The sequence below is a fragment of the Pogoniulus pusillus genome, chromosome 21, assembly GCF_015220805.1.
Source record: "Pogoniulus pusillus isolate bPogPus1 chromosome 21, bPogPus1.pri, whole genome shotgun sequence".
Classification (NCBI taxonomy): Eukaryota; Metazoa; Chordata; class Aves; order Piciformes; family Lybiidae; genus Pogoniulus; species Pogoniulus pusillus.
In genome coordinates this window covers 806,659-949,465 of record NC_087284.1, presented here as the reverse complement: position 1 = coordinate 949,465, position 142,807 = coordinate 806,659, and the positions used below count along the sequence as shown (strand labels likewise).

General features: G+C 47.0%; 1 protein-coding gene across 11 annotated transcripts; it reads left to right on the top strand.

Annotated features, from left to right (window-relative positions):
* Positions 1 to 47,838: 47,838 nt before the first annotated feature.
* Positions 47,839 to 141,859, top strand: IKZF1 (IKAROS family zinc finger 1). 11 transcript variants are annotated; one of them, XM_064160761.1, is made up of 9 exons: positions 48,569 to 49,031; positions 61,258 to 61,311; positions 76,545 to 76,664; positions 114,799 to 114,858; positions 116,944 to 117,204; positions 124,071 to 124,238; positions 126,479 to 126,604; positions 135,085 to 135,219; positions 139,471 to 141,859. In XM_064160761.1, the coding sequence occupies exons 2-9, from the start codon at positions 61,272 to 61,274 to the stop codon at positions 140,175 to 140,177; spliced, it is 1,617 nt and encodes a 538-aa protein (XP_064016831.1). In that variant the 5' UTR covers positions 48,569 to 49,031; positions 61,258 to 61,271; the 3' UTR covers positions 140,178 to 141,859. The 11 variants fall into 11 exon arrangements, with proteins under 11 accessions (XP_064016820.1, XP_064016825.1, XP_064016829.1 ...); XM_064160750.1 differs by lacking the exons at positions 48,569 to 49,031; positions 135,085 to 135,219 and adding an exon at positions 47,839 to 48,037; XM_064160752.1 differs by lacking the exons at positions 48,569 to 49,031; positions 135,085 to 135,219 and adding an exon at positions 48,056 to 48,152.
* The last annotated feature ends 948 nt before the right edge of the window (positions 141,860 to 142,807 follow it).

The following is a 142,807-nucleotide window of genomic DNA, read 5'->3' as shown; positions in this document are numbered from 1 at the left end:
AATCCTTTTGCTTTCTAACCCTCCCTGCAAATCTTCCAGCCTCACCCTGCACATAAGGCATACACCAGGATAAGGTCTGCGATGCTGCTGCCTTTTGCTTCTCCCTCTATCTGACCTGATATTTCTCCTCTAGCCTTGGCTAACACATAACAACATAAGCTGTGCTGGTTGGTTTGTTTGTCTGTCTGGGAGGGAGAATGAGAAAGCAGCTTTGAGCCCTTCTGGGCAGTTTTCTTTATCTGTGAGGGGGTTTGGATTTCTGTGTTATTTCTAATTTGTAAGTACTTGTAAATATATTGTGCATATATGCTGGTATTACAGAGTCACACAATCAGCCACGCTGGAAGAGGCCTCCAAGCTCATCAAGCCCAACTGAGCACCCAGCCCTGGCCAGTCAACCAGACCATGGCACTAAGTGCCCCAGCCAGGTTTTGCTTGAACACCTTCAGGCACAGCAACTCCACCACCTCCCTGGGCAGCCCATTCCAATGCCAATCACTCTGACAATAACTTCCTAACAACAACCAGCCTAGACCTGCCCTGGCACAGCTTGAGACTGTGTCCCCTTGTTCTGTTGCTGGGTGCCTGGCAGAAGAGCCCAACCCCACCCGGCTACAGCCTCCCTGCAGGCAGCTGCAGACAGCAATGAGCTCTGCCCTGAGCCTCCTCTTCTGCAGGCTGCACACCCCCAGCTCCCTCATCCTCTCCTCACAGGGCTGTGCTCCAGGCCCCTCACCAGCCTTGCTGCCCTTCTCCAAACACCTTCCAGCACCTCAACATCTCTCTTGAACTGAGGAGCCCAGAACTGGACACAGCACTCAAGGTGTGGCCTGAGCAGTGCTGAGCACAGGGGCAGAATAACCTCCCTTGTCCTGCTGGCCACACTGCTCCTGATCCAGCCCAGGATGCCATTGGCTCTGCTGCCCACCTGGGCACACTGCTGGCTCACGTTCAGCTACTGTCTACCAGCACCCCCAGGGCCCTCTCTGCCTGGCTGCTCTCAGCCACTCTGGCCCCAGCCTGTAGTGCTGCTTGGGGTTGTTATGGTCAAAGTGTAGAACCCTGCACTTGGCCTTGTTCAATCTCATCCCATTGGCCTCTGCCCACTCATCCAGCCTGGCAAGGTATATTCCGCCTTGCCACAAGTGTAGCTTCATCTTACTTCCAATCCATCTGAGCTAGTCAGTACATTTCAATAGTGGGGGGGGAGGAGAGGGAGTTCCTAACCCACCAGAAAGTTGCAGATTCCTTCAGAGAACAGGCATGAAACTTTTAAACCCGAAAGGTGCAAATTTGAGCGAGCTGTTTAAGTGTGTGAATGAGATGAGTGGATTAGAGTGGAAAGCAGTCCGCAGCATTCTGAGAGTGGGATATTACTCCTGTGATAGACTGGTTTATTAATGAGAATATGTGATGACACGTGCTGCATCCTTCCATCAGACAGCAAATACACTGGCTCTAGGATGAGCTCCCTCCCTCAGCAGGGCTCCCTCCTGCCTGTCTGCCAGGCCATGGCCCTAAGCATGCCACCATAGCAGTGATGTTTCACCCCATCAAGATGCTGCCAGACCACCTGTGCACTCCTGCTGCCCAGGGGGAAAGCCATTTTGCAGCAGTTACAAATCTTGTACTTGTATTGGTTCCTTGAGGGGGAATCAAAGTTACATCAGAGTCTGGAGAGCACTAATGGGCCTTAATGGCCTTCAGGAGCCTCACTCGAAGTCTTTGCCCACCGCTCCGTTCACAAGCCAGGGCTTGTGCTGGTTTGAGGCTGATTGGAATATTTTACCAAGAGAAATGAAATCCTTAGCTGTGAGAAGAAAGAAAAATACCAGTGACCTATATCACTCACTCTGCTGCTGAGAAACACAACTAGTCACAACACAGACAAGGCACTCACTGCTCACACTCTGCTCAGCTAGCTCGGAGCTCTCCTACTCTGTCAGTCTGAGTGCTTGGCTCTGCCTTACCTCTTTAATCCAATCTAACATTTTTCCTCTAACCCCTCTGCTGTTTTTTGACATCTCACCTCTGATCTCTGCAGATTTATCACATGAGATATACAGGTATTGGTCTGGTTATTTCTGAGATGAGAGGAAGAGGGGAAAGGGGTGGGAGGGCAGGGAGCCTCCTGGGCAGTCTCACTGTTTTGGGAGGGATTTTGTGTTTCTGTATTACTTTTAACTTGCATCTAACTGTACATGTGTATGTGTGTATATATGCTTGTAAACTGTGCTAAACTCTAAGTTTAGCTTCATTCCTTAACTTTCAGCCACCTGAGTCTAGTCTGGTGAATTTGCGCGAGGGGACGGGCAGCTCCCAAACCATCGCAGGGCTCCAATGCAGACAGGCACCCAGCCTGCTCTGCACTGCTGCCCCACAGCACACTCAGACCTGTGGGGCCTGGCTTCCCTTTGTACCAGGCCCCAGCAGGGCTGCCCCTCAGAGGTTGTGCCCAGCTGTGTCTGGACCCTGGAAAGCCTCATCCTTCACAGCTGTGCAAAGCTAAGGTGTAGTCTTTGGGACAGCAGGTGAGTCCTTGCCAGACCTTGCTCAGGTGTGGTGACACTGGGAAGTGAAGGTGGGAGGCTTCATCCCAAGCAGCACAGATCTTCAAGGTATCCAAGGGCATGTGCTTTATATTGTTTGGTTGGTTTTGGGTTTGGTTTTTAATACACAGGGCTGTGAAAAGGTCACTTAAAAGTTAAGTTAGTCTTTAAAAAAAAAGAAGAAACCTCCTGTAACAGATTTTTCCTTAAGGCCTTCTCTGAGTCAATTTAAATTCTGGGTTTTTTGTCATTAAGTAAATGAGTTTGTGGCTTTCAATTTAATAATTATGGCTTTTTTATAAGTGAGGCTGTCTAATTGTCATGGTAGATACATGTCCTGGCTTGCCCTGGCATTATCCCATTGTCCCCTTCCCTCTGCTGGGGGGAGGGGGAAAGCAGAGAGAAGACAAGACTCGCCCAGATTTGTACTTCCCCAGTAAGGGAGAGCAAGATCCTGACTTCACCCAATATGGTCAGGTTTGGCAAAGTGCCATTCTGATTGGCGAATCTCTATGGCCCAAGGGACCATCACACTTTGGGCAATCGATAAATTGGCTTTTGCCACATGGCTTTTGCTGTGCCTGCTCGGCCTTGCCACGTTGTGCTCCGCTTTGCCTGCAATGACTCTCAAGATACCAACAGAATTCCCTTTGAGTTTTGGACACTGGCTGGTACTATTTTCCGAGTAAATATTCCAAGCCTCTCTCTCTAAGAAATTCTGTAACTAGATTCTGTTGTGTCTTTCTGCCTTACTGTATAGGGTTAACACTCCTGGGGAAGTAACCCTGAACCTGACCCTAGGGTTCTTGGCCCCTCCCCAGGGGTGGGCCACACTCCAGGTGATGGTTAGCCCACTCCCCCCACTTCCTGCGGTATAAAAGAGGAGCACTTCCTGCTCCTCACCCTCTTTTCCTGCATTCACTCTTCACACACACACTCACACTGCATACCAGCACAACACGTGGCAGCCACGAGGCAGAGACACCATCACGCTACTCGGGTTGTATCCATCCCTGTTTGTATTTTGCTGTTTTCCCTTCCTTATCCTTTGTAAACTCCCCTACCTCCAATCCCTTTTTCTAAGTTATTGTTAAACTTTTCCTTTTTTACTTCCAAATCGAGTGAGATTGATTTATTTGGGTGTCCCTACCTTTCTCTCTCTCCCTGTCTTTTGGGGAAAGGAGGGGGAAGAGGGGAGGGCACTCTATAAATTCTATAAATTGTCATTGGGTCTATTAAATTTATAAGAGTCTCTGGGAACTTGCATTTGAACCCAAGACACTTACTAGCAGAAAGGAGCCTCTCGAGTCCCCTGGTGGGCAAGAGGTGTAATTGAAACTAAGAACCTGTTTCCAGTTTTGGTGTTTGCATCTGCTAGTTATTCCTTAAAGCCTTCTAGTTGTGCCTGCTCCCTGTATGTGTATCGAGACCCAAGCCCTGCGTTTCCAACATTGTAAGTAAGTTTTCCATTGAGATTTAATGTTAATAAACAATTTTCATAGTTATTAACAATCTTCACTTGGATATCAAAATTAACATCAATTATTAATTTTGCATAATTGGTAACACTAACATGATAAACACTGGGTTTGGGTTTTTTCATTCAACTGTGTATTTCCTGGAGCCTTCCACGGCAGTCCTGCTGGGGAAGTGCAGGGCAGAGCTGCCGTGTTCCAGCGAGGCACCAGTCACCACCCCTTCAGCACTTCAGAGGTTTCTCTTAATTGCACGAATTTTGCTCATTCCAGTACATATGTACATAATCAGGGCCAGTAAATAGCTAGATAATCTCCATGTCTGACACCGTGACTTTGCTAAAGAGGAAAGGCTGAGGGAGAGGAATGGTCCCAATGAGGCTGCAAGGTTGCCTGAAAAAGAGCCTTCATCCCTGAATTGTAATTACTTGTCTGAAAATTCCCTGCTCTACAGAGAAGCAGTAAGGGAAGATTGAGGTTTGGGGAAGGACAGGAAACGAGCACGTTGATGGTGTGGGAAAGATTGCAACTGAAGCATTGAATCTTGACAACTTTGAGGAAGAGAGAGATGTGGTTGGAAAATGCAGTGACCAGAGGAAGAAGTGTGGACGAAGATTAAATGGTTTGTGATAGGAGAATGCTTGCGGCAGGAGAAGCGTAAGGGGCAGAGGGTAGAGGTGCATGTAGGTTAAGAGGCAAAGCACAAATATCTGTTTGTCAGAGAAGAGAAGTGCCTGGGTATGTAAACAGGCAGAAAAGGGTAGCTATATGGGAATATATGATAAGAGTTTCTTTCTACTGAATCCAAAGGCAAATTTCATGTGACTTTATAAGTATCTTTTTAAAGATATTGGTCCTTGGTCTACAGTAAAAATAAGGAGAGCTATGGAGAGCTTTGCTGCTACTGAATTCATTGATAACCATTGAGTGCCCAGCTGGGTAGATACTAACTACCTAAAAATCCCACACACCTTATCTAGAGACAAGCCTACTGAAAAACTCTAGAGCTCTTTCCCCTTATTCTCTACATAAAAGCAGGGAAAAGGAAACCTGAGGAACAGCCAGCCTCACTGAGGTGCCTGACAGGTCCTGAAACAACACTCCAGAGTTGCTTTGAGGTTTTGGTTTGTTTTCTGCTTTGGCCATCAGCCTCAAGAGGTGGAGGTAAAGAACATTAAACATCTAAGAACTAAAAGTGGAAAAGATTCTGCTTCTGGCTTCCCTTTGTACCAGGCCCCAGCAGGGCTGCCCCTCAGAGCTTGTGCCCAGCTGTGTCTGGACCCTAGAAAGCCTCATCCTTCACAGCTGTGCAAGGCTAAGGCTTAGTCTTGGGGACAGCAGGTGAGTCCTTGCCAGACCTTGCTCGGTGTGGTGGCACTGGGAAGTGAAGAGTAGGAAAAGACTCTGATTAAACATTGTATTCTTTAGTATGAACACCTATAGTAACTTGTACTCTTAGTGTTCTGAACTCCACCGGCTCGTTCGAGCAGTGAGTTATTTGATTACCACTTCTTTAAAGTAAATCCATCTTTGTAGACAAAGGAAAATACAAAGTAATGTACTACAATTCTCTCTGTTTCCAGTTTCTCCTACTACTTTTATACAGGAATTCACTCACATACACATTCACTTTCTTCCTGGTCTGTAAATCACAGAACCATAGAATCAACCAGGTTGGAAGAGGCTGAGATGGTTTGGATGTTACCTCCCCCCACACTTTGGAAATCACCCAGACTAGACTGCTCTGGAAATTGGATGAAGCTTTGTATTTACAGCCTAGCACGAGATATAAGCAGGTACTTACAATATATACAGTTATACACAGAAATGTACAAGGTAAAAGGTAATACAGAAACACAACAGCCCTCCCAGAAACCTGAGTCCCCAGGGGGGCTCACAACCACCCTTCCACCTTCCTCCCAGCCCTCTCTACCTTACCCCAGACATTACCTTGTGCCCAAGGAAGATTGGAGGGTCGGCTGTTAGGAAGCAGGTGGGTAAGTCACAAAGATGGCAGGTTAAGTTAGAGAGGGAGAGATGCAGCCCAAAACCCAGACAGCATCTTTGTTATCTGTGTTTGTGCTCTTGTCCTTACACATCTCAGCAAGCCTATGAGTGAAATAGACATCACCATTGTTTTCTTTTTGACAGCCTGTAATCTAACTCTCCTCACCAAAACATTCTAGCTACCTTCAAACTAGCACAGAGACCTCCAAGATCATCCAGTCCAATCGGGCACCCAGCCCTGGTCAATCAACCAGACCATGGCACTAAGTGCCTCAGCCAGGCTTGGCTTCAACACCTCCAGGGACAGCAACTCCACCACCTCCCTGGGCAGCTCATTCCAATGCCAATCACTCTCTCTAGCAACAGCTTCCTCCTAACATCCAGCCTAGACCTCCCCAGCACAACTTGAGGCTGTGTCCCCTTGTTCTGTTGCTGGCTGCCTGGCAGAAGAGCCCAACCCCACCGGGCTACAGCCTCCCTGCAGGTAGTTGTAGACAGCAATGAGGTCTGTCCTGAGCCTCCTCTCCTCCAGGCTGCCCACCCCCAGCTCCCTCAGCTGGTTCATCTTTTTGTAATCTATTTTGAACAACCTTACTGAGCACTGATTACTTTTTTCCCAGTCTGGCCTGCACTCAGGTGCGTGGCCTTAACGAAGCTCATTATGACCTTGGCCTCCTTTTCCAAGGCAAATGTCCTTTTCTTCTTCTTCTTCTTTGCCTCTCATGTAATATTTTAATGTCGTCTCTTTAAATACACGAGCCGTGGTGCCTTCAATCCTGCTACCTGCCAGGAACCACTCTAAATGCCAGCTAAGGACTGATGTTTTTCTGTCTGTGCCTTGGAAACATCTAGTCACACGCACGTGACTTCTTCATTCTCTCTTCCTTTGAACACTGCTGCCTCGGTTTCCTCCTGAAGACACTTCCTCCCAGTGTCCCTGGTACAGTTTCCCACTGTGCTTCTAGCATTCAGTGTGGTACAGGAGGCAGTAAGGCTGCCCTAGGAACAGGAGAAGCTGTTGCCAGCTTGCTGCCTGTGGAGCATCCCTGTAGAGAGGGTAATTTTCTGGGGAGAAAAAGCAAGCTCTTGTGATACTCTCTGTGCCACACAAGCAGTATCACAAGATGTAAGTGGATGGAGAACACAGCTAAACTTTGTCAGGGAGGCATCTCTTTTCGAAGAATAATGTGGTAAATCAGAACGTGCCTCACTCTACTGAGCTGCTTGGGCTGGCTCCTCACTGGTTTTACTTTCCCTGCTGTTTCACATGGGCTCCTCATAGTGAACTGCTGGGCTGATTCCTCTCTGGTTTTACTTTCCCTGCTATTTCACATGAGCTCTTCATAGTGAACTGCTTGGGCTGGCTCCTCATGGTTTTTACTTCCCCTACTATTTCACATGGGCTCATCACAACACTTAAAAATGAGCTGATGCTCACAAAGTTTCCAGAGAAAGAGTAACGGTGAGGAAGGGCTGTTAGGTTGGACTGGATGATCTTGGAGGTCTCTTCCAAGCTGGTTGATTCTGTGATTCTATGATTTCAGTTTGTAGCTGTTATGTAGTGTGGATAATATCAGTGTTTCACATTGTTTGGGTGTCATTTGTTTGTTTTGTTTTTTTCCTTTGGAGGTGTATTTTTGAGCCAGAATGGTGGTTTATGGCTTTCTTTTTTTCCTAGGGAAACCAGGATGCTATTGCAGGCAACAGCTGAAGGGTTAGACCTTAAATGATGAGTTTTCATTATCTGTGTACTGCCTTGGTTTTGCCCCATGGCTCAGCAAAGTAGTGCTGCACACAGTGGATCTACAGAGAAAATCTGCATCTAACTATCTCTGGTTTGCAGGTCACTGGAGGGGCAGTTGCTTTCCACCTCACAAAAAAAGACTTGAGACAAGGATGTAGTCACAAGCTATGTAGGGCTGCTAGCCAGGTACTATCAAAATCCAGGCTAGGGCTCCTTCTTCCTCAGTGTCTCTTCACACAAGGCTGTATGTATGAAGTAGGGCAGAATTAAAGGCCCACCTGTAATGCTGAGAGGAGGACTCTTAGACCGAGGAAAGATTTAGTGAAGCTAATGCACAATTCTGTTTGTTTCAGTGGGAACACTTTAGGACTGAGAGAGCTGTCACCACCAAATTTTACCAGTAGTAATGCAGAATGAGTGAGAAAATAACCTCAGCACAGCCACAGGTACAGGCAAGGGCACTGCAAGCAGCCACTGCCATCCTTTTTCTTACAATCTATGTCGTGTATGAGGAAGACAGTTTGGGAGTGCTAGCATAAGGGTTTTGTCAGCCAAGCCTGATTCCAGCATTGACAGAGGATTTACAAATTTATCAGAAGTATTTTGGAGGAAGTGGTTAAAAAAATGCAAAACAAGGTAGATTTATGTTGCTGAAAGACATTATTTGTGTTCAAAATGTCTGCTTCTGGTGAATATTTGATTTGGAACATGGATTAGAGAATGGCTGAAAAAGAAAAAAACCACAACACACAACCTACCAAAATGTCCAAATTTCGACATCTGTTATTCGAAAGCTTTTGGGTTGTGGTGGGTCCTTTTGATTGCTTCATTTGGGTTTTTTTATTAATTCCTTGGGAGTAAAGCAGTCTTCCCAGTGCAGTCTGTAGATCAGTTGTATTGTGAGAAGTGGCGTTCATGATGTGTGTAATGAATCATGTTAAAGATATGGCTCGGACAGATTCACTCAGATATGGGCCAAGAACTGGCTGGAGGCTGGGCCCAGAGAGTGGTGGTGAATGGTGCCACATCCACTTGACAGCTGTCACTAGTGGTGTGCCCCAGGGATCAGTGCTGGGTCCAGTCCTGTTCAATATCTTCATTGATGATCTGGATAAGGGCATTGAGTCCAGCATCAGTAAGTTTGCAGATGACACCAAGCTAGGAGCAGGTGTGGAGCTATTGGGGGGTAGGAGAGTCCTGCAGAGGGACCTAGACAGGCTGCATGGGTGGGCAGAGGCCAATGGGATGAGATTGAACAAGGCCAAGTGCAGGGTTCTACACTTTGGCTACAACAACCCCAAGAAGCACTACAGGCTGGGGACAGAGTAGCTGAGAGCAGCCAGGCAGAGAAGGACCTGGGGGTGCTGGGAGAGAGCAGCTGAAGATGAGGCAGCAGTGTGCCCAGGTGGCCAAGAGAGCCAATGGCATCCTGGGCTGGCTCAGGAGCAGTGTGGCCAGTAGGACAAGGGAGGTTCTTCTGCCCCTGTGCTCAGCACTGGTCAGGCCACACCTTGAGTGCTGTGTCCAGTTCTGGGACACTCAATTCAAGAGAGATGTTGAGGTACTGGAAGGTGTCCAGAGAAGGGCAGCAAGGCTGGGGAGGGGCCTAGAGCACAGCCCTGTGAGGAGAGGCTGAGGGAGCTGGGGGTGTGCAGCCTGCAGCAGAGGAGGCTAAGGGCAGAGCTCATTGCTGTCTACAACTACCTGCAGGGAGGCTGTAGCCAGGTGGGGTTGGTCTCCTCTGCCAGGCAACAAGCAACAGAAGAAGGGGACACAGCCCCAAGTTATTCAAGGCCAGGGCAGGTCTAGGCTGGATGTTGTTAGAAAGTTGTTGGCAGAGAGAGTGATTGGCATTGGAATGGGCTGCCCAGGGAGGTGGTGGAGTCACCATCCCTGGAGGTGTTGAAGCAAAGCCTGTCTGGGGCACTTAGTGCCATGGTCTGGTTGATTGGCCAGGGCTGGGTGCTAGGTTGGACTGGAGGATATTGGAGGTCTCTTCCAATCTGGTTGATTCTATGATTCTGATTTAAACAGCAATTCCCAATTTAGAGCAATATGCCTTTTTTCTTATCACTACCTTTTCCCTTTGGACATAATAAAACATTTCTTTCATAATTAAGGGACCATTCCGAGGTGCAAAATGTCTCTAGTTTGGTAATCCCTCAATAGATGGGTGTATGAAATAGTTACACTAAAACTCTCATGGCTTAGCAGGAGCAACGTGTTCTGAGCTAAGTCTGAATTCCACTCCCTAAGTGGAAGGTTGCAACGCTCGGTCTTTTCTTCTCCCACTTGCTGCCCACCCAGATTTCGAGAGAATGTTTGAGAACCTTACTATATAAAGTCAAAACCTTTTTCTTTCCTTCAGAGGTCAATGGGAGGTGCTGAAACTGACATGGGGGAGGAAATGAACCGGTGGGAGCGAGCTGGTGCATGCTGAAGCTGGGAGTTACAGGGAAGAGATGGGTCAGTTTCAGCCATTACACGTGGGAGTGCAATGCAAAGAGGTGGTGCATAAACAAGTCTTGTTAATACTCGTGTGGAGCTGAAGCAGGACGTTTGCATTAAACATGAAGCTGGGAGCTGCAGTAGAAAGGTGTGACTGAAAGACATGAGTTAGAGGAAACTATGAGTGGGCTTACAACTCGCCTTTGTGAGCTGGCAGTGTGTGCCAGGACCGTCTCCACACAGTTTGGTCAGGAATGACAGACAAAGAGTCATATATTCCAGTAGCAATGTGCAGTAGGAAAGTTCCCATGGCTGGGTTAAGCTGTCACTTGTACTAGGCATTATTTGTTGCAAACTAAGCAGCTGACCATACAGTACTCCTCAGCTTGGAGAAATTTGCTTCCCTCAAGCTGAACTCTAGTAATGGAGAAAGACACAGCCTGAGGTTGTGCTGGGGGAGGTCTAGGCTGGATGTTAGGAGGAAGTTCTTCCAAGAGAGAGTGACTGGCATTGGAATGGGCTGCCCAGGGAGGTGGTGGAGTCACTGTCCTTGGAGGTGTTGAAGCCAAGCCTGGCTGGGACACTTAGTGCCATGGTCTGGTTGACTGGCTAGGGCTGGGTGATAGGTTGGACTGGATGAGCTTGAAGGTCTCTTCCAACTTGGTTGATCCTATGATTCTATGCCACAAATTTCAAGGGAATTCTTTTCTTTTTCTTCTTTTTAAACAGTTTTGTTTGTAGTGATGTTGAGTTTTTTGACAAACTAAGGGTTTTTTTTTATTGAAAGTTTCTACCTGTGGTAACAATTGATTCGTACTTGTACTGAGATCTCCTGGCTGAAAGGAGTCCTTGCTCTGAGTGTGTCTGACTCTTGGAGGCTCACAGACTAATGGTACATCTGCTTTGGGGGTAGCTGAGTGGTGTGTTAACATTTTCTTTAAAATAAAGACATTAAACAGTGATATTGAAGGGGAAAGAATCATAGAATTAACAAAGTTGGGAGAGACCTCCAATATCCTCCAGTCCAACCTAGCACCCAGCCCTGGCCAGTCAACCAGACCATGGCACTAAGTGCCCCAGCCAGGCTTTGCTTGAACACATCCAGGGACAGTGACTCCACCACCTCCCTGGGCAGCCCATTCCAATGCCAATCACTCTCTCTGACAACAACTTCCTCCTGACATCCAGCCTAGACCTCCCTTTGACACTGTCTCGCATGACATCCTAGTGAGCAAGCTCAGGAAGTGTGGGATGGAAGAGCAGGCAGTGAGGGGGATTAGGAATTGGTTATAAGATAGAGTCCAAAGTGTGGTGATCAATAGCGCTAAGTCCAGCTGGAGAGCTGTAACCAGTGGAGTCCCCCAGGGATCAGTGCTGGGTCCAGTCCCATTCAGTATCTTCATCAATGGCACTGATGAGGGGACAGAGTCTGCTCAGCAAGTTTGCTGATGACACCAAGCTGGGAGGCTTGGCTGAGACAGCTGAAGGCTGTGCTGCCATCCAGCGAGACCTGTACAGACAGAGCTGGGCACAGAGGAGCCAACAAAGTTCAACAAGGACAAGTGCAGAGTCCTGCACCTGGGGAGGGATAATAAACTGCAGCAGTACAGGTTGGGAGGTGACTGCTGGAGAGCAGCCCTGCGAGTGCTGGTGGAGAACATCTAATGGACAACAATGTACCCTTGTCTCCAAGAGGGCCATGAGCCAGCAGTTTGCTCTTGTGGCCAGGAGGGCCAATGCCATTCTGGGGTGGATGAGAGGGACTGTGGCTAGTAGGTCGAGAGAGGTTCTCCTGCCTCTCTACTCTGCCCTGGGGAGGCCTCATTTGGAGTACTGTCTCCAGTTCTGGGCCCCCAGCTCAAGAAGGACAGGGAGCTGCTTGAGAGACTCCAGTGCAGAGTCACAAAGATGACTAAGGAAGTTGAACATCTTCCTTCTGAGGAGAGCCTGAGGGAGCTGGGGCTGTGCTGCTGGGAGAGGAGGAGACTGAGAGGTGACCTCAGTAATGTGTGCAGGGTGAGTGCCAGGAGGCTGGAGCCAGGCTCTGCTGGGTGATGCCCAGTGCCAGGACAAGGGGCAATGGGTGGAAGCTGAGGTGTAGGAGGTTCAGTGTGAACCTGAGGAGGATTTTTTCCTTGTGAGGGTGACAGAGCCCTGGACCGGGCTGCCCAGGGGGGTTGTGGAGTCTTCCCCTCTAGAGATACTCAAGAATCATCTGAATGGGCTCCAGTGTGATCTGCTCTGGTCACCCTGCTCCAGCAGGGGGGCTGGGCCAGATGAGCTTTCGAGGTCCCTTCCAGCCCCTGACATTCTGATTCTATTTTTATTGCAGCGATTAGATGTGAGACACATTTGTGTGGTAATGTGAAGAGTAACAAATGATCCTGAATGCTCTCTACGCAGAGTCCTAGAGAAAAAAAGTTCTGTTGCATGACGCTATCATGTCAGTGCATTGTGCTACACAGCAGCTACGCTGGCAAACCTCTCCCTAATATGTCTGACAGAGACTCAGAGAATGGTTTAGCTTAGAAGGGACCTCGAAGATACCCAGTTTCAATCCCCTGCCACAGACAGGGACATCTCCCACTAGAACAGGTCACTCCAGGCCTCATCCAACCTGGCCTTCAACACCTCCAGGGAGGGAACAGACACAACCTCCATGGGCAGCCTGTGCCAGTGTCTCACCACCCTCACTGCAAAGAACTTCTTTCTAACATCCAGTTTCAATCTCCCCTTTGCTAGTTTAGAACCTTTACTCCTGGTTCTATCATTACAAGACCTCGTGAATAGTCCATCCCCAGCCTTCCTGTAGCCCCCTTCAGATCCTACGAGGCCACTCCAAGGTCTCCTGGAAGCCTTCTCCTCTCCAGGCTGCAGAGCCCCAACTCTCTCAGCCTGTCCTCACAGCAGAGCTGCTGCAGCCCTCTGAGCATCTTGGTGGCCTCGTCTGGACTGGCTCTAACAGTTCCATGTCCTTCTTGTGTGGGGGGCTCCAGAGCTGCACACAGGGCTCCAGGTGGGGTGTGAGGAGAGCAGAGCCAAGGGGCAGAATCCCCTCCCTTGCCCTGCTGGCAATGTGCATGTCTCTTGCATTAAACATCACCTCGGATATCAAATCTGTAAAAAACACTTTGTCTGCCTAGCAATTGTAAAGTTTGTAGGGTCCCTCTCATAATCTTGCTGCACATGAAATCTGCTGTGTTTCAAGAGGCTTACATGAGAGCAGTTAATGTCATGATAGTAAGAGTGGTAGAAATGGTATTCTAAGAGTATGTTGAGTTCCTGCAGCCAGGGCAACCTTAAAATGTGAATCCTCCATTGATTCCTAATGCAGCAAGTGTGGGTTTGGGACGATCTGGGCTAAGAATAGAGACTGAAGAACAAGAAATTCCTGTTCATCAGAGTTTTCTGTCTCATCTGGTACATCTAGTGCTTCAGAGTGAGGGAAATACTATGGCAATGAGGAGGTGGAGGAGGAGGGCTCTAGTTGCCTACACCTTTCCCAGTAGAAGTACATTCACTGAGTGCAATGACAGGAATGCAGGAGACCTGAATAAATGCATTTCTCTTGTCCCTTCTGAGCTGTGCAAGCACGAATCTTCGGCTGGAGCACCCATTGTACTGAACAGTGAGCAGCTGCTGCTGCTATGCCGTTCAGAACTGAGCTCTATTTAGACAAATGATTACTCCAGTTTCCAAGATGCTCCTGGAAATAAGATCTAAATTGTTCATTCTAGTCTTAACTGGCAGAAGACAGTATGTCCTACACAATCATTTAAAAACCTCAAATGAGAAATTCTTACAGAAGGCAAGTTATTCTTCCAGACTTCTAATGGAGAAAAAAGCAGGAACAAACAACCCTCTTGTACAGGAGAGAATGCTAATTGTGTCCTGTTCTCTCAGCAGAGTGAGAAATGGAACACCTGCACTTGTCCTGGGACTGGATTTATCCTTAAAAGACAAACGAAGAAGCAAATGAAAAAGAAGAAAGAGTCTGAACAGTTTTGCTCCCCCAGCCCATCACACAGGGCATGATGTGCAGTGCTTTACTGTCTGAATTTACACCAGATTAACAGGTACCTTTGGGTGACTCTTTAAAGCTGCCTCTTCCTAAATCGCTTATCAGTTACAGTGGCTACCGAGTTATAGTTACTGTGGCTAGCAAGTTGAGAGAGCTTCTCCTGCACCTCTACTCTGCCCTGGTGAGGCTACATCTGGAGCACTGGGCCCAGATCTGGGCCCCCCAGTTCAAGAGGGACATAGAACTGCTGGAGAGAGTCCAGCACAGAGCCACAAAGATTGTAAAGGGAATGGAACAGCTCTGTTACAAGGAGAGCCTGAGGCAGCTGGGGCTGTGCTGCTGGGAGAGGAGGACACTGAGAGGTGACCTCAGCAATGGTTGTAAGATGTAAAGGAGGTTGGAGCCAGGCTCTGCTGGGTGATGCCCAGTGCCAGCACAAGGGGCAATGGATGGAAGCTGAGGTGTAGGAGGTTTCATTGAAACATGAGAAGGAATTTTTTTCCCTGTGAGGGTGACAAAGCCCTGGCACAGGCTGCCCAGGGGTGTTGTGGAGTCTCCCTCTCTGGAGATATTCAAAACCTGCCTGGATGTGTTCCTGTGTGATCTGCTCTAGAAGATCCTGCTCTGGCAGGGGAGTTGGACTGGGTGAGCTTTGGAGGTCCCTCACAGCCCCTGACACTCTGTGACTCTGTAGAGCCCCCAAAGCACACACAAAATGATGAGTGGATTTTTAAGCACAGGCAGCTGGCATATCTCTTGCACTTGTCTGATCTTCACGATACTTTTTCAGGCCGGCAGAGCTGACAGTGCACACAGTGGAGAAGCACAGGTAAGGCCTCCAAAAAATAGTTCATAAAAATGTAATCTTAGAGTCACTTCCTAAATACTATCTAGAACTGGGAATCAGAACACTGGTTACGAGGTTGCTGGTTCTGAGAATTCATCTCCTGCACTTCATAGTTAAGAATTTCTCCCCTTTTCTTTTTGTGCTTCACAGAGATTCTACCACTTGCAATCTCCCTTTCATGCCTGGCAGCAGGACTGATCTTTCATAAATCAGTTCAGCTGAAAAACAAATTCTCCTTAGGCGGCATCCAAGTTCTGAACCAAACATAGAGTCATAGAACCACAGGCTCACAGAATTTCCTAGATTGGAAAAGACCTCCAAGCTCATCGAGTCCAGTCATTAAGGTCACACTGACAAGTCCTTGACTAATCCAAAGCCCTCAGCACAACATCTCAGCACTAGGAATCACTGGGGTTGGAAAGGAGCACCAGGAGCATCCAGCCCAACCTTCATCCCAGCAGCCTTCAGCACCAGACCACAGCTTTAAGCACCACAGCCACTCTCCCTTTAAACACCTCCAGGGATGGTGACTCCACCACCTCCCTGGGCAGCCTGTGCCAGTGCCTGAGCACCTGCTCAGGAAAGAACTTCCTCCCAACAGCCAACCCAAACCTCCCCTGATGCAACTTGAGGCCATTTCCTATTGTCCTATCATTAGTAACTGGGGAGAAGAGACCAGCTGCAGCCTCACTACAATCTCCTTTTAGGTAGTTGCAGAGGGCAGTAAGTTGCCCTTTCTGCCTCCTCTTCTCCAGACTGAACAACCCCAGCTCCCTCAGCTGCTCCTCACAGGCCATGTTTGCCAGACCTGACCTAATCAGGTCAGGTTTGGAGAGGACCACAAGGAGCTGCCAGTTCCAGCCCCCCTGCCATGTCCAGGGACACCCTACCCTAGAGCAGGCTGCACAGAGCCACAGCTAGCCTGGCCTCAAACACCTCCAGCCATGGGGCCTCAACCACCTCCCTGGGCAGCCCATTCCAGCCTCTCACCACTCTCCTGCTCAACAACTTCCTTCTCACATCCAGGCTGACTCTCCCCACCTCCAGCTTTGCTCCATTCCCCCCAGTCCTGTCACTCCCTGATAGACTAAAACATCCCTCCCCAGCTCTTTTGTAGGTCCCCTTCAGATGCTGGAAGGCCACAAGAAGGTCACCTGGTAGCCTCCTCTTCTGCAGCCTGCACAGCCCCAACTCTTTCAGTCTGTGCTCACAGCAGAGCTGCTGCAGCCTCTGAGCATCCTCCTGGCCCCAAACATACACACAACCACTCATGCATCAGAGAATAGGTTTGAGAGGTTTATCTCCTATGTTTTTGTTCTCTTCCCCCATGCCATGTTCCTATTAGCCTAATGGCTGTGGTAGTTTGAGGGATCCTAGGTGCCCCTGAAGCAAGCCCATGGGGCTGGAGGCCCATCCCAGGGAGCAGCCCTGTTCATCCCAGGCTAAGGTAATGCTGTTAGTCTGTTCCTTTTCTGGTATCACCACTTAAACGACGGTGCCTGGCTCGACCTCTCCCCCTTCCCTTCCCTGCCTTTCCTGCTGCCACTCCTTCTCCCTGGGACACAGCACGCTCTTATCTCATGGCTCGTGGTGGAGTTGGCAGGCAGAGAGTTGAGCCACTGCGGGCTGGCAGGCCCCAGCTGGGGGGGGCAGTTTCAGCCTACCCTCAGGCCAGCTGAGTGTGGAAGGGGTGGAGGATTCCAGAAGGCTGGTTTGAGCCCAGTGGATTTGATGCTTATTCTCCTTGGTTGCAGGGGTGACCTCACTGCTGTCTGCAGCTGCCTGCAGGGAGGCTGTAGCCAGGTGGGGTTGGGCTCTGCTGCCAGGCAAGCAGCAGCAGAAGAAGGGGACACAGTCTCAAGCTGTGCCAGGGCAGATCTAGGCTGGATGTTAGAAGGAAGCTGTTGGCAGACAGAGTGATTGGCATTGGAATGGGCTGCCCATTCCAATGGGAGGTGGTGGAGTCTGTGTGCCTGCAGGTGTTGAAGCCAGTCCTGGCTGGGGCACTTAGTGCCATGGTCTGGTTGATTGGCCAGGGCTGGGTGCTAGGTTGGACTGGATGACCTTGGAGCTCTCTTCCAACCTGGTTGATTCTATGACTCAATGATGCTATATATGCTCTTGTAAATAGACTTTCTCTTTAAAGCTTCCAATCAGTGTGCAGTATCCTCATTCCCACCTCTGAAAAGGGGCAAGAACTGGTTCTGCTCTCCAGGACCGGGCAAGCTTGTGGTGCAAACTGTCACAGTGGGTAAGAACCGTGAACTGCAGGATTAAGCTATCAGCAATGAGAGACTTATTTCCTACAGGGGCTTCCTGACAGTCTCATCTTATGCTGAGTGTTCCTTGGCATTTTCCAAAAGGCATGGATCACTTGCAGGTCTCTTAGTTCTCAGGTGAAATGAAGCCTTGCGAATCGTGGAATCAGAAGCACAGAATCAGCGCGAGCTGGAAGGAAGCACAGTTCCCCCCAGGAAACATCATCTACTTCCAACCCCTCTGCCGCGGGCAGGGACACCTCACACTAGATCAGAATGATTGTTAAAAACACTAGTTTTGCCAAGGGAGATGGCAAATGCTCAACCTTTATCTCTGCAAACGCTGGCTGATGCCATGCGAAGCTGTGACTGTCAAGGGCGACTGCCAGCTGTCCATGTGCCTCACAAAGCACAACCCTTCCCTTTCGCCGCTTATTGCACCAGAGGAGCAGGAACCACTGTGCCATCTTCCTCTGGGGATCAGCCTCCTCATGTGCTGCCAGCTGAAGTCTAGTACTGGCAGGGGCCTTGGGAGGATCCTATGCCTGCAAGGCCAACTGTGGAGAAAGCGTTAACATCTGCTGTCTGCATCAGAGCAACCTTTGAGACTCCTTCAAGTGTAAAGGCACCAATACTGCAACCGCTTCTTGAATGCAATAAAGGTCATACAGTCACAGACTGGTTTAGCTCGGAAGGGACCTCAAAAATCACCCAGTTCCAACCCCCTGCCATAGGCAGGGACACCTCCCACTAGAACAGGTCACTCAAGGCCTCATCCAACCTGGCCTCGTGTGCTAGTTTGAAGCAAGCTGGAATGTTTTGGTGAAAAGAACTAGATAATTTAGCTGTGAAAAGGAAAACAATAGTTGTGTCTCCTTCCCTCATCAGTCTCACTGAGAGTTCTGGGAAGAAGAACTAAAAACATTAGATAACATTCTCCATTTTGTCTTTCTTTCTGCTTTGAGCTGCAGACCAAGCCACATCTCCTTAACCTCACTGCCACTAACCTTCCTTCTTAAACTCTCGGCTGCACCTTTATTCCTTTCTCAGGATTTGGGGTAAGGTTGAGAGGGCAGGGGGAGGTGTTGGGGTGGTTTGAGAGCCCCTCCTGGGGACTCAGGTTTCTGGGAGGGGAGTTGTGCTTCTGTATTACTTTTAACTTGTCTATTTCTGTCTATAACTGTATAGACTGTAAATAGCTGCTTGTATATTTGCTGCTGTAAAATAAATAGCTTCATTCATATTCCCGGAGGCCTTCTGAGTTAGCTGGGGCAATTCCAAAAGTGGGGGGGGGCAGGTAAGAGCCCAAACCATCACACCTTGAACACCTCCCTGGGCAACCTGTGCCAGTGTCTCACCACCCTCACTGCAAACAACCCTTTCCTAACATCCAGTTTCAATCTCCCCTCTGCCAGTTTAAATCCATTCCTCCTTGTCCTGTCATTACCAGACCTTGTCAATAGCCCCTCCCCAGCCCTCCTGTCGCCCCCTTCAGATACTGCAAGGCCACTCCAAGGTCTCCTGCAAGCCTTCTCTTCTCCAGGCTGCAGAGCCCCAACTCTCTTAGCCTGTGCTCACAGCAGAGCTGCTGCAGCCCTCTGGGCATCTTCGTGCAGCTATGTCCAAGCAGATTAGGTAAGGTAAATATATGGCTTACTAATAGCACCAGAAAAATAGCCTGCCTCTGTAGCACATCCTGTTCCTGTGACACTATCTAGGGGATGGGCAGAGACTATTCCTCTTCACTAGTACAGCACCAATGCTGAGTGTCAAGTAGAGCTGAAGAGTTGTTGCTCACCTGTGTTATATCACAAAGCATAATTAAGTTACTGAGGAAGAAAGGAAAACAGAGAGACTAACTGATAGCACCTTCTAATGGGCCATCTCAGCTGTGAAACCTGTTTGCATGTCTTACCTACTTTCCCTCCATGCACACAGGTGAGACAGGTGCCTCACAACTGGTTTAAAAGTTGCTGGGGAAGCACTTCCTTCTGTGGGTTAAATCAGCCTCCCAATGTCTGAACAAGCCTAGGTAGGACATCTAAGGCAGAAAATTGTTCAGAGGCCAGACCATTTTCCCACTGCAGTGCTACCCAAGTCTCCTTTGCCTGGATGAGCTGAATAGGAAGCCTGTGTTGACACACTCCCTATGGAGAGCTTGTCCTGAACAGGGAAAATGGGAAAAAACCCCAGGGTCTTGAAGGTGTGACAGAGAGGCAACCTAAGCTCTCTAGTTAGGTTGGAAATCTGTTTACCAGGCATTAAACCTGTTGTGCCATTCTTTATTAGCCCCCCTTCAATTCTGCTTTCTCAGACGACTGAAGCAAACTGCAGGGGTGCCAGCAGGGACAATGAGTTACATCAGCCAAGGGTGAGAAAGGAGGATGATAACCATCTAAGGCATTTACATCCTTCTACCAAGACTTTAATGATTGCACGCAGGGAGCAGGGGGAAATCACTTTCACCACAACCTGACTGAAGAGTGCTGACTGCTTCGAGTAACGCTGGCAGGGGGCAGGAAGCACCAGTCCACCCTCTGCCTCACAATCTCAGTAGTACAGCTTGCCTGTGAGCTATGAAAGACTCAAGAGCAGTTAATATATAAGCAAGCCAACCTCTAATTGTCTTCAGAATTAGTTTTGAGTGCAGTATTATCTTCCCAGAGAGAGTGATTGGCAGTGGAATGGGCTGCTCAGGGAGGTGGTGGAGTCGCCATCCCTGGAGGTATTCTGGATGGGGCACTTAGTGCCATGGTCTGGTTGGTTGGACTGGATGAGCTTGGAGGTCTCTTCCAATCTGCTTGATTCTAAGATTCCATGATTCCTGTTTTAAAATGTAATAGCAGTATTAGCTAAGCACAGTAACAGCAGTACATCTCTAAATGGTTGCACACTGCCTCTTTTGACACCTGTGGTAGAAAATGGACCACAGCATGGTCATGAAATGAATATTTTCCCTAATCAGAGTGGAGAGCTTTATTACCCCTACAATTATTTGTTTAGCAGTCACTTGCTGTTGTTATTATTATTATTTAATCCATGAGTAATAAAATGAGCTTGTTTATTAAATAGCATTTTAATTAGGAACCATTTTGAACATGTGCCAAGTCCTTAATGCTTTCTCCTATGCAATTACTTAGATAAATGCTTATATTTCTGATCAACCCATTGACACCATCAGCCAAAGCAGGCCTTCTCTGGAGTACAGCTCAGATAAAATAACAGGCTGTGGATGTTTCAGGGAGCAGCCACAACTGCCCTGGGCAACCTGTGCTGGTGTCTCACTACCCTCACTGCAAAGAACCCCTTCCTAACATGTAGTTTCAATCTCCCCTCTGCCAGTTTAAGCCCATTACCCCTCGTCCTGTCATTACAAGACCTTCTAAACAGTCCCCTTGGACTGTATGATCTTGGAGGTCTCTTCCAACCTGTTTGATTCTGTGATTCCCCCAGACCAGGCAGAACATTTTTAACATACTGCAACAGAATAGTGCTTATTTTACTCAATGGCTTTTACAGACTCCTGCTAGGTACTGTGTATTTACAGCTCATTTGGATTCAGAGGTACTGGGTTTGCTCAGCTAAAGTTCTGAGTGACTGCACTGGAAAGCTTGCATTTAAACTTGTATTTTTTTTTTCTTTTTAATGAAATTTCACATTTCCATTAGGACACACCCCAGAGACAATGCTGTTAAATCCCTTAGCAAATATCTACCTACTATTTGGCCATGCATAAAACTCATTCAAAACATTAGGAATGTTGATGTAATGTTGAGTAAATACATCATAGTGTCTTTCTTTTGTGTCTTTTTATTTGGTTTGGTTTGGGCTTTGTTTTGTTGTTTGGTTGGGGGTTTTATTTTGGAGGGGGTGGAGGGGGTGGGAGTTTTTTTGCTTCTCTTCTCTAAATGAGAATCAGCATCATCAGAGTGGCTGCTTGCACGTGAGATATTGGCACAGCTTCTTATGTCCTGAGACTCTCACAGAGAGAGTGATTTGCCATTGGAATGGGCTGCCCAGGGAGGTGGTGGAGGCACCATCCCTTGAGGTATCACAGTATCCCAGTATCATCAAGGTTGGAAGAGACCTCACAGATCATCAAGTCCAACCCTTTACCACAGAGCTCAAGGCCAGACCATGGCACCAAGTGCCACGTCCAGTCCTGCCTTGAACAGCCCCAGGGACGGCGACTCCACCACCTCCCCGGGCAGCCCATTCCAGTGTCCAATGACTCTCTCAGGGAAGAACTTTCTCCTCACCTCCAGCCTAAATCTCCCCTGGCACAGCCTGAGGCTGTGTCCTCTCGTTCTGGTGCTGGCCACCTGAGAGAAGAGAGCAACCTCCTTCTGGCCACAACCACCCCTCAGGTAGTTGTAGACAGCAATAAGGTCACCCCTGAGCCTCCTCTTCTCCAGGCTAACCAATCCCAGCTCCCTCAGCCTCTCCTCGTAGGGCTGTGCTCAAGGCCTCTCCTCAGCCTCGTTGCCCTTCTCTGGACACGCTCAAGCATCTCAATGTCCTTCCTAAACTGGGGGGCCCAGAACTGAACACAATACTCAAGGTGTTCAAGAAGAGACTGGATGAGGCACTTCGTGCCATGGTCTGGTTGACTGGAGAGGGCTGGAGGATAGGTTGGACTGGATGATCTTGGAGGTCTCTTCCAATCTGGTTGATTCTATGACTTGATTCTGAGACAAAAACTGTTGCTCAGATAAAGAGGAGAGGTGGCTGTTTCCTCACCAGCACAGTACATGAGTAGATCAAAAGCTTGAGTTTGTTTTTTTCCAGTGAGGTCCTATTTGGCCAGGTAGCACACCTAATTTATGGTAAAGGTATTAGACTAATAAAGTATGCATGCTGGTAATAGCATGAGACACATGGGTTCCTTGTACAGTGCCAATACTTTGCCGACTTGTGCTGCCCACCAGTTTTGCTCTCCAAACACATACCATCTGCATGCTTATCTCTTGCTTCACTGGCACTTCCCTACAGGTTTGAGGCTAAGGCTGGCCATCACAGACAGCAATACTAATTGTCTTGCAGGACTCACTTTCAAACATGGGCTTCTATTTCAGTCCTTCAACACTTTCAGCTTTGTGCCCCAGAGGATGATCTCCTGGAGCTGAAACATCTCTCCTACCTGGAGAGACTGAGGGAGTTGGGGCTGTTCAGTCTGGAGAGGAGAAGGCTCTGAGGTGACCTTATTGTGACCTTTCAGTATGTTAAGGGGGCCACAAGAAAGCTGGGGAGGGAATTTTTAGGCTATCAGGTAGTGACAGGACAAGGGAGAATGGAACAAAGCTGGAAATGGGTGGATTCAGGCTGGATGTTAGGAAGAAGTTCTTCAGCATGAGGCTGGTGAGAGTCTGGAAGGAGTTGCCCAGGGAGGTGGTGGAAGCCTCATCCCTGGAGGTGTTTAAGGCCAGGCTGGATGAGGCTCTGGCCAGCCTGATCTAGCATGAGGTGTCCCTGCCCATGGCAGAGAGGCTGGAACTAGATGATCCTTGTGGTCCCTTCCAAGCCTGACTGATTCTGTGATTCTATGTTTCTAGAACACTATTCATTAAGAAGTCAATGCAACTTCATGAGGACAGCTTAGGCAAGTGTAGAAGAATTTCTCACCAGTCGAGGACATAAATTGATAAACATGAGCAACCCGTGCTGAGAACGTCCTTGGATCCCAGCTAGCCCAGGAAACCGAGCTGTAAACAGCTGAGCACCCCTCACACAGCTGCAGTGGGCAGAGACTAGATAACCAAGGGGCTGGAGTGGGTGGTGATGGAGGCTGACCCTTAGAATGTTGTGATAAGTTAACCTATGCACACCTTACATGTAACTCTGGACCCTCTGACTGTAGCCAATCTTGGTGGAGCACACCTCTTGCTAGAAGTGCATATAAGTCACTGTATCACAGAAATAAAGGGGATTTGACCATCTAACCATAGTGGTGAACAAAGAGTCATCTTCCCATGGCGCTCCACCAATGAATTCAACAACAGGCAAGGTGAGGCTTCTCTGTAGAAGAGATCCCATCTGTTTCCTGCTTTTTCATTAAAGCTTTTGGCTGCAACTCTTCTACTATATGCTAGTTACCATTTATAAGTCAACACTGGGTGAATAAAGCCTTCTTTATAAGTTCAAGTCCAGCTTTACAGGAAGATTGCAGTGGGCTGAGGGTTCAAACTGACTAAATGGGAAGCGATTTTGGTTCTGAGCTGTTTAACATCTTTGTCAGTGACATGGAGAGAGGAATCAGTGCACCCTCAGCAAGTGTGCAGATGGCACCAAGCTATGTGGCACAGTCAACTTGCTAGAGGGCAGGGATCCATCCAGAGGGACCTGGACAGGCTGCAGAGGTGTAGCCAGGCCATCCCCATGACATTCAACAAGGCCAAGTGTAAGGTCCTGCACCTGGGTCAGCGCAATCCCAAGCACAACTCCAGGCTGGGTGGGGAATGGCTGAGAGCAGCCCTGAGGAAAAGGCCCTGGGGGTCTGGGCTGATGAAAAGCTCCACAGGAGCCTGCAGGGTGAGTGCAGCCCAGACACAACCCTGTGCTGGGCTGCAGCAAGAGCAATGTGGGCAGTAGGGCAAGGGAGGGGATCCTGCCCCTTGGCTCTGCTCTCCTCAGACCCCACCTGCAGTCCTGGGTGCAGTTCTGGAGCCTCCAGCACAAGAAGGACATGGAACTGTTTGAGCCAGTGCAGAGGAGGCCACCAAGATGCTCAGAAGGCTGCAGCAGCTCAGCTGTGAGGACAGGCTGAGAGAGTTGTGGCTGTGCAGCCTGGAGAGGAGGTTTGGAGGAGACCTTGGAGTAGCCTTGCAGTATCTGAAGGGGGCTCCAGGAGGGCTGGGGAGGGACTATTGACAAGGTCTTGTAATGACAGGACAAGGGGGAATGGGTTTAAACTGGCAGAGGGGAGATTTAGACTTGATGTTAGGAGGAAGCTCTTTGCAGTGAGGTTGGTGAGACACTGGCACAGGTTGCCCAGGGAGGCTGTGGCTGCTCCCTCCCTAGAGATGTTCAAGGCCTTGAGCGACCTGCTCTAGGGGGAGGTGTCCTTGCCTGTGGTGGGGGATTGGAATTGGATGATCTCTGAGGTCCCTTCCAGCTGAAATTACTCTGTGATTCTGTGATTCTGAAATGGGGAATTTCAGTCACTCACAGGAATAAAGGGAAGAAAATATGATATTGTACACTCCTCTGCAGAATTTCTACAGTGTTTTCCATCCTATGACATCAGTAGTTACAAAAACATAAACCTGTGACAGATATGCATTTAATTTTTTTATTTATGCATTTTGGGTGTCTCTAAAGAGACTGATTTCAGCTTGCATGTATACCTAAAGTCCTTCTCTTAGCCACCTCTATAACTCTTGCCGGGTAGGAAACACAAGGTAGTGCTTGACACTCACAGCACTGAAATCTCTTTTGATTCACTCTCTGATGTCTTTTTCTTTTTTCCTGACAAAACACCAGATGTGTCTGTTCTCACCCTGCTTCCTGCTCTCCCCTCATATTTTTATCTGATGGTCTTTGTTACAGCTAAAGGAGACCTCAGTTTAAGTTCCTCATCTGCTTATAGGAAGAAGCTTGTACTTGCCATAAGAGAAGTTTGTCAGTTCTCACATTTTCACACAGCCTAATCACAGACTCACAGAATTAACCAGGTTGGAAAAGACCTCTAGGATCATTGAGGCCAACCTATCTCCTAACTCTTCTAATTAACTAACCCATGGCACCAGTTGCCTCATGCAGCCTCCTTTTAAACACCTCCAGGGATGGGGACTCCACCACCTCCCTGGGCAGCCCATTCCAATGCCGACCACTCTTGCTGTGTGGAACTTCCTCCTAACATCCAGCCTAGACCTGCCCTGGCACAGCTTGAGGCTGTGTCCTCTTGCTCTGTTGCTGGTTGTCTGTCAGAAGAGACCAATCCCACCTGGCTACAGTCTCCCTCCAGGCAGCTGCAGACAGCAATGAGCTCTGCCCTGAGCCTCCTCTGCTGCAGGCTGCACACCCCCAGCTCCCTCAGCCTCTCCTCACAGGGCTGTGCTCCAGGCCCCTCCCCAGCCTTGCTACCCTGCTCTGGACACCTTCCAGCACCTCAACATCCTCTTGAATTGAGGAGCCCAGAACTGGACACAGCACTCAAGGTGTGGCCTGAGCAGTGCTGAGTACAGGGGCAGAAGGACTTCCCTGGTCCCGTTGGCCATACTGTTCTTGGTCCACGCCAGGATGTCATTGGCTCATCAATGCTGAGTTGTTGACCATTCAGAATAATACTGTCTTTGTCTTGCCTATTAAATCCTCATATCTTTATACAAGTGGGGAAGAGGCTGGAATCTGGGCCCTGTAGCTGAGCACTTTTCATGACTCCACAGCACTGCATGGGAGTTGCAGGGATTTAACCATCAGGGTGCACAAGGAAGCATGAGTTTGTTCAAGCAGAGGAGAGATGTCTCAGTGGGTGCACAGTTTGTGTGCATGGTCTAACTGGCTTGTGAGGTAAAAGCAGGAAAGCAGGGTGCTGACTGCACTGGGGAAACTGAGAGGCAGCCAGACTGAGGTGACAGATGAGTTTTAGTTTGGACTCTGGGCTGTTTCACCAAGACACCTAAGTATATACCAGCAACATAAATACTGGGCTGGCACTCTGTGCATCAGCTTGACAGTTAGCTCTGAGGCTTGGACCCTGCCTGTATCTGAGTTGCTTCTTCCTCTCTGAAAAAGCCTTCTGATGTGAAGATTGCCTTATCGTGACAACCTCGACTTGACAGAGTGTTTGGAAACAGTTTTTAGAGAAGATAAGTTTCCCTTCTACAAGAAGGGAAAAAATTAGAGAAAGGGGAAAAAAGAAAAAATAAAATTGTGGAACATTGGTGCATTAAGGATTAATAGAAGCTTTTGTGCTTGATCAGTTTTCAAGCCTAAGAGGCTGCTACCATGTCTAGCTGTTCTGGTTGCAAGGAGAGAGGCAAACAATGCTTGTCAAACCTGACTCTGAAAAGACACTGGTTTTTTCTGTGTTGATATCCCTCAGTTCCCATTGCACTGGCTTGTCCTATTTCAAATCTGTAATGAAAGAGAAAATTCTAAAGGTGGTAATCATGTGCCTCCCTTGTATAAAAACACATCTTGTTTTTATCATCAGTAACCTGTACTACACGAGAGCTCTGACACATACATTTCAGGATAGATTAGGAATTGCCTGCTGCATTTACATAACATTAAAATCACTGTCTAGATACACAAAATCAAATGAATACTTTCCTGATTCTCTAGTATGGGCTTGCATGAAAACGACCTAAATGATTTAACCTTGCTTTCATTCTCTTTTCCCCCAGATTTTTATTTGATGAATCCAACAGTCCCTCTCCTTATTTAGTTGGTTGGAAAAGGAGGAGCTGAGCGAGGGGACACCTTTGTAATTAATTTTTCTAGCAGCCCTGGACAGCATACTTAGCTGCATTAAAGAAACCAAAAGCCCAGCAGTGGGGAGGGGGTGTGGGGGGGGATTGTTGTGAAAATGGAGTGTGTGGCTGGCACTATCTGAGTCCCCATCATTCCTTGCAGCTGCCGGAAGCCAACCGCTCCTCTTTCCAAACCGCAGGCTCATGTGGGCAATACGATTTCCTCTGCCTGGCGACCCGTGTCTGTGCCTCACAGAAAGCCTGTGCTACTCTGAGCCTAGCTGGGATATTTTGGTGAGAAGAATTAGATTAATAGGCTGTGAAAAGGAAACAGTGGTGATGGCTGCTGCACTCATAGGCTTGCTGAGATGGATAACAAGAACATAAGCATAGATAACAGAGTTGTTCTCTGGCTGCATGCACTTTTCTCCCTAACCTTTGTCTGTGTAACTAATCTTTCTGTTTCCTAACCTTCCCTGCCCCCCCTCCAAACTCAACTGATGCACAAGGCAAAGTCTGGGATAAGGTAGAAGGGTGGGGAGAAGGTGGAAGGTGGTTGAGAGTCCCTCCTGGGCACTCTGGTTTCTGGGAGGGCTGCTGTGTTTCTGTGTTACTTTTTACCTTGTCTCTGTCTGTCTGGAGCTGTATAGATTGTAAATACCTGCTTGTGTCTTGTGCTAAGCTGGAAATATAAAGCTTCATTCTTCAATTTCCAGCTCAGCTGAGTCTAGTCTGTGTGTTGGGCGGGAGGCAGGGAACACCCAAACCATCACAAAGTCTCTCTCTCTCTCTCACACACACACACACACACACACACAGAGTATTCCTGCTCTTATCCTACTGAAATGGATTTTTTTGCAACACTGCAATAAGCAACTGGAGACTTAATCTCTGTCCCAAGAAGAGCACTCTTCAGCATTCACATTTTGCTTGTGTGCTAGTTTGAGGCAAACTGGAATATTTTAATGAAAGAAATTAGGTGCTAGACTGTGAAAAGGAGACAGTGGTGATGGCTGCTGCACTCGCAGGCTTGCTGAGATGGATAAGAACAGGAACACAGAGATAAGACACAGGGTGTGTGGGTCTCTGTCAGAGCCTGTGTTTTCTCCCTGGCCTGCTTCTGTGCAATTAATCCTTCTGCTTTCTAACCCCCCCTTGCCAATTCTACAACCTCACCTTGCACATAAGGCAAACTCTGGGATAAGGTAGAGGGATGGGAAGAAGGTGGAAGGGTGGTTGGGAGTCCCTCCTGGGCACTCTGGTTTTTGGGAGGGCTGTTGTGTTTCTGGATTACTTTTAATTTGTATATTGCTGTATATAGCTGTAAATACTGTAAATATCTGCTAAGCTAATACCTGCTAAGTAGATACTGTGCTAAGCTGTAAATATAAAGCTTCATTCCTTAACTTCCAGCTGGCTGAGTCTAGTCTGGGTGATTTCATAAGAGTGTGGGGGGGGTAAAACTCCCAAACCATTACATCTTTATTCCCTTGGCCTTTATGCTTCATCTTACTGCTAAATTGTGCCCTCATCCACTGGAAAAAAAAAAAAAAAAAAAAGGAAAAAGAAAAGAAAAAAAAGGTAGTGGAGTTCAGAAAATCTGGTTTCAGACTAGTAGAAAATCTTTAGTGTTTCATTTTTCTTGGGAAAATCACTCATGTATTGCAATGGGGGGGAAGCAAACTCCAGATTCTTTCAGTTGCATTTATCATCACTGCTCTCTGTTGAGAACCATGAAACTGCTGCCTGTACATCTATAAATGTTAGAAATAATAGATGTGTGGCACAATTGACTTGCTAGAGGGCAGGGATGCCACCCAGAGGGACCTGGAGAGGTGAGCCCAGGCCAACCTCAGAACATTTAACAAGGCCAGGTGTAAGGTCTTGCACCTGGGTCGGCGCAATCCCAAGCACAAATCCAGGCTGGGTGGGGAATGGCTGAGAGCAGCCCTGAGGAATAGGACCTGGGGGTCTGGGCTGATGAAAAGCTCAACAGGAGCCTGCAGTGTGAGTGCAGCCCAGACACAACCCTGTGCTGGGTTGCAGCAAGAGCAGTGTGGGCACAGGGCAAGGGAGGAGATTCTGCCCCTTGGCTCTGCCCTCCTCAGACCTCACCTGCAGTCCTGGGTGCAGTTCTGGAGCCCTCAGCACAAGAAGGACATGGAACTGTTGGAGCCAGTCCAAAGAAGGCCACCAAGATGCTCAGAGGGCTGCAGCAGCTCTGCTGTGAGGACAGGCTGAGAGAGTTTGGGCTTTGCAGCCTGGAGAAGAGAAGGCTTCCAGGAGACCTTGGAGTAGCCTTTCAGTATCTGAAGGGGGCTCCAGGAGGACTGGGGAGGGATTATTGACAAGGTCTTGTAATGACAGGATGAGGAGGAATGGGTTTGAACTGGCAGAGGGGAGATTCAAACCGGATATTAGGAAGAAGCTCTTTGCAGTGAGGGTGGTGAGACACTGGCACAGGTTGCCCAGGGAGGTTGTGGCTGCTCCCTCCCTGAAGGTGTTCATGGCCAGGTTGGATGAGGCCTGGAGTGACCTGTTCTAGTGGGAGGTGTCCCTGCCTATGGCAAGAGGTTGGAACTGACTGATCCTTGCAGTCTCTTCCAACCTAAACCACTCTGTGATTCCATGTTTTACTGATGAAGAAAGGCTAGACTCATGTTGGAAGCATCCATACACTGGAGTATATACTGGAAGTATCCAGTTGTGACAACTGGAAATACCATACACCTTTTTCTTCAATAAACTAGCTCATAGTCCACAAGAAGCCTTTTCCACGACATCAGACTACTCTGGCTGTTGAGAACAGGCTTTGCTTTTAAGAAAGTGTAGATGTTCTCCAACAAGGCCATGGGTGAGAATTCAGTTGTGCATACATGCAAAAGGCAATCATAGAGTGGAATCACAGAACCACAGAAACATAGAATCAGCAAGGTTGGAAGAGAGCTCCAAGTTCATTGAGTCCAACTTATCACCCACCCTAGCCAGTCAACCAGACCATGGCACTAAGTGCCCCAGCCAGGCTTGGCTTCAACACATCCAGAGACAGCGACTCCACCACCTCCCTGGGCAGCCCATTCCAGTGCCAATCAATCTCTCTGCCAGCAACTTCCTCCTGACACCCAGCCTAGACCTCCCCTGGCACAACTTCACACTGTGTCCCCTTCTTCTGTTGCTGCTTGCCTGGCAGAAGAGCCCAACCCCACCTGGCTACAGCCTCCCTGCAGGTAGCTGCAGAGAGCAATGAGCTCTGCCCTGAGCCTCCTCTTCTGCAGGCTGCACACCCCCAGCTCCTTCAGCCTCTCCTCACAGGGCTGTGCTCCAGGCCCCTCACCAGCTTTGTTGTCCTTCTCTGGGCATGTTTCAGTATCTCAATATCTCTCCTGAATTGAGGAGCCCAGAACTGGGCACAGGACTCAACCAGTGCTGAGTACAGGGGCAGAATAACCTCCCTTGTCCTGCTGGCCACACTGTTCCTGAGCCAGGCCAGGATGCCATTGGCTCTGCTGCCCACCTGGGCACACTGCTGCCTCATCTTCAGTTACTCTCTCCCAGCACCCCCAGCTCCCTCTCCGCCTGGCTACTCTCAGCCACTTTGTTCCCAGTCTGTAATGGTGCTTGGGGTTGTTGCGGCCAAAGTGTAGAACCCTGCACCTGGTCTTGTTCAATCTCATCCCACTGACCTCTGCCCACCCATCCAGCCTGGCCAGGTCCCTCTGCAGGGCTCTCCTACCCTCCAACAGCTCCACATCTGCTCCTAGCCAGGTGTCATCTGCAAACTTACTGATGCAGGACTCAATCCCCTGGTCCAGATCATCAGTGACGATATTGAACAGGACTGGGCCCAGCATTGATCCTTGGGGAACACACTAGAATGGTCATTTAAGAATGATGACCAGCTGTTCTTAATTTCACTGGAGCAAAAGGTGCAGAAGGCAGATTAGACAATCTAGGGTGGAAATGGAATACAACAGATCTTATCGGTGCCTTCAGACTGTACACTCAGTTCGTTCAGACATGAAGGCAAAATGTGGGAGGGAACTGGACAGGCAGGGGAAATCAAGGATGGGAGAGATTGACAGAAATTGCATGGAAACTGGAGACATGAATTGTATGAAAAAGTAACAAGGGCATGAGACTTGTGAGGGAGATCAAGAGATGAGAGAGTGAAAAGGATTACTGGGGAAAATGAAAGGATCAGAGGGAAAATACTGCAAAATTCCTATGCCTTTGAGAGCGATGAAGAAGAGTTGCAGGAGATCACAGGATCACAGACACATCCAGCTTGGGAAAGCCCCTCAGGATCACCAAGTCCAACCAAGAACCCTGCTTTACAAGATTCACCTCAAACCATATCCCTAAGCACCACATCCAAACCACCCTTAAACGCATCCAGGGTGGGTGACTCCACCACCTCCCTGGGCAGCTCATTCAAGTCCCTGACCACTCTCTCTGTGGAAAACTTTTTCCTAATGTGCAATCTAAACCTCCCCAGCCTCAGCCTGAGGCCATTCTGTCTCCAATGACCTGTGAGCAGAGCCCAGCAGCAGCCTCTCCACAATGCTCTTCAGGTAGCTGTAGACAGCAATGAGGTCTGCTCTCAGCCTCCTCTGCTTCACACTGACCATCCCCAGGTCCATCAGTTGTTCCCCATACAAGATATTCCCCAGGCCCTGACAGAGTCAAAGAGGTGATTTCAGGAGGTTGGAGGTTATGCTGGGCCAGTTTGCAGTTCTTGCTCCTTTGCAAATTGCGAGGAGGAGGAGCACAGTGAAGCGCAGCTGAAGTCGTCTGTTACCTCTCACTGCTCTATGGATAACACTGAACTGATGCCTGCAGCACCAGAACTGTTATGCACTTAAATGGCAGTGCTGTGGTCAAACAGCCATCCCCAGTGGTCACTACCTGCCGCAGTGGCTTCGAAACAGGGAATGAAAGTGCTGTTGCCACAGTGCTTTCCCTACCGCCCTGGGGGCTGCCGATTGGGCTTCTCGTCCTACAGCCCCGCGGGAGCAGGGGCAGCCCTCGGCAGGAGATGGGTGTGCAGCTCGCTTTGCCCCCAGCCTCACGCATTCCCTCTCGCTGCTGCTCGGCAGCGCAGGATATTCGAGGCACTGACGAGTGCTGGGAGGCCTCTGCTGTACCTAGCAACTCCACAAGGGAAAATATTTTGGACACTGGAGGGTATTAGTGATGCCAGGTGGTATTGTTTTTCAGACTCAGTATTGCTAATTAGCGTTGACATTCAGGACTCTTGCTGCCTGCCCAGTGATTTTAACAACCACAGGACATTAGGGGTTGGAAGAGACCCATGGAGATCACCCATACCAACCCCCCTGCCGGAGCAGGACTGCACAATCTAGCTCAGGTCACACAGGAACACATCCAGGCAGGCCTGGAAAGGCTCCAGAGAAGGAGACTCCACAGCCTCCGCAGGAAGTTCCCCCTTGTGTTGAGCTGGAACCTCCTGTGCTGCAGCTTCCATCCATTGCTGCTTGTCCTACCCCAGGGAGCAGTGAGCAGAGCCTGTCCCCCACTCCTGGCCCCCAGCCCTCAGGTATTCATAAAAATTTACTAAACCCCCTCTCAGTCTTCTCTTCTCCAGACTCAGCAGCCCCAGGTCCCTCAGCCTCTCCTCATCAGGCAGCCCTCCAGTCCCCTCATCATCCTCGTAGCCCTCTGCTGGACCTTTTCCAGCAGATCCCTGTCCCCCCTAAACTGCAGATGCCGAAACTGAAGGCAGTATTCAAGATGAGGTCTCAGCAGGGCAGAGTAGAGGGGAAGGAGAACCTCCCTTGATCTGTGCTCTCCAGCAGTCACCTCCCAACCTGTACTGCTGCAGTTTATTATCCCTCCCCAGATGCAGGACTCTGCACTTGTCCTTGTTGAACTTTGTTGGCTCCTCTGTGCCCAGCTCTGTCTGTACAGGTCTCGCTGGATGGCAGCACAGCCTTCAGCTGTCTCAGCCAAGCCTCCCAGTTTGGTGTCATCAGCAAACTTGCTGAGCAGACTCTGTCTGTCCCCTCATCAATGTCACTGATGAAGATGTTGAACAGGAATGGACCCAGCACTGATCCCTGGGGGACTCCACTGGTTACAGCTCTCCAGCTGGACTTGGTTCTTCACAGTGGCCATGAAAAGCATTACATAAAGGATAAGCTGAGTCTAGAACGCTTGAGGAATAGCTAGCAGTAACATGAAAAACATTAATTGATCTGGAAGAGGTTCTTGCAGTCAGTTACACTGCTTGCCCACTAGATGGGCTCGGGGAGCTCCTTTCTGCTTAGGCAGAAGGCTTGGATTCAATGAGAGAATTTCTTACAGCTTCACTAAAGAGGCTTTTGAGTATTTACTCCCAAAATATTGTATCTGCAGACTCCCAGGGCTAACTGCAGTTTCCAGACAGTATCCAAACACTTGTGGGGAGTTCTGTTGCTGTCTTTTCAGTCATTGAGAGGCTTTTAAATGTCCCACATGATATGTCCAATGTCCCTGCCTATGGTGGGGGGTTGGAATTAGATGATCTTTGAGATCCCTACCAATCTAAACCATTCTATGAATCTAAATCTTCCCAGGCTCTTATCAGGGTGCTGGGGGAAGGGCAGATGATCTCTGACCTGATCCTGGTTCCTCTTGAATGATCTGTTTGTCCCTTCCAGGGCTCCTCTTCTTGGCAGAGGACTTGCAGGTGTAGGCAGGATGTGCAATCTTGGCACAACGCCACTCTGGCTAAGCAAGCCCATAGTGTGAAGGCAATTCCCTGGTAAATTTGAGACACAGCAGGTTTCTAGGTAGACAAACCCAAAGTACCAGGGCTTGTTACCATGCAGCAGGGCTAGCTGATAGCTTAGCAGACACGGCAGGCACACCGGCAGAAGACAGTGGCAGAATCACTGCCAGAAGCAGAGAGCACACTAGGCAAAGGCAATGGCAGCAGCACCTTGTGTTACCTGCTCATCTCTTTTTATCAATACAGCCTGAGACTAGTGGGCCACAGGTCAGCCAATCACAATGGCAGCTTACCAAACTTAACCATATTAGGTGAAACCAGGGCTTATTATTACCTTTTCAGGGCAGAACACAAACAAGAGTATAAGCATAGTACCCTCACATGTTTACAAGGCTGGGAGGAGAGAAGGAGACTCTAAAGCACCAGGGGCCTTTGTTTTCCTTTCTTGTGGTTGCTTCCCCCATCAGCAGAAGGAGGGAGAGCAGAAAACATGTCTGGCCAAGCCAGGACGTGGTTAGGCCTAATTTGGCCTTCCACGACAGACACTATTTTCCTCCAAATGCAGTAAGTGATTCAGGAAGCTCGTGGCACTGTACACTGGCCCTTCTTTAGACAGTCTCAAAAGTCTATCCTGGCAAAAAAATGGCAACTTACCAGCAAACGAGTCCTAACAAGAGGCCTTAATTTGCCACTCAGCAGCCAATCAAAACTGCGTTAAATTCACTAAGATCTCAGCCCACTTTGAGCATACAGGTGTCAACGTAGTGGTGGAAGTGTCCCAGGTGTATGGGGAAGTGATTGCACCCAGCTCTGCTGGAGACTGAAAACTGCAGTTGCCACTCCAAATTGCCAGACTCAGCAGACAGATGTGGACTTCAAGTACTACAGCATCCTGAGAGAAATGAGAATCCTAACTGCAGTTCTTTAGAGGGCAAAAATAGTTTTTTATTACTTAGTAATGTATTTATTAATGAGCTATATGAAAAGGTGTGCATACCCATGAATCATAGAATCATAGGATGTCAGGGGCTGGCAGGCACCTCAAAAGCTCATCTGGCCCAGACCCCTGCCAGAGCAGGATTATCCAGAGCAGATCACACAGGAACACATCCAAATGGTTCTTGAATATCTCCAGAGAGGGAGACTCCACAACCTCCCTGGGAAGCCTGTACCAGGGCTCTGTCACCTGCACAGGGAAAAAAGTCTTCCTCAGGTTCACATAGAACCTCCTATGCCTCAACTTCCACCCATTGCTCCTTGTCCTGTCACTTGGCACAACTGAGTAGAGGCTGGCTCCATCCTCCTGGCACTCATTCCATACATGTTTATAAACATGAGGTAACCCCTTACCTTCTTCTTACTTACCCTGCCTTGATGTAATTAATTTCTTTATTGATGATCTGGACCAGGGGATTGAGACCAGCATCAGTAAGTTTGCAGATGACACCAAGCTAGGAGCAGCTGTGGAGGTGTTGGAGGGTAGGAGAGCCCTGCAGAGAGACCTGGCCAGGCTGGATGGTTGGGCAGAGGTAAGTGGGATGAGACTGAACAAGGCCAGGTGCAGGGTTCTGCACTTTGGCTACAACAACCCCAAGCAGCACTACAGGCTGGGGACTGAGTGGCTGAGAACAGCCAGGCAGACAGGGACCTGGGGGTGCTGGTAGAGAGGAGCTAAAGATGAGGCAGCAGTGTGCCCAGGTGGGCAGCAGAGCCAATGGCATCCTGGCCTGGCTCAGGAGCAGTGTGGCCAGCAGGACAAGGGAGGTTATTCTGCCCCTGTGCCCAGCACTGCTCAGGCCACACCTTGAGTGCTGTGTCCAGTTCTGGGCCCTTCAATTCAAGAGAGATGTTGAGGTGCTGGAACATGCCCAGAGAAGGACAACAAAGCTGGTGAGGGGCCTGGAGCACAGCCCTGTGAGGAGAGGCTGAGGGAGCTGGGGGTGTGCAGCCTGCAGAAGAGGAGGTTCAGGGCAGACCTCATTGCTGTCTACAACTACCTGCAGGGAGGCTGTAGCCAGGTGGGATTGGGCTCTTCTCCCAGGCAACCAGCAATAGAACAAGGGGACACAGCCTCAAGTTGTGCCAGGGCAGGTCTAGGCTGGATGTTAGGAGGAAGTTGTTGGCAGAGAGAGTGATTGGCATTGGAATGGGCTGCCCAGGGAGGTGGTGGAGTCTGTGTGCCTGCACGTGTTGAAGCTAATCCTGGCTGGGGCACTTAGTGCCATGGTCTGCTTGATTGGCCAGGGCTGGATGCTAGGTTGGGCTGGATGAGCTTGGAGCTCTCTTCCAACCTGGTTGCCTCTATGTTACATAATCATAAAACAAGTTCCAGCATTCCCTGGGTGTTTGTACCTGATGTCTAAACATACACACCAGGAAATACCTCAAGAGGTTAAAGAGACAGAAAAAAAAGAGACAGACATATGTGGAATATTGCCTGCTTCAGCTGAGTTGAGCAAGCAGCACTGCTCTCTGCTAGAGCCCTGGGCCGTGTCTGTGGATGCTCGATGTATTAGCTTAGCAGGTGTGAGTGACAGTAACTTCTGACCTTCATGGGCAGCATGACACATCTTCACTCTGACTTTTCTCTTGGTTGTTTTTTTCACCCTGACTGCAACAACTGTTGGATGCAAGCAAGAACAACACTCCAATTTACTGAATACCCACTTGTATCCAATTATGAGCCAAACTTTTCCTCTAGGTAAGAATAAGTATTTATTGACTTAAGAAGAAACAGGCATATTGATCCAAAGTGGAAATACACCATAGGTATTGATCAATATTTACCTTGAAGGACAAAACATCCTGATACTCCCTTCAAGGCATCAATATATATATATATTACTGCATGTTTTGTGTCATTAAGTCAGGTAACTGGGCTAGATTCCCAGCTGTATAAAATCTCCTTAATGATTACTTTTCTAGTCAAATAGTGGTCTCTAAAGGGAAGAAGGAGTTAGAGAACCAGAAAAAGAATAATTGTTCCCCTCCCTTGAGATAAACAATACTTTTCATTAAATTCAGCTGGTGCCTATCAAGAGCTGCTAGGCTGATTATATAAGCACAAGTCCCTCAAATTCCTCCTAAAAGTGCTTACCAGCAGCAAGGTAAAACTGGAAATCTAAGGGTTTGTGTCTGAAGATGTTTAGGTGCCTACTTTGTCATTAGTTTGATGTCAGTAAACATGTACAAGGAGCTGGCTGCTTCCTTCTTATTTCCAGAGATGGAGCGCATCTGAGATCCCAGAATAACTGCACAATCAAAGCACCACCACTACCTCTTCTCTTTCAGCTTCATTTCAGGCCAGAGGTTTCTTCTTGTCTGTATTCATTGGCATAGAACTAGCCATAAATTATACCAAGATAAAATAATTATAGCATAATGGGGCAGTCACGGTACACATTTTTTTCTCTGACATTTCTTTTCTGTCACATAATAGCTCTAACACTGGGTTAATCATTTTTATTTAAATGTTTTCTTTATGGCTAATTTCATCCTAATATCACTCAGCTCCATCTTCAGTCTCTTGAGGCACTCACTAAGAAGGACACACCCAGGGAAGGGGCAGGCGAGCGACAAAAAGGTCTGATAGCTACACCATTAATGTGTATTGTTGAGAGGATCAACTCCATAATAACAACATAAAATACATCTTGCTTTGGACCAGGATAAATAAGGTGGCCTTCCCTTTGAATTGCCTTTACTGTTTCCTCCTTTAAAGAACATGCCTGGAAGCTGTGCCTGCGTGAGACCACTCCTATAGCTGAAATTCATGTTTCAGTTCGCAGCACCTTGAGTTGCAATCACCTTTCACCTTGTCTTTCACCCTTGTCCTGTTGATGTCCATTCAAAATGCCTTAACAGATAGTTTGCAAGTTTATATCTGCTCCTGGCTCTTCATCCTCAGTTTAATCTAAGATTTACCATATATCTGCTGAGAAACTCTTGTGTCCCTGACTGTTCTCCCCAGCCTGCTCATCCTCTTTTCAAATCAGCTCTTTCTGTGGTTACTTGTAGGATGGAATCATAGAATCATAGAACCAACCAGATTGGAAGAGACCTCCAAGCTCACCCAGTTCAATCTAGCACCCAGCCCTGTCCAATCAGCCAGGCCATGGCACTAAGTGCCCCAGCCAGGATTGGCTTCAACACCTCCAGGGACAGTGACTCCACCACCTCCCTGGGCAGCCCATTCCAATGCCAATCACTCTCTCTGCCAACAACTTCCTCCTAACATCCAGCCTACACCTCCCTTGGCTCACCTTGAGACTGTGTCCCCTTGTTCTGTTGCTGGTTGCCTGGCAGAAGAGCCCAACCCCCCCAGCTACAGCCTCCCTGAAGGTAGGCAGGTAGGCAGCAAAGAAGCCACCCCTGAGCCTCATTTACCTGAACACAAGAAAGTGATTTTTTGCAGTAAGGACATTCAAACACTGGTACAGATTTACCAGAGAGGTTGTGGAGTCTCTATCTGCAGAGGAAGATAGAGATTATCTGGACATGATCCTGGGCACCTACCTCTGGCAGAACCTGCTTGAGCTGTGGGGTTAGTAAGATGATCTCAACATTCTGCTTCTCAAAGATCTACATAAAAACATAAGGAGAGAAATGTCCTATGGTGTTAGTTGTCCTGTTGCTGATCACTTCCAACATTGTGAATTCACAAAGTATAGCTACAGCTGTGATTCAGCTACAACTTCTCAAGTAATTTTCCTTTGGGGAAAGAGGGGATTAAGCTAACAGGTATCCTCACATTTCCTTTGTGCTTTCCATTACATCTGATGTTTAAAGGAGTTTATTTAGCTATATTCTGCACACATAGTGCATCATGGAGGTGCTATGGCTGTCTAGCCACAGGGTGAAGATCACAGTGGTTAGAACCTAGTCTAACCACAAGGGCCATGAGGACGATCAGAGGGCTGCAGCAGCTCTGATATGAGCACAGACTGAAAGAGTTGGGGCTGTGCAGGCTGCAGAAGAGGAGGCTCCCAGGTGACCTTCTTGTGGCCTCCCAGGGTCTGAAGGGGGCTACAAAAAAGCTGGGGAGGGACTTTTTAGGCTTTCAGGGAGTGACAGAACTAGGGGGAATGGAACAAAGCTGGAGGTGGGGAGAGTCAGCCTGGATGTGAGGAGGAAGTTGTTGAGCATGAGAGTGGTGAGAGGCTGCAATGGGTTGCCCAGGGAGGTGGTTGAGGCCCCATGGCTGGAGGTGTTTGAGGCCAGGCTGGCTGAGGCTGTGTGCAGCCTGCTCTAGGGTAGGGTGTCCCTGGCCATGGCAGGGGTTTGGAACTGGCAGCTCCTTGTGCTCCCTTCCAACCCTGACTGACTCTATCATTGAGTCAGCAGTAGGCTTTGCTCACTTGTCAGGAACAGGAAAATGTTAACCACTTTGCTAACACTTGAAGGGTTGCTCTAGCTTCAGGGCTCACAAAAACTTCAGTAACATGTCTCAATTGTTCCAGGTCAATTTAGTACTTATCATTATTCAGGGAAGATCTCAGCACACTTGCACTGCATGGTGGTTCAACAGTCACTATTTTATTTGATCACACAAATCATATATGCTGTCTCTGAACTGCCAGAAAGTGTCAACATACACATTGCAGTGCGAGTTAGCATTAATTCAGTGAGATGTGATCTTTCACTTCCACTTGGCCCTTGAAAACAACACTTGTGCCTGCCATTTCTCCAGGACACACCTGTCCTGGCAGGCCAATAGGCCTATTAGATGTCCTGACTTACCCCACCCTTCTGCTGATGGGGGAGCAAGGGCAGGAGGAAAACAAAGGCTTGGGCCATCATGTCCCCTCCCAAAGTGATAAACGGGTACTACAGGTCAGTAGTTGTAAACAGCAGTGAGGTCTGCCCTGAGCCTCCTCTTCTCCAGGCTGAACCCAGAGGCAGCAACCAGAACAGAAAGCCTTCCATGTTGCAATCTGAACTTCAAGCCCCATAATACTCTGCTCCAGTTAGCAGCAGGTCCAACTGTATCCGTGGCACTTGGGTCAGCTGTCTTTGCTGTGTCCCCTCCCATCTTCTTGTGCACTCTCGTCCTGTTCTGGCAGTGCAGTGTGAGAAGCCTAAGTATAGCAACAGCTAAAACAACAGCGTGTTCTTATCACCACTCTCATCTCAAATCCAAAACACAGCACTGTACCTGCTACTGGGAAGGAAAGTAACTTTATTCCAGCTGAAATCATGACAATCCTGTAACAAACAAAGCAGTGAATTCAGCTCTGAGATTAGTGCTGCTTTGCATGCACAAGGCTTGGACAGTGTTTGTTGTGCAATTTTGAGCTAACTGTTCATAGAATCAACCAGGTTGGAAGAGAGCTCCAAGCTCATCCAGCCCAACCTAGCACCCAGCCCTGGCCAATCAACCAGACCATGGCACTAAGTGCCCCAGCCAGGATTGGCTTCAACACCTCCAGGGACAGCAACTCCACCACCTCCCTGGGCAGCCCATTCCAATGCCAATCACTCTCTCTGCCAACAACTTCCTCCTAACATCCAGCCTAGACCTGCCCTGGTCCCCTTGTTCGGGTGCTGCTTGCCTGGGAGAAGAGCCCAACCCCACCTGGCTACAGCCTCCTTCAGGTACAGCTCTCTGGAGAAAGCAGCAATGGTAACACTTCTTTCCTTCACAAGGGTACTCAGAGGATGCCATGCACACTTTGAAAACTTCCAGCTCGTAGAAGGCTTCCCTGCAGGTACTTCACTGCTACAGATACCTTGTCTTGTAAACCCAGGGAACTGGAACACAAATAGCCACACTCATGCTAGCTTGAAGATAGCAGCATGGCAGACTGACCTGAAGCGTAGAGCTGCTTGCTTCAGCAGATGCACAACATAGGTAGAGAGAATCCTCTCTCTTCACCTGTGTGTAGGCATGCCTGTTTGGCCAGTGACCAGCTCTCTGCAGCTTGGTCTTCTGCAAAAGCTGTACTTCAGATTATTTTTGTTGTTTGTATTACCTGAAAACAAGCATATGCCACTCAAAACTAGGTGGAGTTCACAACTCAGTCACATGTGGCAGCACACAGAGTGTTCAGGACCTATGTTCAGACAGGGAACAGATATCAAATGGCTACACACAGCTCAGGGAACTCAAAGAATCAGGCAAATCAACAGGCTGGGGCTTGAAGTGGAACAAGGTTGTCAAGTTTTGTAGAGGTAACAGCTATGAATAGGTTCAAAGGAGAAAATTAAACGGCCAGGATGGTACATACAGACACATCCTTCCCAGGCAGTGGTTGGCACTGGTCAGGCCACGTCTCGAGTCCTGTGTCCAGTTCAGGAGAGATGTTGAGGTGCTGGAAGGTGTCCAGAGCAGGACAGCAAGGCTGGTGAGAGGCCTGGAGCACAGCCCTGTGAGGAGAGGCAGAGGGAGCTGGGGATGTGCAGCCTGCAGAAGAGGAGGCTCAGGGCAGAGCTCATTGCTGTCTGCAGCTACCTGAAGGGAGGTTGTAGCCAGGTGGGGTTGGGCTCTTCTCCCAGGCAAACAGTACCCAAACAAGGGGACGCAGTCTCAAGCTGTGCCAAGGCAGGTCTAGGCTGGATGTTAGGAGGAAGTTGTTGGCAGAGAGAGTGATTGGCATTGGAATGGGCTGCCCAGGGAGGTGGTGGAGTCGTCATCCCTGGAGGTGTTGAAGCCAAGCCTGGCTGGGGCACTGAGTGCCATGGTCTGGTTGACTGGATAGGGTTGTGTGAGCTTGGAGGTCTCTTCCAACCTGGTTGATTCTATGCTGAACAGTCCCAGCTGTCACTGCCTGTCCTCACAGGAGAGATGCTCTGGTCCCTTCGTCGTCTTTTCTAATCAAGGAGCTGCAGAAAGCCTGTGTATACTGATCAGCACAGAAATTACTGCAGTCCTGTTCTGAGGCATTTCACATAAAAGAAATAGCAATCAATTTTAAAGTTGTGGCTCTGACTAAAGCATTGCTGCTCTCACTTTTAATGTTAGAAATCTAGGTTAGCTAGTAGACTCCAACTATTAGACTCCAGATGTAACTGAAAGGTGAATTTTATGTATATTCTTGTAGTGGTTTGGGTGTTACCTCCCCCACCCCCCACTTTGGAAATCACATTCTAGCTAGCTTCTGACTAGCACAGTTCTGTATGAAACTAGCTGCAGACAAGGTGCACCAACAAGACCTGCTATTTAAAATAGCTGAAGCAGCAGCACTATTTTCCATAGGCCATGCAGAACAGAATCCAGAATCCCAGTTTCAGTGACATCAGACTAAGTCACGAGTCACATTTTTATATGCAGAGTGATTGCTAGGCCACCTTTGAAGAAAAAAGTCTGGCTCCTGAAACTGGAGTTGTGTCCTAGGTAGGGCTGCTGTTGCTCACAGTAGCACCTGAGTCAGAACCTTCCTAGTGTAGAATAAAGCTGTGTCCTCCCAGGACACACAGGTGTGACTGTACGTAGCCAAGTCCCTGACACAAGTGAGTAGCCTGTAATCAAGAGTGTGCACTTTTCCTGGAGGTGCCAGGGAAATCATCTGGCCTAAGGCTGCCAATTCCTCCCAACAGACTGCGGCAAAGTGACACCTATTAACTAGCAGCTCTGTGCACTGCCCGAGCAGAACAGAACAGGCATCACAGTGCACCCACCTTATCAACTGCAGCAGTACAACCACAGGATGGTTTAGGTTGGAAGGGACCTTAAAGCGCATCCAGTTCCACCCTCCTGCCGTAGGCAGGGACACCTCCCACTAGGGTCACTCAAGGCCTCATCCAACCTGGCCTTGAACACCTCCCTGGGCAGCCTGTGCCAGTGCCTCACCACCCTCACTATAAAGAACCCCTTCCTAACATCTAGTTTGAATCTCCCCTCTGCCAGTTTGAACCCATTACCCCTTGTCCTGTCATTGCAAGACCTTGTCAATAGTCCCTCCCCAGCCCTCCTGGAGCCCCCTTCAGATCCTGGAAGGCCACTCCAAGGTCTCCTTGAAGCCTTCTCTTCTCCAGGCTGCACAGCCCCAACTCTCTCAGCCTGTCCTCATAGCAGAGCTGCTGCAGCCCTCTGACGATCTTGGTGGCCTTCTTTGGACTGGCTCCAACACTTCCATGTCCTTCTTGTGCTGAGGGCTTCAGAACTGCACCCAGGACTCCAGGTGGGGTCTGAGGAGGGCAGAGCCAAAGGGCAGAATCCCCTCCCTTGCCCTGTGCCCACATTGCTCTTGCTGCAGCCCAGCACAGGGTTGTGTCTGGGCTGCACTCACACTGCAGGCTCCTGTTGAGCTTTTCATCAGCCCAGAGCCCCAGGTTCTGTTCCTCAGGGCTGCTCTCATCTATTCCCCACCCAGCCTGGAGCTGTGCTTGGGATTGCACCCAACCAGGCGCAGGACCCAGATCTCTTCATTATGGCCCTTCCTAGTTTTTGCACATGTGTGCATATGTACACCCATAACCAGAGTGGTTAATTCAACTAGTGAATACATATAAACTTATGATGCTGCTTGCTCAACAGCAAATGTCATTCAGCTCCATGATTCCATCTCAGTCAGTCAGTCACCAGTGGTGCAGTAGGTACCTGGCATTGATGCCAAAACCTCTCAGCAGTTATATTCAGTACATTATATCCCCTTGCTGTGAGATAACCATCAATATGCACTCATGGCCAGGAGGGGCAATGCCATTCTGGGGTGGATTAGAAGGGCTGTGGTAAGTAGGTCGAAAGAGGTTCTCCTGTCCCTCTACTTTGCGCTGCTGCAGCTGCATCTGGAGTACTGTGTCCAGTTCTGGGACCCCAGTTCAAGAGGGACATAGAACTGCTGGAGAGTGTCCAGCACAGAGCCACATTAAGGAAATGGAACATCTCTGTTATGAGGAGAGCCTGAGCGAGCTGGGGCTGTGCTGCTGGGAGAGGAGGAGACTGAGAGGTGACCTCAGCAATGGTTATCAATATGTGCAGGTGAGTGGCAGGAGGCTGGAGCCAGGCTCTGCTGGGTGATGCCCAGTGCCAGCACAAGGGGCAATGGGTGGAAGTTGAGGCACAGGTAGTTCCATGTGAATCTGAGGAGGATTTTTTTCCCTGTGAGGGTGACAGAGCCCTGGCACAGGCTGCCCAGGGGAGTTGTGGAGTCTCTCTCTCTGGAGATATTCAAAATCCACCTGGACATGTTCCTGTGTGATCTGCTCTAGAAAACCCTGCTCTGCAGGGTGGTTGGACTGCATGAGCTTTGGAATCATAGAATCAGTCTGGATTGGAAAGGACACCCTCCAGCTTCCAATACCCCTGCCATGGGCAGGGACACCCTCCAGCTTTGCTCTGGAGGTCCCTTCCAGCCCCTGACATTCTGTGATTCCACCTTTAAAAATAAAACAAAGCAAAGAAACAACAAACACAAGACAGCCAAATGCCAAACCTAACCTCTCTTTGCATGTACATTTCCTAAAGTGGAGAGAAGTTGACAAAGCCACTGTTGACAAACTGTTAATTGCTCTCTCCTTCCACCTACAAGCACGTTAAAATCACATATATGTGATGTGTGCCAGCCACATTTCTTCATTGATCCTGTTGCTGCAGCAAGCCTAAGGTGCTAGGAGTTTCTGCAGCCTCCAGAGAAGAAGCTCGGAAAGGAAGATCTGAGCAGCCTAGGTAATAGGAATCCGTAAAACCAGCAGCACAGTAGAAGCCAGTGAAGAATACACAGAGTGGAGAGAGCAAGGGACCTGGAGTTGAGTGCAAGGAGGTCAGTCAGCAAGGAAAGGTTACGTGGGGAAAAGAAGCTAAAGGCAATTGCCTGAAATGCTTATTTGTAAATGTGAAATGAGAAGTATGGGAGGGATCAAGTAAAGGAGAGTGGGAAGCCTCTGCACGGTGAGTTATGAGAGAGGTGAGTAGCAAGTATGTTGCTGGGCAGTGGCTGAGGAGTCAGCACAGTAAGACAAGAAGAAAATTATGTGAACAGAATGATGGGAAAGAAAGAGTTTGGTGGTGATATTCTGCATGTATAGGTCAGTAGCACAGGTGGCATTTCCCATGGAAATGTGACAGGTTTTTTCTGAAGTTAAAAAAAAACAACAATAAATCAAAGGTTATAAGCAAAGGAATATGTGTTATGAGTTAGGCATTACATGGAATGGGAACAGCAAGCTGTATTTAGAATCATCCAATCAGTCAGGGCTGGAAGGGACCACAAGGAGCAGCCAGTTCCAGTCCCCAGCCATGCCCAGGGACACCCTACCCTAGAGCAGGCTGCACACAGCCTCAGCCAGCCTGGCCTCAAACACCTCCAGCCATGGGGCCTCAACCACCTCCCTGGGCAACCCATTCCAGCCTCTCACCACTCTCATGCTCAACAACTTCCTCCTCACCTCCAGCCTGACTCTCCCTGCCTCCAGATTTGATCCATTCCCTCCAGTCCTGCCACGCCCTGACAGCCTAAAAAGTTCCTCCCCAGCTTTTTTGTAGCCCCCTTCAGATCCTGGGAGGCCACAAGAAGGTCACCTGGGAGCCTCCTCTTCTGCAGCCTGCACAGCCCCAACTCTTTCAGGCTGTGCTCACAGCAGATCTGCTGCAGCCTCTGAGCATCCTCCTGGCCCTGCTCTGGACACACTCCAGCATCTCCACATCCCCCTTGTCCCAGGGGCTGCAGAACTGGATGCAGTACTCCAGGTGGGGTCTCAGCAGAGCAGAGTAGAGGGGGAGAATCACCTCCTACCACCTGCTGGCCACACATTTCCTATGTTATGTTCAACCACCTGCCAATCAGCTGTTCACTGTGAGGCCCATGATATTTTCTTCAGCACTTCTGGCCTTGTAGTCTGTGAAGAGCCATGTGAGAGCAAAACAGTGCTGTGAGGAGTTTCTCAGTGTGGGGTGAGTAGCTGCAGTAAGGATTGTGAAACAATGTTGTTCACACTTACTTATTATAGTGGAAGGCATGTTTGGCCTGAGCTTTCTGACTGTACCAAACAGCGTCCGTTACCCTTTTGCATCTTTGATCATGTACCACACTTCAGGTGATACAATTTCACCATCCTCACCTTCTGTTTCCTCAGCTGAATGAGAGCTACTTGCCCAATAAGTTTACAATCCTGCAAGCAAACCCTCTGAAGACTGTGCTCAGGCCATTCAAGTGAAGAATTAGAACTACAACATAAATCTTACTGTAGAAAGGCAAGAGGAGCTCCTGCCTCACACATCCCAGCTGCTGTAGAGAATGTGCATGGTCTGTGCATAAGTCTTTTCATAGATTCTCAACTTGCAAAACTTTCCTGTTGCATTTTTGTATTTAATTGTCATCACCTGCCTGGTAATGCACTGAAGCAGCATGAATGAGGCAAGCTGTCCAGTTTGAGGACTCAGGTCTGTAAGAGTGATATGTTGGAACGCAATAAACAGGAAATGGTAATATGCAGCAGTAGAAACATTGAACCTCCTGCAGTAGAAATTCCTGTTTGTATTGAAGAACAAATCAGAACTAAACCATTCACTATGCAGCCTTGTTAGGTGATTCCCACAATGAACCTCATAGCAATGGAAAAGTTTCTTTAGTAGATTCAGTCTGAGATATGATTTAGCTGGCAACGAATTAGCTGTAGGGCCACTCATTCTGGTTTCCTTAGACACTGTCTCAGTCACAATTGTCTTATCCAAAATTCCTGGTAATATCAAAGGAAATACTGCAAGAAAAGTATCACAAAATCTGGCTCCTCGGGTCAGTGCCTAAGTGTGTACCAGCAACTATTACTTAACAGACTTGCTCAAAGTGGCTGTGGTCTTGGTAGGCATGACTAGAACAGCAGAGTTCTCTTCAGGGTCACTCACTGCTGCTATCCCAGCAAGAAGCTTGCTGTGCATGAGAGCAGGCTGCCAGCAGTGAAATCAGTGTTGCCATGACTGTATCAGTAATAACTCAAGGATGTCAGGCATTAAAGGATCTTCGCAACATCTAAGTACTGAGAGTTCCTGTCAGCTGCAAGGAAACTCAAGCAGAAGATGCTTAACATCTCACAAGACTCGACTTTGACAGGCTCAGCTCACACATGTCCAGTACCTTGATTCTAACCTTAAATCTTTTACGGACTGTTGAATGGGAAATAATGGCTTGCGCAGTGTAAACTCTGACTTTAGCGGTACCTGCCAAACCAGCTCCTCGCTGCAGGCTGGCGCACACTTGGAGCCACTGGGCTGCGGGCCCTGCAGCAGCCGGAGCACAGGAGAGCAGCAAACGGCTCCTGAAAGCACTGCTCCTCAGCGGTCCTTTTGTCCAAAACCACCCAGAGGCGCAGATGTGGGGAAGGTTGCTGTGTTCTCCTGTTAACCAGCTTTTGCTTTTCAAGAGGACGGTTGTTGAAGCTCTCCCTGCCTGTGTGTCCCTGTCTCCCTGAGGAAAAACTCTTGGGGGGTTCCCAGAGAAAAGGTACTACCGTCCGTCCCATGGCACCTTCCAGTGCTGTGCTGTGATTCTGCTGATCAGACGCTCTTGTTTTCCCATATGCAAACCTGCTGGAAGATACAGGGGCATCTGGAATAAATAGGGGGAGAATTTGGCTCTGGGTTTAAACCAAATCGAATCCACACAGTCTGCTTTATCAGTTGCAGTAAAAGGAGGGTCCTGCGTTTCTGTAAAGATGCAGTGAGAAAAAATTAAAGCTTGAGAAATATGGGACAGACCTGACTGATCTTGAGTTTACACCGGTGCTACCCCAGCGTGCGGAGCACATGGCAACCATGCCTACAGAGCCTCTCCGAGGGAGGGAGTGCCTGAAATCAATCCCCAGTCACAGTCTTGTCATTTCTGTTCTGAAAGAAGCCTGACTTAGCATTGGAGACCTCATTGTGGTGACCTTTTAGTAAGCAGTAGATCATTTCTGTTCCAAAGAGTTTGCATTATAAGGCCCTGATCTTTCCAGGGCTTACATGCTTGCTTCATTTTGGGTCTCTGAATCGGCCCTTTTAAGTCAATGAGATTAGTCACATGGGTAAAGTAATGCCTAATTTTTTTGTAACGTAAGCGCACAGATGAAGGTATTGCTGCCCTCATCTTGCAGGTGAGGAACCGATGCACAGCAAAAATGTGATCCTGAGCCCCCCTTCTCCCCCCCGATTGTCAATGTGCTCAATTCTTAAGCATACAAGTAATTTCTGTCAAGGTTCTCCATGCCCTCCAGTCTGTCAGAGCTGGATTTCAGTGACAGTCTCTGCCACGGATTTTAAGTAAGTTTACTTAAGTTCGAATCCTACAGTTAAAGTCGCATGCTTTAGAAACGTGGGACACGTTATGCGTGGGATGTGAATGACCAGGTTGAGTTAGAGGAGGGTTAGCTGACCCCTTTAACCTCAGCTCCGAGGCGTTACAGGTGGATGTCTGCAAGTGACGCCCTGTGACATCCTCCCCTATCGCTGTTCCCAGCTGTTGCCTGCCGGGCTTGGAGACCTCCACGTCCAGGCGCCGCCTGAGCCCGGCCCTGGGAGCGCCTGGCGAGGCAGCCGGCGGGGTGCCCCGGTAAAATACCTCGCCGGGTAAAAGCCCCTCCGCAAGAACCGCCCCACTGCCTAGCCACCGGCGGCGGCACCTGCAGGGCGCGGGTGAGGAGCGGAAGGGAGCGGTCGGGGAGGGACCGGGCGCGGAGCTGCAGCCTGCGGGGCAGCGCCGGCGTATGGAAGTGCGCTGCCGCCGCTGCCGCCTGCCCCGGCGTAGCAGGTAGCACGGGGCGGGGGTGGTCTGGTCCCGGGCGGGCACCTGCCCCAGTGGCAGAAGGCGGGCGCGGGTGTCAGCTCGGGGCGGCTGAGGCGCGGAGGTGAGGAGGGGCCGCGGGGAGCCGGCATTGCTGGGCAGAAGTTGCCGGGAGTGTAAAGGGGAAGACTGCAGAGCCCAGCAGGCAGGTATCCCATCCCATCCTCTCTCTTTCTTCTCTCACCCTCGTCCTGTCCGCTTCCACTTTTCTTTTTTTTTTTTTTAAATACTACGCCGCAATTTGGGTGAACTCTGGGAGTTTCCGAGCACTTCCTTAGAATTACCGAGTTCAGTAGCTGTGAGGAGCTGGCCGAGAGGGGTGCTGATTGATTCAGAAAGCAGAGAAGCGGCGCCGCGGTGCAGCCGTTGCCCCGCACGGGAGCGGGTGCCGAGCGGTCTGTGTTCGCTTCCTGGAGCGAGCTCCAGCGCTCCGGTTCATTCACAGCTCCAGTTCAGGCGGCTTGCGCCTGTAATGTGCAGAGGGCAGGCAGGTATGGAAGTTGTGAAGGCCATTCGGAACTCGTCAAATTAGGAGCCCCGTGCGCGCGAGGGGAGCGCCGTTAGAGAAGCTGCCGACTTCCGAACAGCGGTGCCGCAAGTTTTCCTCCTTGCGATACAGCCTGTCGCAACTAGAGGTTTTCTTTCACCCTGCTCCGCCAAGTTCCACGCTCTGTGAGAGGACGGTTCCGCTCTGTAGTCGTTAAAGAAGACGTAAGGAATTAGAAACTGTGTGAAGAAACGAGTTCCCACTGCAGCAGTTGAGTCTAAGGAAACCTTTAATTTGTGCTGAAAAAAACCCCCAAACCCGGTAACTTCTTGGATTACTTTTCTGCGTCGGTCGAGAAGGTATGGTAACACGCTGCCAGGCGTTGTGCAAAGCGTTCTGCTGCCAAACTTGTTAATAATACTATGTTAGGAGAAAAAAAATTGTGACTTGTGATTGCAAATTGTGTCGGAAAAAACCAAAACAGTATTTTGTGGAATGCAAGAGTTCTTAGGCTGACATGGCCACCGGCTTAAAATGTGTAAATTGTTGCAGAGGACTATTAATGTTGTTCCCTTTTTTTCTTCTTCTCTTTGTTTTCTTTTGTTGTTGTTGTTGTTTGGGGTTTTCTTGTTTGTTTTGTTGTTGCTTTGTTGTTTTTTTTTCCCCTTTCACCTATAAATGCAAATAACGTTTTCAAAGGATTTCGTATGGGATCAAAAGTTAGAATGAGATGTTTCTGACTACATATTTTTCAGTAGCTAGACACTACCCAGGTTATATCTGTCCAGCCATCCAAACAACTACCCAAATTAAATAAAGCAGGTATCTAATCCCAGTTGTATTCCATGCATTCACCTTAGCAACCCGTTTGCTAGACTTTAATAGTCTGGTTTCAAAATTGGAAGCTGTAATGCATTGTAAGGGCCAAATCCTTTAAAAGATGCACCCTGTTAGCTTCAGTTCACTGCTCGCATCAATTGTAGCTCACATGCATACTGAAGTACCAGGTATATGACTCTCTATTAAACATTATAAATGATCACTGAAATGTAAAGAAAAAAATATTAATATATTGCACTTAGAAATAAGTACTAAAATTCCCTCCAAGCCCTTGGAAATGCTTTATCTGAACAAAGCAGAGTCAGGATCTGAGTGGCTTTTCACACTGCTCCCTCACCTTCCTGGCGAGTTGCATGGTTTAACTTGTTCAGAATCCTACAGGAATAGAAAAAATTAAGGATGGGATGGATTTCTGAGATGAAAACGTACCTGCTGCTGAATTGTACAAACCAAATTTTTGCCTTTAGGTAACTTTCTTTATTTTTCTTTCTCTTCTCTAATAAGGGACATTTTAAATGGGTGAAAGAAAGCAACAATGGATTAATTTATGTTCCCATGCAAATGGCCTTATTCCTCTTCATAGATTAATATAACAGTAGCGGGCAGGAGCTCATATATGTCTGTTTCCCAAAACTTGTCATTGCTCACATGCAGAAGCTTCTCACTAATATTGGCATGCTCTACTTTAACTGTGACTTATAAAAGTTTCTTTTAAAACCAGATTAAAAGTAGAGGCCGTACTGCTGTAGACTGCCCTATGGTCCCATCCCCTCAAGATCCCTTACCCTTAGCAAAGCACTACCAACTTTTATTTTGATGGCTGTGTGCTTTATTGCTTTATCAGAACCTTTGAAGCTGCTGTATGAGGGCACGAGAAACTAAGTGTAGACCAAGTGCAAGGCTGAGACTTCTCAGAGTGATGGCAGTTAGCAGAACTGCGTGAATGAAGTGCCCAAAAGAGTGCATATTCCTTAGTTCATGTTTCTTTCATCCTAGATTTGGTTTCAACCCTAAAGATTTCCTCACAAATAATATTGGTGATTATCCATGTGATCCTTTTATTATCTTTTGGGTTTGAGGGTTTTGTTGTTTTTTTTGGTGAGAGTTTTCTGGTGGTGGTGGTTAGCTTTGTTTTGGGTATTTTTTGGGGCGTTTCTGAGTAAAGTAGTCAGAACTTGGTATACTGCTGCAAGTTTACATATTAAAAAATAGTAGAAATAGAAATTATATCATTAAAGATTAGGTAAATTTAAGATCAAAAGCCAAAGGGAAAATAGGTTTATCCACCAAATGAGAAGACTGACCAGACTGAAGTAATTGGAAGTTCACTGCTGGTCATCTTCAGGAGCAAGGTTTCCAAACCTCTGCCTCCGGGGTGCAGCTTCCAGTGGAAGCAACAGGATCACAGAGACATAATGTGGATTTGTACTGACTGTCTTAATTCAGGCAGGAAGGACTAATGAGCTCCAGTAGTTAGGGGGAACACTGATCTCTCCATCCCAGTGTTAACCGATGGGAAGACTTGGTAAAGGACTCGTCTCTGCCCTTTGTGTTTCCAGTAATTGGAGAAGCTTAGATGCTGACCCTGTGTGCTTCATTTTTCCCAGCTAAGTATTTCTTGGGGTGGCTACCTAACTGCAGCTGAGCAAAGTGAGTTAGTGTGTTTTAAGTAGGTCCCATAGTCAGGAGTTGCAGTAGAGAGACAAGTTGGTCATACACCTCTGATTTTCCACCTTGACACCTGGCTGCCAGTGCTCGTTCTGGGAATGGCCTGATTGCATGTGGGCTTACAAGCACAAATGGCATCTTTGCCATTTTTGTTACATGCAGTGTACAATAAGAAATGCAATAGTTTCCACCTCAGCATTATTGTAACCCTTTTCCTTTCCCTTGTGGATCAGATGCCCCAGTCTGCTTGCCACTTCCACCGAAGAGCAATGAAGAAATCTAGGTGGAGAATCGGTCTGCAGTTTTATAACAATACAAAACTTGTTTCTCATCATTAAAACCAAATAACTCCAGAATAAGGCCAAAACCATTTCCAGAGACATTTTATTTGAGCTAAGGTCCTTTTTACACTAATGCCACAGTCTTGCAAAAGACAAGGAAAGGAGTCCAGTCTGTACTTCGGCAACAGAAAACAAGGGCATCATTAATTATATCCTCTTCTAGCTGATCAGTTTTGCCAGCACTGTCTTCAAAGGTCCAGAGGATATCAGAAGTCATGGATCACAGCCTAATGGTGTGGCTTTTATCAGGAAAAACTTCCTCTGAAGACTCGTGGGACTTTTTTTGGTTTGGTTTGGGCTTTTTTTTCCCCCCCCCCCCCCCGCCCCCTCCTAATTTGTGTGCAAGAGGAGCTGAATCCATGGTGAATTTTATTGTTTTCCATATTCACATATGTACTTGATTATATTTTAAGCAGTCATTACTTTCAGCTGTTATTAAGAGTAATAGAATTAGACCAAAGAAAACATAATAAAGTAGTAAAATATAGGGTAGCAATGACAGGATCTGTGGCAAACGTTGTCACCCTTATGAGCGCAAGGTGGGTTGTGCTGCTGGCAGTTTAGTGGGCTCCCCCGCAATTCCCCTCCCGAGTGACAGACCCCACTTTGCTATGAAATTGGAGAGCACTCCAAAATAAAGATTTGGGGATGATTCCTGTTCTCATAAAACTTCAACAAAGAAGAAAGGGCAGGAGGCTGCATCGCTGGGTGAATACCATTGTGGGAAATGCAGTTCCTAGGTGGCCTCAGGACACAGGGAATGTCAGCTGAGGAGTGAAAGACGAAGGGGATCTCATCAGTTTTTCTGGGACTGTTATTCTTTATCAAGTGCTTTTACATGCTTACAACTCAGTGCAAGAAACAAAATAGAAAAGCTCTGTTCCTCACTTACTGTTTTCTGTAATCAAAAATCATTAATTTTCTCTCTACTGGAGGGGAACTGCATTTAGGAGCACATGTGAGCTCCACCTGAGGCGAGATAGGCAGCTTTAGTCTTGTTAGCTTTAGGGCAATTTTTAAATACCTTCTGCTCATCTGAAGTATCTTCAAGAGTTTTATCTCCCTAGCAGCTTTCCCACAAAAAAAAGGACAGTCTTTAGCTGGGGAATGACCTGCTTCCAAGGTCAGCCACAGTTTGTTGTCCCTATGTCTGTCATCTACACATAAACTCAGCTACAACTTTCAGTCAGCAAGAGTTTTATTTTCTCTCTAACTTTAAAGGGAATTGTGTTAGTCCCTGAGAGTATGTCGATTGAAAGCTCAACAACTTCTGCCTCACCCTTTACCTTTAAGACACACCTTCCCTCATGCTTTAAGCTGATGGTCAAGAAGAAATTGCAAGTTAGTTATGCACTAGGCAGACGATTACCAATGCAATGTTGTGACTGCAAAGGCAAGTCCTAGTCGTGTAAAGATTCATGCCTGTTCTTAGCTTTCTTTGTACCACTGCATATTCATGGGATAGGACAGAGCAGGTCGCGCATCTGCATGGCACACTCGTGCTTCTTTTCGAAGTGCCTCCACTTTTTCAGGAGCACTCACACTGAAATGGTTGGAGTTTTTCCCCCCCTTTTCCTAGCAAAGGGAAGTGTCCAGTTCGTCAGCTTATTTTGAAGTGTATTTCACGTGGGAGATGGACATTTCTCCTGCCCTCCGCTGCTCCGGCTTTCTCTGCAAAACAGACATTTGCTGAGGTGCGTCTGATTCCTCTCCTACACTGCCTTCTTTTTCTGCTTCTGTGAACTCATTGAGAGCAGCGAAGTTGGAAGTTCTCAGCAGTGGGCTGGGGCCAAAATATTTGCAGAAGCAGAGTGAGTTCAGTGTAACGTGTAGTGTGGAGAAGTCTGCCGGTTCATTTCAATTACAGCAAGTTTAGCATTTATGCTTAGGTTAATTTAGGGGAAAAAAACCCCAAACCTACACAGATCTCTAATATGCTTATTCAGGCCGATAATGTCTTTTAGTAATCCATAGTGGCTTGAGTAATTTAGAAGGGAAATTAGGAAGCAATTCTGGGATCATGAAGCAGAGTTATTGAAACTTCTTGTGATTTGGACAAATTGACTGCGGATATATTGCTGGGGATACCTGATGGATAAGAAGCCTAGACATAGAGTGATCCTTTCGTGTTTCCTCTATTGCGTAGTTAGCTTTGTTCTGCTAGGGACAGCCTACGTTTTCTAAATCATATACATGTATATGTGTGTGTATGTGTATATATGTGTATATTCACACACAAGCATATATATATATGCGTGTGTGTGTATGTGTATATCCATCTATATACACATATATCCATCTCTATACACACATATATATACATATGTGGTTAGAAAGAGTAGAGTTTTGCTTACCTTCTTTTAAATGAGAGCCCTGGAAGAATACTCAAGAGCTAAAACCTGCCCACTTGAGAATGTGCTGTGATCTCAGATTGAGTGCTTTAATTTACACAGCTCACCTTTTTCGTCAGTTTATTTGGAAGATGGAGATGTGTGCGTTTTCTTTGTCATGGTGAATTTATTCCACTTCTCTGCTTGATTTTTAGTGAGTAAAGGTGACAGAGTTTAATGAGTTAATAAAACGTGGCCTTAATTAGGAAAATTACCTTCATATTTTTCTCGTATTGTGGAAGCAATTTATAATGACTCTGGTTGGAAGAACTCTATTCATATTTGAATGGTACCAAGTGCAGTAGCTTGCACACAGAGTCAATGAAAGAACTGATTTTTTTTTGTTTTGTTTTGTTTGCTTTTAACAATGAATTGTTATATTAATGTAGTTCAAACACAGTAAGATGCTAAGAGGAGAGCATGGGGAGAACAGAGAGTGTGCATACAAAGTGCACTTTTGGTCACTTGCCAGTGCTTAAAAAAAAAAAAAAAACAATAAAAATCCCAAAGAACTGAGAGTGATGTTAGGTCTTTGAGAATTTTTTTTTTCAGCCTCCCAGTTGTACACTAACACAAAAATTAATGTTACAGGTGGCAGACATAGAAATGTTTCACATCTACACTGTTAGCAGAGGTCTTAATCTTGCCTGTTGAATTACAGTGCTTCCTTCATTTTGCAAACAGGAGCTCTTCGTCGAGGTTTGACTGCATGCTCATAATGACATTATCAGTTGGTGTAGTTAACCAGAATTTACACTACAGATAAACGGCTGAATAAAGTAAACATCTCCCTCAGCTCCGTAGAAAAAGCTGAATGTGGAATTGGCGCAGAGAGAGAGAGAGAAAGTGATCCATTTAGTTTCAACCTTTCCTCTACTTTAATGCAGTTGTTTGAAAGACCTGGAGGTGCTTGTCTTTTTAAAACAAATGGGAAGACACTGAAGTGCTTTTTAGGAACCTAAGTTTTTGGTTTGGAAAATGGACCACCCCCCTCAGCTCTATAGTTGCTGTTTACGTTGAGCTATGCGGTGAGGTGAAAATGAAAAACAGAATTAAAAGGCTTCTAAAGTCGAGTCATTGACAGAGATTGTGAGGTCTAGCATATTAAATAGCAATAATAAAGCTAATTATCAGCCACTGGCTGAGATATTGCACACTTTTAATTAAACCTATTTTGCACAATTCTAGCAATTTCCCTCAACCATTTCCCCTGGTTGTGCTGGACGTGCTACCTTTTACCCGTGTTTACCAGCCTGCCTCTGGTGGGTTCAGTCGAATGTAGCACGTTTGTATGTGAAGTCAGAAGTCTGATAATAAAATAATTATATGGTCTTTTGATTAAAGGAAGCTAAATTTTAAGTGCTTCTACAGGAATGTCTTCATTCAGCTTCTCTCTTGGTGATTGGTTTAAACTCAGTGACTGATCCATGCAAAAGGTTTGGTTCTGCTAGGTCGAGACCCTCTGGCGCAGTTGGTAATGCAGCTGTGTTACCGTCCTGTAGAGAAATGCAACTTCCAGCTTAAAACCAGAGAGAGCAGTGATACATACATGATGATACTTATAATTCTTAACCTGCTGTTTGCGTGCAAATACTCCTGTCAGGTACGTTAGGGGCTATAGATCTTCAAATGTGCTGTGCTTTTCAGGCTGCAGCCTGCGTTTGTTCAATGAGTTGTTGAATAAACTTCTCTCTGTATGTGGTGGTTGAATCTAGGCTGTTCTTCAGTTTGTTTTGTAATGTGGGTTGGGGTTTTGTGCTTCTGGTCGTTGGGTTGGATTTTCAGTTTGCTAAAGCTGCAGCCTATGCAATGCAGAGCCAATCAGACATGTCAAAAACTACAAAGACGTGATGCACTCACTCAGTTAGGGCCAGGTGCTCCAGCTGGTGAGTGGTCTCTTTTCCTGCCACAGGGCTGCTTGCAAAAGTGGGGTTTACTAAATCAGCTCTTTCCCCGTGGTGGTGGTGGATTCAAGGCTGGGGTTTGCTTCTTGCTTGTTTGTTTAACACAGTTAGCTGAGAGCTGCCACTGCTGAGGAACATATGCTTCCTCCTTTTTACGTTTGCAAGTGTTCCTGCAGGACATCAGGCTCACCACTAGAAGTCTTTTTTTCCTCCCCCCTGCTCCAGACTTCATGAGCACTCATGTTTTCTTCTCTGAGGCTTTGTGGAGAAGTGCACCTGCCCTTGCAGGGGGGACTCAGGACAGAAGTGTTCCATCAGGGACCTTTCTGTCTTTTCAGCAATGCTACCCCTACAGATAGGAAACATGCAGCCAGAGATGATGTACCTTTGTGGACTCTGTGCAGCAGAGCTATCTGTAGATGGAACGATGGCTCTGAGCTGGTGTAATCCCAAAGTGGCTCCCCAAATGCCAAAATTCGTCATTGCCGTACCATAAGTGAGGTCTCACTGTGCTGACTGTGAGGGAAATCTCAGCTGTGAAAGTCCGTACATACACAGCTTGGGAAACACAGAAGAAGGTCTTTAGGTTAGCTCTTTCCATTGAATTGTATCAGCAGCCCAATCTTGCAATGTTTTGGCTGGGTGCTGGCTTGGACTGGATGATCTTGGAGGTCTCTTCCAACCTGGTTGATTCATAGGCCTGATGCGCTCATATTTGTTTGAGTTGGTAAAACGCCGTGTAAATGCCAAGCATTCATTTTCCTAACAAGGAGGTTCACTTTTATACTTGCACCGTAAATGAAGGAGATGAAGTAATAAACCAAGACTTGCAAATAATTAATTTCTTGTATCTATCCTGAAAGATGAAGAGACCTTGACTTTGCAAGGATTTTATTTGTTTAATTTACACCCACAATCCTAAGAGCTCCCAAGTTTGTTATAGCTGACAGCAGGTATAAATGGAACAGGGCCTCAGGGGACATCTTTGGATGCATTACTTAAAACAAAAAAATCAACATAGCCTCCTGGGCTTTTTTTTTTTGTGTGTGTGTCTGTTGATTATTAATTAGCTTAAGACTGCAACAAGATGACAAGGCATTATGGTTGCTTAATCTGTGAATCTGGTATTTGCAGTCAGAAAAGGAAAATAGACAGGTTAGAATTCTGTATCTAAAATGACTTGACTAATTCTATCTATTTTGAATATAGGTTTTTATCTCTCTGAATAAGTGGCCAAACTTTGATGCTATTTGGATTCCTAAATAGAAGAAGAGTGATTTGCCATTGGAGTGGGCTGCCCAGGGAGGTGGTGGAGTCGCTGTCCCTCGAGGTGTTGAAGCAAAGCCTGGCTGGGGCACTTAGTGCCATGGTCTGGTTGACTGGCTAGGGCTGGGTGCTAGGTTGGACTGGCTGAGCTTGGAGCTCTCTTCCAACCTGGTTGATTCTATGATTCTGTTACATGGGTGCTGACCCCGTTGCCACTGTAAATGAGAATGCTCTCAGCGTTTGAGAGCAATGTTGCTTTAGTCAGATCCCCACCCAGCTTTTGATTTCTAACTTCAGGTTCCTGAATTAGCTGCTAGCCTAAGTAGATATGATTGCGTTGAAGGCCATGAAGTCACACACACCTCTTGTGCCAGCAACAAAAGTGATTCTGGATGCACAACTCACAGTGAAAACTTGTAATTATTCTCCTTGTGCAAACAGACAGTTATTGAGAGTTTCCTGCCATCAGCATTTCTAGAACAAGATTCATTTAGGTAAATCTTTGTAAAGCTCTACTCATTTCTGAGTAGATATCACATAGGTACTTTGGTGCAAATCTTTATATAAATCTTTATGTAAATCTTTAATAAGAGAAGACTGAGAGGCTGGTCAGGAGTGGGGGACAGGCTCTACTCACTCCCTGGGGTAGCACAGGGAGCAATAGATGTAAGTTCCACTTCAACACAAGGGGGAATTTCTTTACTGGAAGGGTCACAGAGCACTGACACAGGCTCCCTAGGGAGGTTCCGGAGTCTTCTTCTGTGGACACTTTCAAGGCCTGTCTGGATGTGTTCCTCTGTGATCTGTGCTAAATTGTGTGGTCCTGCTCTGGCAGAGGGGTTGGACTGGATGATCTCTTTGGGTCCCTTCCAACCCCTAATATCCTGTGAGCCTGTGATATCCATACATAGGACTCTCTTGCTTTCTGAGAAGTCAGCGACAACCTTTCTGCTCCCAAAGCAGAGGTACAAAACCAGCATAGTTTCCTATTCATAGATTTACCACACCTAAGGTAGCGAGATAAATGCTACTCTTAGCACTTAAATGTAGCTCAAGAGATGTTATGATCAGGCCCAGTGTGAAGAACATTTTTAACACTCACAGAGCCAAAGCCAATGCACTGCTGTCATTGCAGAAGTGAGTGGGTGGTGTGTGGGGTGTATGTTCCTGTAATGTATTCTTTGCTGATACAGAGCTGAAGATGAGGTTAGCTGGAATTTCGTGAGTGTTACAGTGTGGTGTGAGACTACAACTTTCCTCTGGCAGCGTTTTAAAATATCTGTTGAGATGTTTTTAAGTTTGTTTTTCTTTGGTTTGTTTTGTGGTTGTTTTATCAGTTTGCTTAGTGTTTATGGATCTTAATCTACATTGGACTTAATCTGCATCTGGGCTTGATGATCTCAGAGGTCTTTTCCAACCTGGTTAATTCTGTTAACTCTGTATTCATTTAGGAGCCATACTTAATTGTTCCAATTAATAATTAGGCAGGGGAAATCTTTCTGTTGTCCCTTTTACATCAGCTCCATGTTTCGCCCCTGGGAAATGGGTCAGTATTGCCAGATGTCCTAAAATCACCTGATTCAAGGTCATCTCTGAGAACTGAGGGCATCTGTTTCAGGCCAAGCAGTCATCCAAGCTCACAGAAAGGAAGCCTGTAACTATTCCATTAAAAAAAAAATTAAACCAAGTTTAACTGTTTAATAAATAAATAAACAAAATCAAACAAACAAAAACCCCAAGAACAAAAAACCCCAACAATCCAAACCCCAGCCAAGCCCAACAACGGCAAAATCAGCCAAACAAAAGCACGACAAACCAACAGCCTCCATTTAAGAGCTGGGAATTGTTTTCAAACTGAATTCTGCCTCGTGGCAGCAAGCAGCAGGAAAGAGTGCAGCTGAGAGGTGTGCTGGAGACGTGCTGAACGTAAGGCTTGTCGTGCCAAAGGCGGGCAAATTCAGGGTCATGGGAGTAGAAGAAATTGACTGGGTTGCCATGTCCTCCCCCTGCTGCTGCCAGTCCTGCTGAGGCTCTAGCCTCTTTGGTGGGTTGGGGTTCACTGTACTCTTTGGAAAAGTGGGATACTCAGCTGATTCATAGTAGCCAGGTGACCCTCAAAGCCGTTCACAGATGCATGGGTGTTTCTTTCTTTTCTTCCTGTGTGTTCAGTCATGCTTGCAGGAGAAATGAGACTCTACCGAGCGCTTGTACCAGACCACCTGCCATAAACACACCACATTTTTCCAGTAAGTGAGCAGGCTGCCAGCATAGGGTTTTACCTCCTGCAAGAGAAGCTGCATTTCCCAGTGACACTTCATTAAAAGTGGACTCTTGAAACCTCTCCAGTCCTGTAGGAACTGGTGCGAATTGTGAAGTGGTAGGTGGCTTTTTATGTGCTTTGCGTGCATCTGGTGATTGCTGCGAGGTGCACAGAGCTGTTAAACAAATCGCTTGTCTGCAACAAGAGTTTAAGAGCAGAGCAAAGCAAGGCAAAGCTATTGGATATTAGGCAGTGCTTTGGCACATCTGCAGCAGGCAGAACAGTCTGTCAGAACACCAAACACTTTTTGCAAGCTGCAGAGGCCGAGATCTGTGCCCCAGCTCATCTGTCTGACTCTCTTTATGCAGGTTGGGCATGGACCTGGTGAGGGAAGCCAGCTTTTGCAAGGCGGAGGTAGCAATACATTGGATCTCAGACACATTGATGGCATTCCCAAAGCTAGCAAGGAGACTGTAGAAGTTAGGGAATGAGTAGCTATCACCACGGGTGCTATGCTTTCCCTCTGCAGGTTGTGGGGTAGGCAGTTGAAGATTTTTTTTGGGGAAAAAAATATAGAGATTATGGAATTTGGGCTAAAGAGGATAGAGTAAGGTTTGAACCCTTTGTGCAGGAACTCAAGCCACATGCTCTTCTGCTCCCAGCCCTCAAGACAATGCATTTTCCAGAAAAAAGGATTGATGGGGCAAGTACCTCACTTATAAGAAGCAGCAGAGTCAGCTCCTCTGCATGGTAGGCTGTGGAGCCAGATGCAGCAGATCAAGGCATGACCTCGCATACCACTGCTGAACAAAGAGCTTGTAGGTTTTTTGTTCCCTGCCAACCTGAGGCAACCTCAGCTGCCCACACCATACTTCAAGGTGGGAAACAGGTTGCGTTGGGACTACCTGCTCCAGCAAGCAGATCTGTTATCCGAAAGGCTACCAGCTGTCCACAGCTGCTGCTTGAGCCCTGAGACCCACAAGGTCCCCTTCTGACTGAAAACCCGACGGTTTTTTCTGCCCCACTAACTCTCTGCATGCTTCTCCTTGTGGTCACTGGTTGCTGGCTCCTCAGAATATGGTGTGTTGCAAGCAGAGGGCAGAAGCTTCCCGGTATCGCTCACCACGCCAGGGAGGCAGCCATCTGTTAGCAAAACAGGAAGGCATTGGGTTCCCTTTCTCTCCTGGGCCCGCTTTGCTATTTTGGGGAGCTGTACTTCTGCCTCGCACACTGCCGGGCTGGTGCGGTCTGAAGGAAGGGCTCCTGGGCGAGCGAGGGGCCAAAGCCTGGAGCTGCCGCTCTGCCCATCTGCTGTGGCTGGAGGTGTATTCATTATTAATGGAGGTAGTGGCGGTTGCTGCTCAGATATGCAGCCCTGCCTGGGTAAATGAGACATTCTTCAGCAAATTGCTTCGTTTTTTGATTGCTGATTGTACGCGTGTCACCAAGCTGACTCAAGGTTCATCGATGCATGCTCAGTAAATTAGAAAGAACATAACTATGGATCAAGCAAGAGAATGAATTCTGTGCCTACAATGACCCAGGGCCATTTAATTTTCTGCTTAATTTTGTTGCAGTCAGTTTGCATTTTGGGTTATTATGCAGTAGGAAATTAACAATAAATAACAAATTTGGTCCTCCTGTGCTTGTAATGATATTTTTATAAATCTTTGTAATGCTGTTTTTAAAAGGATCAAGGTCTGTGCCAGTCTGATACTCCAGCAAGAATGCAGGAAGGAAATAAAGAGAAAAATACATTCTTTTTTTCCCCAGATAATCTTACAGTTACATAGCAAAAGGTTTTCTTTTTCTTCTCTCTTCTTTCTCCTTCTGTGTGGTTGGGGTTTGGTGGTTGTGTGTTTTTTTTTCTGTGTGTGCTATTTTGCATTAACTTGAGGCTCTTCCTCTCTTCTCAGATAACTTCAGGAAAATGGAAACAGATGAGGCTCAAGATATGTCCCAGGTTTCAGGTGAGATCTTTAACAAATAACTCTGCAAAGAAAATCCTAAATTCCTGCTCCTCTTTCTAGCATGGGACAATTTTATTGTTTGCTTTTCTTTTTTTTTTGAGTTGGTTTTCTTTTTTTTTTGTCCTTTAGACCGGAGTGGGAATTGAGCTATAATTAATGCTAGCGGTCGGTCACGTTCCCAGTAGTGCATGGATTTGGTTTGCTAAAGGAACTGGGTAAATAAAGAAGTCAAGGGAGTATAGAAGCGTGGATGGAATTTTGCATCAGACCCGTGGCAGCATAGCCCTGTAGCACAGTTAGGTGCACGTTTGCCTTCTGGTGCTTAGGAGGCAAATGTTGAGCAAGCAAAGTTGACCAGGTGGGAATGGGGCAAATGGCAAAGGCTATCAAATGCCAATGAAGAGCACACCGACTGTGTCAGCCATGTAGGCTTCTTTGGCTTTTCCCAGAGCATTTGGGTTTAATTATAAACATTTTTTTTAAAAGACAAAATAAAATTACAACATCTAAAGGTTTGGGGGTTGGAGGTTTTGGGTTGTTTGGTTTTTTGTTTGTTTGGGTTTTTTGTCAAGGATGGTAGAATTTCAAATATTTTTAAAAATCAGAGAAGTTAAGTTTCTAAAATCTGCCCTGTAGTGTCCTGGTTACAACTCTGCAGCCTAACCCCCCCATATTATCCCTGAGCCTCCTCTTCTCCAGGTTGTTTAGCCTGTTTAGTCTGAGGGGTGACCTTGTTACTGTCTACAGCTACCTGAAGGGAGGCTGTAGCCAGGGGGAGTTGATCTGTTCTCCCAGGCAACCAGCAACAGAACAAGGGGTCAGAGCATCAAGTTGTGCCAGGGCAGGTCTAGGCTGGATGTTAGGAGGAAGTTGTTGGCAGAGAGAGTGATTGACATTGGAATGGGCTGCCCAGGGAGGTGGTGGAGTGGCTGTCTCTGGAGTGGTTGAAGCAAAGCCTGGCTGGGGCACTTAGTGCCATGGTCTGGTTGATTGGCTAGGGCTGGGTGCTAGGTTGGGCTGGCTGATCTTGGAGGTCTCTTCCGACCTGGTTGATTCCATGACTTTATGATTCTATTGACATTCCTTATGGGAAGTTGAATTCTTGAATTCATTGGAAATTGGCCCATTAAAAAAAAAAAAAAGGCCTATCAAGATTATTCATGATATTGCCTAGCAAGATAGCTCATCCTCTCATGCCTCTGCAGTCAACAAAGGACAAGTTACTGTATGCCCTTGTTCTCCTGCTGTCTTGGCAGCTGCAATGGTTTTCAGTTTTCACTCTTACTGTTCAGCCTGGGGCACAACAGCCCATCACTGCTGCTACTGGCAGATATCTGGATAGCTGGCTTTTTCTTGAGAACAAGCTCTGGGGACTGCCAGCTCAGCGTCTGAAGGGTAGCTATGGGAGCTCATAAAGGTCTGGAGAGTGTGGGTAGCTACTGGGTTTTCTTGAAATACAGGAGCATGATTTTCTTTCTCTCTCTTTCTTCTTCTTCTTTTATCTACAACTAGCTGAAGGGAGGCTGTAGCCAGGTGGGATTGGTCTCTTGTCACAGGCAACCAGCAACAGAGCAAGGGGACACAGTCTCAAGTTGTGCCAGGGCAGGTCTAGGCTGGATGTTAGGAGGAAGTTGTTGGCAGAGAGAGTGATTGGCATTGGAATGGGCTGCCCAGGGAGGTGGTGGAGTGGCTGTGTCTGGAGGTGTTGAAGCAAAGCCTGGATGAGGCACTTAGTGCCATGGTCTGTTTGATTGGCTAGGGCTGGGTGCTAGGTTGGACTGGATGAGCTTGGAGGTCTGTTCCAACCTGGCTGATTCTGTGATTCTGTGAATCTCTTTTTTGTTTTGTTTGGTTTGGGTATTTTTGTTTGGGTTTTTGTTTGGGTTTTTGGTGGTTTCTTGTTCATTTGTTTGGATGGTGATGGTGGTGGTGTTGAGCTTTGTTAAAAATTGGAATCCAGAACCTGTCAGCTGAAATTTGAAAATCAAACATTTTCTGTCTTAAAAGAGTAGCAACATAATAATCTTTCATGCCAAGGGAAGATTATCAGTTACACTTAGTATAGAGGAATCATTCTTGGTCATCTCTGTGATACCTCCTCAGATACCAGTTTGATGTTGTAACTGGCTGTACCTGCACAGCAGTGCTTTGTCACATGCTGGAACAGTTTGTGAATTAAGTTAACACCTGTCCTGTCCATGCTGTGCTTGGAGCACCTGAGACTCTAGCAGCAAAAGCAGTGGGGTTTAATCACTGACACAGACAAAGTGCTGTGGATCTACCTGGAGCAGCATGAGACACTATGATTCAAGCCCAGCTCTGCAGCTTGCTGCAGAAGTCCTTTCCTGCTTGCCTGAGCTCCTGCAGTCTGGAGCATTGACCCCCTGTTACTCTGCAGCAGCACAGGCTCCTCTAACTTTGTGGTATCCTTTGCCTACCTTTGTGGTACTCTTATCAAGGGTGTTGAGTTGAGCTCCACACCTGCCAACTCATACCAAAAAATCAGGACTTTCATTCTTTTGTCTTCTTTAGATGCAGGGAGTTAAAATGTGAGAGGTTTTGGCTTGAATCAAGGAGTTGATGAGAAAGTCAGTGACAAGTGGAGTCCCTCAGGGATCAGTCCTGGGACCAGTCTTGTTCAGCATCTCTGTGGGTGCCATGGACAGTGGCTGATGACACCAAGATGTGTGGTGTAATAGACAGGCTGAAGGGCAGGGATCCATCCAGAGGGACCTGCACAGGCTGCAGAGGTGGGCACAAGCCAAGCTCATGAGGTTCAATAAGACTGAGTGCAAGGTCCTGCAGCTGGGTCAAGGCAATGCCAAACACAAATCCAGTCTGGGCAGTGAGTGGCTGGAGAGCAGCCCTGAGGAGAGGGACTTGGGGGTGCTGCTGGAGGAGAAGCTCAACAGGAGCCAGCAGTGTGCACCTGCAGCCCAGAGAGCCAACCAAGCCTGATATGGCCAGCAGGTCGAGGGAGGTTATCCTGCCCCTCTACTCTGCTCTGCTGAGACACCACCTGGAGTCCTGCATCCAGTTCTGGAGTGCCTGGGACACGAGGGATGTGGAGATGCTGGAGTGTGTCCAGAGCAGGGCCAGGAGGACACTCAGGGCTGCAGCAGCTCTGCTGTGAGCACAGACTGAAAGAGTTGGGGCTGTGCAGTCTGGAGAAGAGGAGGCTCCCAGGTGACCTTCTTGTGGCCTTCCAGGATCTGAAGTGGGCTACAAAAAAACTGGGGAGGGACTTTTTAGGCTGTCAGGGAGTGACAGGACTGGGGGCAATGGAGCAAAGGTGGAGGTGGGGAGAGTGAGGCTGGAGGTGAGGAGGAAGTTGTTGAGCAGGAGAGCGGTGAGAGGCTGGAATGGGTTGCCCAAGGAGGTGGTTGAGGCCCCATGGCTGGAGGTGTTTGAGGCCAGGCTGGCTGAGGCTGTGTGCAGCCTGCTCTAGGGTAGGGTGTCCCTGGGCATGGCAAGGGGGTTGGGACTGGCGGATCCTTGCAGTCCCTTCCAACCCTGACTGATTCTATGACAGTCACACACTTTGCCTTCCTTCTGGTTTGTCTCTTGCCTTAACAGGGAAATCTTGCAAGGGCTTTGCCATTTTGCTTGCTTGTGTAGCAGTAGTTCTGTGCATATGTTGATCATTCATAGTTGTCAGAGTTTTCCAGGATTTGAAGCACTGTAGTACTTTCTTGTGCCCTTTATCTTTTCTGGCAGATTGTGCTGATGAAAATAGTACTCTGTGGTGAGAGTTCTCTTAAGAAAACAACTATGTAAGAGGAGTTTTGCCTCTGATAAGAGGTAGACCTGCAGAAACAGACGAGACACCAAAAAGAAGAAAAAACTAAAGAGCTCTGACCTCTTCCTGCTGTCATTTCAGTAGCATCTTAGACTTGCTGTGAGCAGAGGCTGTGCCGTGCACTGGATTGCTAGCTGGGACTGAGAACAGCTGGCCAGAGAAAGAACTTGCTGATTTGCATTCATTTATGATCTGAGCTGTGTGTGAACTCAGCCTTCTGGAAATGAGAGGTTTTCAGATTAGGTTCTGCAGACACTGCTTCTTTGTAGGCTCTTGCTAGACCTCAAATGTAGATGACCACCTGATGGTAAAAGGAGGTTATCTACTTCTTTGTCATAGGCTGGTGAACCCAGAAAGGAGATTTTCCATCTCTTTTCACGCTCATGGAGTTTTACATGCTTCTAGGTTGCTTGAGAGTGTCCAGCAGAGAGCCACAAAGGTGGTTAAGGGGATGAAACGTCTCTCTTACAAGGAGACTCTGAGGGGGCTGGGGTTGTGCTGCTTGGAGAGGAGGAGGCTGAGAGGTGACCTCATCAATGGTTATAAAGATGTGCAGGGTGAGTGCCAGGAGGCTGGAGCCAGGCTCTGCTCCTTGGTGCCCAATGCCAGGACAAGGGGCAATGGGCAAAGGAAGTGTCATGCGAACATGAGGAGGAATTTTTTGCCTGTGAGGGTGAGAGAACCCTGGCACAGGCTGCCCAGGGGATGTGGAGTCTCCCTCTCTGGAGAGATTCAAATCCTGCCTGGATGTGTTCCTGTGTGATCTGGTCTGGGAGATGCTGCTCTGGCAGGGGGGTGGACTGGATGAGCTTTGGAGGTCCCTTCCAGCCCCTGAGATTCTGCGCTTCAATGATTCTGTGATTCCTTGCATGATGAGGGAACCAGTTAGACAGTTGCACAGTTTCAGCTGAAAACACCTTTTCTTTGTCCTCTGTGAGTAATGCTGCTCAGGTGTAGTTTATAGAGCACTTGTCTTCAAAACAAGTGGGAAAAAAACAGGCTTGGAGGATTCCTTTGGTTTGTTTGGGTTGCAGTTTGTTTCTTTTGCTTATTGGGGGGTGGTGTTTGGTTGGTTTGTGTGTTTGCTTACTTGTGTAGTGGTTTGGGGGTTACTTGCCCCCTGCCCAAGGATTCACCCAGACTGATTTCAGCCAGCTGGAAGTTAAGGAATGAAGCTTTCTATTCACAGCTTAGCACAATTCACAAGCAGGTAGATGCAATATATTACAGATATTTACAGCTATATACAAGGTAAAAGTAATACAGAAATATGAGACCCCTCCCAGCAGTCAGAGTGCCCGGGGGGGGGGGCTCCTGATCACCCCCCCACCTCCCTTCCACCCTCTCCCCCATCTCAGACTCTCTCTTACATGCAGAGTGAGCTGGAAAGGTCAGCAAAGGGTGTTGGAAGCAGAATGATTAGGTGGAAAACGTGCAGGGTCAGGCAGAGGATTTAGTACAGCAACAGCCAGGCAGAGACTGACTTATCTGTGTTTGTGTCCTTGCCTCTCTGTGTCCCAGCAGAGTGCATGGGTAATGTAGACACCGCCTTAATTTTCTTTTCACAGCCAATGGTCTAATTTATCTCATTAAAATGTTCCAGTGAGCCTCAAACTTGTTCTTTAACCCAGAAGCAAAACAGGCCTGTAGGAAAAGTCATCTCAGCTGAAAAGCAATGTTCTGCAGCTGTGTGCTCCATGCAGCTGTAGCTGACTCAGGTGCGGCAGGGGCAAGCCGGGCTGAGAGTGTGCAAGCAGCGTGAGCAGCAAGCCCTGTGTGCGCACAGGCACTGCCTCCCCTGGGGATCCGGGCGCGGGTGGCTCCTGGGGGAGCTGAAGTGCTCTGTGGCTAGCTCAGGGTGCACAGGCTTTGTTTTTCTCTTGAAAGTGGTATTTCATGAGGCAAGCAGTTGCAGTTCTGAAATGAAGAGAGGGCTGACATGCAGTAACCAAGCAGTATCCGGCACCCATGCAGGACAGTCAGAACACACAGATAATATCTTACTTAACGAGCAGTATTTTTCCTTCCTTCCTTTCATTCTTTTTTTTTTTTCTTTTCATCAGTCCTAGGGCCTAGCAGCTGAGGAAGGGGGGGAGGGGAACCCCAATGTACAAATGTTTCCACGTCTAACATAAAAAGATCCCTAGAACTGGCCAGGCTGTGCCATGCTCTGCAAAAGCAGGAAGAAGAGTTTTTACTTTTGCTTCCTTCCCCTCTACTCTGCCCTGCTGGGACCTCATCTTGAGTACTGCCTTCAGTTTTGGGCTTCCCAGTTTAACAGGGGCAGGGGTCCAGCAGAGGGCTACGAGGACACAAGGGGGAACTTCTTGACTGGAAGGGTCCCAGAGCACTGGCACAGGCTGCCCAGAGAGGTTGTGGAGTCTCCTTCTCTGAAGCCTTTCAAGGCCTGTCTGGATGTGTTCCTGTGTGACCTGAGCTGGATTGTGTGGTCCTGCTCAGGCAGGGGGGGTGGACTGGATGATCTCTTTGGGTCCCTTCCAACCCCTAATATCCTGTGATCCGGTGATGTTATTGATGGGTTCTGGGAAGGTAGAGCTGAGTGTATCCTAGGCTAGTGTCTCCTATCTGAGAGCATGGCTTCTGCCCCAGAGCAGCTCTCTTCTATTCACTGGAGATGTGAGGTTCTACTAGTGAAAAGGAGACATGAATTACATGGCGAGTCTCACTTGGAAAAACGTGTGTTGCTTCTCTTACATGCTGTCTTCAGTGATTTTAGTCTTTCCACAGAATAACTTTAAAGTATTAAATACACCACCCAGAATTAGTTTGTGAAGTGATAGAGAATGAGATTTCTGTAAGAAATCCTGCCCTAGCTTTCTTTGGAGCAGTCATAGCTCCGGAAGCTCCATCCTGAATTGCTCTCAGAGCTGAGCAGAGATGTTAAAGAAGCACCAGGCTACAGATTCAGTTAGAAATAAAGGATGCTTAAAACCTTGCTTGGCTGGGAATTCTGTTCCTTTCCTTGCTTTCCTCATGTCTTTATGTTGCTAGGACAGAGATGAGGAAACCCAAGTCGAGAGAAGGTGAAAGTGTTCCTAGTTACCTTTAAGAGGTTAGGCAACTTCTGTGACAACTGGGAGGCTTGGCTGACACAGCTGAAGGCTGTGCTGCTGTCCAGTGAGACCTGGACAGATGGAGCTGGGCACAGAGGAACCAAATGAGGTTCAACAAGGACAAGTGCAGAGTCCTGCACCTGGGGAGGGATAATAAACTGCAGCAGTACAGGCTGGAAGGTGATCTGCTGGAGAGCAGCCCTGGGGAGAGGGACCTGGAAGTGCTGGTGGAGAACATCCATGGCACAGCAATGTGCCCTGGTGGCCACGAGGGCCAATGGGATCCTGGGGTGTATTTAGAAGAGTGTGGCCAGCAGATCCAGGGAGGTTCTCCTTCCCCTCTACTCTGCCCTGCTGAGACCTCATCTGGAGTACTGCCTTCAGTTTTGGGCTCCCCAGTTGAAGAGGAACAGGGATCTGCTGGAGAGAGTCCAGTGAAGGGCTTTGAGGATGATGAGGGGACTGGAGAGCTGCCTGATGAGGAGAGGCTGAGGGACCTGGGGCTGCTTAGTCTGGAGAAGAGAAGACTGAGAGGGGATTGAATCAATGTCTATAAACATCTGAGGGCTGGGGGTCACTGGCACAGGCTGCCCAGAGAGGTTGTGGAGTCTCCTTCTCTGGAGCCTTTCAAGGCCTGTCTGGATGTGTTCCTGTGTGACCTGAGCTATGTTGTATGGTCCTGCTGTGTCAGGGAGGGTTGGGCTTGATGATCTCTTTGTGTCCCTTCCAGCTCCTGACATCTGTGACCCTGTGAACCTGTCATTTTCATACAGAAATGGCAGTGTGCAGAAATCTGAGACCATCTCCCAGAGCTTCAGACCCAACTGAGAGGCTGCATCACACAATACATTGTGTCATACAATACATATGTTGTATGATACAAGCCTGCAGTTGAAGTTATCTCCATTTACAACTTTATCAGGGCCACCACGAAGCAGTGTCAGTGCCAGAACTTCACCTCTGCAGCTGCCTTGTCCTTTTTGTTTGGCATGTCATATGGCTCTTTGTAAACATTGGGGGGGGAGGGGGTGAAGAAAAAGAAGGAAAAAAAAGACACATTCCTGCACAAAGAATAGATTGCATCTTTTATGCTTCACTTTTAAAGCCAAAATACAAAATGAGAGTGGGATAAGTCTGTGTTATTTGTCCTGTTAGGTGACATTTTAATGATTTACCCACTGCTTGCTGCTAGGTCGTTGTTTTTTTAGCTCCAACCCTTCAACCAGCTATTGCTCTGGAGATGCCTGTTAGAAATCAAATGGGAAACTCTTCCCCCCTTTCCCCCAGTACCTTTCTATTTCTAAATTCATTGGCAAAAGGGTGTTGGTGAGATTACATATCTGTAAGCTTGCCCTGCAGTAGTCAATTTACCATGGGCACAACAGTTTAAATGCAGTTAAGGCGTGGAGTGCAAGTATCATGCTTTAGTATCCAAGATGTGGATCAACTAAGATATGTCTTTTAAATGTTTACCCTGCCATTTTGTATGCAGGGATTTCTCTATAGTGTTTCAGGAAGAAATCAAATTAATATGGAATGAGTCATTAAAGCTAAGTCTACTAAGCTTTCTGAACTGCAGCCTCCTGAAAAGAGGGGAATGTGATCGATCATAGAATCATAGAACCAGCCAGGTTGGAAGAGACCTCCAAGCTCATCCAGTCCAACCTAGCACCCAGCCCTGTCCAGTCAACCAGATCATGGTGCTAAGTGCCTCAGCCAGGCTTTTCTTGAACACTTCTGGACACAGAACTCAAGGTGTGGCCTGACCAGTTGTGATCACAGGGGCAGAATAACCTCCCTTGTCCTCCTTCCCACACTGTTCCTGAGCCAGGCCAGGAACACTGCTGGCTCATCTTCAGCTACTCTCTACCAGCACCCCCAAGTCCCTCTCTGCCTGGCTTCTCTCAGCCACTCTGTCCTCAGCCTGTAGTGCTGCTTGGGGTTGTTGTGGCCAAAGTGTAGAACCCTGCACTTGGCCTTCTTAAATCTCATCCCATTGGTCTCTGCCCACCCATCCAGCCTATCAGGGTCCCTCTACAGGGCTCTCTTACCCTCCAACAGATCCACCCCTGATCCTAACTTGATCTACAGCTTCTGCCCCACTGAATCCAGGACAGTGGAAGTACTGATCTGCTAAGAGATTTCCATTTCAGAAAAGCTGCTTTGACTTATCTTCAAAGATCCTAACTAGCTTGCTTATGTGCCAGGGAGGGGATTCTGCTGCCAACGCCAGTTGTGGCAGAGGGGAGAAATTAATTGGTGCCAGATGATATTCTATAAAAATAGATATTTATTAACTTCAATATTCTGAACTCTCACTGCCCCCAGCCACTGAATTTTAATATTAATATTTGTTCTTACACAGTTATGGAAGACATTCTGGGAATAATATCAGACAGAACTTGTTATTAACTAGCAAACATTCAAACTATAAACAAGAGAGAGGATTTTCCCTGTGGCAAATACTGCTTGGGGTCAATATGCTGTTTGCCCAGTATATGGGCCCGAGCTCTTTCTGCTCTGTGGCAGAAGGCAGTAGAAATTACAGAGGCATTAAAGCATTTACTCACAGATTCTTATTAATTATCAATCACCCTCCAGGGCTATGTCACAGCCTGTATAAATGTCCAGTCTTCAGGGAACTCTGCCCGTGGACGTCAAGGCTGGAATCCTACAGCTTCAGGGGGAAGGACAATCTGTGACCTTGTTCTCCTGTCTTCTTCTGGACACTCTGTCCAGGGATTCTTAGGCAGGACCTTCAGATGCAGGGGCACATGCTGTACAGTCTCAGCATGGTGTAACGCTGGCCACACAGGCAGATCACGTGCAGACAATCTGGGGTCTGCTGCTGGTAACTCGTGGCAGTGGAGCTTACCAGGCAGTGATAAGGCAGCAGGCATGCAATAGGATGCATGTCTGCACGGGAGACTGTGCTCCATAGATACAGGCAGGCAATACAGGATCTAGTCCTGGTAACTCACCGCAGTGGCGTGCAGGTGTGCACAGCTGGCTGGAAGCCCAGGGGAGACTCTGTCTTGCACTGCGGGTGAACAGTCAGGCAGGCAAGCAGAAGCAAGTTGTTTACCTGTGTACCTCTATTTATCAATCGTGGGCCAAGATTAATGGCCCCTTGGCCACTAAAATGTCCAGTCAGGTTGGCAATTAGCCAAAGTTTACCATATTAGGCAAAAGCCACAGGCCTGGACCATCCCAAATATGGGGAGCACATGGACTTTGCACATGGTGAGCCCTAAGCTAGGCACATGAGCTTATGAAACCACTTACACAACAGGCTTACATAAAGTCTGGGCCCCAGACTTCATGGCGCCAGGTCCTTTTGTGTCCCTTTTAATGTGTTTACCTCTGGTGTGGGCAGAAAACCATATCCAGGCAAGACAAAGCCTGTATAAGCCTGTTTGGGCCGATGGGCCCTCCACGACATTATTGTAGGATGCCTCTTTACACACTAAGAGAGTTTTGGTTTGGTTGCTGTTTGTTACCTCACAGGTCAGCTGATACTCATTGGTATTGGTTTGTAGCCAAAATAAGCCTTTGTGTTTTCAGGAAAAGGCTTCTTCTGAATCAAGACTAAGCTAAATTGTCAGCTTGCTTTGTCGTAATTGGGAGCACAATTTGAACCTTAGAAGTTGCAGGTGGCTTTTGATTACTATTCCTTTTTAACACACTCACCTGCATGTACTGTCAAGAGAGCTGATTCTGAGCAGGTTGTCACTTGCCCTTCGATTAAATTTTGTCACAAGGAGAAGCATTGAAAAAAGCTGAAATATTCCCATTCTGTCTCCTAGAATCATAGAATCAAGCAGGTTGGAAGAGACCTCCAAGACCATCCAGTCTAACCTAGCACCCAGCCCTGGCCAGTCAACCAGACCATGGCACTAAGTGCTTGGCTTGAACACCTCCAGGGATGGCAACTCCACCACCTCCCTGGGCAGCCCATTCCAATGCCAATCACTCTCTTTGCCAACAACTTCCTAACAACATCCAGCCTAGACCTGCCTTGGCACAACTTGAGACTGTGTCCCCTTGCTCTGTTGCTGCTTGCCTGGCAGCAGAGCCCAACCCCACCTGGCTACAGCCTCCCTGCAGGTAGTTGTAGAGAGCAATGAGGTCTGCCCTGAGCCTCCTCTTCTGCAGGCTGCACACCCCCAGCTCCCTCAGCCTCTCCTCACAGGGCTGTGCTCCAGGCCTATCACCAGCTTTGTTGTCCTTCTCTGGACACCTTCTGGTACTTCAGCATCTCTCTTGAATTGAGCCCAGAACTGGACACAGCACTCAAGGCCTGAGCAGTAGAGGGGAATAGAATCACAGAATGGTTTAGGTCACAAGGGACCTCAAGGCTCATCCAGTTCTAACCCCCTGCCATAGGGAGGGACACCTCCCACTAGAACAGGTTACTCAAAGCCTCTTCCAAGCTGGCCTTCAACATCTCCAGAGAGGTTGTGGGGCACAGAAGCACCTCCCTGGGCAACCTGTGCCAGTATCTCACCACCCTCACTGTAAAGAACTTCTTCCACCTCACTCATGTCTCCCATCTGTAGGAGCCCCCTCAGTTTTTTGGTAAAGGACTTGCACTGGAAATTTGCTGGCAGTTCTTTCAGTTCCTTACATCCCAAAAACAGGGGGGCAGGATTATCTAAAAACCAAGCTAGACAGTGAATGGCAAAACAATTGATTTAATGAATTTGCTTCCTGCTTTTAATTGTCTTTGCTGTAGAATTCCTAAATCCTCCATTTCTGTGTAGGCAGCTGACCTTCATTCTTGCACTCCATGCAGTGGGTGTTACTTTACCTGTTTGAGAATACCCCATCGAACATGGAGGTGGACACGAATCATCTTGTTGGTTCCCTGCCAGTGCAAGACTCTTCCTTCCTTAGAATCATAATCATAGAATCAACCAGATTGGATGAGAGCTCCAAGCTCATCCAGTCCAACCTATCATGCAGCCCTATCCAGCCAGCCAGACCATGGCACTAAATGCTCTATCCAGGCTTTTCTTGAACATCTCCAGGGACAGTGACTCCACCACCTCCCTGGGCAGCCCATTCCAATGCCAATCACTCTCTCTGTGAAGAACTTCAGGTTCACTGACTGCAGCTTTAGATGGTTCACCTGATGCCATTTCCACCACTGTCACTCAGAGGCTATGTCAGAGTCTGACAGATCCATCATTAAGAAAGACATTCACCTACCCATTTTGTTCATTTAATCCTGTGCAAACTACCCAGGCCAGCTAATCTTGATATAGCTCAAGCTTATCCCTTGGTATAAATCAGAACCCACGATAGGTTGGACTGGATGATCTTGGAGGTCTGTTCCAGCCTGGTTGATTCTGTGATTCTGTGATCCTATGCTTTGTTCCATCTAGGAGGTTGGGAAGGAACTTTTCTTCCCTCGGTACAAATGCATAACTGGTGTCATCAGATTGTTGTCCCTTGAGTAAGCTATGTCCCTTGAGCAAGTTATGTCAGAATCCATTCATGTTTCTGAGTTAATGAGGGAATTTTCATTAGAAAAGTCCACTGATTTGCTAGGCCTCTGTGCCATGAAGCTCCTGCCCTTGCTGGTGTGCTGGTACCGTGGGAAGTCAGACAGACTGCATCAGTGAAAACTTGTAACCTCTGCATTTTGGAGACAAAGGTCTTGTGTGAACGTGGCTGAGTTTAAATCCTGCTCTTCTGTTCTTTGCTATTAATGCAAAGGCCATGGTTTTAGTACTGGGCAGTGAAGCCAGTCACTCAGAGAGTTCTTTCCATCGCAGTTCCCAGAGCATGCTTTTGTTGCAGACACAGATCCAGCTTGGCAAAGCCCCTCAAGATCACCAAGTCCAACTTAGAACCCTACTCTACAAGATTCACCTTAAACCACAGCCCTAAGCACCACATCCAAACCACCCTTAAACACATCCAGGGTGGGTGACTCCACCACTGTACTAGTTTGAGGCTAGCTGGAATATTTTAGGGAGAGAAGTTAGATTATAGGCTGTGAAAAGGAGGCAGTAGTGATGTCTGCTGCACTCATGCTGAGATGTGTCAAAACAAGAACACAAACACAGATGAGACAGTGTGTGTGGCTCTCTGTTGCAGCTGGTGTCTGTACTTTTCTCCCTGGCCTGCTTTCTGTGTAACTGATCTGTCTGCTTTCTAATTCCCTCTGGCCAATCCTCCAAACTCACTTTGCACATGAAACAAAGTCTGGGATAAGGTGGAGGGGTGGAAGGGTGGTTGGGAGCCCCTGCTGGGCACTCTGATTTCTGGGAGGGCTGTTGTGTTTCTGTATTAATTTGTCTATTTCTGTCTATAGCTGTAAATGTTGTAAATCTCTGCTTGTATCTTGTGCTAAGCTGTGAAGATAAAGCTTCATTTCATTTCCAGCTCAGCTGAGTCTAGTCTGGGTGATTTCATAAGAGTGGAGGGGCAGGGAACACCCAAACCATCACATCTTTATTTTGGCAGCCAGTGCAGCCAGATGACAAACACCTCCCTGGGCAGCTCCTTCCAGCCCCTGACCACTCTCTCAGTAAATATCTTTTTCCTGCTGTCCCCAGTCTCAGTTTGAGGCCATTCCCCCTGTTCTGTCTCCAGTTGCCTATAAGAAAAGCCCAGCAGCAGCCTCCCTCTCTTTTTCAAAAGTTATTTTAACAGAAGCTCTGGAAGGCAGGGATAGCACTGTGGAGCAAAAGGAACTCCAGAAGGCAGGGATAGCACTGTGGAGCAAAAGGAACTCCAGAAGGCAGGGATAGCACTGTGGAGCAAAAGGAACTCCAGAAGGCAGGGATAGCGCTGTGAAGCAAAAGGAACTCCAGAAGGCAGGGATAGCAGTGTGGAGCAAAAGGAACTCCAGAAGGCAGGGATAGCACTGTGGAGCAAAAGGAACTCCAGAAGGCAGGGATAGCGCTGTGGAGCAAAAGGAACTCCAGAAGGCAGGGATAGCAGTGTGGAGCAAAAGGAACTCCAGAAGGCAGGGATAGCGCTGTGGAGCAAAAGGAACTCCAGAAGGCAGGGATAGCAGTGTGGAGCAAAAGGAACTCCAGAAGGCAGGGATAGCACTGTGGAGCAAAAGGAACTCCAGAAGGCAGGGATAGCGCTGTGGAGCAAAAGGAACTCCAGAAGGCAGGGATAGCAGTGTGGAGCAAAAGGAACTCCAGAAGGCAGGGATAGCAGTGTGGAGCAAAAGGAACTCCAGAAGGCAGGGATAGCACTGTGGAGCAAAAGGAACTTCAGAAGGCAGGGATAGCACTGTGGAGCAAAAGGAACTCCAGAAGGCAGGGATAGCAGTGTGGAGCAAAAGGAACTCCAGAAGGCAGGGATAGCACTGTGGAGCAAAAGGAACTCCAGAAGGCAGGGATAGCACTGTGGAGCAAAAGGAACTCCAGAAGGCAGGGATAGCAGTGTGGAGCAAAAGGAACTCTGGGAGACAGGGATAGCAGTGTGGAGCAAAAGGAACTCTGGGAGACAGGGATAGCACTGTGGACTGGACATGAGTGAGAGTGGAAAGAAGAAAGCTCTCCGTTTCTGGCATTGCAGTGCCTAGCAAGAGAGTGATTTCCTTGCTGTGTGGTGTTCTATGCTATTAACACATCCGTAGTACTCGTCACACGCTAAAAAGCAGACTCTTGCCTTGCTGCAAGCCCTGGTGTGTGCAAGATACTCAGATTTGTTTCGTCTTTGCAGATAACAGATCATAAAACCCTTCAGGTCATGTTTGACTGAGATCTGCTAATTGTACATGTCGTAGGAAATTCCAGGAGCTACAGACAGTTCGTTTCTTGCAGGCACAAGGACTGCCAGAGCCTAATCTGTGGGCGTTAGTGAAGCTTGCTTGAAGATAGAGTTGGATTTTTGGTTTGAGACAGAACTTTAATTTTAAGGAGCTCTGTTCCAGCCTCAGAACACTTACAGATTAGACTTCACTGTGTCATCAGAGTCAGTCCAGATGTGCTCTCAAGGACCTTTTGTGGCAGAAAGAGGAGGTGGCCAGTCAATAACCTCAGTGACCTGCCAGTCTGTGTTGGCTAAACTGCATCTTCTGGGCATAACAGCTGAAAAATCCATGTGTGTTGCAAATCCCCCACACGTGTAAGTCTGATCACTGTGTTTCCAGGCTTCAGGAGAAGAGCCACAAGTTTGGTCAGGGCTGGGTGACAGGTTGGACTGGATCATCTTGGAGGTCTCTTCCAACCTGATTGATTCTATGAATTTGCTCTGCAGAACAGCAAGTTTTGGTCCTTAGAATGCCGTGGGTTTAGTGGTGTTAAGTTTGGTTTGTAGTTCTTCGTACAGTGCTATTTGAAAATGAGGCTGCCATGGTGATTAACTGACACTACTTTCTTCACTGCTAGGAAAGGAAAGTCCTTCAATTAGTGATGTCCCAGATGATGCAGACGAGCCTATGCCTGTACCAGAGGACCTTTCAACTAGCACTGGAGGACAGCAAAGTGCTAAGAATGAAAGAATCTTGGGTAAGCTGACAAGTCCACTCTGCTAAGAAATATTGGCACATAATACAACCTGTCACTAATGTTGTATAGTAAGCGCCGTTCTTGTGCCTCTTCATCTTATTCAGCCCAGGATTACTCAGGCACTTAGTGGGTTCTGTGTAACCTTGTCCCTGGGAACGGTATTTTGGAGGACAGAAAGCCTTTTCATCCAGAGAAGTTATCAAAATCTGGCTATTTGTCTAACTTCTAAAACACAAACGATTGCATAAAATTCTCCCCAGGAAAGGAAGTTTTCATTCTACACAGAGAATGGAGTTCAGTATGCGGCTCCAGGCCAAAGCTATCAGAACTCAGATCTGGTGAAAGTTCAGTAACCCCTCAGGTTGTTGGGTTTTGGTGTGTTTGGGATATTTAATAATTATTGTTATTAATTTGAATGCTGTCTTGAATGTTACCTGATATTCAGATTGCTCCAAAAGTGCTGTAGTAGAAAACACACAGCGTACTTGGTTGTTTTTTTTCAGGTTCCAATATCTGATCTTCACTCCTTAATGACTTTTTGCTCTCTGAGATAGCCTTAGGGAACTTTCAGCTTTTGTTCTTCTAGCTGAAAGTCCATGTAATGGTTATGGGTGTCACCCACCCACCCCCTAGCCCCAAGGATTCACCCGGACTGATTTCAGCCAGCTGGAAGTTAAGGAATGAAGCTTTCTATTTGCAGCTTAGCACAATTTACAGCCAGATAGATGCAATATATTACAGATATTTACAGCTATATACTGTTATATATAAGGTAAAAGTAATACAGAAGTACAAGACCCCTCCCAGCAGTCAGAGTGCCCAGGAGGGGCTCCTAACCACCCTTCCACCTTCTTCCCACCCCGTCCCTTATCTCACAATCTCTCTTACATGCAGGGTGAGCTGGAAAGGTCATCAAGGGGTGTTAGAAGCAGAGTGATTAGCTGGAAAATGTGCAGGTTCAGGCAGAGGATTTAAGGCAGCAGTAGCCAGATAGAGACTGACTTATCTGTGTTTGTGTTCTGGTTTTTATAAAGCTCAGCAGAATGCATGGGTAATGTAGACATCACCTTAATTTTCTTTTCACAGACAATGATCTAAGTTCTCTCACTAAAATATTCCAATTTTCTTGAAACCAGCACAGTCCACAACTGACTAAAATAAGTTCCTGTCTAGAGATGGTTTCACAAAATGCTGACTCTTCTTAGGGATCCCAGACTCAGCACCTAAGTCTGGCAATGCTTCTGCCTACTGCATGCACCAGCTCACGTGGGGGCCTCTAAAAAAGACTGGATGATATTAGCTGAGGACAATGGTCATGTCATAGTGGGAAGGGGGGAAAAAAAGGCATAGTGACTCTGGGAGTGATCATAGTGACTCTGCTGTGATCAATGCCCTGCATGATGAAAATGCGTCAGGGGAGGAATAACTATCCAAAATGTTTGCTTCTTCACAAATAGAAGTATTGGCAATCATTTTCACCTTCCAGTTGTATGAATGAGAGCCAGGGTGGGAGACTGTTGATAGAAAGATTTCAAATGCCTTTAAATGTTTATTATGCAGGGAAGTCCAATAAAGGATGGTAGGTCCAAAGGAGGGTAGGTAGAAAGGGAGGCACAGAAGGCAAAATAACTAATTCAGGTTAATACAGCAGAATAGCATCAGCACTGGGACTAGACTCTACTTGCAGATGCCAGCAGCAGCTGGCAGAGAATGCAGCATCTTATGCACCTTCACCTTTTTTAACCACTTGAACTCCTCCTACCAAAAATGAGAGGAATGTTCAGCTCCTGCATGGACATTGATATGCCTTATGAATTACTTCTTATCATTTAATGCTTCTCAATAACCTGATCACTTACCTGGCCCTTTACTTCTCAAAGATCTTTGACCAGTATCTTGTGTAAAAAGCAATGAAAGAAAGAAAGGGAAAGAAAGTGAGAGAGGGAAAGAGAGAGAAAGAAAGAGAGAGAGAAAGAGAGGGAAAGAGAAAGAAAGTGGGAGAAGGAGAAAGAGGAAGGAAGGAAGGAAGGAAGGAAGGAAGGAAGGAAGGAAGGAAGGAAGGAAGGAAGGAAGGAAGGAAGGAAGGAAGGAAGGAAGGAAGGAAGGAAGGAAGGAAGGAAGGAAGGAAGGAAGGAAGGAAGGAAGGAAGGAAGGAAGGGAGGGAGGGAGGGAGGGAGGGAGGGAGGGAGGGAGGGAGGGAGGGAGGGAGGGAGGGAAGGGAAGGAAGGAAGGAAGGAAGGAAGGAAGGAAGGAAGGAAGGAAGGAAGGAAGGAAGGAAGGAAGGAAGGAAGGAAGGAAGGAAGGAAGGAAGGAAGGAAGGAAGGAAGGAAGGAAGGGAGGGAGGGAGGGAGGGAGGGAAGGGAGGGAGGGAGGAAGGAAGGAAGGAAGGAAGGAAGGAAGGAAGGAAGGAAGGAAGGAAGGAAGGAAGGAAGGAAGGAAGGAAGGAAGGAAGGAAGGAAGGAAGGAAGGAAGGAAGGAAGGAAGGAAGGAAGGGAAAGAGAAAGAGAGAGAAAGGAAAGAAGAGAGAAAGAGAAAGAGAGGAAGGAAGGAGGGAAGGAAGCAAGGAGGGAAGGAAGAGAGAGAGAAGGAGAGAGAGAAAGAAAGGAAGCAAGAGACAGAGAGAAAGGAAGAAAGGAAGGAAGTAAGAGGAAGGAAGGAAGGAAGGAAGGAAGGAAGGAAGGAAGGAAGGAAGGAAGGAAGGAAGGAAGGAAGGAAGGAAGGAAGGGAAAAAGAAAAGGAAGAGAGAAAGAGAGAGAAAGGAAGGAAGGAAGAGAAAGAGAGAGAGAGAAAGGAAGGAAGAGAGAAAAGAAGGAAGAGAGGAGGAGAGAGAAAAGAAGGAAGAGAGGAGGAGAGAGAAAGGAAGGAAGGAAGGAAGATAGAAAGAGAGAGAGAAAGGAAGGGAGAGAGAAAAGAAGGAAGAGAGGAGGAGAGAGAAAGAAAGGAAGGAAGAGAGAGAAGGAGAGAGAGGAAGGAAGAGAGGAAGAGAGAAAGAGAAAGCAAAGGAGAAAGAAAGAAAGAAAGAAAGAAAGAAAGAAAGAAAGAAAGAAAGAAAGAAAGAAAGAAAGAAAGAAAGAAAGAAAGAAAGAAAGAAAGAAAGAAAGAAAGAAAGAAAGAAAGAAAGAAAGAAAGAAAGAAAGAAAGAAAGAAAGAAAGAAAGAAAGAAAGAAAGAGAAAGGAAGGAAGGAAGGAAGGAAGGAAGGAAGGAAGGAAGGAAGGAAGGAAGGAAGGAAGGAAGGAAGGAAGGAAGGAAGGAAGGAAGGAAGGAAGGAAGGAAGGAAGGAAGGAAGGAAGGAAGGAAGGGAAAAAAGAAAAGGAAGAGAGAAAGAGAGAGAAAGGAAGGAAGGAAGAGAAAGAGAGAGAGAGAAAGGAAGGAAGAGAGAAAAGAAGGAAGAGAGGAGGAGAGAGAAAAGAAGGAAGAGAGGAGGAGAGAGAAAGGAAGGAAGGAAGGAAGATAGAAAGAGAGTGAGAAAGGAAGGGAGAGAGAAAAGAAGGAAGAGAGGAGGAGAGAGAAAGAAAGGAAGGAAGAGAGAGAAGGAGAGAGAGGAAGGAAGAGAGGAAGAGAGAAAGAGAAAGCAAAGGAGAAAGAAAGAAAGAAAGAAAGAAAGAAAGAAAGAAAGAAAGAAAGAAAGAAAGAAAGAAAGAAAGAAAGAAAGAAAGAAAGAAAGAAAGAAAGAAAGAAAGAAAGAAAGAAAGAAAGAAAGAAAGAAAGGAAGGAAGGAAGGAAGGAAGGAAGGAAGGAAGGAAGGAAGGAAGGAAGGAAGGAAGGAAGGAAGGAAGGAAGGAAGGAAGGAAGGAAGGAAGGAAGGAAGGAAGGAAGGAAGGAAGGAAGGAAGGAAGGAAGGAAGGAAGGAAGGAAGGAAGGAAGGAAGGAAGGAAGGAAGGAAGGAAGGAAGGAAGGAAGGAAGGGAAAGAGAAAGAGAGAGAAAGGAAAGAAGAGAGAAAGAGAAAGAGAGGAAGGAAGGAGGGAAGGAAGCAAGGAGGGAAGGAAGAGAGAGAGAAGGAGAGAGAGAAAGAAAGGAAGCAAGAGACAGAGAGAAAGGAAGAAAGGAAGGAAGTAAGAGGAAGGAAGGAAGGAAGGAAGGAAGGAAGGAAGGAAGGAAGGAAGGAAGGAAGGAAGGAAGGAAGGAAGGAAGGGAAAGAGCAAGAAAGAGACAGAGAAAGAAAGGGAAAGAGTGAGAAAGGAAGAAAGAGAGAGAGGGAGAAAGAAAGAAGAGAAAGGAAGGAGAGAAAGAAAGGAAGGAAGGAAGAGTGAAAGAAAGAGGAAGGAAGGGGGAAAGGAAGAAAGAGAAAGAAAGCAAAAAAGAAAGGAAGGAAGGACAAGAAAACAACAACCAAAGCCGTGTACAAACATAATCAAAGGAGGAGGGTTGTTGGTTGCATTGAATTGAATTCAGCTCACAACTTCCACTCAGAACCAGAAAAACCTAATGTAATGATTTCCCCAGCAGTTCAGTTCTGTATCCATGGGCACACATACTAGAAGGTACTGTAGCAAAAGGAGAAACTGCTGTCTTTGGTGTACTAAGTGTGCAGGTCTCATCTGCTTTTCTCATTAGTTTTACTTTGCACACTCAGCAGTAAATTAGGTCTTCCTTGTCCTGTCTTCAACGTTCTTTCTACAGGCACTTTCTCCATCTATAGCTCTTTGGCTTTGAGGGGTCACATTTTGCAGTGAGACATTTACCACAGTGAGTATAAACAAGGACAATTCAGAGTACTCAGTTTTATGGATCTTAACTGTAGGGTTATCAGAGTTTTGTGTAAAGCTGCATGCACTTCCACCTCACCTGCTGCTCATTTTTCTAGCCCTGAATGAACTTTTTGGAAACAGTATGCTGAGGAAAACAACATTCTCTTTTGCAAAAAAGGATCAGGACACATGCCTCAGATGTGTCAGGAGCCACATAATTGCTGTGCACATTCTGCATCATCATCACAAGAAAATCTCTAAGGGATAAGCCAATGCCTTAGGAGTGGTGTTCAGCCTGTGTGATCCCATAGATGTGTTAGGGACGAATGGGACTGTCCTTCTGTATAGGCAGTGGTGTGATGGTGTGGGCAGGCTCAGTGTTCAGTGCAATGCTGTCATCTCTGTGTCCTGAGATCTGCTTTTTAACTCTATTACCAGATTTAGGTAGGAAACGACCATCTGAAAAGCTGATTGAAAAATCTTTGATTGATTGATTGATTGATTGATTGCAGTGTAGTGTGAGGACCTACACTGTCTGTGTTATGTGTTGTGTTATGTGTTGTGTGTTGTGTTATCTTCCATGTTGTGTTACCTTTTGTGTTGTGGTGTGTGTGGTGTGGTGTGTTATATGTGTTGTGATTTGTGTTGTGTTGTTATGTGTTGTGATATCTTGTGTGTTGTGTCATGCGTTGTGCTATCTTGTGTGTTGTGTTATGTGTGTTGTGTGGTGTGTAGTGTTATGTGTGGTGTGTTATGTGTTGTGTGTTACGTTATTGTATATATCTTATAGTTAGAAGGTAGACTGGAATCTGTGATTAAGTGAGAGGCAGTTCACATGAGCAGATATGACCAAGCAAGAATTGGTGTCTGTATGACTTTCCTTGTGTCCTGTGTGCTTACTCTGACCAAAGGGAATCCCCTATGCACTTGGCTGTGTTTCACCATACTGTTTACAGTGCATTCTGCTCAATCTGCAATGCTGCAAGAGGCCAGCTGTCCACAGAGCCTGCACTGAGGAAGGGTAGTTTGGGTCAGACGTCCATGGAGGAGGACCCCTGGCTCTAGAGGACCTTTTTGTGCACATGCTGTTATGGAGGTAACAATGCAAGTCGCAGGTTTCAAAAATGAAAAGTAAGCATTTGAGTAACCTTGCCAAAATCAGGTGAGAAATCTGTTCTAACTTTAATCAGCCTGGGAGATAGAAGTGTTCAAATAATGGTTTGCTTACTCAGATTTGTAGTTACACTTCATAAAACCTTTAACTTGGAGACAAAAGTGTAATTACCTTTCTCACCAGTTTAGCATTTACAAGGTCAAAGGTTAGGGGAAATAAGGTATTTTCAGGAAAGAAAGCTCTCTCTGTTTCCAAAGATCTTCTTCCAGTCCTGGACTGAGACTTGCATGTGATGCTATGGCCCTGATAGAGGGAGCTGTCTGAAACACCTCTTTCCACCCTGAGGGTGAAGGTGCAGTAGACTTCTGAAGTTCAAGTATTCAGTTCTCTGTGGGAGTGATTTCACTGGCACCTAGATGGTACTGCGTGTCCTCAGATGTCAAGTGTTTGACTTGAAATGGCTGGAGATGGTGCAGATTGGGTAGGGAGGTCCATTCATGGAATGCATGTTTTGGCTTCTGACCCCAGACAGAGGCACACAGGTCGTGAGTTGCTTCTGACCCCCGCAGAAACAGTAAGTGGGTGTGAAAAGTTGTCTGTGCCTGTGAGTCATGGGCAGTTTCTAGCAATAACCCCAAGCAGCGCAGCAGAGCAGAAGCAGCCCCAAAGCTGCACGCTGGCCCTTGGTATGTGCCTCCAGTTCTTTGATAAGCTAGCTAGGTAACTTATGCTGTGACTCTCAGAGTGCCACTATCTACTGAGCAGCTTCCTCCTGTGAACTCAATTTCTGCGGCTCTGTCTTCTGGGCCTCCTTCCTTTCTTGTCATCTTTCCACCTTAAATTTTGTTCCTCAGTCAATCCCTCTTGCACCTGTGACTTTTTTGTTCATTTGACTTTTTGTTACTCTGTTCACCTGCCTGCTCTATATAGAACCATAGAATTAACCAGGTTGGAAGAGACCTCCAAGATCACCCAGTCCAACCTAGCACCCAGCCCTGTCCAATCAGCTAGGTCATGGCACTAAGTGTCCCAGCCAGGCTTTGCTTGAACAACTCCAGGGACGGTGACTCCACCACCTCCCTGGGCAGCCCATTCCAATGCCAATCACTCTCTCTGGCAGAACTTCCTCCTAACACCCAGCCTAGACCACCTATATGATACTTACCCCTGCTCTACATTTAGTTTCTCTAGAATGCAGAGGGAATGTTTTAAGACCAGCAGAGAGGCAGGTTTTCACTGCTCTTTAAGGCACTGGAGAAATGTTTTAACATCTCTCCTAAATATCTTTATAACATTTTGAAATTTGGTTTGTAATTTAAGTTCTCCAGAAATATGCATCCCACTGAAATTCCACTTCCCTAAACAACTGGTGCATTGTGTGCCCTGTTTTTTTATGGGCAGTCCTGTTTTGCTTGCTAGCCTATAACATGGGAGCTGATTTGAAATATCTTCTGCTAATTCTTGCTACCTGGGTTCAACTGTCAGGGTCAACATTGAATAGACATTTATCCACACTTGTGTGGATAATCAGTATTAAACATCATGTCTGTGGTAGAGAGGATCTGCAGAGGGACTTGGATAGGTTGGATCAGTGGGCCAAGATTAATGGGATGGGTTTCAACATAGCCAAATGCCAGGTCCTGCACTTGGGTCACAACAACCCCAAGCAACGCTACAGGTTTGAGGCAGTGTGGCTGGAGAGCTGCTGGCAGAAAGGGATCTGGGGGTTGTAATAGACAGGAGCTGAATATGAGCCAGCAGTGTGCCCAGGCAGCTGAATGTGTGCCAGCAGTGTGCCCAGGGGCCTGAATGTGTGCCAGCAGTGTGCCCAGGTGGCCAAGAAGGCCAGTGGCAGCCTGGCTTGTGTTTAAAATGCTGTGTCCAGCAGGAGCAGGGAGGTGATCGTCCCCTTGGACTCAGCTTTGGTGAGGCCACACCTTGAGTGTTGTATTAGTTTTGGGCACCACAAGAGTGATGTGGAGTTGCTGGAGCAGGTCCAGAGGAGGGCAAGGAAGCTGGGAAAAGGCCTGGAGAATATATCTTATGAGGAGTGACTGAGGGAGCTTGGCATGGTCAGTGTGAAACAGAGGAGGCTCAGGGCAGACCTCATTGCCGTCTTTAACTACCTGAAGGGACATTGTGGAGAGGCTGCTGCTGAGCTCTGCTCACAGGAAACTGGAGACATAACAAGGGAGAATGGCTTCAAGGTGAGGCTGGGGAGAATTAGATAGGACAGTAGGAAAAAGTTTTTCACAGAGAGGGTGGTCAAGGACTGGAATGAGCTGCCCAGGAAGGTGGTGGAGTCACCCACCCTGGATGTGTTTAAGGGTGGTTTGGATGTGGTGCTTGGGGCTATAGTTTAAGGTGAATCTCGTAGAGCAGGGTTCTAGGTTGGACTTGGTGATCCTGAGGAGGTTTGCTAACCTGAATGTTTCTGTGTGATTCTGTAATTCAAGCTGTAAGAAGTCATTCAGTGAGCTGTTGGTCAGACTCCATGCAGAAAAAGCCATCTGCTGCAGTGGGAGTGCTTGCCTAGAAATGCAAATAGTACCTTCCTTTGTCCATAGCTGCCTGTCACACCATAGGCACCTCACTCACTGTGTTATGGTTCTCAGAAAGAGGTGGTGGACTCATTCCTGCACTGGCAGCTGTCTGTTGGTGAAGATGTCCGTTTAGAATTCCAACAGAGAACTCAAGGGTTGCTCAGCAGAAGTGGTCATTGTCATAGTCAGGGATTATGGTCTGGATCTATCTGTACAGTCCATACAGATATTCTTCTTTCTGAGAGGAAGAGGTGAGAAGATCTCATCTCACAAATCAGGGCTGAAATTCTTAGACAACTGGCAGAAGATGCCAAAATATCTAGTTGTGATGGTTTGGGTGTTCCCTGCCCCCCCACACTTTAGAAATCACCCAGACTAGACTCAGCTGGCTCTGGAAATATGAATGAAGCTATTTATTTACAGCTGGCACAATATACAAGCAGCTATTTACAGTATATACAGTTACAGACAGAAATAGACAAGGTAAAAGGTAATACAGAAACACAAACTCCCCTCCCAGAAACCTGAGTCCCCAGGAGGGGCTCTTAAAAACCCCTGCACCTTCCCCCTGCCCCTCTCAACCTTACCCCAGTCCCAAGGAAGATTGGAGGTTCGGCCAGAGGTTTAGGAAACAAAGTGGGTTAGCCACTTAGGGTGAGGTTAGAGAGATGCAGCTCAGCCAGCAGCCCCAGCGAGAGTGATGCTGAGTGTGTGTTATCTAATGTTGTTATTTCTTGTTCCTATACATCTCAGCAAGCCTGTGAGTGAAGTAGACATCACCTCTGTTTTCTTTCCACAGCCTGTAATCTCGCTCTTCTCACCAAAACGTTCTAGCCTGCTTCAAACTAGCACACTAGTCAAGGCGATGTAGCAATCAGTAGGAGACAGATAAGATTTATATGACGTTAGAAACTCTTTGAAATGAAAGACAGTGGTACTGAAAGAGACTTGCAAGGGCAGGGTCAGGCTGGACATTAGGAAGAAGTTCTACGCAGAAAGAGTGATTGGCGTTGGAATGGGCTGCCTGGGGACGTGGTGGAGTCCCCATCCCTGAAGGTGTTTAAGAGGAGGCTGGATGAGGCACTTAGTGCCATAGTTTAGTTAATTAGAAGGGTTAGGTGATAGGTTGAACTTGATGATCCTAGAGGTCTTTTCCAACCTGGTTGATGCTGTGATTCTGTGAAAGAGCTTTTCAGCATTTCCCTCCTCCAGTGGGAAATGCCAAGAGACTGATACTACCTTCCACTCTCCATTATTGAAGCAGAACCCTGTGTAGCTGCAAGGCTCCACTTTCCTGGCATCACTGGGACCCTGGCATTGGCTTCACGTCGTTGGGTCTTCCCTCCCAACCACAAGCATTCAGAGGTGGTAACCTGCAGGAGCAGATAGTTAGTGGCACAGGCAAGTGTCCTCATTCTGAGCTGCTTCAGTGTTTTATTTCCTTAAAAGGAGCTCAACCATTTGAGAGCATGGACACGAACACTGCTGAGAGGCCAGCAGGCCAACCACAGCAGCTTGCCATTACATAAATCTGCTGCAATGCACAGAGCTGGGTGGAGGCAGATGAAAGTGTGGAAAGGTTGCAGGAGAGGAGAAGGGAGAAAAGCCAAAAGGGGAAGTGCTCCACCCCAACTTGCAAAATCAGTCCTGCTGCTTGAGACAGGTGCAGCTCACTGCTGCGCTTCTGTGGGGCAGGGAAACAGGCTGAGGAGAAAGCCTGTCAGAGCTAAACATCTTTGCATGCTTCCCCTGAAAGAGCTCAGTGGCTGTGGAGGCAGGGTGCTGCATACGAGTAATAGAATGCACGTGTGGCGTGTGGGCATGTGGAGATGTAATCATTAAGAGAACTGAAGTAACCTGAAGGGCTTTGTAATGTCTTTTACTTGCTCAGGTCTGCAATGGACATCTCTGCTGCTCAACGAGCTGATCAGCCCTTGTAAATAATTGCTGATAACTGCTTTCTAACCTGATGTGCCCATCCTGGCTCTGTCAGCAGAGAGAACATTTCTTTCAAGACAGTTTGCAAGCTTTAAGAGCTATCTTTAGCCCTCCACAGTGAAACAGGGATTGAAAGTCCAACTGAGCAGGGGTCTGAAGGAATTGAAAAACTTGTAAGTAAAATATTTCAGGAACTTTTCAAAATAGGGAAGTTGGGATTCTCCCCTCTTGTTTGGTCCAGAGTCCCTTTTCTAGCACCAAGGTGCCAGTCCTCTGAGACCCTGTCAGTATGACTTACATGTTTTTAAGGGGAGCACAGGCGATGCTTTCTGCCAGGATGGTTTTAATAGTGTTTGCAACTACTTGGGGAATTTGGACAGAGAACAGAGGGTGGATTTAGTGGGAGAGGGTATGTGACACATTTTGTGACTGTCCTTACCTATGGTTTATGAGATATACAGCATCTATCAGCCTTTTTGCATGTGTGTAGTGTGAGCCAGTGTCCTAGAGTGAGGTGCTCTGCTCAATGTTATACCTTTGCCTGGAGAAGAGGAGGCTCAGGGCAGACCTCATTGCTCTCTACAACTACCTGAAGGGAGGCTGTAGCCAGGTGGGGTTGGGCTCTTCTGCCAGGCAACCAGCAACAGAACAAGGGAATGGTCTCAAGTTGTGCCAGGAGAGGTCTAGGCTGGCTGTTAGGAGGAAGTTGTTGGCAGAGAGAGTGATTAGCATTGGAATGGGCTGCCCAGGGAGGTGGTGGAGTCACTGTCCCTGGAGGTGTTGAAGTCGAGCCTGGCTGGGGCACTTAGTGCCATGGTCTGGTTGGTTGGCCAGGGCTGGGTGCTAGGTTGGGCTGGATGAGCTTGCAGGTCTCTTCCAACCTGCTTGACTCTGTGATTCTGTGAAAATGTACACAGATTTTCTCAAGGGCAGTGGAAAACATCCCTCTTGCTGGGGATAAATTCAGAAATGCTGCAAGTAAGAGAGGTTGATCATTTCTGAAGCAAAGCTGTGAGTAGTGTCTCAAAGGGAGGGTGAGCCAACCTGGAAGAAGAGCTGCCGCAGTTGCAGCATAGGCTCAGTCTCTGCAAAGCCAGGGCAGAGCTACTGTGTAAGCAGGCATGTAAAAATGTGTCCTCTGCTGCAGCTGAGGCATGTGGTGAAATCAAATCCTTGAGAACAGAACAGAGTCTAAAAGAGAGTTTTACCTTGCCAGTGATTTCTGTTGGATTTTGTGAGGGCTGTTTGGTGTGAGTATGGTTTCAGTTGCCACTTTCTGGAAACATGATGTTGTGGTGGGTGGTGAAGCTATGAGGTCTCCCCCCCATTTCTAACAAGCTGGGCAGCTTGTGGAGCAGTGACCAGCTTCACGAGCACCTGCTGGGTGCTGCTGTGTTTCGGGAGGGAACACAGGGAAAGCCTGAGAGTTTGGCAAGTTTTGTTCCTTCAGCGTTGAGAAAGCAGCAAGTGTCGCTAGATCTGGAGAGATGCAGCCTGGTTAGCTGTGTGGCTTTTAGGTACGGATACTAAGCCTGCTGATCTAATCTGCAGTTAGAGGAAGTTGTCTTTATCTGAGCAGAAGAGATGTGCCTCGGAGATAAGCCCTGTTCTAGCTCGGGAGTTAAAATTATCTAGCAGGATCTCAGCTGTGGCTGCAGCACAGCTCAGAAATGCAGGGCTCTGGCTGGAGAGGGAGCATATTTTAAGCCAGAGAGGACCTCTTTAACTGCAGCTTGACAAACCTCAGGTTATTTTAAGGGAATGACTTGTATCAGAAGGCTGGATAAACCTCTCAACACCAGCCATCCCTCTTTCTGTGTTACTGTTCACTTACTCTTTATTGTATGCTTGCTTCTTACCTTGAACAAAACCTTCCTCAAGTGCTCTGCTGGAGCATGTCCTGAGCGCAGAGCTCAGCTGTTAGCCTAAAGCGCAGTAGAGGGACCACCTGCCTTCAGAGAGGTGCCACTTCAGAGCAAGCTGCTGGTTTGCTTTTGTTAGCCTCTCCTCACATTCTGTAGTTTCAGCTCCTGCTGTGGTGCCTCCCTAAGGGGAAGACAGTTTCTGGCTGCCAAGGACCTGCAGTGATGCTCTCCCCTCAGGTGTGAGCTCCCCAGACTCTGTCCTGCTGTGAATTGTGCAAACACAGTGTCACTGTGGCTGCACTTTAGAGCTTTGCAGGGAAGGATTTACAGCGTGGCCTCTTCCCAGCATAGAGTAACCCCTTTATGGTAGAGTAGGGTGATGAAGGAAGCTCCAGAGGCAGAAGCTAAGACCACTGAGTGCAGCAGGTCAGAGATTCGCCCCCAGACCTTTCCCAGCGCCCTCTGTGTGAGGTTTCTCGACGCCTCAGATGATGCTCTTCTCAAAGAAGCTTTGCCCCACGCAGGCTGCCAGCGTGCCCTAGCAGCCACGGTAGGCTGGCCCTAGGCATGCCATTTGAAGTGTGGCCACGAGGAGATGTTCACTCCTCAAGGTGCATCAGCCAAGGGCCCGGGGTTCTCACCTCCAGAGACACCTTGTGGAAGGCTCTGTCCTGCCTCGTCTGGCTGCCTGCCCGAGCCAGCGAGTCAACAGAGGAGCAGCTCAGAAGCAGGTTAGACCTGCAGCTCGCACTTGGATGTAGTTTCTGCTGCTCCCTCTCTTCTCAGTAAGTGACTTGTAGAACCATAAAACGGTTTAGGTGGGGAGGGACCTCAGAGTTCATCCAGTTCCACCCTAGGCAGGGACACCTCCCACCAGGACAGGTCGCTCAAGGCCTCATCCAGCCTGGCCCTGCACACCTTCAGGAAGGGAGCAGCCACAGCCTCCCTGGGCAGCCTGTCCCAGTGTCTCACCACTCTCACTAGATGTCCTTCCTAACATCCAGTCTAAATCTCCCCTCTGCCAGTTTAAACCCATTCCTCCTTCTCCTGTCATTACCAGACCTTGTCAGTAGTCCCTCACCAGCCATCCTGTGGCCCCCTTCAGATACTGCAAGGCCACTCAAAGGTCTCCTGGAAGCCTTCTCTTCTCCAGGCTGCACAGCCCAAACTCTCTGAACCTGTCCTCAGAGCAGAGCTGCTGCAGCCCCCTGAGCATCTGGGTGGCCTCCAACAGTTCCATGTCCTTCTTGTGCTGAGGGCTCCAGAGCTGCACACAGGACTGCAGGTGGGGTCTGAGGAGGGCAGAGCCAAGGGGCAGAATCCCCTCCCTTGCCCTGTGCCCACATTGCTCTTGCTGCAGCCCAGCACAGGGTTGTGTCTGGGCTGCACTCACACTGCAGGCTCCTGTGGAGCTTTTCATCAGCCCAGAGCTCCAGGTTCTGTTCCTCAGGGCTGCTCTCAGCTATTCCCCACCCAGCCTGGAGCTGTGCTTGGGATTGCACCCAGCCAGGCCGCCCCACGCTTGGCCTTGTTGAATGTCATGAGGTTGGCCTGGGCACAGCTCTGCAGCCTGTCCAGGTCCCTCTGGATGGATCCCTGTATTCTAGCAAGTCAACTGTGCCACACAGCTTGGTGCCATCTGCACACTTGCTGAGGCTGCAGTGGATTCCTCTGTCCATTTTGCTGACTTCTATGTTGTAGAGGTGCACGTGCAGGGAACATAGTTCTTAGTAAAGTAACTCCTGTAGTGTGTGCTTCTCTTTCATCTTTACACACTTTGCAGTTAGGAATGGTGCCTGCTCTTTGTATCCACTGCACTTTAGGGACGTTTTGCAGAAGCATGTGGGTGTCTAAGATCTAGGTATGAGAAGAGAACCCCAAGAAGATATCTAAGCTGTCATTCTGCCATCAGCTATAGTAATGCCATAAGTACCAAATGGGATTTTTGGAAGCGAGCAACTCCTATTCCTTTGATATAAATAAGATCTCAGCCCTAACATGCCAGAATCTGTATCTAAAAATGGGATTAAAAAAAACCATTGAAGGTCTGCAGAAAATGAGCGTATGCAAAGTAAACAGAATTACTTTCCACTTCCAACCAAAGCAGAGCTGATCCAAAACAGAAGAGATCTATGCTTTGCTCTTTGGTTTCTACCTTCTATTTCCCCTCTTGTTCCTCACCCAAAGATAGTCCCAAAGTGTTCTCGTTTATTAAGTGTAATAAATGTAACAGAAGTGGTGATAGGTGACAGAGTGAATGGACTTCCACTCTTGCAAGTCACATATCAGAGTTTAAAGTGTGGGGGAGGGGGCACGAGAGCCAAGAGTGAAGAGTAAGGACAATTTTTACAGAAGCCATTTTCTAATCCTGGAAATATTTCTTCTGAGGAAGTGGCTCTGAGCAGTGTTTTCTGTAACTCCTAGATCATTTTCACAGAATCAATCAGGGTTGGAAGGGACCACAAGGAGCAGCCAGTTCCAACCCCCCTGCCATGCCCAGGGACACCCTACCCTAGAGCAGGCTGCACACAGCCTCAGCCAGCCTGGACTTAAACACCTCCAGCCATAGGGCCTCAAACACCTCCCTGGGCAACCCATTCCAGCCTCTCACCACTCTCATGCTCAACAACTTCCTCCTCACGTCCACTCTGAACCTTCCCACCTCCAGCTTTGCTCCTGCCTGTCTCCCTGACCCCTCCTTAGGAAAACAAACGAAAGCCAAACGGCAGCAATGTAGAGGTTTGAAAGACATTGCTAATCCCTTCGTACAACAGCAAGTATCTGCCCTGCTGATTAAGTAACATAGCAGCAATGTTCCCTGCGATGGAAAGGTAGGTTTGAGCTAAAGCTGGTGACACTTTCAACTTGTGTTGCAATTAATAGAAGAGGAAATACTCATTTTCCATATTTCATCATTTAAAAGCATCCTGTGTTTGTAAGAAGCAGCCAACATCCCCAAGATGGATTTGAACTTCCCAAAAGTTTGGTGGTTTTACACAAAAAAAAACCCAACCCAAAAAGCGAAGAGCTTCGCATTCTGATTTTTGTCGTGGCAGCTGAGGGGTTTTTTGGAGGGAGATCCTTCACAGCTCTGCACACCTCAGCACTCTCTGTCCTGAGTTATTAAGCCTCTCATTTTTCCCCTGCTGCGAATACGTGTTGCAATGTTCGGAAGTGGTGGCAGTGGTTGGTGTTGAGCAGGATGGTTTCATTAGCGCCGCAGCGGTGACTGCCAGCTGGGGAGCGCTGCTGGTTCTCCACACCTGAGCTGTGCTTTGAAGATGCCCTCCTGAGTCAGTCCAGAATCTGTTTTCAGCACCACATGTATTTAGAATTCTGTGTCAAAAATGTGCTTGCCTTGCTGTGGGGTGGACAGAGACCCACTACTTGCTTTTGTGCCCAGGTTTGCAAAGGGAAAGTAGCACATCTGTGGCCTAGGGAAGTGTAAAACCGTCCCGGATCCATTCCTACCCCTATTTCCAGCTGGCTGTATTCACAATCCAGACTGTGAGTGTCTCTGTCTTTCCTAAGCTGACCACCTCTCCTGGTTGCCCCAGGCCGAAGCCACGAGTGAAGAGGTGAGAACATCCCTTCCACACTGACATGGCACATTCCTTTCTGAGTTGGGGTTTGTCCTTTCTTCCTCTGAGAATCCAAATAATTTTGGAACTGACACCTCCTATCACTGGACATTGGAGGGGAGGTGGGGAAGCCCTGATGGCCAGCACAGAATCATAGAATCAGCCAGTTTGGAAGAGGCCTCCAAGCTCATCCAGTCCAACCTAGCGCCCAATCCTAACCAACCAACCAGGCCATGGCACTAAGTGCCTCATCCAGGCTTTGCTTGAACACCTCCAGGGACAGTGACTCCACCACCTCCCTGGGCAGCCCATTCCAGTGCCAATCACTCTCTCTGCCAACAACTTCCTCCTAACATCCAGCCTAGACCTCCCCTGGCACAACTTGAGACTATGTCACCTCATTGTGTTGCTGGTTGCCTGAGAGAAGAGCCCAACCTCCCTGGGCTACAACTTCCCTTCAGGTAGCTGCAGACAGCAGTGAGCTCTGCCCTGAGCCTCCTCTTCTGCAGGCTGCACACCCCCAGCTCCCTCAGCCTCTTCTCATTGGACTAACTGGAACTCATAGACCCACTGGACTTTTTCCTCCTGCAGAGATGGACCTGCAACAGTTTGTCTAGAAGTCAAATGGGAACTAGGCTTTTCTGGGGAGGGGTTAAGCTTCCTGTCCCTTTGTCCACATAATGACAAGTGTAAATAAAAATGAGACAGTGTAATTGTGCCAGAAAAAGACTTTGCTGGCTTTGGGGCCCAACACGTGTAAAAGATGAGGAAGGAATGACGACAGTGAGGCATTACCTCTGCTATAGCAACACATTTGTTTAACCTTACCACCACGTTGCTAGTAGAACCTAGTGAAACTGGTATCCTACCAGGAGCTTACTCTGGTGTCAATTTGTTGGGGTTTGGGGCTTTTTTCTCCCTGTGAAACAGACTAGAGACATCTGATATTGTTTACTCTGTAACTAGTCTCAAATTGTGCTGGTGGAGGTCTAGGCTGGATGTTAGGAGGAAGTTGTTGGCAGAGAGAGTGATTGGCATTGGAATGGGCTGCCCAGGGAGGTGGTGGAGTTGCTGTGCCTGGAGGTGTTCAAGCAAAGCCTGGATGAGGCACTCAGTGCCACGGTCTGGCCAGGGCTAGGTGGTAGGTTGGACTGGATGAGCTTGGAGGTCTCTTCCAACTTGGTTGATTCTATGATTCTTCTGCTCTCTTGTCCCAGAAAGTGACATTCAGGGGATCTCTCTGTACATTCTGGGGAGTTACAGCTGAGTGCAAAATACAACCCCCCGCAAAGGCCAGTCTGGTGGAGCACAACACAGTCCCCAGCCTTCCTGTGCAAGGACTGGTGTTTGCTGTGCAGGGGTGGTTTTTTTTTCACTCCTTTTTTTTTGTTTTTCTCAGTGAGACAGAGCAGAAATCAGTTGCATACTTCCTGAGAACAGAGCGATCCACACATTCTGGGCTGCGGGTTGTGTTTTTATGGTCAGGCGTAGCACAGGAGTTCATCAGGTGGCGTGGAAGGCTCTAGCAAAGAGCACACTTGCATCATCACAAGGTTGACTGGGGAGCTCTGCCACGGCATGCCATGGTCTTGCACTGCTAACAGCCACTGCTTGTTGATTCGTTCAAAAGAGACAACAGCAGCAAATAAAACTTTTCTGCATACAGTTTTGAAACACTTTACCCTGGCAGTGTAAGCCTGAGGCCCGCACCGGCGTCGCGGGGACTCCGTGGTGCTTTTGAGGTAGATGAATTTGAAGGTGTGGGTGAGATGGATTTCATTTGTGCCAGCAGCAAGGACAGCTTTCAGCACTGTTGTGGTGCATGTGGCTGTATTGATGTCTAACAGTTTCCAAGACCAAAGGTCTGCCATCAGTGCACGGAGATCACCAGGACTGGAGTGCCTTACCTACTCAGAAATAGCCAGCATGAGTTTGCTCTTTGTGTTGGACAAGGCAGCAGCAACTTCCCATGAGATTCTGTCCTCCACATGAGTAGAGTCCCACGTTTTTGTCCCTGGTTGCCAACCAGTTTGTGAGGTAAAGATTAATTTTCTGAAGTCTGAGTCTGCAGCCTCTGACAAACTTGCCAGACTGTGTCCTGGTTCCACCTGCATAACCCAGCACGACAATCTGTGTGTCTGGCTGCTTGTGTTCCTAGGTGGATTTCACTTTCTTTCTTGACCTCATGCTATATGCCACCTTGCAGCACAGCCATGGCACAGATATCAAAACTTATCTTCATTAGCAAGAAACAGCACCATCCGTAGAGCTCCTTTGCATTTTAATGGGGAGGATTATTCACACTTCTCCTTTGCCTCACTCTTACTCCAGTCACACTGTCTGGGTGTTAGCATGGAATTTAGGTTACTATGGATCCTGGATTAGGTAGTACTTATGGATGCTTTCTGGCTTGGTACCAATGTGGTGGTTGGTAGTTGGCAAAGAAGATTTCCTAATGTGTAATAGCACACATCTGAGTGTTCCTGTGCCCAAAATCATGCAATCAGTCAGGTCTGGAAGGGACCACAAGGATCAGCCAGTTCTAACTCCCCTGCCATGGGCAGGGACACCCTACCCTAGAGCAGGCTGCACACAGCCTCAGCCAGCCTGGCCTCAAACACCTCCAGCCATGGGGCCTCAACCACCTCCCTGGGCAACCCATTCCAGCCTCTCACCACTCTCATGCTCAACAACTTCCTCCTTACCTCCAGCCTGACTCTCCCCACCTCCAGCTTTGCTCCATTCCCCCCAGTCCTGTCACTCCCTGAGAGCTTAAGAAGTCCTTCCCCAGCTTTTTTTGTAGGCCCCCTTCAGATCCTGGAAGGCCACAGGAAGGTCACCTGGGAGCCTCCTCTTCTCCAGACTGCACAGCCCCAACTCTTTCAGTCTGTGCTCACAGCAGAGCAGATGCAGCCCTCTGAACATCCTCATGACCCTTTTCTGGACACTCCATCATCTCCACATCCACCTTGTAATGTGGTAAAATGTTTGGTAAAAATGCAACTCAAAGTCTACTCCATTACAGTATTTGAAGAGTACTTTAAACATAAACTGGGAAGAGGCTTAAAAGGGCGATGAAAGGAGCCCTCCAAGTAAAAGACACTTGCCTAGGACACACTGCCTAGGAGAAGAGAGGAAGTTTGGAAGAGATTTTCCCTTCTAGACACTTTCCTATATTCTGTAAATGCTGAGAAGTCAGGAAATTAACAGATCTTGAGCTCCTGTGGGAAGCCAAGTTTTGATCACTCTCTGAGTGCCTGGTACCATTTTTCACAGCACAGGTCTTGCTCTCATTGTGTATAGATGTGTCTTTTCTGTCCATGTTAACCCTTACTGCTTATGTAGGGCTGAGAAGTAGCTCAAATTAAGCCTCAGGTGCTGCTACTGACATTTCTGCCCAGTTGTTTTTGTTGTTTGTGTCTATGGGTTTCTGCTGGGTCTCAGGGTTCCCAGGAAAGGACAGAGCTTTGCTGCTCTACACACTGCGCCAACACCAACAGCGTGCCCCAAAGAGATTGCAGTTTAACTAAGGCCATATATGCATAACTGATTAATTAAGCCTTGCAAGCTCTAACCAAGGTGTATGTGAGGTAGGACACAATGGGGTCTAATCAACTGCGACCATGAATGGTGTTCTGGAGAGCAGAGAGCAGATTTGTTTCTCTAATAGTCACAGGGAAAAACTGTCGTGTGTGAACAAAGAGCAGTCAGCTTGGTTTGGGTCCAAGTGCTCAGCTTTGGTTTACACAGTAGCTTTTAAATAATTTTTATAGGCAAGATATTTAAAACAGGTAGTCAAAAGTGAAGGAGTTGGTGATGGTGTGTGAGGGAGTTGACAGGCAGTTATTAGGTCATTTTGGAAATCAGGAAGAATTCTCTGACTTCTGATTAGTACAGAGGAGCAATTCAATGTACTGGTTGGACTTCAGTTAAAAAAACCTGGCTAATGCCCAGCTCTGTGCCTGACTTGTACAGGCAAGAGTCCCAGTGCAGTGCAATGGGTGGAACTAGAGTCTGGTGCCAGTGCAGTGAGCGAGGTTGGTCCTGGGAAGGTGGGCAGCTGAGGGTAACGTTGGCATTTAAGTGCAGATTTCCGGGGGTCAAATACATACCCCATCCAGGCTTTTCTTTTTGCTGAGTTACTTCTGAAGATAATTTTCATTACAAAAAACCTACTCTAGCAATTTGGTGGAGTGAGATTTCACACTTCATAACCAAACATGTACGAGAAGCTTAGCTGAGGTGACAGAGCTTTCAGTGTTTAGTCATTTCCAACAAGTGTGCAGTCTGAGCCCCTCTCATATTTCCTTTCTCAGACCACTTTTAACTCCTGCCCTGCAGGCTGCAGTGTGGCAGGAATTTAAAGACTGCTTTGGGTATCTTCAACAGCTTATACTTGAGTTGTTTTTTTTGTTTCTTGAAGCAGTTGCCTCTGGGGTTTCTACCTCTCTCTTGGAACAGAGTGGTAGCATTGGCAAAGGCCAGATGAAGAAGAGCATAGTTCCTTTTGTGCTTCTGCATCACTGGTCTGAGGAAGAAAAAGCCTACTCTTTGACAATCCCAGATAAGAGAGAGCTGCCTGAGGCCCCCAGGCACTTAAGATTCACTAGTTTATGGGTGTGATGGAGGCTGCCAGGCTGGGTGATGATTCTACCTTTGTGTGATGTTGTAGGACAAATCACAGGCTCTGGGTAACATTATTAAAAGTGTCAACATTGTCATAAGTGATTTAGTGATGCAACCACTTCAGCTGACACTGCTGCCTTTGCCATCATACCTTGTCAGGGTCCCTTTGCCAGGGGAGGTCTAGGCTGGATGTTGGGAGAAAGTTCTTGCCAGAGAAGGTGATTGGCATTGGAACAGGCTGCCCAGGGAGGTGGTGGAGTCCCCATCCCTGGAGGTGTTGAAGAAAAGCCTGGATGAGGCACTTAGAGCCGTGGTCTGGTTGATTGGACAGAGCTGGGTGACAGGTTTGCCTGGATGAGCCTGGAGGTCTCTGCCAACCTGGTTGATTCTATGAGTTTCTATGAGTTAGTCATCTTCTGTGGGACACATGCTGAAAGGGTGACCACTGCATGGCCAGATTTTAGCCTCCTGTGTCAGGACACTAGAGGAGCCTGTACCCAGATGTAGAGATCGCTCTAGGCAGCAACAGAGCTTTTCAGTTTCTCCATTGAAACAAACAAACAGCAACAACAAAAAGTCTTATCCCCATTACAAAAGAATTTTCAGATAGGGAAGTAAGGGCACATGATGGATTAAGTGCCTTTCCCATGGCCACACAGGAAGTCTGTGGCTGAGCTAGGAATTAAACCTAGATTTCCTCAGTTTGCATCCACTGCCCTGTCCTCTCTGAGGCCACTGAATGTTGTTTGTTGCCAAAATGCCTATAGGCTGCAGGAGGTGGCTTCTGTTCTGAGAAAGGGAATTGTTAAAAGATAATTTTATATTTGGTGAGAATACTTAGTTCTGAACCAAGTATTGCCCATTTCTGTTGCTGTTTGGTATTCTCTTTCTTCCACATTTGCATCAGCATAAAAATCCCCTTATGGTATTGCTCCTTAACAAGGCAATCTACTCATGCCTTTCCTCATGGCCAGGACTGCAGTAGCAGCCAGTGCATAGCTGCTTCCAGCTCTACTGGTTGATGAGAGGATTGAGTCCATTGTCAGTAAGTTTGCAGATGACACCAAGCTAGGAGCAGATGTGGATGTGTTAGAGAGTAGGAGAGTCCTGCAGAGGGACCTGGCCAGGCTGGATGGGTGGGCAGAGGCCAATGGGATGAGACTGAACAAGGCCAAGTGCAGGATTCTACACTTTGGCCACAACAACCCCAAGCAGCGCTACAGGCTGGGGACAGAGTGGCTGAGAACAGCCAGGCAGAGAGGGAGCTGAGGGTGCTGGGAGAGAGTAGCTGAAGATGAGGCAGCAGTGTGCCCATGTGGGCAGCAGAGCCAATGGCATCCTGGCCTGGCTCAGGAGCAGTGTGGCCAGCAGTGTTCAGCACTACTCAGGCCACACCTTGAGTGCTGTGTCCAGTTCTGGGCTCCTCCATTGCAGAGAGATGTTGAGGTGCTGGAAGGTGCCCAAAGAAGGGCATCAAGGCTGGGGAGGGGCCTGGAGCACAGCCCTGTGAGGGGAGGCTGAGGGAGGTGGGGTTGTTTAACCTGGTGAAGAGGAGGCTCAGGGCAGAGCTCATTGCTCTCTACAACTACCTGCAGGGAGGCTGTAGCCAGGTGGGGTTGGGCTCTGCTGCCAGGCAAGCAGCAACAGAACAAGGGGACACAGCCTCAAGCTGTGCTAGGGCAGGTCTAGGCTGGATGTTAGGAGGAAGTTGTTGTCAGAGAGAGTGATTGGCATTGGAATGGGATGCCCAGGGAGGTGGTGGAGTCACAATCCCTGGAGGTGTTCAAGAGGGGCCTGGATGAGGCACTTAGTGCCATGGTCTGTTTGATTGGCTAGGGCTGTGTGCTAGGTTGGCCTGGATGATCTTGGAGGTCTCTTCCAACCTGGCTGATTCTATGATGCTATTATGATGTCTTGATAGGAGAATGATCATATTTCTTCCTCGTTGAAGAATCAAACAGAAATGTGTGTCTGTTTGCTCTGGAGCACATCTGTAGATAAGTTTCCTCTTACAGCACTCGTTTGACTTGATACAGCATTGTTTCTTGAACAGCTGCATGGATGATTTTTGTCTTTGGAAATGCTGAACTAAATCAAGAGGGACTCCACTGAAGTTAAAAACAGACCAGAAGTACACAAGCTAGAAGAAGGCAGGTCATACCCCTCAAACCCAAAATTTGCAGCCTTTCTCTGTAAGAGCTACGACATGATGAGCTCCGTAAATCTTACACAACCATAGACCCTCTCTCTCACATGTGCCTAGGTGGGCATTACACAGCTTGGTCACCCTACCATGCCTAGAAAAATGATGCAGTCTATAAACTGTTGTGCTGTGAACTAGAGGTATTGGTGTTTGTGAACTAGAGGTGTTGGTGTTGTATCTGTACGGAACTGTAGGAGTAGTCTGAGCTGCAGGATGAGATGTGCTCTGCTCACTGCTCCCTGGGACAGGACAAGCAGCAATGGGTGCAAGCTGCAGCACAGGAGGTTCCAGCTCAGCACAAGGGGGAACTTCTTTACTGTAAGGGTCCCAGAGCACTGGCACAGGCTGCCCAGAGAGGTTGTGGAGTCTCCTTCTGTGGAGCCTTTCAAGGCCTGTCTGGATGTGTTCCTGTGTGACCTGAGCTTGATTGTATGGTCCTGCTCTGGCAGGGAGGTTGGTCTCGATGATCTCTTTGAGTCCCTTGGTCCTGCTCTGGCAGGGGAGTTGGACTCAATGGTCTCTTTGCATCCCTTCCAATCCCTGACCTCCTGTGAGCCTGTGAAATGCAGGTCACCAACAGTCCAGGACAGCAAAGGACTGTTGTAGTTTGCAAAAGTAATATGTTAACTGCTTACCTAGTTCAGGTAAAGTCATCTGTCCTCTGTCCCACATGCTCAAAAATACATTAATTATAGCAAAAGAAACAAAGATTGATAAAGTGACCAGCAGATATTTCCAAATTCACAGGTAAATGGTAGGACAAATATCTGAGCCCGATGATAGTCTGTGCAAAAGTGTTTCAAAGAAAGTGCAGCCTCACTAATATCCACTACTTATCACCTCCTAACAGCCTCCTTTGTAGGGGCAGAGCTGCCAATGGTTTTCAAAAGGCCTTTCCAACAGGGTAGCTTTCATGCTATGATGAACAAATAATCATGCCACAGTATACCTTTGTGTAACACTCCTGTCTTCACTTACATGCAGGATTTCACCACTGTCTTCCTGAGAAACTACAACATTCAGTTAGCCACCGGATAAGATAAAGACTGGAGCTTGACAGAAGGGATGCATAGCTGCCAGTGTTGTACTCTCTGCTGAGCCCTTTATCAGAAAAACTCTTACTGAAGAGGCTCTGAGAGATGGGAGATCATCAACAGCTGGTTCCAGCTCCCTTCTCAAAGAGGGCCATGTTCTGCTTTGTATCTCTTTTGCCTGCAAATGGAGAAGAGAAAACTCTTCATGCGCGTTTGAAATGCTTTCTGCTCTGGCCGAGTTTCATTCTGAACAAGCCGCGCAGAACGGTACGAGAGCTCAGCGGAAGGACTCCGGAGCTGCCCGCTCTAGCCCCTGGCAGCCAGGCAGGGTTGCCCACTTAGGCAATCCTTCTGGTGCTTTAGCCAATTTCCTTCTGTACTCTTCCACCACCCTGACCTCCTGTGGCTGCCTTCAGCGAATGAAGGGATTGCCTAATCGAGTCTCCCGGCCGTGAGGCTAGGCGTTTGGCTTCGTGTTTGGTTTCCCTCTCTTCTCGCTCAGAGTAGCTTGAGGAGTCCCTTCCTCCTGTTTGCTATGAGGATAAGGAGGGGGTGGTTATTGGCTCAGTCCAGCCCTGCACGGGAGCAGCAGTTTGCTGTCTTAAAGGAGGTGGGAAGGGCAATGCAGTAGAAGGGAGTGAAAGTCAGAAGGAATAATCTGGAAGACTGCTGGAGAGATGGAAAAAGCTAAGCTTTTGTATTTTTTAGTTTGTTCAAAAAAACCCAACTTGCTAAGCCACCAAGTATAATTCCTGGTCTGTGCTTCCCTTTGTGTCACTTCTCCATAATTCTTAGCATTTCAGTTGGGCTGCTGCTTCCTCTTTTCCTGCTTTCCTATATTTCATTACTTCTCCTTCTTCCTCTTCGAGTTCTTTTACAACAGATTGAGGAGGATGTGGAAACCCAGTTACAATATGACACACAAACTGCAGTGTCACAACTGCAGCTCTTCAGTTTGACCTCTCAGAGCGTGCAGAAGCAGGCCAGGGTGGAGAGACAGGAGTTGGGGGCTAAGGGAAATAAAGGACAGAGTTATAAATAGGGAAGAGGAAGGACAGAAAGTCATGAGGTTTCCAACTTCAGAACTTGGAATAATGGCTTCCCACACAGTTTCAGATAATTCCAACATGAATGCACCTTAAATGCAAAGGAGGGGTAGCAATCTGTGCCAGTCTGACTCCCACAACATTGCTGCCACACAGAAGATACAGCCCTGATGTATTTCTGACCTTGTCTGTAGAGACGAAAAAGCTGAGCGGATCTCTGGGCGCGTCCTGTGCACAGCTCATAGTATTGCCCTTTCAACACCAACAGAAGACAACAGCAATAAAACCTCAAAGGGAAAATTGTTGTTATTGGTGTCCATGTCTGTGTGAAGTAAGCTTTTGGAAAATGCTGTGGCTCAAAATGAGGAGTTGTTGTTTTCCTGAGATGTCAGGCAGCTGGGAAAACACACTTCCAAAGCTCGCTCCAACTACTTTCTAGGGCACCCATTAATTATTACTTTGCACTCTCACTTTCCTTTTACCCTTTCTTTTTCCTGTTCCTTCCCTTTTCCTTCTATGTTCCTTTTCCTTCTGCTTTTCCACATTTTTTTCTTTTTTGTCTAGAATCTCCTAGAAGCCTTTCAGTGTTACTGATTTCAAGTTACGTCAAAGCAACTGGTGTAGGATTTGCCCTAAACTTCTAGACCATGAGAGATGCTAAGGAGATAAACAGCTGTGGGTTGGGAGGAAATGGGTAATATGTCCAGACTGCTCTGTGTGTTTGTGGAAGAAGCTAGAGGAACAGTCGATAGAGGTTTCCTGTTAAGCCAGCCAAGGGGGAAGCTATGATGTTTCTCAGCAATGGCTGTGTTTGGACTCAAGTTCAACATTATTCTCTGTGGGTTTGCTGTGTCTCTATCTGCCATGAGAAGCTCAGATTGACTTAAAAGTGTGATTACCACTCAGTAGAAGTCAAGGAAACTAAAGCTCCCAAGTCATTTAGATACTTCCACATTACTCTCGACTGCCACACAGTTGCTTGCAGTCAGTGGGATGCTGTAGTGGAGTGAGGGCTTGGCAGTACCCCTCTGCTGCAGACTGGGAAGTAATGCCAAGTGCAGGGTTCTACACTTAGGCCACAACAACCCCAAGCAGCACTACAGGCTGGGGACAGAGTGGCTGAGAGCAGGCAGGCAGAGAGGGAGCTAGGGGTGCTGGTAGAGAGTAGCTGAAGATGAGGCAGCAGTGTGCCCAGGTGGGCAGGAGAGCCAATGGCATCCTAGGCTGTCTCAGGAGCAGTGTGGGCAGCAGGACAAGGGAGGTTCTTCTGCCCCTGTGCTCAGCACTGCTCAGGCCACACCTTGAGTGCTGTGTCCAGTTCTGGGCTCCTCAATTCAAAGGAGGTGTTGAGGTGCTGGAAGGTGCCCAAAGAAGGGCAGCAAGGCTGGGGGGGGGCCTGGAGCACAGCCCTGTGAGGAGAGGATGAGGGAGCTGGGGGTGTGCAGCCTGCAGAAGAGGAGGCTCAGGGCAGACCTCATTGCTGTCTGCAACTACCTGAAGGGAGGCTGTAGCCAGGTGGGGTTGGGCTCTGCTGCCAGGCAACCAGCAACAGAACAAGGGGACACAGCCTCAAGCTGTGCCAGGGGAGGTCTAGGCTGGCTGTCAGGAGGAAGTTGTTGTCAGAGAGAGTGATTGGCACTGGAATGGGCTGCCCAGGGAGGTGGTGGAGTCGTCATCCCTGGAGGTGTTGAAGCCAAGCCTGGCTGGGGCACTTAGTGCCATGGTCTGGTTGATTGGCCAGGGCTGGGTGCTAGGTTGAAGTGGATGATCTTGGAGGTCTCTTCCAACCTGGTTGATTCTATGACTGGCTCTAAGCTCTGAAATCAGAATACACCAATATGCCTACTTCTGTTAACTACTTCTGCAATGATCAATTTACAGATTATAGCAAATAGAGTTTGTGAGGAGTTAATAAACTCTTGTTAATACATGTTTGCTAAACAGAGGTTGATACTCATTTTTGGAGGTGACTATGTGCCCAGAATTCAGGGATGGAGCTTGAGACAGTGGTCTGATTCATCAGTGATTGATACTGTAGTTCTGTTAGTGTCTGAGGTTGGAGAGCCCCGAAACATTGGCTGCTTTTGTAAAAATCTTTCATTGAAGAGCAAGGATTAAAGTAATTGCCAGACACATTGAAAGGAATGGAAGAATTTAGAGGCATTCAAGCAGTATTTGAATGCTAGTTAAACTTATTAGATTATGATATTCTGTAACTCAGTCAGAAATTAAGACCTCCTGTTCATAATAGTCAATTTGGGGCTAACTGTGACCATTTAATGGTGGTGCTGTTGGAGAATGTCTAATCCAACAACTACTATTTTGAAGGCCTTTTTCCTTGAAGCTCTGCCAGCAGCACATTGGCTTGGATACTGCTGATCTATCCATATGACTGAGATAGTGATTCTTGGTGTGGTGATCGTGACTCCGAAGATTGTGATCTTAACTGTGTTTCCAGTGAGTTTCAAATGTCAGATTATTCATTCAAGAGAGTGGTAAAATAATGTTAAGCACCATTTTATGTTCACCATCCCTAACCGTGCTGAAGGTTTGCTCAGAGGTTGAGGAATCTGCACCTGAGTGGATTGCCTTTCTTCTCTAGAGGCACGATGATACCTGCATCAGAAACCCAACTAAAGCTGAGCTTGGAGTTCCCTTCTGCAGCACAGCTCCCTTCTGACTTTGGAGGCACCCTTCAGGACAGCAACAGGGACTGCTCAATTCAGTAATTTCAGTTCTCAGTTGAGGGTGTGTTTGCAGAGCAGAGCTAGGAAGTTCAACTAGGATGCTGTTCCTGATGTGCAATCCTTTACATGTGGAAGGTTCTTTAGCTTGTATTTCTGTCCTCACCTTTTACCAAGGTAAAAAATGTCTCCTTCATTTTGAACCCATTGTTGCAGAAAGCTAGTGAAATCTAGGTTCCACTTTTCTTGAGTTCCACTTTTCCCTGAACATCAGAGATTACTTTTCATAGCATTGATATGGCTAAGGTTAGATTCTGTTCAGGAAAGGATAGGGGGGCTGTTTTTTTTCTAGGGTAAAAGCAAGGAAAGAGCAGGCATGAGAAATCACCAAGGAGGAGAAGAAAGACAAGACTCCTTTAGAAGTGTAAAGTGAAGTGAGTTTGCAGAGTTCCAGAGTGATCCCAGTCTCCAAGTGTTTGAGAGTCTGTGGGCACCGTTTGGGGTTTGGGGCAGTTTCAGCACAGAGGACTGACAGCCTGGAGGGCATCCTCCTCAGGAGCAGTCTGCTATGGCCGCGTTCAGAGAATTTCTTTGAGGGTTATGCAGAACAATTTATGCCTCTCCCCTAGGAGATGTAGATTGGGATTTCCTTTGACTGGACTGTTGAGCACTGTCATCAGGTAAACAGCAGTTCACACTGAAAAACATTGTGCCAATATTTCTTCAACCCCAAAGAAAAAAAACACTTTGATAGCCTCAGAAAGATACTTGTAGAAAAATAGCTGAGCACTCAGCATTGCCAGATCTAAAGCAAGTTCCTTTCTTTGCACAGTGCCCAGGTAGATCATCTGCTTTGTCGCTTATATAGAGAAATTTGATATGCTTTAGTCTAAAATAAACTACCAGTGTATCTGAATTTGATGCCAAAGAGGTTTTTTTTTTTCTCCAGGTGAGAGTGACACAGAGGACTCTGCTGTGCCATTTGTCTTCTGAGTAGACAAGATAATACATTTGTCATAAGTACTCTCTCTTGTGTGCCGAAATGGCTGTTCCTCTCCATTTATCCTCTGACCTCAAAAGAGGAGACAGACAGAGTACAGCCTTGGCACAGCACCCATAGGCACCTCCCCAAACTTAACGCAGCTGCTGCATCTAATTTTAGCTGTACTGACCCTTTGACAGCTGGGGAGCTGTGAACACTTGCACAAAATAGTGCTCAAGACATCACCATGGCAGGTTAAATGTTCACCTGGGCAGACTTGTGAGGACCTGGTCCTGAGCCAGGATAGCGCTATGCTGCTCCAGAGATGAAACCAAAGATGTGTAATCAGCTCACTGAGCTGAAGCATGGAAAGGGGAAGGTTTGCAAGGGCTAAATTTGCATTCAGGGTAAAGCAAATTTAGGTACTCTGAAGCAATATGCAAAATAGCTCATCTCCTTGCCTGTCCCTGAGCTTCCCCATGCAACACGAGCTGTACAGTGAGCCTGGGAGCTGTGTTCTCCCCTTCCTACCACAGACCAAGGATGCTTCATTGCTCTCAAGTGCTGGGTAACACCTGCTGTCTTCAGCTGGTAGAGGCCCGATGCCCTGTAGTAAGATTTCAGAAGCTTTTCTCTTGGTTAGATAGGCTTATAGTTCCTGCTCTAACTGCACTTCACATCATTGGTATGTAGGAACTGATGACTTCAAGTGTGGAGCTGTGCTTTATTCATATTTCTGCATTGCTTAAGCCCTTTGCTTTGGCTCAGGACCTCCACAGTAACCTCTGGGTTTGTATCAAGGTGAGGACAACTTTCAGCTGTAACAGCCTGGCTCCATTCAAGAACTTGCCTGTCTCTTCTGCCTATAAAGAATTTATTTAGTCTCCCTATTAAATTGCATTCCTCCTCCTTGCAGCTGCACACTCTTTTCACATCACCTGAGGCTGTCGTGCTGCCATTAGCTAGGATTCTCTTGCATTAATTGAGGAGAGGTTGATGCTCACAAGTTTCATCAAAGTATTTTTGTGGAAGGATTAGAAGAGGTGGATGCCTTGTCCGTGTTAGATTGTTGCATGTCTGAGGCTGTGCTTTTCTTGGATAACTGTTGCTGCCTGGGGAGGAGCAAAAGCTGCAGTATTTGTGCCTGCGGCATTTGTAGAGCGCTCCATAGGTGCCGGACTCGGCACTTCAGCATGCGTATCCACACGGATATACCTGAGGGACCTGGGAACAGTTTCCTATGCAGAGTGGTGCTTTTACCTCGCTGTTGTGTATTGTCACTTGAGGTTACTTTGCTGTACAAAAAATCTTGCTAAATGCTGTTTTAGTACTTCCTCATGCTTTAACGCTCACACAGAAAAAAAATCTGATGGAAGCAGAACAGACACAGACATTGAGCATGAGAAGCTCTGTTCTTGCTACCATTTGTCAGCAAACCTTTCCGTCCAGTTTGACAATCTTCCCAGCTTACTTCTTGAAATAAAGTCTTTTACCAGCAGGGCTGCAGCAGTTCCTTTAGCTTCTCCAACGTGCAGGCAGTAAAAGCTGAAGAGCACTTTGTTCAAAGGAAGCATGGCTGCGTAAGGAAGTCAAGGAAAAGAGTTCAAATGGCTTTTCTTCATAATGCTTTTTCTCTCACCTTTAAGACTTAGTTTTACTGGTAATTCAGGTGATGAACATCAAGCAGCCAAGTAGTTAATCATAGAAGCATAGAATCAACCAAATTGGAAGAGACCTCCAAGCTCATCCAGTCCAACCTGTCACCCAGCCCTGTCCAGTCAACCAGACCATGGCACTAAGTGCCCCATCCAGGCTTGGCTTGAACACCTCCAGGCACAGCGACTCCACCACCTCCCTGGGCAACCTATTCCAATGCCAATCACTCTCTCTGCCAACAACTTCCTTCTAACATCCAGCCTAGACCTTCCCTGGCACAGCTTGAGACTATGTCCCCTTGTTTTGTTGCTGCTTGCCTGAGAGAAGAGCCCAATCCCACCTGGCTGCAGCCTCAATTCAGGTAGATGTAGACAGCTGTTAACAGTCCTTTGAAAAAGCAACTTGAACCCAGTATGAAATGTACCAGCAAGTAGCACAACAGACAAGGAAGATGAACTAGATGAGCCCCTGGGCTTGGTTGCCGATGCTTCCCTGCCCTAACACTACTTCACAAAGATACCTGTGAAGCATCTAGCCTCAAGTGTGTAAGTAGATTTTGAGGGGCATTACTTGAATCCATCTTTAACATGTCCACCTTTGCTGGGGCTTTAGAGACTTCCTGCAGGGAATTCATGGGGAGTTTACTGGAAGTCTACACCATGGAACAAGAGCCACATTTTGTACCTCCAGAGGACATACTTTGTTGTATGTTTTGTGCATTTCTTTGCATTCCCTGCAGCCTGATGTCATTGTGCCAAATCCAAAACCATGCTGGTGTGTTTTGCAATGCAGCAAGCAGAGCTCCCTGCAGCTGATGCCAAGCTGTGTGTGCCAGCAGGTGCCAGAGCTGGCACATGGGCACCTCCCCACAGAGCGCCTGGCAATCTTGGGTGATGACATGGGTGGAGCTCCTCACACCAGTTGTCCCATGAGAGATAGCTTATCTGGGGATGCCTGTGTCTCTGGAATAATATATGTTTGATTGAAAGCCAAATTTAGAGTAGGGAAGAAATTGGCTGCCAAGGGCTGATTGGCACTTGGAGTCAAAGGAGGGGCAGCATGGACCTCACGGTGGGGATCTCCTTATCCATTAGCACCAGTCTGCTCTACCTACAGGTGTGCCTTGGTGGTTCCTGCTCCCACTCTTCTTTCTGTTGTTTTTGTTTCCCTTTAAAAGCCAGCTGAGACCCTCTCATAAAGAAGCCTTTATTTTTGTCTGTTGTCCCCTCTTTGTGGTGCTGCAGCCTGTGTTAAAGATTTCAGCTCTCTCCAGTAAAACAATGTCACCAGCAGTGTGTCGCTCGACTGCCTTGCCAGCCTTGGACGTTCCCATCTGCTGCACTAATGGTCTCTCTATCCTGTGACACAGTCCTATCACTCCGTCCTATCCAGTCAACCAGACCATGGCACTAAGTGCCCCAGCCAGGATTGGCTTCAGTATCTCCAGGGACAGCGACTCCACCACCTCCCTGGGCAGCCCATTCCAATGCCAATCACTCTCTCTGCCAACAACTTCCTCCTAACATCCAGCCTAGACCTGTCCTGGCACAACTTGAGACTGTGTCCCCTTGTTCTGTTGGTGGTTGCCCGGCAGAAGAGCCCAAACCCCACCTGGCTACAGCCTCTCTTCAGGTAGCTGCAGACAGCAATGAGGTCTGCCCTGAGCCTCCTCTTCTGCAGGCTGCACACCCCCAGCTCCCTCATCCTCTCCTCACAGGGCTGTGCTCCAGGCCTTGTTGCCCTTCTCTGGACACCTTCCAGCACCTCAACATCTCTCTTGAATTGAGGAGCCCAGAACTGGACACAGCACTCAAGGTGTGGCCTGAGCAGTGCTGAGCACAGGGGCAGAAGAACCTCCCTTGTCCTGCTGCCCACACTGCTCCTGATCTGGGCCAGGATGCCATTGGCTCTCCTGGGCACCTGGGCACACTGCTGCCTCATCTTCAGCTTCCTATCTACCAGTACCCCCAGGTCCCTTTCTTTCTGTCTGATGCCCCAGTAACTTACCATGATGCAAAACTAAAAGGAGAAAACTTTGGCTTTGGGCTCACAGCCAAGTACCGGAATGTGGCACACTGCAATAAACTGGCATAGTTGGTAAGGTTTTATACCGCCAGTAACAGCTGGGACTGCTGGCAATATTCTGCTTTCTGGGGGTTGCACTTCTGTAAGCAAGTAGAGATCCTGCCTGCTGTCATTGACGCATGTTGGCATGCTCAGGTGATTCGTTTTGACTGGATATGGGCTTTTCTTCATCGTAGTCCTTGAGAGATCTTTGGGAATGTTGCAAACATGTCCGAGCAAATGGAAGAAGGGTTTGGAGAACAGGGCTGGTGAGGAGCAGCTGAGGGGAACTGGGGCTGTTCAGCCTGGAGAAGAGGAGGCTGAGGGGAGACCTCCTTGCTCTCTACAGCTCACTGAAAAGAGGTTGCACTGAGGTGGGGTTGGTCTATTCTCCAACAGAACAAGTGACAGGACAAGACGAAACAGACTCAGGTTGCCCCAGGAGAGGTTTAGATTGGATATCAGAAGGAACTTGTTCCCTAAAAGGTTGTCAAGGCCTGGCTCAGGCTGCCAGTTGTGGAGTCCTCATCCCTAGAGGGGTTTAAAAGCCATGGAGATGTGGTGCTGAGGGCCACAGTTTAGTGGTGCTCTGGCAGTGCAGGGTAATTGCTTGGAATCAATATGCTAAAAGGTCTAATCCAGCCTACATAATTCCACAAAGAATCATTTAGCAACTGAGGTTGTTCAAACTGGAGGAGGCTGAGGGGAGACCACACTGCTCTCTACAGCTCACTGGAAAGAGGTTGCAGTGAGATGGGGTTGGTCTCTTCTCCCTAGTTTCAGGTGATGGAACAAGAGGAAATGTCCTGAAATTGTGCCGGGGGAGGATTAGGTTGGAGATGAGAAACAATTTCTTTGCTGCAGGAGTGATCAAGGATGGGAAGAGACTGCCCAGAGAGGTGGTGGAGTCACCATCCCTGGAGGTGTTCAAGAAAGCTGTGGGACATGGTTTAGTGGCTGTGCTGGTGTTGGGTTGATGTTTGGACTGGATGATCTTAGAGGTCTCTTCCAAAAGAAACAATCCTGTGATTCTGTGATTCTGTACACTGCTTTTTTAGCAACCATTGCAGTAATTGGTGTGATGGTGTGAAATGTCTTCTCCTCACCACAGCAGTGATAAGTAGCTCTTCATATCAGCCCAGTACTTTTGTAGCTTCATCTGTCTGCTGCTTTGAATAGTTTTGGTGCCTTCATGGAGAACTTTTGTTGGACTTTTAAGACCATTAAAACATCAACTAAAGTTACCAAAATACTTCTGGTTTGTCTTGGAATAACAAATGAACCAGTCAGGGAAAAAAAGATTAAAAAATACCTACACCTAAATTGTTTGAAGCAACTTGAAGAGAAGTCTCTGCTGTTTGCCAAAAAGCACAAGCAAAGGAGAATAGACAGTGACTGTCTATTGTCTATTGTTTGATGTTGATTCCTGGGCATGATGCAGGTGCTATAGAATAAGGGTTGGAGAATGTCATGGGATGAGTTGGACCTTCTTGCACTTGCAGCCCAGAAAGCCAACCAGAGCCTGGGCTGCATCAGGAGAAGTGTGGCCAGCAGGACCAGGGAGGTGATTCTCCCCCTCTACGGCACTCTGGTGAGACCCCACCTGGAGTACTGCATCCAGTTCTGGAGACCCTGGGACAAGAGGGATGTGGAGATGCTGGAGTGTGTCCAGAGCAGGGCCAGGAGGATGCTCAGAGGGCTGCAGCAGCTCTTCTGTGAGCACAGACTGAAAGAGTTGGGGCTGTTGAGTCTGGAGAAGAGGAGGCTCCCAGGGGACCTTCTTGTGACCTTCCAGCATCTGAAGGGGGCTACAAAAAAGCTGGGGAAGGACTTCTTAAGCTCTCAGGGAGTGCCAGGACTGGGGGGAATGGAGCAAAGCTGAAGATGGGGAGAGTGAGGCTGGATGTGAGGAGGAAGTTGTTGAGCATGAGAGTGGTGAGAGGCTGGAATGGGTTGCCCAGGGAGGTGGTTGAGGTCCTATGGCTGGAGGTGTTTAAGGCCAGGCTGGATGAGGCTGTGGCCAGGCTGATCTAGGGTAGGGTGTCCCTACTCATGGCAGGGGTTTGGAACTGGCTGATCCTTGTGGTCCCTTCCAAGCCTGACTGATTGTATGATTCTATGATTCTGCTGTTGTTCATATTGTGCTGCAGTTATAGAATCACAGAATCATAGAATCAACCAGGTTGGAAGAGACCTCCAAGCTCATCCAGCTCCACCAATCTATCACCCAGCCCTATCCAGTCAACTAGACCATAGCACTAAGTACCTCATCCAGGCTTTTTTTTGAGCCCCTCCAGAGGCAGTGATTCCACCACCTCCCTGGGCAGCCCGTCTTTTTGATTATTCTTGTAAAATGCCAACTTCAAAAAATCAAAGTGCTAACTGGAGCAAAGTATTTTGGGGCTTGAAGTTCAGATTGCAAGATGGAAGGCTTTCCATTCTGGTTGCTGCTTCTGGCTTCCACATTTCTTGCGTGTTGGCTCTTTTCAGCAGGCATGGTGACAGACCAGGTGGGAAGTGGGTAGCTGCTCACTTTAGCTTTCTGTTTTAGACTGGCTTTCCCCCCATATGTCACTCTGCTGCTCTGAGAATAGGCTAAGCTAAAATGACTATGCATTGTATGGTTGGAATAGAATAGAATAGAATAGAATAGAATAGAATAGAATAGAATAGAATAGAATAGACCAGACCAGACCAGGTTGGAAGAGACCTCCAAGTCCAACCTGTCACCCAGCCCTATAGATTAATTAGATTATTAGCTCAGGTAACTATACATTGTGATTATGATGTGTTATATTAAACTCTTATCTCTTTATCTCATCCTTGAGTTGTTTGTGGTACTCTTCCCCTCACTTTTCTGTTGGAGGAGCAGACAGGTTAGCCCTTTTGCTAAACCATTACACATTGCTTGGACCCAAAGTCCAATTAGTGTTGTTGCTTTCAAAGAAAGGCTAAAGGATAGTGTCTTAAAGATGAGTGTGTGCCACAAGATGCAGTTAAGTACCTACTGGGATAAAAGTTCTGAAGATTCTGAAATCCCATTAAAAATCAGTGAGAGTGATCCTGAGGGTCTTTTCCAACCTGAATGTTTCTGTGATTCTGTGAACTCTATGAAATCAATTGTTAAAATGTCCCAGAAGCTTTGGTGTGGTTTATTTTTCTCTCCTACTCTCTATATTAATTTGGCAGCCAGATCTCAGCATTATTTTCTTCTGTAAAAATCCCAATGGAGAAGAATAAGACCTGGGAGATGAATGCTCCCTTCCACATAGGATTTTGGCCCACATACTTAAAACTGTCTCACAAAACTGAAAGGATTTTACATCTGAGAGGGAGTCTCATAGCTTAAGGAGCAGACTGAAAACAAGTTAGTATTTCCTCACTGCCTTTTTTCCAGTTGCTTGTTTCTCTGTCTTTAAAGGCCACCCTGCACGTGCTGTTTCCCAGGAGCTCCAGTTGTTTTTTCCATTCTCCCCTCCACCAACTCTTTCATTCATTGCAAAATGCCTCCCTTCCCTCTCCTCATTGCTCAACTCTTTTCAGGGAAGTGTGACTGTTACCCTGCCCTCCATGCTGCCTTCCCGACTGCCCCCGGCTGAGCCTTGTGCTGAGCCAGCTGCCCTGCACTTCAGTGTTAAATCATATCTTCACCCCCTCCCCTTGGACATGACAGTTCTTTCACTTTTTTCCTTCCCAAAGGTTTCCATCTTTAACCATAGAATACAGAACAGTCCTTGTGTCATGAATTTCAAATGATCTTCACAAGATCCCAAGTGAAGCTTCTAGTAAACATCAGAGAGTACAAAGAGACCCACCCAGTGCCTTGCTTTTAGGTATAGAATCACAGAATCAACCAGGTTGGAAGAGACCTCCAAGTTCATCCACTTCAACCTAGCACCCAGCCCTGGCCAGTCAACCAGACCATGGCACTAAGTGCCCCAGCCAGGCTGTGCTTCAACACCTCCAGGAATGGCAACTCCACCACCTCCCTGGGCAGCCCATTCCAATGCCAATCACTCTCTCTGACAACAACTTCCTCCTAACATCCAGCCTCCACCTCCCCTGGCACAACTTGAGGCTGTGTCTCCTTGTTCTGTTGCTGGTTGCCTGGCAGCAGAGCCCAACCCCACCTGGCTACAGCCTCCCTTCAGGTAGTTGTAGCCAGCAATGAGGTCTGCCCTGAGCCTCCTCTTCTGCAGGCTGCACACCCCCAGCTCCCTCAGCCTCTCCTCACAGGGCTGTGCTCCAGGCCCCTCCCCAGCCTTGTTGCCCTTCTCTGGACACCTTCCAGCACCTCAACATCTCTCTTGAATTGAGGGGCCCAGACCTGGACACAGTAACTTGTCCACCCTCCATATAGGTAAAAAGCAATGAGGTAAAGCTATCAGTTCAGTGACACCAGTGCACTTCACCCTGCTGGCACAAAAAATACCCCAGTTTTGGATTAAACTCTCATGAATTGCAATAATGTGTAGAAAGGGAATAAAATACATAGCCTTTTAAGGTCATCTCCAACTAAAGTGGAAATAAATTAATGAGAAATCCCTTACTGGTGTTAGAAGAGCAAATGAGAAGATATTTACTGTGCATTACATAAAGCTGAATAAGATCTGCATGTGTGTAACATAGACATGAAACGTGCACAGGCAATTATTTGTACAAAACCCATATAGAGGAACTGTCAAAATGTTGAATATGTTCTTGACCAATGTGTAGGAAAAGTCACAGCCCAGGTACTGTCACATCGTCGCTACCCCAAGAGTGATTTTCCCCACTTTAACAAGACAGACAGGAACCTCTCTCACAAAAGTACAGAAAACACTGTGGATTTTTATTTTCAGTCTAAGTCTCCAGGAAAAAAATAATGTATAGCCCTACCTTCCCATTTCTCATTCAGATGTAATGAAAGTCAGTAGTCTTTCTCCTGGAGTGACTTCTCTCTCCTCTTGAGTTTCCTACGTCGGAAAATCTGTTTTCACTAGTTCTCATCTGGAAGAGAAGCCTGCAAAAAGGGTTAAGTTTGAATGTGAGGAGATTTTGTTCATCAGTGATACTTATAAAATCTCTGTGAGGACCTGGAGAGAGGGGTCCTCACGGAGATTTTATAGGTATCATTTGCAAACAAACAAACTCTTGCTGGGTGAAGTGAGCTTAACGCCTGGATTGGCCCCCTGTCATGAGCTGTGCTCCTAAGGGCAGCCTAGATTCTCAGCCTCATCTACGTAGATTGTGTGGTCCAGCTCTGGCAGGGGGGTTGGACCTGATGATCTCCTCAGGTCCCTTCCAACCCCTAATATCCTGTGAGCCTGTGATTTCATTGAGCAGCACAGCTACAGCAGACCAGGGGCTTAGCTGTGGAGAGATCTAGTGGAAATTGACTGGATCAATATCTCTGTCATTACTTATGTCAAGTAATCACGTCCACAATTACTTGTATCAATGTGCCCCATGACATGCTAATTTATATGTGGCTACATATAGTATGTAGGGCATTGTGAGATTGTGCAGCTGCTTTCTTGTAGATACATTTTGAGGACAAGCCTTAGAAATACAAACAAAAAAACCATGACAATATACACAACAACAAAAAATTGAAGTCCCTCTTCTTCCACTGCATAAGAGCAGCAGACACAAGAAGAAAGCCATTTCACTGTTTTATAACTGCAGCTACAGACATATAAATAGACATAGAATAGACATACAAAGAAGACATCTCTGGCACACAAAAGAGGGCATGCTGGCAAAAAATAAAGCCTGAGATGCAGCTTGCACTTGGGGCCTGTGGTTTCTCGGGGAGTGGAATCAGACTGTGGTGGGTGCTGTGCTGCCATTCATAGTTTCAAGATCTTTCAGCAGAAGTTCCTCTTGACTTCAGCAATGTTTAATCTGCAAGAATATGGAATACCCAGGAGAGCGTGGATGCCCCTGCCAGCTGTCCTGCTGCTGCTCCTGCTTCATTCTAACCTGTTTGCATTGCTTCTGTGCTGCTAGCTCTGTCTCTCTTCGAGGCATTTCTCTGACAGCTATAACGCCACCTTTTTTTTCCTGTTTTACATTTACTGCTAGCAATACCACAAACCAGCATCCTGTTTGCTTTCTTTATTGCAGCTGCATATGGGGCAGAAGGCTTTAGGGACTTTCAGGCAATAATTCCCAAATCTTTTTCCCGTAAGTATATGCAAACTCAGCTCACTGCAGAGCGTTTCCATCTAGTTCCTGCTTTCGTGATTTTTGTCTGTGTCGTTTCGCTTCTCAGTAATGTACATTTGCCTGAGCCTTTTGTGTCGTGCAGATGTATTTTGGTTTAGCTTCACCTTAAGCCTACTTCAAAAGCCACCTTCTCCAAAACTCTGGCAGCCAAGGAGCCTGTAATGAGTTTACATCAATATATTTGCATTGAAATTGTTACTTTTAAATTTAGAGGGGAAAAGAAAAAGTTGGAGTGTGAGCTACAGAAAATCTGCCATGTGCTCAAGCCGCATGGTTCTGTGGCTTCCATTTGCCATGCTGCAAACAACATGACAGAATTGCAGCCCGTTAATCCTGCAGAACAGTGCAGATCACTTCTGTTCAGCCATTCATACCATTTTTGTAAATCATTCATTGGCCATTGATTCTTTTTTTCCCCTATATCTCTAATTTTTTCCTCTGTTTAAGGACATACTTTTTTTTTTTTTGGGGGGGTGGGTGGTGGTGGAACTGATGTTTACAATGTGTACTCATTCTGCCTTGCATATCATTTCCATTAGAAATGCAGTATTTGAAAAATCATTAAAATGCCCAGATTGGTAGACTTTATAAAAGGTGCCCAGCCAAGCAGCATTCACAGGATCACAGAATGATTCAGGTTGGAAAAGCCCCTTGGGATCACCAAGCCCAACTGATAGCCCTACTCTACAAGGTTCACCCTAAGCCATTATCTCCAAGCACCACATTCAAACAACCTTTAAACACATCCAGGGTTGGTGACTCCACCACCATCCTGGGCAGCTCATTTCAATGTCTGACCACTCTTGCTGGGGAAAAAAAAGTTACTAATGTGCAGCCTAAACCTGCCCTGTCACAGCTTGAGGCCATTCCCTCTTGTTCTATCATTATTTTGTATTGGAATGGGCTGCCCAGGGAGGTGGTGGAGTCACCGTCCCTCAGGGTGTTAAAAAACAACAACTGAACGAGGCACTTAGTGCCATGGTCTGGTTGATTGGATGGGGCTGGAGGATAGGTTGGGCTGCATGAGCTTGGAGGTCTCTTCCAACCTGGTTGATTCTAGGATTCTATTTACCTGTGAGGAGAGACCAGCAGCAGCCTCTCCACAACTTCCTTAGGAGTAGCTGTAGACAGCAATGAGGTCTCACCTCCGCCTCTTTTCACACTAACCACCCCCAGCTCCTTCAGTCGCTCCTCATTCAGAAATGTGAATACCTTAACAGGCAATGGTATTCTTGTCAGTCACACCCACACAATCCTCCTGCAAATCCTGAGCAGTTGCAGGATGTAGGAGAGAGGCATTTGTGAAACCTTTCTCTTTCAAATGAGTGAAAAGGTCTTTCACTCCTTGACATAATTATTGTCCATAGCTTATGTTATTGCTAGACCACCACTTTAAAGTTCCAGAGATCCTTTCCTTCTACTCAGAAATTCCTAATCCTGCTGTCCTAAAAACAAAATTGCCACTGTTAGAATTTTCTCTAAAGCTAATTCTCTCTCTTAAATTCTTCCTTCTATCCTTCCTCACCCTGATTTCTTTATCAGTGTTGGTACTTTTTGCTTTTCCATTGTCTTTGCTTACCCCATAGAACTATCTGAATTCAGTGCAAACCCTCTGCGATCTGCCAGGTGGAGAATGGTGCATTTTCAGTTAATTTTCACCCGTTGTCTTTGATGAGTTATTTGCTTTTACAGCTGTTTTGGACCAGTCCACAGAGTGGCTTCATTCTAGTTAGCCTGAATTGTCAAAAATTAATGTTGCACATGTAAAACCCTCAAAGTGACCTAAAACCAAACTTGTGACATTGTTTGGGTTCCCAGCTCCCTGGATGCCTTGTATTCGTGTTACTGATATTCGCTGTTCATTGCTCCATGTCTTACAAACTCATTGCACTGCCCGTAGAAATGTAGTTGTGTTTGCATCTTTTGTTATTTAGATGTATTGTATATGCTGTTTAGAACTTACCTCCTTTCATGTGATTGTTTCTTTGCCACCATATTTATCCTGCAACAAAACTGAGTGGCATCCTGTATTGTTTTTTGCAGCTGGTAATATTAAAATAGAGACTCAGAGTGATGAAGAGAATGGGCGTGCCTGTGAAATGAATGGGGAAGAATGTGCAGAGGATTTACGAATGCTTGATACCTCGGGAGAGAAAATGAATGGCTCACACAATGGCCCAGGCAGCAAGGCTATGTCAGGAGTTGGAGGCATTCGACTTCCTAACGGAAAGCTAAAATGTGATATCTGTGGGATAATTTGCATCGGTCCCAATGTGCTCATGGTTCACAAACGAAGCCACACTGGTAAGGCCTGACATAGTTTTTCCTTTAGTTGACAAGAATTGGCCGTGTATAGGAAAAGACTTATTTTCTGTATCATGTACATGCTCCCTCTTGTGAAATAACTCAGCGTTGGTGTGCATTTAGGGCTCGGTCATTCTCTTGCACCGGTTTTGGACAGCACAGGAATTGAGGTTTCCTCTTGATGGAAGTCCATCTGTTGGGCTAGAAACCATGCCTGTTGCTTAGCTTAAAATTAAATGAAAAACTCAAAATAAAAAGTCCAGACAGCCTATTTCATCTCTAAGAAATTTGTATTAATTGCTAAAGAAAAACCCATTTGGGGCCAACTCTGAAACTGACCATGGCCTAAAGCTTCTAGCAACACAACAAAGCTCATTATAGATCAATGACTGGCAAAATAGATGTGAAGAGAACTGTACTGGCAGTCTTAGTGAAAAAAAAGGTGTTCATTTTGTATCAAATGATTTATGGTGTAAAAACATGTATTATCACTGCCCCAATATGATGTAAAACCGTGTATTGTCACTAGTCCAATCTGGACTAAAGGGTTTTCCACTGAGACACTAAAAGAAACATATGGATGTTGTACTCCATAGAGGTGGCTTTTCCTTATACAGTGCTATGAGTCTTGACTCAATTTTCTAATTCTAAATAGTCTCAAATGAAGAGGTAAAAACAAATGAAGAAGTAAAGATCAGGGAGAGTCTCATCTTACTTGATATAAGCTGTGTAAAATTACGGTTCCAATCTAAACTCTCAGGTCATCCGTAGTCAGAGAAGGAGAACTGTACTGTTGTGCTACACAAGTTAAATGTCTCCATTTTTGCACAAATATTCAAATGAGAAGGAATTAAAAGTACTTTTTAAGGTAAGAACCTGTCCAATGGTTAGGTTCCACTGGAATAGATACATAATGGATATATAGATAGCGTCTTCCTCCACGCACCCTCTGACATGCTTAAACAGCTTCTCCAGAATCAGCAAGGAGTGAAATTAACAAAATCTTTGCAAAGGTCAGTGGAGAGGATCCATGAAAAGATGCCACATGTTGTCCATTCCCCAGTCTGTCAGTGTCACTGTGGCTCTCCAAGCCCTGGAAGAGTGTGCGCTGTTAGTGTAACATGGGTTAGCTGCATTCAGCAGCAGTTGTGGTGACAGTAGTGTTTTCATATTGCCTAGGAAGTTCTTTACAGTGAGAGTGGTGAGATACTGCCACAGAATGGAGGTGTTCGAGGCCAGGCTGGATGAGGCCTTGAGTGACCTGTTCTAGTGGGAGGTGTCCCTGCCTACGGCAGGGGGTTGGAACTGGATGAGCTTCGAGGTCCCTTTCAACCTAAACCATTCTGTGATTCTATACTTCAAAGTACTCTCCAATTCAATACGCTAAGTCCCTCTGCTGGGGAAGAGCAGACAGTGACCTTTATTGGAAAAGCCACAACTAGTTCTCAAAAGAAAGGCTGCAGCCCACTTCCTACACACAGCAAAGTGACTGGGGAGCAAGTATTTATTTTTTGGGGGAAAAGGAAGAAATTAATATGATCCTTTAAAACGTAGATAAAAAGTATATGGTAATTTACTTGGACATAAGGCCTTTTCCATATACCCAGGGGCTTGAAGACAGTGCTGTAGTTGTTGAAATAAAATGTTGCAACTTCAGATGGATTCGTAGGTTTTCATGCTTGTGCAGGGACACTACTTTTTTTACTAAAAGTAGGCTGTTACTGCTTTAGAGGAACTGGTTTGGGTCCCTGAGAGTCAGAGGCATTGCTTGCGTTGGAGTTGAATGACCTGTGTGGGGAAGCACCTTGATTTCTAGTGCAGTGGTTGGTACCTGGCAGACTGAGCCTCCACTGAATGAGCTGGACTGCCACAGCAGCATCCCCAAGGTGCACCTCACTGGTATCCCTGGCACAGACTTCCAGCTGCCCAAACTCCCTGTCTGGCAGAGGAACTCATGTGCCTGCCAAGGGCGCTCAGGCAAGGGCGGTTCCCGTGAGACTTCACCATTTGCAGAGCTCTCCCCTTGCCAATGAGACCCTCTTTTTAATCAAGGAACATAATTAAGTCCTACAGTCCATAATACAGTCCTACAGCACACCACAAGCTGCACTTTCCTCAGCAGGACACCCTTCTGTTACACTTAGTAAAACTAAAGAGCATGAAGGTGCACCCTTGAGTCCTTCCATGTAAAGAAGACTTCTTCTTTTCCTCCTAACTCTTCCCCAGCTCACCTACAAAACAGCCTTTTTGGGTGAGCTCTGACAGTTTCTCAGGGGCTGGCAAGATAATGGAGGCTTGGAGCTGGTAGTTTAAGTTAAAGGGACGTCGTGGGGAGACAATGGTGACTGCTTTTCCTCTCAACAGCACTATGGAAACCAAAGTGGAAATGGGATGTACTGTCACAGATATTTAACTGGCTACACCAAAGTGCATTTCAGTATGTGCCTGGTGAGGGAGGAGGCTCACAAATGAACTCCTTTGCTGCTGATTCACATACAAGCTGCACATCCATCCAGGTTTCCTTAAGTAAATATTTGATGAACTAACAAAACTCTAGCACACTGAAGTGCAGAAATAAGATGACAGCCTGACCTGATAAAAGGCATAATTACTTGTAATGAATACACCTCCAAGTGCAGATATGCAGAGCAGCACCTGATGTTCCCACCCCCACCTGTCTGCAAGCAGATTTACTGCACTGACTGCATCCTAGGCCTTATCTGCTGCTCCTGTCTGCAGAGTGAATCCCACTCACAGAATCAGAGAATCACAGAAACAACCAGGTTGGAAGAGAGCTCCAAGCTCATCCAGCCCAACCTAGCACCCAGCCCTGGCCAATCAACCAGATCATGGCACTACGTGCCCCAGCCAGGCTTGGCTTCAACACCTCCAGGAATGGTGACTCCACCACCTCCCTGGGCAGCCCATTCCAATGCCAATCACTCTCTCTGACAACAGCTTCCTCCTAACAGCCAGCCTCCACCTCCCCTGGCACAACTTGAGGCTGTGTCCCCTTGTTCTCTTGCTGCTTGCCTGGCAGCAGAGCCCAACCCCACCTGGCTACAACCTCCCTTCAGGTAGTTGTAGACAGCAATGAGCTCTGCCCTGAGCCTCCTCTTCTGCAGGCTGCACTCCCCCAGCTCCCTCAGCCTCTCCTCACAGGGCTGTGCTCCAGGCCCCTCCCCAGCCTTGCTGCCCTTCTCCGGACACCTTCCAGCACCTCAACATCTCTCTTGAATTGAGGAGCCAAGAACTGGACACAGCACTCAAGGTGTGGCCTGACCAGTGCTGAGCACAGGGGCACAAGAACCTCCCTTGTCCTGCTGCCCACACTGCTCCTGAGCCAGTCCAGGATGCCATTGGCTCTCCTGCCCACCTGGGCACACTGCTGCCTCATCTTCAGCTACTCTCTATCTGTACCCCCAGGTCCCTTTCTACTTGGCTGCTCTCAGCCACTCTGGCCCCAGCCTCTAGTGCTGCTTGGGGTTGTTGTGGCCAAAGTGTAGAACTCTGCACTTGGACTTGTTCAATCTCATCCCCTTGGCCTCTTCCCACCCAGCCTGGCAAGGTCCCTCTGCAGGACTCTCCTTCCCTCCAACAGATCAACACCTGACTCTCCTCACTGTCCTTCCATTTTCTCTAGCTTAATGCTGTCTTGCTTAGTGTTTAGGAAACTGGAGCTCTGGGAAGGAGAGAGAAAGCCTCTTCTCCTCCTTCCTGCTGAACCTTGAGGGTATATTTCCAGGCTCTGCTTGCCCAACGTGCAGATGTGTGCGCACAGGTATCTAGATTCCTTCTTTATGTGCGTGTTGCTTAAGTCACCACTTGTACCATCTGTGTCTTGTCCATTGGGTCTCAATGTCTCAAATGTATTTGGGAAACCTGCTACCCACTGAAAAATGAGAATGTAACAACAACCAAAAAAAGAGAGAGAGGAGACTTCTGCCCTTCTCTCACTATTAGGTGATTCTGCTGTTACATTAAGAAATGAGTGAGATTTTAGTTAAGGTGATAAATATTCATTATGAATGGGTGAATTCAGCCCATTGCAGGTTTTTTTTCTCCTGGGCCCATGCTTTTCCACAGCTGCACACCATGTGGTGGAATTTACAATCATGGAATCATAGAATGGTTTAGGTTGGAAGGGACCTTGAAGATCATCCCGTTCCAAACCCTCGCCATGGACAGAGACACCTCCCATTAGAACAGGTTGCTCAAGGCCTCGTCCAGCCTGGCCATGAACACCTCTAGGGAGGTTGTGGAGCACAGAATCCCTGGGCAACCTGTGCCAGTGTCTCACCACCCTCACTGTAAAGAAATTCTTCCTAAAACCCAGTTTGAATCTCCCCTCTGCCAGTTTAAACCCATTCCTCCTCGTCTTGTTATTACAAGACCTTGTCAGTAGTCCCTCCCCAGCCTTCCTGTAGCTCCCTTCAGATACTGGAAGGCTACTCCAAGGTCCCCTCCAAGCCTTCTCTTCTCCAGGCTGCAGAGCCCCAGCTCTCTCAGCCTGTCCTCACAGCAGAGATGCTGCAGCCTTCTGAGCATCTTGGTGGCCTCCTCTGGACTGGCTCCAACAGTTCCATGTCTTGCTTGTGCTGGGAGCTCCAGAACTGCCCTCAGGACTGGAGGTGAGGTCTGATGAGAGCAGAGTGAAGGGCGCAGAATCCCCCCCCTTGCCCTGCTGGCCAGAATAGACACGTGTCGTTGAGAAAATCACACACCAAGCTGACTGTTCAAACAAACATCATCTATTGTTTTTTTCTCTTTTCATCCTGTTCCTTCCTCATTTTTGACGGGATAGTGCCACACTGCAACCACCTCCATCCTAGCAGGTCTGGGAGCTTTGCTGGACTCTCTAGGCAGCCGTTCCTCACTCTGATAGTTGCAGCAGGGCTGACCAAGAGCCAGCCAAGCTCTGCGTAGTTTCAGGCTCTCCCAGTGGTAGCATCATTCCCTTTATAAAGCAGCAGGTTCCCTTGCATGTGATCCCACTGTAAGCTTTGTAGAAATATTTGCTGTGGAGCACTCTTGTTTGAAATGCTTCCTCTATTTGCCTTTTCCACTCAGTGCTATGCTTTGGCCTGTAATTAGGAGAGGGTTCACAGAACAGAACCACAGAACAGCCTAGGCTGGAAGAGACTTTAGACAGCATTTAATCCAACCTCTCTGCCATGGGCAGGGACACCTCTTAACTAGACCAGGTTTTAAGATCTCCTCAACTCTATTCCAGCCCATCCTCTTTAATTGCATGCAAACTTTAAAGCCCACAGGCATCTCTCCCTTCCTAGTGAGCCCAATTAACAGCAAAAGCAGTGACAATGTAAGGCTGTCCCTTAAATACTTCATATTAAGCAACCAAGAACGCTCTCAGACAAAAGAACTGATTTTGCCCACAGGTATTAGCAGGATGCATGAGAATGGTGAAGTATCAGGCATGTGACTCAAGGCACAAGGAGGTAAAAAAAGCCAAGGGGGGACAAAATTCAGATCACGGAAGGCTGCAAAGCCCTGAGGTTGTGCTCCAGGCCCCTCACCAGCCTGCCTGCCCTTCTCTGGGCACCTTCCAGCACCTCAACATCTCTCTTGAAATGAGTAGCCCAGAACTGGACACAGCACTCAAGGTGTGGCCTGACCAGTGCTGAGCACAGGGGCAGAAGAACCTCCCTTGTCCTGCTGCCCACGCTGCTCCTGAGCCAGCCCAGGATGCCATTGGCTCTGCTGCCCACCTGAGCACATGTTCAGCTACTCTCTACCAGCACCCCCAGGTCAAACGTTATGGAGAAGCAGGCATGCAGGAGTGGTTCCTGCTGATGCAGTGCTGTTACATTTACCTTTTCCTTTACTCCTATCTGGTACAACTAGAAACATATTTCACTTCCCAGAGGCTTAAGAAGAGACCTTGTCTATCTTAACTTTCAAAAGACTATCTAAAGTCTAAAGACCATCTAAAAGACTATCTGAGGTAAGAAAATGGATGTGTTGATTTTAACAGCACTAAAAGCACCCAACCACAGTGGTTTTTGCAAAGGCTGGTTGATCTGTTTGTTCAGTACCAGGCACCAGTTTAGGCAACTCAAAGCTGTGTCTCTGTGACTTTTTCCCCATGGCCATCCCAAGTGTAGGCCTGCAGAGCTTACGTGTGTAGCTCCTCTGTTCATACTTCAACTAGCAAAGGGCTGGGGCTTTGTCAGGGAAGTACAGAGCTCCCTTTTTCACTGTCTTAACTTGCGTGATTTTACTATCTCTTTCTCTGTCTCTTTCCTGATTTGGCTGCTTAGGGACAGACAGGTAATGGAGAAGAAATTGAAAGGGAAAATACAGGGAAAATGTAAATGAAAAGAAGTTATTATAACTGTTATAATGAAGTGCCTTTCATTTAAATATAAGAATGTAACGCTGAAATGAACTTGTGATCCTGAAATGCATTTTTAATGAGTTTCCTTTTTATTTTGCTGCTTCAGTGGCATATTTTAAAGACCCTTTGAAAAAAGCCACATTAAAAACCCCACCAAATGCCACAACATGCAAAATTGGATATTGGTTTATTCCAAAACTGCTGATCAGGAAGAGTGGCTCTTCAACACAAAATGTTGCAGTCACTTTATTTAAATGAGTTTGAATTTGCATTGTGATGTGCCATTCTGATTTAGAAAAAAAAAAATTAGATTTTCAGATCAAATTGACCCAGCCAGTGAAGCATTAAGAAACTGGCAGGTTTCGTCTGAAAGCCTCGTGTTATAGCAAACCTGCAGCTGCTGGAAGTCACAGAGCAGCAGTGGAAAAACAACTTTCTCGCTGAAGTCTTTCCCTTGTTACCACCTAGGATGTTTTTATGCCCACGCCTTTTCTCCCTCTTCGTGCAGGAGAACGTCCTTTCCAGTGCAACCAGTGCGGAGCCTCCTTCACACAGAAGGGCAACCTTCTGCGCCACATCAAGTTGCACTCGGGCGAAAAGCCCTTCAAGTGTCACCTGTGTAACTATGCCTGCCGTCGCAGGGATGCCCTCACAGGACACCTGAGGACGCACTCAGGTAAGTAGAGGTGTGCGACCATCCCGGGATCCTTGCCTCCATCACTGTTAGAGAGACAGGGGCGTACGTGGCCACCAAGCCTGAGAGGTCACACCTCCCTGGGGAGGTGAGCAGCCTCATGTTGGGCTTCACCGAGTCGTGAGCTGCCTGCAGTGTTCTAGCAGCAAAGAAATGACTGAACACATCTCGCGCTCATGATCCCTCACCAGAAAAGTACTTTTCCCTCCCGTACTTCTTGGCCGATTAGAAGTTTCTGTATGAGGGTTTTGTCTTGCAGCCTCATGTGCGTAATCTCTGTGGAGATTGATGGATGGAACTATGAACGTGAATTAAAACTGATGGGTATTTCAGCATCTGGATGGCATTTATCTGCCTGCAGTGTTTTAGCAGCAAATAAATGACTAAACACATCTCATGCTCACAGTCCCTCACCAGAAAAGTAGTTTCCCCCCCCATACTTCTTGGCTGATTAGAAGTTTCCATATTAGGGTTTTGTCTTGCAAGCCTCATGTGAGCAATCTCTGTGGAGATTGATGGATGGAACTATGAACATGAATTAAAACTGATGAGTATTTTAGCATTTGGATGGCATTTATCTGCCTATGGAGATAATATAAGCTCTAAACACAGTAGGGTTTAAGTAATGAAGTCTCAAAACCCTCGTTTGGAAGTCATTCTCAATCAAGGAGTGAATATCACCTGCAGCATTTAGCAGCAGTTATTTGTCGCACCTCGTTATTACACGTACTCTGAAAGAGAAAGGATGGGGAGAAGGGAGAGGGTGGGAGAGAGAAAGGTAATGGAAGGGGATTCAGCTGGAAATTATCAGTGTTTTATCTCCACAGTATTATGGATATCCAAATAAATACTTTTGAATAGCTGCACTTTTTCATTACCACCAACCTCTTACTGTTTGACAGAAGCCGTAGTCATATAGCTTCTGTGAAGCAAAACCAATTTATCATCTTGAAAGTACCTTTAAAGCAGAGGACTGCTCCATATAGATTCTGAAGCTAAGATGAGAATGTAAAGTATTTGGATAAGAGACCTCCAGATGCATTGCTGGAACTGACACTGGTAACTTTACTTGCAAAAGCTGACTTTGGGACCAAGTTCTGGGTGGCAGAACTGGGGGTCCCAAAGAGATTTTGTTTGTGTTGCACAAAAGTAAGGAAATTCTTCTCTAGCACACACAGTTAATAATAATATCCCTAATGTTGGTCCTGGATGCCCAAAATAATTTCCACTTCTTCTGCTCAGTCCAGAATCAATTCAGGAAAGCACAACTTTAAAACACTACTTCGTCTCCTCTTCCCTTGTGGTCAGCGATTTTCACGGCTGCAGAGTTTTAAGCATAAGCGCTCATGTACAGGTTGAATTGCATCTAGACACTTTTGGCAGGCTCTCAGGATTCTGTAGCTGAAGACACAACACATGAACTATGGATTGTGATTGTGATTAGTTCCTGCAGTTGGCAAATTGACATCCATATATTAGAAAACAAATTGAATGTCTGAGTCTTATTTTCACCTGAAAATCTGTCAATAAAGTTCAAAAGTTAAGCCATGTAAGCATCTAAAATGTTGAAATTACATAAAAGATGAGAGCCTTGTCATGCTAAAAGATCAAAGTGTGGTCCAGAAGCACATCAAACCCTACTGTTACTGTGATATTCCCGGGACTGCCTAGACCTGGGTTGATGTAATGCAGAAAAAAATCTTCATGCCATTTCTCTTGAATTGTCAGAAGGGGAAAACACCTGAAGTCTGACTCTGTTCTTGTGGGCTTAAGCTGGCTAATGGTTATGCCAGAACTGACATCCAGCCACGGGCAGGTATCTCTACGTGTACCAGCAGTCCCCTCATTGGGAAGTGCGGCGGGAGCTAGGCACCAAAGCGATTAGAATCATAACACCAACCAGGTTAGAAGAAACCTCCAAGATGATTGATTGACACTCAGACCTGAAGATATTTTGGCTTCTAACTTGTGTAGATGCTTTAATGTTGCAGTCCTTCTCTGGTGCAAACCTTATGGAATAAGCATGCAGCACCCCCAGAACGGCGCTCTTGATGCAAATAGATACAATTGGGTTCCCGCTAGTTGCTAGGGTGTTTTAAATTGCCAGAAGCTTTCTTCCGTTCACCACAGCATGGATTTATTTCTTGTAGTAGGCTTTTTTAACAGTTGTTCACACCATTATTAATATGCTCGCCTGTACCCCTTGATTGTATTTCCTCCAGTTGGGAAACCTCATAAGTGTGGATACTGCGGTCGCAGCTACAAGCAGCGCAGCTCTTTGGAGGAACATAAAGAACGCTGTCATAACTACCTGCAAACCATGAATATCTCCAGCAGCCTTTATTCAGGTAATAAATGTGTGGGGATTAATGCTGTCCTGTCACATACTCGGAAAAAGGAGTCAAAGCAGCAGTATTACCATCTGGGGTGTATTTTGCATGTACTCCATATGTGTGATATCACATCAGAATTGATTCTGTATTTGATAAGTGTTTGTCTGTTGCCTCATTCTGTTTAGCTCAAACAAGCTACAGTAACACTCAGACATGTAGCAAAACACATGCAAGACCTGGAAGGTTTCAGTTCACCATCTCAAGACAGTATGACTGCATCATCTCACCACCTTTCTCTTTTGCTTCATATAGAATCATAGAACCAATCAGGTTGGAAGAGACCCCCAAGCTCCTCTAGCCCAAACTATCACCCAGCCCTGGCCAATCAACCAGATCATGGCACTAAGTGCCCCATCCAGGCTTTGCTTCAACACCTCCAGGGACAGTGACTCCACCACCTCCCTGGGCAGCCCATTCCAATGCCAATCACTCTCTCTGCCAACAACTTCCTCCTAACATCCAGCCTAGACCTCCCCTGGCACAACTTGAGACTGTGTCCCCTTGTTCTGTTGATGGTTGCCGGCAGAAGAGACCAACCCCACCTGGCTACAGCCTCCCTTCAGGTAGTTGTAGACAGCAATGAGCTCTGCCCTGAGCCTCCTCTGCTGAAGGCTGCACACCCCCAGCTCCCTCAGCCTCTCCTCACAGGGCTGTGCTCCAGGCCCCTCACCAGCTTTTTCACTCTTCTCTGGGCACATTCAAGCATCTCAACATCTCTCTTGAATTGAGGTGCCCAGAACTGGACGCAGCACTCAAGGTGTGGCCTGATCAATTGTGAGCACAGGGGCAGAAGAACCTCCCTTGTCCTGTTGGCCCCACAGTTCCTGATCCAGGCCAGGATGCCATTGGCTCTTCTGCCCACCTGGGCACACTCCTGGCTCATGTTCAGGTACTATCTGCCAGCACCCCCAGGTCCCTCTCTGCCTGGCTGCTCTCAGCCACTCTGGCCTCAGCCTGTTGTGCTGCTTGGGGTTGTTGTGGCCAAAGTGTAGAACCCTGCACTTGGCCTTGTTCAATCTTTTCCCATTGGTCTTGTGAATGTATTCTTAATAAAGACTTAATATCAGTGCCATAGGTTGGGCTGCATAATCTTCTGCATGGCACATCTCCTACCCATCCTAGGCACAGATCAAAGGTCTTCCTTGACCATTGGAGCTAGCTCATTTAACAAGCATGAGCTATTTGCTTTTGCTCTCACCCTTTAAGCAAGAGGACTTTAAGCCCTAACTTAGGCAATTTGACTGAGACTGTCCAAAAAGGCTATTAATTGGCTGACCATCTTCTTGCCAACCTCCTTTAAAAGAAGACTGGGAGCCGTGAGGCACTACTGTGCTTCTCTGAGAGCTCAGTCTTAGGAAGGCCATTTCTTGGAGAGTATGAAATGTAAACTAGAGCAAGCTGATACTGAGCTTTGGAATATCTGTAACAAAGATCCTGCAGAACTATATGGGACTGTTTACAGCAAATAATCATGCAAAATCCCCTTGCCTGTGTAGTTTTACGTAGCAAATGCGGGATCCAGCTTCTGTGGTAGAGTTTGCACCCATCCAGTAAGTTCCATTCCTTACATACCTTTTCAACCCTGTCAGCACATGTTATTTGGTTTGTCAAATGACCTGCTTGAAATGATGCCTCATTTAATACTTTATGTCTGGACAGAAACCTGAGTATGGTTTTGCATGCTGTCAACTAATGTAAAGTGTATGCACACAATGACAGCAGTGTCATAGGCTGCGGTACCACAGTATCAGGGTAATAAGCGACGGGGGAAAGCAAGCTCGATACAAGCCAATCCAAATCCCATCCGCATCCAATCCCAATCGAATCCCTTTATTGCACCCCAGACATGGGTTATATACTTTTTTATCAGCAGGCTACACAGGAAGGTTACAAATCATCTCAGGCTCCGATTGGTTACATGCACCTGCGTTAGGACTACGTTAGGATTGCACACTACTTGGCATAGACACTCTTCACGTTCTCTCAACAACACCTATGTTGTGTCTGGCAAGTCTAAAGCAGCAGATAGGCAAAACCCACAGACTCCAGGCTTACACTTGTTTACATTTGCTACAGCAGCCTCTAAGGTCATTCCAACCCTCCATCAGCACTTGCTGAACTCTCTCCTGTCTGTGGCTGGACAATAGCTGCACCACAGTCACACAATTCTATAAAATCACTGCATTTAATATTCCTATATCCAACACAGCAGCCAATACAGCTGAGATGCTTCTGGCAGACAGCATGTCAGAGCAGCACCCCTCCTGATTTTATTGAGAACTGGAGAATGTATAAACAGAAATACATTGAGTATTATACAGTAGGCAGCAATACCTATTCCTGATAGAATTTAGAAGCAAATGTTCTGTACTGGGACTTGAATTTCCAGTGTCTGGCAGGTGGATATGAGTGCCTGCATGTGGAACATGCAAATCTGCATGAAGGAATAGCTGAACTACTCTTAAAATCTTAAGAAGCAAGAATGGTCCAGAGGAAAGTGGTATCAGGAGTCACAAAATCTGACCAGAAATACTTCTAGAGATGGATGTTCATTACAGGAGAGTTTACACTAGCTTAGGATGGAATATCTAATATCTCAGTGGGATGAAAACTTGGGAGGTGGGGTTCATGAAAGCTTCTGAACATTTTCTTGTTCCTTGCATGCCCTGAAGGAGCATTTGTAGATGAGAAAAAAGCATAGGGTTAGCTCTCAGGTTTAGATCTTGTATTTAACTACAGACTTTGCTCTTAAAGGAAATTAGTACTCAGTTAATAGATCAGCTCTTTACATTTCTGAAAAACTAAGCTTTCCTGCATTCTTCATAGCATTTTGTATTCTAATCTCTTCTACTTCACTGCAAACATACCATTCTGCCATGCATGCACTATTTCCCTTAAAACCTCAAAGGTTAAAGTGTACACTGAAACAGTTCACAGGTTCACAGGGTGCCAGGGGTTGGAAGGGACCAAAATAGATCATCGAATCTGGATGTGTTCCTCTGTGATCTGTGCTAGATGTGTGGTCCTGCTCTGGCAGGGCGCTTGGACTTGATGGTCTCCTTGGGTCCCCTCCAGCCACTAATATCCTGTGATCCTGTGCGTCCAGCCTCCCTGCCAGAGCAGGACCATACCATCTAGCTTAGGTCACACAGGAACACATCCAGACAGGCTTTGAAAGCCTACAGAGAAGGAGACTCCACATGCTCTGTGGGCAGCCTGTGCCAGTACTCTGGACCCTTACAGTCAAGAAGTTCTCCCTTGAATCATAGAATCAGTCAGAGTTGGAAGGGACCACAAGAATCAGCCAGTTCCAACCCCCCTGCCATGCCCAGGGACATCCTACCCTAGAGCAGGCTGCCACAGCCTCAGCTAGCCTGGCCTGAAACACCTCCAGGTCCTCAACCACCTCCCTGGGCAACCCATTCCAGCCTCTCACCACTCTCATGCTGAACAACCTCCTCCTCAGGTCCACTCTGACTCTCCCCACCTCCAGCTTTGCTCCATTCCCCCCAGTCCTGTCACTTGTGGCCCTTCTCTGGACACACTCCAGCACTTCCACATCCTTCTTGTCCCAGGGGCTCCAGAACTGGATGCAGTGCTCCAGAACTGGATGCAGTACTCCAGGTGGGGTCTCAGCAGAGTGAAGTAGAGGGGGAGAATCACCTCCCTGGAGCTGCTGCCCACGCTTCTCCTGAGGTGCAGCCTCCTGTGGTGCAGCTTCCATCCATTGCTCCTTGTCCTATCCCAGGGAGCAGTGAGCAGAGCCTGTCTCATACCCCTTCTGCCCTCCAACCCTCAGATAAACATTGATTAAATCCCCTTTCAGTCTTCTCTTCTCCAGACTGAACATCCCCAGGTCCCTCAGCCTCTCAGTTGAGAGTGAGTGAGTGTCCTGGGGTCCTAGTGCATTCCCCATTGTGTCTAGAAAAGCAGGAAGCTGTGCTATTGCTGTTCTTAGAATATTTCAGGGTGTGATATGGAGCCATGAAAGCCACAACTGAGGCCCTTTTCTTTTTGCCAGACTCAAAAAAAAAGAGAAAAGTTGGTATAAAACCCTGCTGGGGTATGTGATTTGCCACTCTGCTGCAGAGGGATTGCTTCTCACAGCTTTGGGAAAGTACTTTGTGCAGCAAACATAGGGGAAAAAGTCACTTGAAAGGATCTGAACTGTTAGAAGCTTTCCATCAGCTGGTAAATCTAACAAATATCACTGAGAAAGTACTTTATAAAGGGAGAGATCCAGCAAAAACAAGAAGGAGAAGAGGAGATTGCATTTTAACTCTTCTTTCTTTATAAGGAGGATTTTCAGTGTGACGTTAGGAACTTGCTGGATTTAATAGCACAATGCTTATTTTAGAGGGCTAGAATCTCACTGTCCATATGAAGTTCTTCTCTTACAGATACTATTTAGAGTGTTGCATTTGAACTGAGTGGAAGTCTGCTGAAATCCTATCAGGCCTTGTAGTGGTTTGGGTGTTACCTGCCCCACACACACACTTTGGAAATCACCCAGACTGGACTCAGCCAGCTCTGGAAATATGAATGAAGCTTATATTTACAGCTGGCACAATATACAAGCAGATATTTACAGTACATACAGTTATAGACAGAAATAGACAAGGTAAAAGGTAACACAGAAACACAACTCCCCTCCCAGAAACCTGAGTCCCCAGGAGGGGCTCCCAACCACCCTTCCACCTTCTCCCGCCCCTCTCCCTTACCCCAGACATTGCCTTTGCCCCAAGGAAGAATGGAGGGTCGGCCAGGGGGGTTAGGAAGCAGGTGGATTAATCAGAGGGATGGCAGCTGAGGTTAGAGGGAGAAATACCCAGAGCTCAGGCAGTGCCCCAAGTGCGAATTCCTTATCTATGCTTACACTCTTGTTCTTATACATCTCAGCAAGCCTATGAGTGAAGTAGACATCACCATTGTTTCTCTTTCACAGCCTGAGATCTAATCCTCACCCAAACATTCTAGCTAACTTCAAACTAGCACAGGCCTCTATGAAATAGCAGAAGAAATAGCTTACAAAGTCCTAAAAGGGTCGGTGAGAACCCTTTGGTCACTTCTGGGTTTTCATTTGGAAAGATGAAAGATTTTTTTTTTTTAATTTCTTTTTTTTTTCAGTTCACAGAAACAAAATTACAAATTACAGCAAAATAATTGTCAGGTTGGTAGCTGCAATGGGTTGGAACCTCCCCCCCCTCCAGGCCACTTGACTAACTCAGACGGTTTGGGAAGTAAGATGAAGCTCTGCTTAGAGCACTGCACCATTTATAAGCCTATATGCACAACATGTGTATAATATGTACAGGTGGTCACAGTTATATACAAGTTAGAAACCATACAGAAAGCCCAGACAAAAGCAAACTGCCCAGACAGGTTGAAGGCTACACCCACCCTCCCCTTCACTATTTCCAACTCTCCTTCTATCTGATAAACCCACACAGAAACAGAGTGGAAACTCATAGCTTATGTGATTAGTTGCTGCAATTAGAGGTGAGGTGTCAGAGCAGACTGGGGTTAAAAGAAAAGGTGATTAGATCAAGTGACCCAGAGTCCAGACAGAAGTGAGTGGGACAATGTCCCAGGAGAGAATCATAGAATCACAGAATGTCAGGGGCTGGAAGGGACCTCGAAAGTTCATCTGACCCAGCCCCCCTGCCAGAGCAGCATCACCCAGCACAGATCACACTGGAATGCATCCAGATGGTTCTTCAGTACCTCCAGAGAGGGAGACTCCACAACTCCCCTAGGCAGCCTGTTCCAGTGCTCTGTCACCCTCACAGGGAAAAAATTCCTCCTCTGGTTCACTTGAAACTTCTATGCCTCAACTTCCACCCATTGCCCCTTGTCCTGGCATTGGGCATCACCCAGCAGAGCCTGGCTCCAGCCTCCTGGCACTCACCCTGCACATCTTTATAGATGAATGAGGTCACCTCTTAGTCTCCTCCTCTCCAGGCAGCACAGCCCCAGCTCCCTCAGGCTCTCCTCAGAAGGAAGAGCCTACATTGTTTATGCTTTGACTTTTTATCCCACTCAGCAAACCCAAGAACGATACAGACATCATCATTGTTTTCTTTTTACAACAATGATCTGATTTCTCTTGTTAAAATATTCCAGTCAGCCTCAAACCAGCACAGTAGCAAATTTCAGGAGGTTTCAGCTGCAAAGGCTGGAAATTAGTACATAATTCAATTTATCACTTCATTTTCCAACAGCAGCTTTAAAGGTTGTTAGAAAGTTGAATACGCAGCTTTCTCTGGAATTGATTAGAAGTTGAATGTTATTATATCCTAAACATATATTTCTTAATCATTTCAACTTTTAACTAGAATTTCAGTCTTCTGGTTCCCTATTGTCGTGGCCTGGCCTCAGAAGAAGGGTTCTTGAGAGGTTCTTTAGGGATACCTAAGGAGTGATGTCAGGCAAATTGACACCAAAATAGCTGGAACGATTACGGATTTATTAATTGCCTGCTTGTGCAGATCACTTTGATCATACAGTGGCTCTTAAAGCAGGTGAGGTGACTACCTCGTATGTGTCAGAGAGAGAGAGAGGCATGGAAAGAGAAGTGAAATAAGACCAGAGGTGAGAGGAGAAAAGCATTGCCACTCCAATTGCCAGCAACATCCTATGTGGTCCATGTCTTCTTGGTAGTGGGGGTACACTGACAACTCATGGTGCTCACTTTTCTTCCTGAATTTCCCTTCATTCCCCACCCAGGGGAGGTTGGCAGTGATGTTCCCATAGCAGCACAGATCACATGTAGCTCCTGTGATGGTGCAGGCGCCCTGGGGCTCCAGTTGTTCTTGGGGTGTCTGTGCATGTGCTCTGGCGGTGGCAAAATGGTGAGCACCCCAAACATTCCAGGTGACTTCTGCTTCACTTCTGTGCAGGCTCAGTTACGAAGGTGGCAGCAATTCCCTTGAGCTGGCACAGGTATAGGCACTCAAGCTGTGACTGAACCACAATGCCCTGTCATGGTTGTTTGAATACAAAGAAAGGGTAGCAGAGAAGCAGTCTGCTTGAGACAAACTCCTATGGCAGCAGAGGAGAAGCTTAAGACAAATTGCTCTGGCAATTCCACAGCTGTTGAATGGAAAGCTTAAAAACATTGTCTGTTAGTCTCTTCCCAAAGTGGTATCTGGAAGCCTTAGCTAATGTGAGATGCTGGCATGTGCTTGATCAATGATGACTTGGTACCATCAATATCTTTTACATATCTTCTGCAGCAGCTTTCTGACCAAATTCTGCTCATGCCTTGCAATGGTCAAAGTCCTTATTGGGCTGGGCCATAATTCCATGAGACTCTGTGCCACTGTCACTAATACTGTCACTGTCACTGCTGTATGTGCTGCTTGCTGCACTGGGGACTCAAACACTAGTTGTGTACTCTTTCAGTTTGGTCTCATGGAGCATTTTCTAGAGTGTTTCACCTGCTCTTTCCAGTTGTCCACAGGATCTGGTTTCCATATCTTTTGACACTGCCACAATCATCCTTTTAAGGCAGTGATATATTGCCAAAACAACACTGCATAGGAATGGCATGCTCTCAACTATTAAGCACACAAGTACTAGAGTAATGGGTTCTGTGAACCAGTAAAGTGATAAAACAAATTCTCAGCAGGCATCTGATCCAAACAGCCTAAAAATCACCTTTTGTTTCATCCTTTAACAGCAACTCAGTTCAGGAACAATATCCCTATGCTAGTAGCAGGTAAAAGGAACTTATTTCTTTCCTGTCTCTGAACTCCCTCAACAAAAAGCAAGCAAGCAAAGAAATGGAAAAAAAGAATTTAAAAAGAAAAAAGGTTTTGTGATGTCACTGCATCTCACCTTACCTTTAGCTGTTGGAAGTCAGAAATGCCTTTCCATACATTTTTCATAGTCATTGTACATTTGCATACATCTCTTCTGTAGGAAGGTACTGAGGTAAAATGAAGGTGAAAGTCTCCCTTTGCTAGAGCCTCACTGCTAAGCTGTTTTATAGTTCTACAGTGTCTCAGCAGCAGGAGGAGGTTGGAAAACAGGTTTGAGTATTTGAAATAGATGTGACTTTAGCAACCGAAATTGGTATTTAAAGTACATCAAGGAGGTATAGAAGTACTTGCTGGGGGGAAAAAAGAGGGTGAAGAGAAGCGTTGCAAGTACAAGTAGCTTACAAGTGCATCTCCCACTGCTAAAGATGAGGACATTGAAGGAACAATGGTTATACACATGGATCTAGTGCCTGAACATGTACACAGATTCATCAGCAGGAGGGACTTTGTTACTTCTGTTACGCCAAATCGCCCTGTGCCTGCAGTGGTGAGCTCCTCCTTCCAGCCGGTTGGCAGCTGAAAGACATTGGCTGAGAAACGCTCACCTGACAACAGTAGTTCCTTTAAAATGGAACAAACGTGCCTAACCCTTCTGATGTCATTTGATTTCAGTCATAAAAGACGAAACTAACCAGAGTGAAATGGCTGAAGACCTGTGCAAGATAGGGTCAGAAAGATCCCTCGTGCTGGATAGACTAGCAAGTAACGTCGCCAAACGTAAGAGCTCTATGCCTCAGAAATTTGTTGGTAAGAGTTAAACGTTTGCTGTCTCCTAAAAAATGAAATTAAACAAAACCCCTCCAAAACATCTCTCAGGATTTTTAGTTTTGCAGTATTGTTTTGCTAAATTAGCAATATCTGTCTCTGTAGAAGCAGATACACTGATCTTTGGGATTATAACCAAACCAAAACGAACACAACCCAAACAAACAAAAAAGCCCTCAACTTCTCCAGCACACATCTCTGAACATTTGATTTTCCACATACGGAGAGCAATTTTCAACTCTATTTCTTGTCTTTTTCCTAATGCTTATAAACCAGACCAATACAGGATCTATTCAGACTCCTGAATCTGTGTTAAACAAACAAAGACAGGAATAGAAGTGTCCTATCAGGAAAGCGTTTGACCATGCTTTCAGGGTCATTTTATTAAGTTCTTGGCTGACACCCATGCTGGGCATATTGGTCTTTGTGGAAGCACTTATGAATAGTTGAGCATAAGCCCGATAAAAATCTTCACCCCTTCATAAAATCTGTATCCATTTACAGCCCCAAACGGTCACGGAAATAAAGAAACCTATGTCTTGGAATAGTACCCAGATTAAAAGATCTTTGGGTACACTCTATAAATGATGAAAAAAAAATTGCTGCCCGTTTGCACCTGGTAGTTTTTGCTTTAACACTAAAGAAAAGTAGGCTGTGCTTACCAAAATGGAGGCTACACCTATCTTGCTCTATTTGGTAAGCCTGCATGAAGTAGTGGCTATGTCAGTTTTGTAATGGTGAGCCACACAGGCAATACTTTCTTAGCTATACAGAGTGATAGATGGGTGATCAGAGGACAGCACCTAGTTAGACTAGTGTTTCTCTGCACATTCACTGATGATATTATTCAATAGTAGACAATCAGAGAAAACCAAAGCCTTTAAAACATAACACAATAGGAAGGTCTTTGTTCAGAAGTTAAAGGCAAAATAGATACCAGCTTGTGGGACAGAAATTCCAGCTATCCCTTCTTCAATGAAGACACAAGCATTTCTGAGACAAGGGGAAGGCAATCTCTGCTGCTGCAGAAGGTATAACATGAGGTTTCAAAGGAATGTCTAAAACTGTTGATAGGAAATGCTTATGCCTGTAAAAGGACAAGAGGTGTAACAGAGGTAGTTATCGAAAACACATCAGCTGTGTGGCACAAACTTCATTTATTGAAACACTCTAGTAACTGATTGCGTTAGGCAATCTCCCCAGGGAGACCAGAAGTGTTAAAATTAAGAAGGTGCTACCAAGTATCCTGTTCATGACACATCCTTGGGCGTGGACTAGGTTTTTTCATCCTCCTATTCTCTTTTCACCCTGAGAAACAGTAAAGGCAGGCAGCTTAGCTAAGAGTTTCGGGAGGACAGGGTTTCCTGTCAGCCAGAGTGCAGTGTAGGAAGAAATCTACTGACAGCAGATATTTGCAGGAATTAGCTAACCTTCTGACAAGTCCTTCCCTTTACACTCCTCACCTGCTATATAATAGGTATATTTGTGATTAACACAGGGATGAGCTGGCTGGTCAGGACAGCTTTTGGGTTGTAAAGCCTGTTTATTGCTCCTGTACATTACAGTGTTGTCCCAATCCCTGTGATGAATTCCAAGGAGATGAAGCAAATGCCATCCTTTGTGTAAGGGAAAGACTGTTTACTGCTTCAGTTGTTTTTCTTAAGGCTAAATTAATTATCTTTCAAAAGTGAGATTTTCAACACATTCTTCCAGTTACCTGTAAAATTCTGGCTGCATTGGGAACTGTACTAGCTCCCAGACCCAAAGCCAGAACTGGGCCACCCGAACTAGCGAGTGAGAACTACAGGAGAGGTCGATGTGTGGGCATCGTGTAAATAGAGTAGGCAGCAAACAAAAAAAGGGTTTAAAACAAACAAACAAACAAACAAAACTAATGAGAAAAAAAAAAGGGCAGGAAAAAAAGTGCCCACATGCATTGAGTGCATTTTCACTCTTTAGCTACCTGCTGCAGAACCCTGAGTGGTCTAAAACCTGATGTGCATCAAATCTTTAGCAGTTTCCTTTACTTATGCTCTAATAACCACAGAAATGAGCTATTATTTTAATGTCTGCAAGTATTACCTGCATTGCCCAGATGTAGAAATGCTACCTGCCTACCTTAAATTTGTGTCCATTCCAGACACCCTGCTTCAAACCAGATTTTTTTTAATGAGTACTTGATCCTCTCAGTCCAACTACCAAATAGTTATGCTACATAAAACAAATACTACCCAAGCAATAGCTGTCAAAAGCATGCCTTCTGGACGCCCAGATTTTTGTGTATAGTGAAGAGCAGTCCCACTTCCCAGTCCCGCTTTTCTATGGTACGCAGTGCCTCTGGAATATAAACCAATTCGACCTCACTTCTTCCTCCTTCACTTAAGAGTATACATATCAGGAGCTTTCTGTATTTAGTTCAAGAGTCTTTAGCAATACCTGGTTTGAATCTTAAGCCTCAAACTCTGCCTGAACACTACAGCATTAAAAAGGATAAAACTTGAAGATTACCCCAGTAGAGGGGTGCTCAAATTGGCAGAATAACAAAGAAAGGGAGGTAGAAGCTTGTGTAGTGCAGCCAAGTGGTGTCTATAGCCTACATCCCCTGCAGGAACTTAGTGTTTCTTTCTCTGCTTGCAGAGCGTGGACAAAACAGTACAAAACCCCGTGTGTGGGAAAGACAGATAGCAGGACAGGACATTCTACACTTTAGCCCCATCATTGCAATAATGTCGTGCTGGAAGCATTCTGAGCTCTTCACTGACTCTGAATAGTCAACTTGAGCAGAAAGTGGGTGGGAAATTGCTGATAAATTAATTTGCAGCTCCTCTGACAATTTTTTCCCATGCTCCTGCTAGCATTTATTTTAGACAAATTAGGACTTTCCAAGGCCCACTAGCAAATGTCACGTTGCTTAGGAAAGGGTGACAGCACCTCACACAGATGTTTGTGACTTGCAGTGAGTTTCCCAACATCTACTGAGCTGGAAAATTCATCCAAACTTTAAACAATGCATCATTGGTAGTCCCTAGGAGCCTGAGGGTATCTTTGCACTCGCATAGATTTATTAGTGGCCTGCTAATAATGATGCTGACAGTTAATACCGTTTGAGAAGACTGATCAGGTTCAAAACATCAGCATCAGTGCATTTAAATCCCACTCTTATATCTTGTTTAGTCCTGCCTGTCCAGGAACTTTGAGAAGCTGTGATGAAATTCAATACTAGGATATTCAACTGCTGCACTCCCATTTTTGGAAAAATTAGCAGTCTTCTCTTACTTTTGGCAACCCAAACCAGAGCTGAATTTACAAGTGAAATGTAGTTTGGCTCTGTCTAGGGCTTTCTTACTTCATAGAAAAAAAAATATATTCCAATGACAAATATTATTTGTGGTTTTTTTCCCTCCTGTGGTTCTTGATTGCTCTTGTAGGTGGTCACTCTTCAACACCAATTTTAAAAGAATATGAGTAGCTTCTGGTAATGTGTCTAATATAACTTAATTAAATCACAAAGTGGAGGGGTGTACAGGGGTGGGGAGGAGATGGCAATAAGAAAAGTTTTGGGTTTTCTTTTATTTTCACCAGACTGACATATGACCACACTGCCAGTGTGGGTTTTTTGTAAGAAACCGAAGTTCTAAACCAAGAACTTACAATTTCATGTCTAAAATTGTAATGTTTTAAGGAGAAAAGTTGATACTGTGCTTCATGCTCTGAAGCATGAGGGCCAGGCTTACTGTAACTGTGCTGTGCTATGTTGTCTTCACTAAGCACAAAAGCATGCCTCAGCTCACTGTAGGAGGCAGATGAGGAGGGCCATTTCGAACGAGAAAGGAACAATGAAGTGCTCAAATCTGTAGCTCTGTTAAGTCCACATGTAATTGTTTCCAGAATCTGTTTTCATCCGTTTGCTTTCCCACATACCTGAAATTACTTCACAGGTTTAAAAAACAAAACAAAAAAGTCCAAAACAAAACAAAAACTCCAACCAATCCAAAACCTCAACCAACCCAAACCAAACAAACCAACAACAAAAAACAGGCAAACAAAAAGCAAGGCCAAAGGACTATTTTTCTGACCAGCTATATCAGGGAATTCTGAAAACCTCAGGTAAATTTCAGAGGTGATTTTGGTCAATGTTTTTTCCTTTGTGTTGCTATTTTATTAATCTGTGATGATTGGTTCCTTAATTACATAGAAATTGACCCTCTAACTCCTGACTGTTTTTCACTGTAGGTGAGAAATGCCTGTCCGACCTTCCGTATGACGCCACCACCAACTATGAGAAGGAGAATGAGATAATGCAGACACATGTTATAGACCAGGCCATTAATAACGCCATTAGTTACCTGGGGGCAGAGTCCTTGCGGCCCCTTGTCCAGACACCACCAGCTGGTTCTGAGATGGTGCCCGTCATCAGCCCCATGTATCAGCTTCACAAACCTCTCGGGGACAATCAGGCTCGCTCCAATCATGCCGCTCAGGACAGCGCAGTGGAAAACTTGTTGCTGCTTTCCAAAGCCAAATCTGTCTCCTCCGAGCGAGATGCCTCTCCCAGCAACAGCTGCCAAGACTCAACAGACACGGAGAGCAATAACGAGGAACGCAGCGGTTTAATTTACCTGACAAACCATATAGGTCCCCACGCAAGAAATGGTATCTCTATAAAAGAAGAAAACAGGCAATATGATGTCTTGAGGGCAGGTACTGACAATTCCCAGGATGCTTTCAAAGTGATCAGCAGCAATGGGGAACAAGTGAAAGCTTACAAGTGTGAACACTGTCGAGTTCTGTTCTTGGATCACGTGATGTATACGATCCATATGGGTTGCCATGGGTTCCGCGATCCTTTTGAATGCAACATGTGTGGCTACCACAGCCAGGACAGGTACGAATTCTCTTCCCACATAACTCGAGGGGAACACCGTTTCCACATGAGTTAAAACTCCTTCCGCGCAGACCTAGCCTCAACAGCTGTGTTACAGGAGCTGCACAAGCCACAGAAGCAACAAAGCACAACTCAGCTAGATAATAGAAATAACAAGAGAATGAAAAATTCAGCTATTTATCTTCTCCCACAGGAAAAGATTTTTTCCTTTTGGTAGCATGCATTGCAAGTCAGTTTTCTAAAATGAGTACTCGAGTTTTTACTGGAAATGATTGATCACCAAAACCCTTCAGTCATGTAAGTAGCTTTTGTAGTCATGTAGGTGAAAGCCCTTCCCTTAACTGATGCTTCTTGCATACCTCCCTTGCCAAAATTGTTTATCGTGTGCAGGATGCGCTGCATGGACAAGGATGCAACGGGCAGGAGTGGCCAAGCTCTTAACACCTCTAGTGTAGGGCTCCTACACAAAATGTATGGGGTTTTTTTGGCTTCCTGGTAGTATTTGACTCTTTTGGGAAGATTAAACTCAGCTAACGATCTAGGGGGCCATCTCAGATGACTTCACAGACAGCTGGGGTGGGACAGGACATCCCAGCCAAAGGGTTCTGAGTTGCTTTGGCTGCAAGAAGTGAAATGTTTCCACCTGCAAGGATGCTGCTGGTATTGACATCATGGCATGCCTTGTTTGTGTCACTAGGCAGGCGAGCAGGTACGTGAAAGACAGCCCACACTTGTAACATACCATGTGAAGCATGATTTGCTTTTGATGTATAGAAAAAGGGTATTGTTGGCTCTCTAAATCAATGTATTCTCTCCCTGTCCAGTAGAATCCCACTTTTCATTAATCAGTCCCTTCTCTCTGCATAAGCAAGTTACGATGTATTTAATTTTTCCTCCTCTCCTCTGTAGGTTTTAGTTGTTTAGCAAAGTGTGATACGCAGCTGAGCCAAGCACAAGCTAGTTACACCTGCCGGGACAGCCTCTCTCTGCACATTGTTTCACCTTTTTTAAACTGCCTGGGAAAATACCCACAAGTCCCTCTCTTACAAGTGGGGCAAAAAAAAATCTCTGTTTTTGCTTGCACGGTAGATGTTCTCTTGTAGATTCTGTGGCACTACTTGTAGATGTTGCACTTAATCATTTTCAAAGCACTGTGCTGAATTAAGCGGCCTTCTCTTTTCTTACTGGCACTTGTCGTTTCATGAGGGACCAAGCTCCACAAAGGTGCTGAGAACACTGGATTCCCATTCAGCAAACCATTTCACTGTGTGCTTTGAGTTACTCTCTTTCACTGGTCAAACTAATCTTCAGGTTAAGAAAACCTCTGCTTTGCCGAATGGGGGCCAGAGACTGCAGCATTTGGCAGAATGCAGTAAAATCTAGCAAGAGATTTCTCCCTGGTGGGTTCTGCTGCAGATACTGTAACTTCAGTTACAATAAATAATGATCAATACATTTTGACTCCAGCTGGTATTCAGAAAAAGTGCTTAAAAATAATCTTCTACTAATCTTCCTCTTCCAAATAGTTCATTCCCCTCCTGAACAGTACTTCAAGACTGCGGGGGGTGGGGGAGAAAAAAAAACAGAACAACGTATTGCAGATGTTTAAAAATCTGTCCTCAGTGCTGAAATACTTCCTGGGCAGCACTCCTAGCTCCTCTTATCAACTTAATGTATAAATGCTTCCATTCTGCTTAATAAACAGCTATTTTGAAATAAACACAATCATACAAGCAACGAGGTGAGAGGTCTTGTCATGCGGTGCCACATTCTGCATTCACGAGTGCATGCAAGCACGTGGCTTTATCATCACAGGGATGAGTGCTTGTACCTGGGCCAGGCTGGCCTGATCCGTGGAGCTGTATTTGATGAGCGTTTCCTATGTGCATGTATGATCACAAGCACGCTGAGTGCCTCCTCCTGCTTGCGCTTTTGCAGGTGTAAGCCAGGAGCAGCACCACCAAAGTTAGAGGAAAGATACTGATGAAATTATGAGTTACTAATGTACGCTTTTACAATCCCCTAATTTAGCTTTCCACATCAGCTGTGAGACACGGTAGGCACAGAGGTGTTTTGACATGGAAAGGGCAAGCTTCCATGCCTGCTTAGTAGCTTGGTCACCAGCTCTGAGTGCTGTGTGTAAACACCGATGCACCGATGTTGGACTTGGTACTCACACACGTGCCCACGACAGTGAAAGCAAATCACTAGTGCGTGTAAGGTAGGCTAACATGTACAGGATGGCAAGTGATCCCCTAGAGGATGAGTAAACTACAGGCCCAAAGGTGAGCCGCTCTGTGCCTGCATTAGAACTCAGTTGCTTTAAGAGACACTCATAGCTTCTGGCCTGAACCACTGCTCAGAGAGTGGACACAGGGAATCCTTGGCCACTTTCATGCCCAGATGTGTTTCTTAGCATCAATGTCTGCTGCACATTCAGCTTCACGACAGACTGTACCTAACAAGGAGGTATACCTCATGTTTTGCATAGGAATGACCTGAAGAGGACCCTGAGGGGGTGAGGAGTTTCCTTTATTTTGGGGTTTTAATAAAGTTTAAATGGTTTGTTTTTGATTTTTGATAGCTGTTAGGGGATGTATTGAGCTGTTCCTACCCCTCTCCATTTTGAAGTGACACCAATCAAGAAGGGGAAAAATAACTTCCCAGCCTTGCTGCAGTGTCCTG

Coding starts and splice junctions, on each gene's coding strand:
- IKZF1 (XM_064160761.1), top strand. CDS start 61,272: ATGGAAACAGATGAGGCTCAAGATATGTCCCAGGTTTCAG. Junction 114,859..116,943: donor AATTCCCAAATCTTTTTCCC/GTAAGTATATGC, acceptor TGTTTTTTGCAG/CTGGTAATATTAAAATAGAG. Junction 117,205..124,070: donor TCACAAACGAAGCCACACTG/GTAAGGCCTGAC, acceptor CTCTTCGTGCAG/GAGAACGTCCTTTCCAGTGC.